General features: G+C 42.2%; 7 protein-coding genes across 18 annotated transcripts; 1 reads left to right on the plus strand and 6 right to left on the minus strand.

Annotated features, from left to right (window-relative positions):
• Positions 1 to 349: 349 nt before the first annotated feature.
• On the minus strand, positions 350 to 14,873 carry fbxo28 (F-box protein 28). Its single transcript, XM_037783394.1, has 5 exons — positions 14,629 to 14,873; positions 12,105 to 12,214; positions 6,406 to 6,544; positions 5,523 to 5,718; positions 350 to 4,414 (listed from the first exon to the last, which is right to left on the minus strand). The coding sequence occupies exons 1-5, from the start codon at positions 14,815 to 14,817 to the stop codon at positions 3,927 to 3,929; spliced, it is 1,122 nt and encodes a 373-aa protein (XP_037639322.1). The 5' UTR covers positions 14,818 to 14,873; the 3' UTR covers positions 350 to 3,926.
• Positions 14,874 to 21,275: 6,402 nt separating this feature from the next.
• On the minus strand, positions 21,276 to 28,398 carry polr1c (RNA polymerase I and III subunit C). The gene is made up of 9 exons (XM_037783395.1): positions 28,254 to 28,398; positions 27,477 to 27,548; positions 26,327 to 26,434; positions 25,945 to 26,077; positions 25,308 to 25,439; positions 24,963 to 25,115; positions 22,857 to 23,006; positions 22,348 to 22,464; positions 21,276 to 21,653 (listed from the first exon to the last, which is right to left on the minus strand). Exons 1-9 carry the CDS (start codon positions 28,323 to 28,325, stop codon positions 21,535 to 21,537), a joined length of 1,056 nt encoding a protein of 351 aa, XP_037639323.1. The 5' UTR covers positions 28,326 to 28,398; the 3' UTR covers positions 21,276 to 21,534.
• Positions 28,399 to 34,452: 6,054 nt separating this feature from the next.
• si:dkey-191g9.7 (G protein-regulated inducer of neurite outgrowth 2) lies at positions 34,453 to 43,550 on the minus strand. Its single transcript, XM_037783388.1, has 2 exons — positions 42,962 to 43,550; positions 34,453 to 36,424 (listed from the first exon to the last, which is right to left on the minus strand). Exon 2 carries the CDS (start codon positions 36,415 to 36,417, stop codon positions 34,882 to 34,884), a length of 1,536 nt encoding a protein of 511 aa, XP_037639316.1. The 5' UTR covers positions 36,418 to 36,424; positions 42,962 to 43,550; the 3' UTR covers positions 34,453 to 34,881.
• Positions 43,551 to 50,022: 6,472 nt separating this feature from the next.
• LOC119496215 (bifunctional heparan sulfate N-deacetylase/N-sulfotransferase 2-like) lies at positions 50,023 to 74,136 on the minus strand. Of its 2 annotated transcripts, none has more exons than XM_037783359.1 (15): positions 74,020 to 74,136; positions 64,545 to 64,595; positions 62,623 to 64,267; positions 61,036 to 61,123; positions 59,899 to 60,053; positions 59,488 to 59,673; positions 57,842 to 57,970; positions 56,796 to 56,978; positions 56,471 to 56,567; positions 56,255 to 56,378; positions 54,709 to 54,883; positions 54,411 to 54,581; positions 53,158 to 53,267; positions 52,044 to 52,146; positions 50,023 to 50,283 (listed from the first exon to the last, which is right to left on the minus strand). In XM_037783359.1, the coding sequence occupies exons 3-15, from the start codon at positions 63,694 to 63,696 to the stop codon at positions 50,158 to 50,160; spliced, it is 2,721 nt and encodes a 906-aa protein (XP_037639287.1). In that variant the 5' UTR covers positions 63,697 to 64,267; positions 64,545 to 64,595; positions 74,020 to 74,136; the 3' UTR covers positions 50,023 to 50,157. The 2 variants fall into 2 exon arrangements, with proteins under 2 accessions (XP_037639287.1, XP_037639288.1); XM_037783360.1 differs by having other exon boundaries at positions 64,545 to 64,598.
• An 11,179-nt stretch (positions 74,137 to 85,315) lies between these two features.
• zswim8 (zinc finger, SWIM-type containing 8) lies at positions 85,316 to 117,600 on the minus strand. 9 transcript variants are annotated; one of them, XM_037783342.1, is made up of 28 exons: positions 116,585 to 117,600; positions 115,928 to 116,167; positions 106,417 to 106,570; positions 105,310 to 105,404; positions 104,740 to 104,912; positions 103,736 to 103,843; positions 103,501 to 103,582; positions 102,847 to 102,967; positions 102,348 to 102,549; positions 101,594 to 101,769; positions 99,356 to 100,679; positions 98,105 to 98,236; positions 97,592 to 97,771; positions 96,896 to 97,079; positions 96,368 to 96,475; positions 96,035 to 96,159; positions 95,452 to 95,776; positions 95,006 to 95,161; positions 94,604 to 94,826; positions 93,608 to 93,652; positions 90,945 to 91,234; positions 90,606 to 90,829; positions 89,844 to 90,341; positions 88,390 to 88,591; positions 88,097 to 88,270; positions 87,887 to 88,006; positions 86,850 to 87,028; positions 85,316 to 86,161 (listed from the first exon to the last, which is right to left on the minus strand). In XM_037783342.1, the coding sequence occupies exons 2-28, from the start codon at positions 116,103 to 116,105 to the stop codon at positions 85,958 to 85,960; spliced, it is 5,982 nt and encodes a 1,993-aa protein (XP_037639270.1). In that variant the 5' UTR covers positions 116,106 to 116,167; positions 116,585 to 117,600; the 3' UTR covers positions 85,316 to 85,957. The 9 variants fall into 9 exon arrangements, with proteins under 9 accessions (XP_037639270.1, XP_037639269.1, XP_037639271.1 ...); XM_037783341.1 differs by having other exon boundaries at positions 115,928 to 116,172; XM_037783343.1 differs by having other exon boundaries at positions 96,368 to 96,466; positions 115,928 to 117,600.
• A 9,104-nt stretch (positions 117,601 to 126,704) lies between these two features.
• Positions 126,705 to 135,782, minus strand: LOC119496224 (steroid 17-alpha-hydroxylase/17,20 lyase). Its single transcript, XM_037783387.1, has 8 exons — positions 135,008 to 135,782; positions 134,769 to 134,907; positions 132,530 to 132,765; positions 131,350 to 131,436; positions 130,887 to 131,105; positions 129,480 to 129,649; positions 129,198 to 129,301; positions 126,705 to 127,224 (listed from the first exon to the last, which is right to left on the minus strand). The coding sequence occupies exons 1-8, from the start codon at positions 135,323 to 135,325 to the stop codon at positions 126,944 to 126,946; spliced, it is 1,554 nt and encodes a 517-aa protein (XP_037639315.1). The 5' UTR covers positions 135,326 to 135,782; the 3' UTR covers positions 126,705 to 126,943.
• A 600-nt stretch (positions 135,783 to 136,382) lies between these two features.
• borcs7 (BLOC-1 related complex subunit 7) lies at positions 136,383 to 141,311 on the plus strand. 3 transcript variants are annotated; one of them, XM_037783399.1, is made up of 5 exons: positions 136,395 to 137,467; positions 139,740 to 139,802; positions 140,088 to 140,131; positions 140,258 to 140,274; positions 140,391 to 141,311. In XM_037783399.1, exons 1-5 carry the CDS (start codon positions 137,336 to 137,338, stop codon positions 140,423 to 140,425), a joined length of 291 nt encoding a protein of 96 aa, XP_037639327.1. In that variant the 5' UTR covers positions 136,395 to 137,335; the 3' UTR covers positions 140,426 to 141,311. The 3 variants fall into 3 exon arrangements, with proteins under 3 accessions (XP_037639329.1, XP_037639327.1, XP_037639326.1); XM_037783398.1 differs by having other exon boundaries at positions 136,438 to 137,467; positions 140,254 to 140,274; XM_037783401.1 differs by lacking the exon at positions 140,391 to 141,311 and having other exon boundaries at positions 136,383 to 137,467; positions 140,020 to 140,131; positions 140,254 to 140,274.
• Positions 141,312 to 143,785: the final 2,474 nt, after the last annotated feature.

Here is a 143,785-nt window from a genome sequence, read left to right on the forward strand (position 1 = left end):
TTCCTTAACATCTAGAGAAATCAAACAGCTCTTATCATGGCTATTACTGAGATACTTCCGGGTCATTTCACTCCGTTAGGAACCTTCCTAAGCAACCCAGCTTTGCTTTAGCATTAGCTCAAAGCACCACCAGCCTCACTGAGCTGCTAGCATGGCTGTACTTGTTTTAATGTTTATCTCACAAGTCCACCAACTTTATGAAATTATGGAATACCCCTTTAAAACCTAAAATGTAAAAAATGCATATCGTCTAGTAAAGTTAAATGAACTGATATAAATGAACCTGTGAAGTGAGCATGCAGAACACTGGCTGTAAAAACTGAGCTTGTGACGGGTGTAAACAGAGATATATGTGGATAAGTTGGGTTTTTAATAGGTTTGATTTGTACATTTGTAACAGCAATATGTGCAACAAAACCGTACAGTTGGCCCCAAGTTGGCCAACTCAAAAGGATAGTGTTCTTGATATACATACATGGAATAATTCACAACCAACACTGTAAAGTACATAAAGATTACGGTACAATTTTCTAAACTGAGACGCAGTCTCAAATTAAGCCACTAGATTACATCTTCTTGTGCCTTTTCTGCCCAGTGTCATTATAATACGCGCTAGTATTCACCGAGAAGTGAACTGCATCTCCAAAGTTTCTTTACCCGAAAAGGTCATGCCGTGAGTGGTTCAAGTCATCCAAAGAACAGAAGAGGAAACAAAAGCACAGCCACAATATGGGCTCAGAGCTAACCTATAGCCTCACAAGGCAAGAGGCAGACGGGGGGAGCTGATACGACGCCGGGGGAACTTCTCATCTCACTCTGAGCCGATCTGTCCAGCACAAATGTAGAACATGTCTAGCACCCCTCTACTGTCACCGCACACCAGTCAGAAGTTCTGCTATTTCCCTTACTAACCCTTAACACTAATTCAGCGGGCTGATTTTAAAACTGCAATTTCAAAGTTGGTGTTACAACATTTAAAAGAAAAAAAAAGTGATGCCACTTTATAGGGTCAAAAATAGATTTTTTTTTCTCATTTCCTTCCAGTGGTGTCATCCATGCTGTTAGGCTACATCCCATTTACAGGTGGAGGCAGAAGTCTCAGAGACAGGTGTCTCTTAACATGGACAAGAAAACAAAAACAATCTGCATGGAGCTAGAGAGGAGGAGACTTTAAAATGTGTCATTTGGATGAACAGACTCTTCAAATGCCAGTGCATATACAGTATACTTTATTTTTTTTCAAATTTACATACTTTCTACTTTGACTTTTAAGGACCATACAAGTGTTTTTTTCTCTGTTTCCAACTATTTACTACAAATAATCACCCTTGGAATGAGTAAACTGAGTGTTGATCATGTAAATACTTAACATGATGATCTGACTCAGGCTCTGTGGACTACTCAGTACTGCGTTCACACTGCATAGTATGTGGATTTTGTATACGTGAGATATGCCCGGATGTATACTAGGTTAGCAAGAATTTCCGAGTATGAGATGTGAGCTTAATGGACGTATACTCAACCACCCCACAATGCATTGCGACTCTTCAGACTGTCTAATAGCAGACAGTTTAAATAATTAACTATTTGATAAAATAATTACAAAAGATGGCGAGTGACGTTCAGGAACAGTTATAGATGAAAAAGGCTCACACATATAATGTACTGTAGAAAACACATTTAACACTAAAACATTTCATAATTTAATTTGCCCCTAAAATAATAGTGGAAAATGATCAAATAAGTGGATGTTGATTTACATTTTCATTCAACGATAGCTCGGACCAGTAACGTTGGGATCGATACAGTCATGTGATGCACTTCAGTGTGAACAGTCTGCTGGTAATGGCGTACTTAAAGGTGCAGTGTGTAGGATCTAGCAGCATCTAGTGGTGAGGTTGCAGATTGCAACCAACTGAAACTTTTCCCGTGTCCCAAGCGTATAGGAGAACTATGATGTCCCGCTCTAGAGCCAGTGTTTGGTTTGTCCGTTCTGGGCTACCGTAGAAACATGATGGCCGGCTTTGTGAAGAGGGGACCCGCTCCCTCTGTAGATATAAACGGCTCATTCTAAGCTAACGAAAACACAACGGCGCTTATTTTCAGGTGATTATACACTAAAGGAAACATGTTTATTTATATTATATTCCATTTCTGCCAATAGATCCCTCTACATGCTGAACACGGTTCCTTTAATCGTTCATTTAGAAGGCAGTACATACAGATAGAGGATGTAGCACGCAGTGAGTTGGTATGCGATCCCGAACGCAGCCTCTAGAAACTCCAAAACTGTTTATTCTTGACCTTGGAAATACACCAAACTCCACTGAAGGCTTTGAGATGAAGCTGAAAGCTCTGGAAAAAAAAGATAGGTTGTGTAGGAAGTTTGATGAAAACTATAAATCAAGGTCCACATACTAGCTTCTTCTGCCAGAGCTTTCAACCACAACATCTCACAGTCTTCAAACCACTAATTCCAATGTGACAAAATACTCTCAACTCAAAGTCCACCTACAAGCTTTTTCTAGAGCTTTCAACAACATCTCAAGGTCTTCATTAGCAGATAAGTTTGCTCATGTCATGCACTGATGAAGACTCTTAGAAATGGTTGAAAATGTCGCAAAAAAAAGCAATATTTCGTCAAACTTTATAATTTGACATAGTATTTTAGATTCAAGGTCGACTCACAACCTTTCAAACTACTATTTACAATGGTGGAGACCGTGTTGGTGGTTGAAAGCTCTGAAAAAAAGCTAGTAAGTGGACCTTGAGTTAATAGATTTTGTCCGATTTTTTAGGCAGAGAGATCTGAACGTTTCCAGGAACAGCTGCCATGTTGTTTTTTTCAAAGTCATGACGTGCACGTTTCTGCGGTGAAATGAAAGGAAATAAACGGCTGTTCAGAAAACTGTAACACTCTTTAGTGTACTTTATACAATGTTGGGCTATACTGAGCTGGGCATTATTTGTATTAAATAGGCTGAAATATGTAAAAAAAAAACACTGGTATGATCCTAAAAGGATATTTGGAGAGCAGTTCTATAGTTTCTTTGTCCTCCTCAGCACAGCTCATAGAGTCAAAGACAAGCAGGAACACCGGGTGCTTTCAGGCGCACCCTCGCTGGAAACCCAAGAGTCAAGATTAATGCAAACTGCCTTTTTCCTTCTTTAAGACCCCCATCCTTCCTTTTTATGCCGATTCAAAAACTGGTCAGATCGAACTGAACTGATCTGAGAAGCAATTTTGGATAGACCAACTGGTAAGGAAAATGAATTACCTCTCACTTCTTAGATGAATTGTATTGCACTTAGCCAAAGTTAGGAAGAAACAAGTGTGAATGAAATGAATGCTTTATGGATTTAGACTTCCTACCCGTGTGAAAATGGAAAGGAGATCACCCAGAGATTACCTAGATTACCCATAACATGCAACTTCAATTAGGTCTTATTTTGCGATGTAAGGACTGTCATGACTCTGTGTTTTTACTGTGATATCCTTTTAATCGTGTACGTTTCTGAAATCAAATCTCTTGGTAGATTTGATTTCAGAAACTAGGAACTACATTAATAACACGTACAATGTGACTTCTGTTAGACCAGGTTTACCGACCATCTGAATTTCTGCTGTTTAGCCATACTAATTTTTGCAAACATATAAGCCTCTTAGAAAAGCATCTACATTAAAAAGCTTTACAGTCATTTTAATGGAACCTTCAATAAATAGTCTTAGCTGCACCACCACCTGCCTATATTCTGATTTAGTGGATGGGGTGGGGAGGGGGGAGATACTCCTGACTCATCTCACAGACGGTACAGTTGATGGTGGGGTGGGCAGTGACGCGGGGGGAGGATTGGGTAGAAGGTGTGATCAGTCAGACCTCGAAACCAAAAAACAAAAACTTCAACTAAATGACACACTGAGTCTCTTATTTCTTGCTGCGCAGCCGTTTGGACTGTCGTGGGAGGTCTGAGCTCTTTCTGGTACGTTTGAGGGATGACCCCCCCTCTCCTTCTGGCTCTCTGGATAGAGAGGCCGCGACCACGGTACCGGAGGCGCCGGCGACAGTGGAAGACACGGCGGCGGCGCTGGATGTGGAAGGGGCGGTCGTGCCGGTCCTGGGTCCTCCCATGGCACTGCTGTCCATCAGTTCGCGGAGCTTGTGTTCCAGCTCGGCAAGGCGGGCGTTCTGCTCGCCGATCACCTGGGTCTGTTCCAGCAGCTTCTGCTCCTGGTCCTGCAGCTGCTTCTGCTGCTCCAGCTGCTTGACGCGGATCTCCTGCATCTCCCTCCGCAGTACCGTCATCGACGCCCCGTTCACCTTCACCTGCTGCTGCACCTTGGTCATCTCGGAGCGCGACGGCGTGTTCTTGGCCAGCAGGGACATGGTGGTCAGGGAGGTAGACGGACCTGCCACTGAGGGGAACAGGACAGAGGTTCAGAGGTCTTCAGGAATTTACTGTTACACAATAAAACAAAAAAACACGAAGAGATTCCTGCAGGGCAAAAGTGACACTGCAGCAGGACAAGACCTTCTATTTTTATATTGAACATGAGAAGTGATTTTTGTTTGGAAGGAGTTGGTGACCACCGCTCTGAGGCAACAAGAACTACGCCAAGAATGTGTCTCAACTAAAAACTAATAATATTATCCTTCATTTATCCGTTATTTTCTTTGCCCATCAGGACCTAATCTAAATACTCATTCACACACCGATGGCTGAGCGATGGCTTCGGGAGCAATTTGTGGTTAAGTGTCTTGCTCAAGAACACTTCATGTGACATGTGACCGGAGGAGCCGGGGTTCGAAACACCGACCTTCCGATTGGTGGACGACCTGCTCTACCCTCTGAGTCACAGCCGCCCCCCAAGGTGGCAGACAGACAGAATCAAATCATCAGAAGAAAAGACGAAAAACTCTCTGGTTCTGTACAAAAAGACTGTCATCTGCTAATTTCATCTATTAACAGTGTCTCAATTGAGTTTTGTGAACATGTAATTTACTATATTGTAAATGAATATAGGATATCAAATTAACAGTAACAGTGGCTAAGGCTCATGGGTATTATAGTATTTAGAGCCACCTTCCATACCAAACTCACAGAAAATACAGGATTTCTCAGAAACAAAGTTGAAAAAAACACAACAGTCGTGGTCACAATGTTCACTTATAGTATAGTATGGTTACATGATTCATGAGACTCCTGTGTTTCTATGTTGAGGAACATTAAAGTAATCATTCATATACTTTGGGACTTTAAAGTGGGAAGAATCACTTCCACAACCAGCTACTCATCTAACTCTGCAGCTCTATTACTATCTGGACATATCAAGGTCAAATGTATGTCAGTATCTTACAGTGAAGCTTTCGATCACCGTGTTCGACAATGTTCTGCCACAATTTTACTCCATCTCAAAGCCATTTTCATTGCATATTGTTATTGTCTTATTGAGATCTGCTTTGGGGTGAATTTCTCTTTTGAACTTGAACTCTATGAGCCAGGAGAAAACACACATCCGTTACCTGGTGTGGAGCCGATGAGGCGGCCGGACAGGTCGGCCCCCGGCAGCTTCTTCTTCAGGATGGGAACGATCTTCTCATCGAAGTACTCCATGGCCATGGAGGAGATATCCCTCAACTCCTGCAGGACCTCGTGAGCTCGCTGGGGGGCCCGAGTGGAGTTCACGTAGCGCAGCACGCGGTAAATCTCATCTATCACCTGACAAAAACACAACAGGCACATGACATTGCAAAGAAGACAGGAGATTAGAGCACACATAACTGATATGACTGAAACATGACTGATGTTTTTTTTTACACCCTGATAACCTCAGTGGGCTCTCTGCTGGCCAGGTCTGAGAACTGCAGCCAGTCAGTCTGGTTTTGAAGGAAACCTCAAGTTCCAGGAGCAAAAGTTGCTGAGTAAGAAAACCTCATTCAAAAATCACACCGACATGTAATCACTCAAATGACTGAAATCTCACTCAACAGTATGTTGAGCAGTTCACTCATATTTTGCCTCGACAATGATGGTACACTTTGAGAAAATGATATAGTATAGTGTATTCAACATTTCTGTTTTTAACAACTGTAGAACTGAGCGCATTTGCTTAAGACTATGAGAGGAAACGTGGTGAACGTATAGGAAGTATTCATGGTTAGAGGAAATTAACAGACATATTTTTGCTATTGAAGAAATTTCAACGAAATTCAGATCTTCTTTACAGGATGGGACAGAATTATTATCGTCTCGTACACAGGGCCGAAACTTTGGGTGGAATCCAACACCGTGGCATAATGGTGGCATGTGATTAATGTGAGCTTCCTGCTGTACTTCAATGACGCATTGCTACCGGTCCTCCTACTGCGGCTGCTGTTTTGTGGACCGGGAGGCAGCTGAGCTCACCTTTCCAGGGATGAAGCAGCAGAGGTTGGAGTCGACGTATTTCATGAAGGTCATGTTGAGCAGAGAGAGGCGTGTCTCCACGGCAGCCAGGATGTCAGCGTGACGGGCCAGCGAATGGTTTCTCCTCTCCGACTCTCGTCTGGAAGAAAATTCATGATAAAAACACTGGTGAAGGATTATGATTTCAACGGAGGACTTTTATTCACTCTGCTACCGGTCCCTCTTGTTTTGCTGGATATTCTTCTTCTTATTCTTCCTACCATGAAATCTGCCTTCCCATGCATGAAAAAAAAACAAAAAAAAAAAACACTTTGCACATAGGTGCAGTCCTTTGCCAAACTTCCTCAACTGGCTTTGTGGGCCAATAGTCCTGAAGATGGCGCTACAGCAACCATCTGAAGTTGATAATTCATAACAAATCAGCCGTACGCACTACAACTTTGCAACTTTCACCAAAATGCAGGCCCAAGTGAGCAGAAACTTTCATATGCTTCAACCTGGCAGGAATTATGAAGTCCATCACTCTCACTCACTCATCAAACTGTAAAACTTATTAAACCTATCTCCACCCGCATTTTTTTCTCAATTCACCTCCACAAACTATCCAGCCAGATTTTTGAATAATAAAAAAATGTTGTTTAGATGAATTACACAAATTCTCAGAATTTTGTCACGAAAGCTGAATTTTTGACACTAGATGGAAATCCGCCTTCAAATGCAACCCTGGCGATTGTCTAGTCATAGTGTTAAAGTGTTAGTTTTAACCCGGTGTCTGAGGTAAGTCTGAGACCCGGTTGAGGCAGAGCGAACGTGCTAAAGCCTACTCGGGCATTGTGCTGTGTGGATTAGAGATACAGGATTTTAAAGATATTTGTAATTCTCATTCATCTTCCTTCTTCTTCTTCTTCTTCCTCAACATGGCCGGCCCCGACTCACAGCAGTTATAATTAAAAGTTATGTTCATCAACGTTACCGACAGCTTTAGTTTTGAGAAACTGAATCTTCTTCTTGAGCTTTAACACAATGCAATGGGATATGTCCATATTCTACCAATAAAAAGAGGGTCATAAACCATGCTTCCTGTCTCGTGCTGCTGGTATGAAATGCTCGCCTTAGTTGCAGCTTTCACTACACAGTAGCAGGAGTTGGTTGGGCTTGACGTGCCGAGACAGCTTGTACACGACCCAAAGCCTGTCAGGCCTCACGTGGTATGAGACTGTAATCCACTACCTGGAAGACAATAAGTTAGGGGAGAGGACTAACAAACTGACTCCAAAACTTACCAGAAGCCAGAAATGGTGGAAGGTTAGGCTTGGGGCTAGCAACCCCAACTTGTAAAAAACCTATACGCTACAGAAATGTTGACAACAGAAAGACAGAATCAAATCCTGGTAGAGGAGGGTTATGACACTGTGTGATGAAAGCCACAAAGTCAAGGAAGTCACAGAGCCGAAACCCCTTCTGTCAACCAGGGACATCCGGATTGGAACGTGGAACGTTAGGACCATGTATGAGACCGGAAAGACCATGCAAGCAGCAGCAGAAATGAATAGATACAACCTAGACCTGTTGGGAATCAGTGAGACAAGATGGATTCAATCTGGACAACAAAGACTGATGACAGGAGAGCTGCTACTCTACTCGGGCCATGAAGAAGACAAAGCCCCGCACACAGAGGGAGTCGGTCTTCTTCTATCAAGAACAGCACAGAGGGCCCTGATTGGATGGGAAGCACATGGTCCAAGAATCATAACAGCTTCTTTCAGAACTAAGAAGCAGAAGATCAAGATGAATGTGATACAGTGTTACGCACCAACAAACGACAGCAACGATGAAAATGAGGATGACTTTTATAACAGACTGCAGAGCATCCTGGAACAAATAAAGGGAAAAGACATCAGTATTCTCATGGGGGACTTCAATGCAAAGATCGGAAGAGACAACACAGGCTACGAAGAAGTAATGGGCAAGCAGGGCTTGGGAGAGATGAATAAGAATGGAGAGAGATTTGCAGACACCTGTGCCCTGAACAACCTAGTCATAGGTGGAAGCGTTTTTCCACACAAGAGGATTCATAAAGCGACCTGGATATCTCTGGATGGCGTGACAGAGAACCAGATCGACCACTTCTGTATAACCAGGAAGTTCAGGAGATCACTTCAGGACCTACGGGTGAGGAGAGGAGCAGACATAGCATCAGATCACCACCTGCTAGTTGCCACTCTGAAGCTGAAACTGAAGAAGCACTGGATGGAAACAACAACAAAGAGACAGAAGTTCAACGTCCGCCTTTTGGAAGAGACACAGAAAAGGGAGGAGTACACGCTGACTCTGAAGAACAGATTCCAGGTATTGCAAGATCTGAGCATGGAAGAAGACATGCAAGACCAATGGGAAAAGAGAAGAGAGGCCGTCACAACAACATGTCAGGAAGTAATCGGACTAAAGAAGTGCCAGCAGAAAGAGTGGATATCAGCAGAAACTCTACACAAGATAGAAGAGAGAAGACAGAAGAAGGCAGAGATTAACAACTGTCGTACAAGAACAACCAAGGCAAAAGCCCAACAAGAATACACAATGGTCAACAGAAAGGTAAAGAAAAGTGCGAAGAAGGACAAGAGAAATTACATCGACAGCCTGGCTAAAGAAGCAGAAGAGGCGGCAGCAACAGGAAACATGAAAGAGCTGTACGACACCACCAAGAAGCTGTCCAGCAAGACCAGACAGACAGATCGACCAGTGAAAGACAAGGAAGGGAAGACGATCACAGAACTAGAACAACAACAGGAGAGATGGGCAGAACACTTTGAAGAACTCCTGAACAGACCTACACCACCTAACCCTCCAGACATTCAACCTGCGGAGACGGATTTGCCCATCAACTGCGGAAAACCCACCAAGCTGGAAATTAAAAAGGCCATCACACAATTGAGGAACAATAAGGCAGCAGGACCAGACGACATTCCGGCAGAGGCGCTGAAGGCAGACATGGACACCTCCGTAGAGATGCTGCACCCACTGTTTCAGAAGATCTGGAAGAAGGAGGAAGTACCAACAGACTGGCAAGAGGGCTATCTGGTCAAGCTCCCCAAGAAAGGAGACCTGAGCAAATGCTCTAACTACAGAGGAATCATGCTTCTCTCAGTGCCAGGAAAAATATTCAACAGAATTCTCCTGGAACGAATAAAGAAAGCTGTGGACCCACTGCTAAGAGACCAGCAAGCAGGCTTTCGGCAGAATAGATCATGCGTGGACCAGATCGCAACTCTCCGCATCATAGTCGAACAGTCATTGGAATGGAATTCTCCTCTGTACATCAACTTCATAGACTATGAGAAGGCATTTGACAGCGTTGACAGAAGCATCCTCTGGAAACTGCTTCGATACCATGGCATTCCAGAAAAAATGGTCAACATAATCAGAAACTCTTACGCAGGGATGACCTGCAGAGTTATCCATGGAGGACAGCTCACCAGAAGCTTCCAAGTGACGACCGGCGTCAGGCAAGGCTGTCTACTGTCCCCTTTCCTCTTCCTCCTGGTTATCGATTGGATAATGAAGACCACAACAGCACAGAGGAGAAATGGGATCCAGTGGACACTCACAACACAGCTAGACGACTTAGACTTTGTTGATGACCTGGCTTTGCTGTCTCACAGTCGACAACAGATGCAAGAAAAGACAACAATACTGGCAGACACATCATCATAAATAGGCCTCAACATCCATAAAGGAAAAAGTTAAGTCCTCAAGGTCAACACAACCAGCGAAGACTCAGTGACCTTGGAGGGAACAGCACTGGAAGAAGTAGAAGGCTTTACATACCTCGGTAGTGTCATCAATAAACAGGGCGGAACGGATGCAGCTGTCAGAGCCAGAATCGGCAAGGCAAGGGCTTCATTCATACAACTAAAAAACATCTGGAGCTCCAAAGAAATCCGCCGGCGGACAAAGCTCAGACTCTTCAACTCCAACATTAAACCAATACTCCTCTATGGTTCAGAGACGTGGAGGACAACAAAGACCACAAAAACAAAAGTACAAACATTCATAAACAACTGCCTGAGGCGCATCTTAAACATCCACTGGCCGGATACCATCAGCAACAATGATCTTTGGCAGAGAACAGGTCAAAAACCTGTTGAAGAAGAGATCAGGAGAAGGAGATGGGGATGGATTGGCCACACACTCCGGAAACCCGGTACCAGCATCACCAGGCAGGCCCTTAGATGGAACCCACAAGGCAAAAGAAGGAGAGGCCGGCCCAAGAACACCTGGCGAAGGGACCTTGACACGGACATCAAACAGAGCGGGCTGACATGGAAACAACTGCAGAGGAAAGCCCAGGACAAAAGACTCTGGCGGACTGTGGTCAACGGCCTATGCTCCACAAAGGAGCGATAGGCTTTGAATGAAAAACCATGCTTCCCATCAAAAAAAATACTTAAAGAAGTGTGATTCTCTCTTTAATGATTCACTCAACACATTAATCTGAATTAAGAGGGTTCCCAAAAGGTCCTCAGCTGGCTCAGTAGTTCAGTCTTCACCGTTGTCTGACTGGTTCCGTTTACATTCTGCTATAAAGTCTAACAAGGTTATTGACCAAACATGATGAAAAACTTAGATGCATTGTATATGTATTGCCAGCCTGACTATAAAGACATGTTTGTCTACACAAACTTTTGTCTTAAACGAAGCTATTGTTGCCATAAATCCTGGAACAAAACGTGTTAATGTCATCTGGGTTTGTTCGTTTTCTGGGGGCTAGACAGCTGACATCAAAAACCTAATTTTTATATAGTTCAATCACGCAGAATTAAAACATTCATTAAGGTTTCTGTAGAGCTTTGAATCAAGTTAAGTGCTCAAAGCCACTTTTAGTGTAACCTAAAGGGTTGGAGTTGGAGCTGAGATGAGGCAGCGGCCACTCAAACAATCATGTCCTAAACCACTGGTTCTGACCCTTTTTGGAGTATTGGACCCCTTGTGATGGAACTCAAGAGACACATTCAAGCCACATAGCCTGTTGAATGCATCTGGAATTGAAGCTAAGCAGTGGTGGTTCTTCACAATGAAGAGCTCAGAGGGGGCGTCCAGCCATCTGTCTCAAGTGTGTCTGATGGAACAGGTACACTATTCAGGTTTTAACTTTACATTCCTATTTGCGACTCAAAAGCATTCTTTCAGGCTTCAGGTCGATTTTCTTTTGACTACTGCTTTGGGCTGTGAGCTCTTGTAGTGTATGAGCTGAACACATCCAATGTAGAGAGGACTGAAGCTGCTGCTGCTGCTGACGTGCTGCTTTCACTACACGGCCAGTGCAGACAAGTTGTAAGCTCAGCGCCAGGCTTGTTTAACTGCCGTCAGCCTGAGTCATGAGAAATTCATGTTAGACGCACATTGAGTTCCTTTTTTAATCTAATAATGATCATTTTTAACAAGAAGAAATATCGTAGTAAACAAATCTATATATACTTATTTCATAAATCGTCCACTGAACACCTGCAGTACCGTCACTGACTGCAGGGGGGGTCTAAAGACCCACGACTAACAGGTTCAATCAAAGTATTCAAAATGTCCCTTCAGAAACATGTGTGTGATGTCACTACGCCCGTGTTATTCCACAGTGTTTGGCTAAACCTCGACGGCAGTGAACATATTTTTCCTACATACGGAGCTTGTACTGGTGTGATACTGACCTGGGCAGCTGGGCTTTGACTTGCCTCTGGCACAGACTGTGGTAACGCTCCACCTTCAGGAAGCCCTGGTTCAGGACACGCTGGCAGATAATGTCCATGCGCTTACATACCTGGAGAAGACAGACACAAATAAAACAGGTGAACAACAGGTACTCTGTTTTAGGAATATGTACATAAGCCAAATAGAGGATGTATTTCTGCTTCCAGCAGCAGAGCTCTTGAGGAGCTAGAGGAGTTTAGCATCTTTTTTCGAGGCCACTTCCGCAGGAAGACATTTTCCTACAGAGGGTTCTTCTTACCCCAGTAGTTTAATTACAGAACGGTACCTCTAACCTCTAGTATCAGGATTTTAGCCCCTATTTGACAGCAGGAAGAGGCTATTAGTCCACTAGTTAAAGATAAGGTCGAAGCTAGCATAATGTGAAAGTAGCATCGCCTGAGGAGCTCCGTCTAATGTTAGTGTGCTTGCTCTATGGGCCCATGGATGCAAAAGCCTTGCATGGATGCCTCCTACGCTGTATCCAGGTCTCTTAGAGAGCGGCTGTAGATCCCCGGTAGATCCCCGGTTCCTACTGTCTGCATGTCGAAGTGTCCTTGTGCGAGACACTAAACCCCAAGTTGCTCCCCGTGCTCTTACAGCAGCCGTGCTCTTACAGTTGCTCCTAAATGCTCAGGATGGGTTAAATGCAGAGGTCAAATTTCATGTATGTACCTGTATGTATATGATCAATTTAATAAAGTTTAAAGTTTAATACATCCATGGCTTTATCCGCTACATCAGCTAGATAGCAATGACTAGCAGAAGATGTTAACAAGTTATAAACTGTGTACTTTGCGTTAGGCTACTATCTAGCTGAAATATCATATAAAATATAAAATATATATTCACTCCAGTAATAATATCAAACCTTGCATGAAAGCATTTAGTCCTCTGTCTCAGACAGTGCAGTAGTGTGGGCTGCACATGTGATGGCAGAATGCACTGTGCATGCAGAGGGTTGGAATTTTACCAAATTCCTATTTAATGGGATGCTGGGAACTGATCTGGACATGTGATGGAGGAGTGCGCTGTTGAATGCTATTAAAAGGTACGCTTTTATATTGAAATTGTGCAAAAAATTCCCGAGCTTAACTTCCCCCTGGAAATTTTCCAACCCTTTGCAACCCCACACCCACTGCAAAACTATTTCCACCAACGGTACAGCATTCCTTGACCCCCCATTAATTTACCATGTTTGTTTGGATCAAATATCAGAGACAACTTGAGAAATTGAGAAATTTTGTGTGCACCAGAGGATATATTTTCTGTTGCAGGAGGATAAAAAAAGGAGCCATGTTGAGGATTATGAAGGACATGTCTTCCTCTCATTAGTCATTTATTACGGTGACTCAAAAATCAAATGCAAAAGTCTCACAAGCAAAGCACCAGGTCTACCGGGCACAGTCCCAATGAGTCTCCCTCTGTTTTAAATGGCAGTCTGAAGTAGGGATGTCCCAATCACTTTTAACCCTGATCCATTAATATCAACTATCTTCTGAGACTGTCTGATTGATTTATTATAATGCTTTTGTACAGTTTCCCCTAATACAGCTGCACAGTACTCCGAAATTATTAAGCAATTCATGTTTGACAGAAAAATAGTGCTGTGTGAAGAAAACAGTCTGCATCACAGGTTTCCTGTAATATTTGGTATCATATGCTATATATAGAGTTTTGGGGGATATCTGTTAAAAAAAAAAAAAGGAGTGTCAGTCTGGATCAATTATCAGAGACAACTAATTTAGTGTGCACCAGAGGAACTATTTTCTGTTGCAGGAGGATGAAAGAGGACAGTATGTAGACAGCACATCTTCATCTCCAGGAGGAACTAAAACCGTTTCAACCTGCAAAATACCAGGCATAAACACGCAAACAGTCGTAAACGATGTGGAGGATGGGTACCTGTCCCTGCCTCAGGGGGCCCATTTTGCTCTTAATGCAAACACAAGGATTACATGAGAGGCATTGATAAGGTTGATCACGTCATAAGGAACTGCTGCAACAAAGTCCACGTGACCTTGTATGATGACGCCTTGTCACAACCTCTAACTGTGCCTGTAACGTTGGCTGAGATCAGTGAAGAGACTACTGAGGAGAGCTGCAGAGAGAAGCACAGTGACCAGTGAATGATCCCCAGCTAACCTCACCAGAGTACCGGTACATCTCCAGACAACACCTGGACTGCAGGGATATGCATACAGGAGTAAACACACACAGCAGTTGTGCAGTTGTCATCCTGTCTCTGTGTGTTGGTGCTGTGTGTCGTGTTGCTCAGTGTCTGTCTGCTGCTCAGCTAACAGCTCGGTGAGCCCCGCGGCCCGCGGCAGCAGCTAGCCGGCTGCACGGACATTACAACACAACCTTTAATCATTTCACACGAAGGTTTTACACAACATCTGCTGCCCTAAAGATGAGCAGTGCATGTGTGTGTCTGTCGTTAGCTTTGTTCCCCTCCAGCTTGCTTGTTGTGTGTTCTTCTCTTACCGAGCGCAGCAGGCTGATCTCGTCGTAGGACATGAAGTTGAGGATGGTCTCGATGGCCACGATGGGCAGACCCAGCAGCGGGTTGTTCTGGTGCGTCTGCTCCGGCGGCGGGCTGGACTGTCTCGGTGACACCGAGTCCGAGTCCAAGGACCCGACACATCCATCTACTCTCTCTACTGCTGTCGCCATCTTGCTCTGCTGAGGAGGAGACGGAAGTGACGGAGAGGAGGCAGCTCGCGTGCCCGTGGAGCGCGTGCCAAGTGATATAAAAAAAGAAAAGATGTTTACAGAAGAAGAAGAAGCTTGTCATGGAGGAAAGAGGCTGTTATAGACTGATAGGAGCATGGGAAAACATAACTAGTGAGGGGCAATAATAAGGGAAACAGTTCCATTAAGATTATTTTACAAACTTGAGATTCTGAAAGTATTTCAAAAGTGTAGCAAAAAAGTAGAATCGGTTTTATTTCCTCAAGTCTGTCTCCAGTTTCTCCTTATGAACAAGACTATTTAAGATGAGAGCAATATCATTATTTGCTGAACACACTATAGGCCTACTGATAAGTGCACTCTATCTCCTAGGACTGTCTAGCCGATATACATTGATGGATGTCCCAGAACTTCCTTCAGTTGAACTCTGACAAATTGAACTCGGAGGTTCTCCTATTTGGCCCCCTCAGTCACAACTCCAATCTACAAGATATAGTCCTGATTCCCTCTCAGTAAATATTAAACCAGTTGCAAGAAACCTGGGTGTTTTATTTGACACAAGACTTTGTTTTGAGGCTCAAATAACAAGGGGGGTGCAATCTTGCTTCCTCCACCTCAGAAATATTTCTAAAATAAAATCATTTTTATCTACTAATAGAGTTGTCAACGCTCTCATCTGCTCCTGTTTAGATTACTGCAACGCCCTTTACTCCAGTCTCAGCCAAAACTCACTACATCGCCTGCAATTGGTCCAAAACGCGGCTGCTAGACGCATCACTGGTACAAGGAGATTTGAGCACATCACTCCGGTTTTAGCTGCACTTCACTGGATGCCTGTCAAATTTAGAATTGATTTTAAGATTTTATTGTTAACTTTTAAAGCTCTGCATGGTTTGGCACCAAGCTACCTCACTGAGCTCCTTACTCCCTACGTGCCAACTTGTAACCTGAGGTCCTCTGACTTGGCCTTACTGGTTGTACCCAGGTCTAGGTTGGTGACTAAGGGTGACAGGGCCTTTGCCATCAATGCCCCTAAACTCTGGAACAGCCTACCTCAGGACCTCAGGTTAGCCAGCTCTATAACCAATTTTAAATCTCTTTTAAAAACTTTATAAAAAGGCTTTTTTAACTGCATAAGGCAACAGCTTCTTGCACCTTTTCCACACCTTATATTGTCCACTTTTGGCTTATGTGTTGTAACTTATTGTTTTGATACCACTGGTTATGGGTTTTAGTTTTCTCATTATTTAGTCTTTATGTTTTGTTCTTTTATTGTTGTTTTCATTTTGTCTGTATTTCATTGTATCTGTTCAAGCACTTTATAACTATGTTTAGAATTGGCTATACAAATAAAGATTATTATCATTATTATTATTATTATTATTATTATTACAGATGTGCGGTATCTTGACAATTAAGTGCATTTTGATGCAAAGGTAAGATTTTGAATGCAGGACTTTTACTTGTAACAGAATATTTCTACACTGTAGTATTGCTACATTTACTCAATTAAAGTGACAGAAGGCAGTATATTTTTGGCATCATTGGGCAAAAATCCCATAATAACCTTTCAGCATATTGTAATTCAAGTGTTCTGAGAGATAACTAGGCCCAATCCCAATGTCCCCCCTAAGACCTTAAACCCTGACCCCTCAGGGACTTGACTGACGTCACCTGGTAAATGGTTGATTGAAAGGTTGCAAGGGCTTGAAACCCCATCCGTTAATAACATCACTCCTGTCCTTCAGCATGTTCATTGGCTCCCGGTTAAATACTGCATTGATTTCAAGATTCTGCTCCTTACCTTTAAAGCCATACATAACCTCACTCCCCAGTACCTCTATGAACTCCTGCATATCAACACACCCATCCGCACTCTCAGGTCTTCTTCTTCCATCCGCCTGCCTGACCACCATGGGGTATAGAGCCTTTAGCCGCTCTGCCCCCACATAGACTCCACTTTCAAATCTCGTCTCAAAACACATCTCTTTAAACTGGCATATTCACTTTGATCGTTATCCATCTGGTCCCACGAATCCTTTATACATAATGATTTTATAAGGATTTTATACACTGTAAATTTGTTTTGTTGATTTTATTATTTATTGTTACATTGTTATCCATTTTTTACTCTGCCTTGTAAGGTGACCTTGAGTGTTTTGAAAGGCGCCCATAAATAAAATATATTATTATTGTTATCATTATAAATATGAATGGGACAGCACTTTGCAGCGACATATCACGTTACTGTTTTTATGTTACGTTTTTTACTGCCTATTTGAATATCTTCCAGCCTCTTGCCTTATGAGAAAAGAGGTAAATGTCAAAAAATCAATTTACTTGTTTTTGTCAAACATCATTAAGCAAAATTAAAAAATAAATTGTTGATGTAAACCATAGGAGTAGTATAGTATAATGTTGCATTCCTCTGATTCCATGGGTTTTTATGAACCATTTTAAATCCTTAATGTTAATGTTTCTGTGCACATTTAAATATGAACATCCATGTGCCGTCCTTTTTGCCAATCACAGGTCATTTCAGAGAGAGAGAGCGTTCCTATTGAGCGTTCCTATTGGCTGTGCTCCGACTGGTGGGCGGTGCTTGGTATTTCTTCAACAGATCTTAACATGGCTGCCGGGTCACAAACGTTCTCATTTTACAGCTAAACAGTACACTAAAAGATGTTTCTGAAAACATTTGAGGAGAGAAATAGGCATTACAGTAACAGAATATTGATTCATATTTGATCAGCGATGCCTAGTTGGACCGTTTCATCAGAGTTCGCGAGTGATTGATAGCTGGCTCTCATAGACGGCAGACTCCAGATCAGCTCTGATTGGTTGTTTTCTTCCGGTCTGTGAAATCTTGCAGACGCCATTAGGAGCATCGGAGGACACCGGAGGACACAGAGGCACATGATTTTTTTCAGATTACCTGTCCTGTCAGGATATAGTGACCGTTTTATAAAAATAACCCACTGCAGCTTTAAAAGATCTAATTACTTGTTCCACCAGTGCCTATCACTATCAAGTTCCTTTGGTACAAAGATAGACTTATAATTATACTTATTGCAGCCAAATCAACTATGATTAATAGTTTCTCACTCATATTGTGTCCTATATGTTGCAAAATGTTTTCACTTGAGATGTATGCCTGTTACCAAGCATGGAATGCATCACTTTGGATACTGGATGTCTCCTATTTGTGCATTTTTATGTCTTTATCATGGCCTTCATAAATCCACTGAGTTGTTAATTCTCACCAACACAATCCCTTTAAGTATAGAGTTTTGTTATTTTGTTACTTTGCGGTCATGTCTGTACCTTCAGTTTAGTTTATGGGGTTAACAGGAGAAGTGTTTTCATAGCGGATTGAAGTTCTTTAACATGGGTTGACTTTCTAGTTGGTATAAAGCAGCTGCCCACCGGCTGCTAACAGTTAACGTTACTAACTCTCCTCCTGATTGCCTGATTTCAACACGGGTGTGTTGTTCACAGTGTAGCATTATCAGGAAAAAAATAGGGTGCGTCCCCTCAGGTTTAGTAGCGCCATGCTTTTGAATGCTTTTTTTCTCTCTCTGCCATGGCTCCGGTCCCAAACACACTGAAACATGATACGTAGTGCGTGTGCGTCATTGTGCGTGTGTAACTGTTGGAAAGCATCATTAAGATGAATCGATAGACACGGAGGCATGAGATGCCAAGGAATCAGAAAACTAGGAAACGGTTCGCTGTTCCCATCACTAGTGTTTTCCCTGCCTGCCAAGGTGGCGGATGGCCGGCCGATTTTACCCGCCACTGCCAACAATTCACCTGCATTTGTCAGGTGGTGGGTGCTAATTTCAGACCCTGGATGGAACACACAGTTTTATTTGTCTTCTTTAATTTATAGTTAGATAATACATTGACAAAGACACAGCATTATACTCAGCATTAGAGTTAAGTTAAGTTCTTAAAAATGTATTAAATGGCATGCGGTAATCCAAATCATAACCTGTCAAAGTTTGAGGCCTTTCAGGATGAGTTTGAGACCTTGGTGGAAGCCGTGTGAGTAGGCATGGTATCAGATTTGACTGGATATTGACTGTGTGATGAAATGAGAACTAATTATAAAATAAATACTGCATTATATACAAATAATTTGTTTCTTCTGAAGGTACAGTACTTATGTCAATATCAGGTAGGATGTATTGAGGCCTGGCGCATACGACCCAGAGTTGAAGTTATCTCTCTTTCAGGAACTGAAAATCCAGAGTTTCCCTCAACTCAGTGTTAACTATCTCAGAGTTTTCACTAGTCCCGCTTTCTGAAACACAACCACTTTCTTTAAATTTTGTTTGACATGTTTGGCTTTTCTGTGTGGCAGAAAAGCATATACACAGATATATCCGTGATAAACTAATGTGGGCCAGGCTGATATACTGAAGGGGCTTTAATACAGTAAATCAAGATGCTTGTAATCTATACAGTGTATACTGTGTGTACACAGTATGTTGTTGTTTGTATTGATGTGCCAGGTTACTCTGTCCTCCCCTCACAGTGTGTGCATGTGTGGGAGTGTGACTGAGAAGCAGTGATTGGTCCATTCAAAGGAATGGCTGCCTCTGCATTGGTCCACTGGATGACATCAGTCTTTTTAAACTCCAGCTGACAGCACATCTTCCCTCCTTCACCTCAAAACTCCCAACAAAGGGCCAGCACATAAGGCCTTTCCCATTTCCCAATTTATACGGCTCAATTCCTCTCCTCGATTCCTCTCCTCGCGTCTTATTCTCTCCTAGGGAGATGCGAGCAGAGGAGGAAGGAGGAAGAGACACGAGGAGAGAGGAAGAGAGGAAATGTGTTTTTAGAGATATGAGACATCCTTTCCTCTGAAGCATCACGTGAAGCGACGTCCGTTTCTGATGACAGCAGCAGCTGATCACATCTGGATCAGTCGGCTTTAACAGCTGTTTATGATCTAATACTAATAAAGACACACGGTTATTATCAGTTGTAGAGCAGCAGTGTTTTCTCTCTGTAGCCTGTTACTGTTTAACAAACACCTGCAAATGAATAACAGCCTGCAGTCTGTATTTATAATGAATACTGAGTCCTGCTTAGAGGACCAGGAACCATTTCAGGCATAATGCACAATGGGGCACAATGCCTTTATATTATTTATTCATTATTAGCATCTGTATTTATTGATATTCTGACACTAGAAATTATTTATTAGGCTGAATGTTTGAGGGAAAATGTAAATGATTTAACTCATATCAGACCCGACGTTCAGGAATTATCAGCCACATGTGACTGAATGGAAATGACGATAAATTATGTAAAATGTGTAAAAGACAAACCCTCCTTCTCTCTGACTGTAATAGTATTCTTAATAAAAGTTAATGGGGGAAATAACAGATTATGAAAAGAAAACTCTTTCAAAGAAATGATTGAAAGTTGTTTGAGGTCTGTTATGTTTTAAACAGCTCTTTCAACAGAGATACTGCAGGTCCTTCTGCTGCTGGATCACTTTACCATCAACATGGTCCGTTTGTTGTTCACACCGACAATTAACACACATTTGAACTAGATGGTGAATCAGAAGACAAACAAAATATAAAACTTTTAATCCGTTATCTGTCTTCACTACGGTATGAAACTCAGTGATGTTGTCATGTATCAGATCAGTCCGATCAGCAGCAGCGTCCAATCAGTAACTGGTATCCTATAAGGGGGCGTGTCGGTCGCTAAAAAACTTCCTTTAAGGATACACCGCTGTATCCTCGCTTATGGCTCCTCTGGCAAGCCTCCTCGCTCGAGATGCATTTTAGGAATTGGGAATTCCTTCAAGATGGAGCGCTGAGATCGATTTCGGGGTCACAAGCCGGAGGATCGAGGGGGCAAATAAGCAGGAATTGAGATGCAGGGACTTGAGATGCAGCTCTAGTCTGTGTACTCTGAGAACTTTTCTAGATTTTCTGTGAGTGGTATATCTGTAGACGTCTTTTGGCAAGCTTGTGCAATGTTGTGAATTGAAGTTAGTAAAAGTTGCAGTTCTATCCATTTGTATATTTATATTCAGCTACTTTTAACACTGTAAATAATGGACACAATAAGCAGTTCAGTAGGAGTGAGAAGGTTTTTTGCTGTTTAACCCTTATTCTCTTTATTGATTTTTTTTTTGTTTTACTCAGGAGCTCAGGGCAGAGACTTGTTTTTGGTTTAACTTTTGTTTTTTGATAGGGAATTTTAGGGTTTTGGTCAGTAGACTTTTGTTTGTATTTTTGGGCACGGCTCAGCTCTGAAGATTCAAATAAACTACTGACTGTGAACTGTGATATAGTCTGAGTAACTGGCCTTTCTTGGGAGAGGGAAGAGTGGGGAGTCATACAACATCTAGGTTCCCCCCTAAATCGGGTACATAACAATGTTCATATACATGTTGTGGTGCCGTAAAATAGGATATGACATGATAGGATGTTTTTATTAGATCCAGCATGTGTATTTGAGGAAAATCAAGAGCAAAGGCATACAAAATACTAGAGACAGCAGTATATATACATACTTACAAGCAAGTCTAACCACCATAACAAAATCTGTATAGGTTTTTATCTGAGCCATTGAGAGCACAATATCAACAATACAATCCCCGATAGGCTCTGGCATATTTCAACGTCAGATCTTCTGTGATGGTTCAGAGCACGCTCAGTCATTACTTCACTCCATGACGGAAGAGTCCAGTTCATTGAGAAACCTCTGACACTTGGTCATGAGGACTTTGATGGCCTCTGTGACCAGGACATCTGGAGGCAGGATGCCAGTCGACTCCACGGTAACTGTACGAGAGAGAGAGCAGCTCTGTGAACTGATATACAGTAGAACTACAGTATATCAAACTCTTATTTCAGTACAACAGAATGATCCCAAGAGTCACATGATCATTAATATTGCTATATTGTCATCTTGCTGACTGAGCCAGGTGTAGAAATAGAAAACAAGTCGTTGTGGTTTTAGGAGCACCAGTTGTTATTTCACAACCAACAACAGCGTTGAGCAGTGACTTCCTGGAGCGGCTGCTTGGTTGACAACATCACGGTGACAAAGAAATTTCAAGGCTATTGATCAGAGGCTGGGATACGGTCTTGAGCTATGGGTTGTGACATATGTGCAGTGTAACTGGAGCTGCGATGTTGGAGGATTACAGCAGACGGCGCTACAAATAAAAGGGATGGCGTCCGCTCAGGTGCTCTTTGGGTGCGCTTGGCCTGACAGAACTTTCTGGGTACGCTTGAATCGGCTCTAATGGATGGCGGCCGATATACAATCGAATGTTTTCAAATACTTTTAGTATTCGATTATGGTCTTTTATTAAAGATCTTTTGCAAAATTGAAATTCTCCCCCATAAATGAGGCTTGGAGGACTGAAAGGGACCAAGTGTGAAAACACTCCGAAAGCCCTTGCCCTAGTCCGAGTGCTGTCTTTAAAGCAGTTTGTGCGGTCATATACATGAACAAGGTCTATGAACTTACAGATGAAATGGTCTCGCAGTCTTGCGAGCTTCACCACGTTCTTCAGGTCATCGTGTCGGAGGACTTCCCTGCTGCACGTATCCAAGCGACTGTTCACTACTTTGGCGACCTTTTTCCCTGAGGTGGGCGACACAAGAAAACAGATGATTACATGTACAGGATGTAGGAACTCACTACAGACTGATGAAGAATGTAGCTCCTCTGCCATCCTCACATCTTTCCGTTCTTGCTTAGGCAGTAGAAATCTATGTCATATATATATCTATATAGATATATAGATATATATATCTATATAGATATATAGATATATATAGATATATAGATATATATATCTATATATATCTATATAGATATAGATATATATAGATATAGAGTATATACACATGTGGAAATGTGCTGCATGCTTACAGAATACTGTCCTCAGACTAACACCTCATGTATTTAGTTGTTTCACCATGCCCTCTGAAGAGTTGGTTTCTATTTGATTTGTGAGGATAGTTCTTTCTTACCGTTAACATCTTCTATGTCTAGAACTCCTCGTGAGAAGCAGCCTTTTAAGCGCTCGGCCTTCTCTCCCTCCACCGTCTCCAGCAGGGTGATCTCTGGGAGGAGGCGGTAACTGGCTGTGGCCACCGGAGAGAACTTAGCATGGTCCTTACCTGAACAGAGAACACACTTCAGTTATGAGGCAGCAGAAAATATATTAGGGTGTCTGGACTGATTAACATGATGAAAGTACATGTAGCATGTGAGCTGTGTCGAAGCAGGAGGCAGTCTGAAAGGTTTCCATCTGAGCCGAGCGGTAGAACTTTCACACATATTTAAACTAGGGATGTTCCTCACGACTAATTTCCCTGAGGTTTAAACGGAAGTTGGGATGTTAACGATTAATCATCAATCGATTAATTGGTTGTTAAAAATGTGATCAATTTAATTGATCTACTATCAAATAAAGATCTGAAATATAAATAACGTGTAGTTACATCCTAGATATCAGTAGAATGGTGTATTTTCAAAACATGTTTCAATGACTCGTATTTGCCACCAGAGGGCGCTAGGAGAGGTGGTGGAGGTGGCCACTCAGAACCTACATGCTGAAGGTGATGCGCCTGACAGACGCTCAGTCAACAGCCGTGCATTAGGCCTCCGCCACGGCTGTAGCTGGCAGTGTGGACACGGAGGTTGAGAACTTTTTTTTACGGGATGCTACATCCTGTAAGGGTCAATTCTGTCAGAACTGTTCAGAAACAGGACCTGCCTGCTAACTCTGCTAATAATCTTTGCTAATAAATTCTGTGATGCTGTTACCTCTATGTTGTCCTGTGATCACATGGTAATTGCATTTAATCGTGGCGCTAAACTAGCTCTGGATGATATCGCTCCTGTTAAAATCAAAGTGTTATCGGTTAAAAGTAAAAGTCCTTGGCTTATGGATGAATGGATAAGGAGGAAGAAAAGGGACTGCAGAAGGGCTGAATGGTGCAAAACCCAGCTTCTAGAGCATCTTGATGCTACAAAAATCTATTCATTTCTTATAACTCAAATTAGAAAAGCAAGGCAAGCATATTTAAAAAATATAATAAACAATAATACAAATAATTCAAGGGTTCTCTTTTCTACTATAGATACACTTTTAAACAACTCCAGAACTTCAATTCCTGGTGATTTCATTTCCACCCATAAGTGTGAGGATTTGGTGGCCTTCTTTCACAACAAAATAACGACTATTAATACAACAAATATTCCAAAAATCACTCAGGCTCCTCCTGCTCCTCTCCTTCTCAATTCACTACTAGTTTAACACATTTTGCAGCAGTCACTGCTGATGATCTTGGGAGTCGTGGTTCAGAGCTGCAGATGTTCCACTTCTCTCTTCATCCCATCCATGCCTGTTTTTATAACCGCTTATCGGAGGATGTTTTAACGATCATAAACACCTCTTTACATTCTGGGTATTTAAGAATTGCAAAACACAGCGTCATAGTTTTTAACAATATCTCAAACACAGTTACGTCGAGCAGACACACAGCTGACAACCTGGCAGTTTAACTAAATAATGTGGTGGAGACTAAAGTTGCTGCATGTGTCCATGACAATACACGCAGCACCGTGGCTGCTACAGTAACGCTCCCGGACGGGTGAACGGGGGACTCAGTTGTCTGTTTTTGCACATACACCGCAGCTGGTACACCGCTGCATGCGACGCACTAATCTTGTCGGTTAACAAGAGTCGGTTATCGGTTAAAAAAAATTCAATAAATTAGCATCCCTAAGCAGAATATGTCGCTAGATAAAAACATGTTGACAGACGGCCTTCAGATATTTGCGTCATTGTTAAAAAAAAATTAAGTCAATGACGTAAAATATTTGGTCAACACGACCTCTAGTTTGCTGCTCTGAATGTCGCTTATAGAACCTTTAAGATTGTTTTGTCATACATAGAGATCTCAATTCAAAAATGAACTTCTTAGATTTGGAAACACATTTAGGCCAAGAAAATAAACTTCATACTGATTAAAAATGTAAAAACAAATACCCATGTTCCTTTTCCCATATCAGTATCTTGTGCACCGATCTAGCTATAGACTCTTCTCCAGACACTCAAAAGCTCTTACCAATTCCTTTGACACAGTGCATGACAATGTCCAGCTCCTGTCCCGGTCGTAGCTGAGCTATCAGGATGTCGTCGTGTACCGGTCCGATGAGGGAGTCTGCAAACACATCTGCCTGGTTCCCGATGGGGACCCACTTTATCTCCTTGGAATAAACTGGGACGAGACAGCACGGGACAAGGGAGAAAGTTTTACACTGCGATATTCTTTCTTACTTAGTTATCTGTGATTTGGAAAATTCCATTCCTCTATTTTCAACAATCACTCATTTGTTTGTATGTCCTGGTCATAGCTACTGTCTGTAAGTCTGTATCTGTATTGTTCATTTGGAGGTCACCTGAAACCTACCCATGTGGTTCAGATACAGCTCTCGTGGGTCAGCCGAGTCTTTGGTGGCTCTGGGGTTCCTGGTGCATTTAATCTTCAGCTGCAGTTGAATTGTGTCTATTTCTGAACCTTCTTCCTCTGCAGACTCTTCACCTGGATTAAACAAAGCATAACCAAACATGTTAAACTCTCACTGGTGGCTCCAACTTACAAACTCACGTTGCACCCATGCACTGTGACGCCGGGCTTGAGACAAATGTATAGAAAATAATGCACAAGATATTTGAATTGTTCCATTTGATAGCATGATGCACACACATATGGCATCTTTGGTTTGGAGTATTCAGTGGAAGCATCATATAGCTTCAATGCAGTATTGAAACAAGCAGGCACACAATGTATTCTGATATGAGACACCGCAGATTGTATGATAATATTACACAAATACCAAGAAGTTACAGTTATAATCCAGGCTAAAAACAACACAGTTTAAACTGATAAATGCAGCTTTGAGAAGCAGATGCGATGCAGGATAACGATCGAACAAAATGCTATTCAACACCAAACCTACTACTCATGTGCCTTTTAGGTGAACCCACATCAGCAGAGTAAAATGGGAGCATACAGAATGTGTGAGTGCTTCACTGTGTTGTTTTACCAGCGTTCCTGTATTCAAACAGGCGAGGGTCAGCTTTGATGGGGACCAGACCTAATCTGTGGGCCAAGACTTCATCCTGGACGATGGATGTGTTGTTATAGATGAACACCTTCTCTATAGCCATGGTAGGCACCTACAACCAAAGAATAATGCAAACATCTCACAATATATTTGCATGAAATGAAAAATTCCAAGTCTCCTTTCTCATAGAAAGACGCAAAAAACGTACAATTTCTTCAAATTAGGCTTTACACACAAGTCACTTACAAAACAAAGTGGGTAGAAAAAGTAGCATGTAGACCTAAAAACCTTCTAACAACATCTTATGTCAACATTATGTAGTTTTATAAGATGATTAAACACAACTGAATGGAAATCCTACCTCTGCTAGTAAGATCCTTCTGAAGGCGTTGGCGATGGCTGCGTCTATCCCCACCATGTCAAACTCCATACTGTTCTCATCCAGATTCACTACGTCAATTCGGAAGTTCTGCAAAAAGAGAGGACTTCTTCATTCAATAGGAGTGTCATCAAACATCAGTTTGAGTGCACGCAAAACACTCTTAAAGTTTCAGTAGGCAGTATACTTTTGGCATCATTGGGGAAAAAATTCCGTATTAACCTTTCAGCATATTGTAATTCAAGTGCTCTGAGAGAAAACTAGACTTCTGCTCCTCCTCATGGCTCTGTTTTCAGGCTTTAAAAAATCGATCTTATTGGCTGTGCTCTGGTCATGTGACCGGTACATGGCGTTCCTTCAAGAGATTTCCTGGAGATTCCACAACGGCTGCCGCACCACAAACTTTCTCACTTTACAGCTAAACCGTTCACTACAAAATTATTCTGAAACATTTGAGGAGAAAAATAGGCATTAACTTAACAGAATATTGATTCATATTTGATCAGATTGAGTTCTATGAAAAGGACTCGTGACTGTTTTGCCGAAAAATCCAAAGAATATGACATTTATGCGATCTCCCGAGGGTGCTTTGCCTCTCTTGAGCTCCCCTAAAGCACCAACAGTGTGCATCTAATATAGCAAAACACTGTCTTGAGTGTTGAAGCTATGGTTGGCCAGCTTGCTGTAATTTACAGTAGCTATGCAGCATGGATCTGCTTGGATGCTTCACAACATTAGCTGATAAAGTAATTTGCTAGCTGTAAGCTATAGTTAGTATCATGGAGCCATTGGTCCAAATAAAATATAGGAACATTACAGAACATTATGAAAGGGATAACGCCTGACGAGCTGTCCATTTTCAGGAATTAATGGACGACGTGGAGAGACGTCAGGATGCTGACTGCAGTTCACTTAGGTGTCATTGATAACAAGGATCTTCTGAAAGTTACATATAGTACCTTTAATTCCATAAAAATGTCTTAAGAATAAATACATCTTATTCAAAAATGTCCTCATGAAGTTAAAGAATAAATGAATGAATAAAAGTATGAGCAACAAAGCAAACAAATCTCTTTTTCCCCTTTTATCACCAGCGGCCACCTTCAGGTCTAAAATAATACAATAAATGTACCTTTTGAAATTTCTGCATATCCCACGTGTCATCATAGCCGGGGTAGTTTCCAGGGTAATCTGATGTATGAACCTAAAAGCAACAAATAAATAATCAATCAATGAACACTGCAAACATTAACTGTTCAATATATTTATGCTTTTATGGTATTATAAAAGGCATATCTAGTCATGTGTTCTTCTAATCAAATGTTACAGTGACTGGCAGGTGTGAAGGATGGACATCTACAACTGGACATTCACTTATATTTAGTTTATTATTTAGAGTTACTTGAATAATAACACTGAGTGACAGTGACAGAGAAACTTGTGATGGGACTGATGATTTTATTCAGAAAATCTAAGTGTAGTCAAGTCGTTGACAGTGAGGATGCCAGGTTTTATCATGCTGGTTTAACAGAGTAAAATCTTCTATAGTGTGCTCTCTCCTTGGTACTGAAGAGATGCTGATGTTGGTTGTCAGATGACTGCCCTGCATGGCCTGTCTGTGTCTGTGACAGCTCTCAGTGGTAAACTAGTAAAGGCCAGTAACAATGACACACACTTTAATATTCATGGAGTATTAACAGGTGACATGGTGTCGTTAAGCAGATAAAGCAGACTGTTAACTTTAGTATATGAGAGCCGGTCCAGCAGGCAGCAGCAACATGAACTATCATGTTTTAACACGAGGAGGTGAGGATGTGTGCGGCTCAGAGCAGCTCAGAGGAGGCTGCAGGCTGCAGATAGCTGATAGAGGAGGACGGAGTCATAAAACCAGAGTTATAAACAGACTTACATTCGTCACTCCGAACTCTCCCAAGATCACTTTACTCCGGATCTCTTCCACGTTGGTCCTGATCGCCGCCATGCTGCCAGTAGTCTGCTCAGCTCCGCCCACACTTCCGGTCCTTTTTATATTACTGCGTCACATGTGGTCACATGACGCGTTACTGCCACCAATCGGTATGGAGCTTCTTCTTCTTCTTTGGTGTTTATTGGCAGTTGGCAAACCAGCTTATGGGTGCATTACCGCCACCTACTGGACTGGAGTGTGGAGCAGTAGATTGGCAGGGAAAATAATTTAAATAAAGAATAAAAAATAATAATAATAAGAATTATTATTGTAATTATTATTATTATTATTATTATTATTATTATTATTATTATTGTTAATAATAATAATAACAACTAACTAAAATAAAATAATAACAATAATACTAATAATTAAATTCTCTCCATTATTCCGGTTGCCCTTAAGTAATTAATTAGAAGATTGTGTACTTTCTTAGATGTCTTTCCTAGCAGATTCCCCATTGTAATATTTCCATCATTTACTCCTGATTTCAATTCCCTTCTTTCTTTGTCATATTTGTTGCACTCTATAAGAACATGCTTGACAGTTTCCGGTTTATTACAGTGCGTGCATAGTCCAGTTGGGTGATTGTCTATTCTATTCTATTCTCTTCTCTTCTGTATGGAGTGTTTTGTTTAATCCTGTATGTCCTACTGTCAGATGGGTAATGACCATCTCTCCCCTTGGGCACCCTTAGCTTAGCTGGCATTCTTTGTGTTGCATTGCTGCCTCCTTCTGGTTTTATCCGTCCACTACCCCTACTCTACTACAGTCTCTTAATTAATCCAGTGTTGATCAGAAACCGAAAGATCACCCTCCACCGTGTCCCAGCATCCAAGTAAATCCTCCATCCTGTTCTCCAATAGCGCCACCCTCTGCAAACCTGCTAACATACTCCATCTATTTAACTCATACTTTGTGCATGAAGTAAAGTTCATGTTCTACTGTCTCCATGACCTGACACTGGCTACAGTGACCAGTAGGGTGTTTCCCAATAATATGCAGTGAGCTGTTCAGTTGGTAGTGCCCAATTCTTAGTCTGCTAATTAAAACCTGTTCTTTTCTGTTTTTACCATGACTTCTTAACCCTCCTACTTTATTTTGGATTTTGTGTAAATGTCTCCCTTTGGACTCTCTATCCCAGTGCTGCTGCCACTGTTTGTTGACCTCCCTCCAGACAATGCTTTTTCCATTTTTAATGCTTGACAGTGATGAAACTGAATCACTACAGATGAGTATTTTACTCTCTCTTATATCCTCCTCCCACTCCAATGCTAACAGAATTGCAACTAGTTCAACCACATACACACTCAAGTAATTTGATGTTTTCCTTTTAACCAACATCCGGTGACTGGGTATCATCACTGCTGCCCCTGTTGCCTCTGTCTGTGGATTCTTTCGATCCATCTGTAAAAATCTGTACATGATCACTGTATTTCCTATACCTGTGGCTGTAATACTCCTGGACTAGATCTGCTGTCTTATTTCTGTGCTTAATATTCAGTATTTCCATGTCTACATTAGCATTTTGCATCATCCAGTACGGTCTCTCAGGCCACAACACAATTGGACAGAATTCAATCCTGTGAATTTTCATTTGTTTGAATTTTCATACCATTTGTTGGTATGGAGCATAGACATATCTCAAATAAAAACCTCAGATTTTTTTTTCAATAGACAGATAGGTAAACAATGGAAATAAAGGAAAACAAACATTAAATTAAATGGAAAAAAAGTAACATTAAACATAAAACATGCCAGGGGTTCAAATAAATAAATACCCTTTTGTTTTTTGCAGAAGATATTGTCTTAATATATAGTTCGATTTCTTTCTTGAAAACATTAACGTGAGGTTAAAACTCTAAATTTGCATTTATGAATGTAAAAACTTTGCGACAATGATAATGACATTGATTAGAAAATACTCTCATATATTGTGTAGACCCTTAAAAAAACAAAAAAATTAATTTTCCATGAAGTTCAAGGTCACAAATAATATTTTCAAAGATATATTATATATTAAGATAATATTTGCCACAGTTTACGTTTACGCTCATTTGCGTCTGAGCAGCAGCAAACCAAGCCTCCAACGAAGAGTGCCGGGCTGTGAAGCAAACTTTTGTAGTGGCCAAACGGCGGTACTACAACTTGCGTGACTGTCACGAGATGCCATTGGGCCCAAAGTGCTGTTCATACTGCATCATCAGTGTATTTACTATGTTCATACCATAGACTGTATATAAGAAGTGGTAGCCACCCAACTCACGAGGTAGCCACGCCCTAAAGCATCCCCTGCTTTATGGTCTATTTGACTCTAAATGGGACCATAATTTACTAAATGAACATCATGCTGTATTGAAGAAGACTTGAAACTACAGTTGAGACCATAAACTCATGTTTACAATGTTTACTGAGGTAATAAATCAAGTGAGAAGTAGGCTCATTTTCTCATAGACTTCTATACAATCAGACTTCTTTTAGCAACCAGAGCAGTCTCCCCCTGCTGGCTATTAGAAATAATGCAAGTTTAAGGCACTTCAGCATTGGCTTCACTTTTCAGAACCAGAGGTTTCCGCCTGGTTCACGTAACCTAGTGGAAATTTAGTGTTTGAGAATCTTTGACCTTTGCACTCATCCACCAAGACAAAATCATCACAGAGTTTCAGTAATTTTATTGCTGGCATCAAGATTTGGACACATTCTTCTTGGATCCACTCAATTTACACAACATTTTAACAAGACTTTCAGCTGACAAACACTCAGTTTACATTCTGCATGAATGCCTGCGTGAAACCTGAAATATGATGATGGAGGGCCTCTACACAAACAAAACAACGATTACTGCCGCAGTAAATTTCAAAAGCAGCCGTTATGTATAAAGCAAGGAGAAAACAGAGTAAGAAAAGAGAGTAAAAGAGGCTGTCTTGCTCAATGCTACCTTGCTACTCAATTTCACAGGCGTTCTTCGTCTCAACCAGTGGACACAGAGTGTAGTTCCTCATAACGTAACACAGCGTAACATGAGAATTTAAAGTTGACACATCATGAAAAACTCTCTTTTTCAGTCCTTGTGCACATACATTTGGGTATCTGGAGTGCCTACCAACCCACAAACTGTGAAATAAGACGACCCGGTCAGTTTTTGTGGACTGACTAGATCAGAAAACACGTGATTAAACAAGCCATTCAGATTTGGCTCCCCTTCCTATGTCACAGACTGGGCTTTTTCAGGAGGCGGGGCTTAAAGGGACAGGCGCTAAAACGGAGCGTTTCAGACAGAGGGTGAATACAGGTATATTCAGACAGACAGTAGGAGAAAAATAATGCTTTTTGAACATCAAAACATGTAAACACGTACTAGTAGAAACCCCCCAAAAAAAGTACGAACCTGAAAATGAGCATATGTTCCCTTTAAAATAACAAAAATGTAACTTAACACAAAATAGAACGTATTATATGTCGGCTCTACCATAACATTGTGTTGTCCACTGTAATGGTAATGTTATTTTTAATAAATATACACTGTCAGATTATATATATACTGTGTATATATACATATATATATATATGTATATATACACAGTATACTGTATACCTGTGTATATATATAGGCTAGCAGTCTGCTTCCAGTCTTTATGTTAAGCTAAGATGAACACTTCCTAGACCTATCTATCTCTGTACTCAACATAAAGAGATGGAACTGATATCCATCTCCTCATCTGGGGAAGATGGCAAAAGATTTTCCTAAATGTCAACAGATTTCTCAGAATGTCACAGTGTCCATTTAAACTTCAGGCAAATAATGTTTCTGTTAGTCCGCTCTGTTTTCAACAGCCTTACACTGAACTGAACACTGAACACAGCAGGGTTGTTGACTTCACATTTTCTCTGGCAATGACTTTAACTCCACATAAGTTCAAACAGATAGAAAGGAAATATAAATAATGGCTGTAAGGATTACAGAAGAAAACAGGAATACATTCAGTGTCCGTTTCACAAGTTGATGTCTGAAAATGATTTATATACAGTAGCCTATATATAATGTAGTGTGATATAGAAAACTAAAGCCTGATAACGTAACCTCAACGTATCAATAATTCAAGGGTTTAAAATGTTATGGAATCATTTATAGTAATTGAAGTCAAAACAAAAGTCTCTAAAACAGGATTTTCACCCAGTAGCAAGAATACCTGACAATATTCTTGTGTTTCACAGTGGGGATGTGATGTTTTAGACACAATCACGTTTCATTCTTAGTCTCCGCTTCACTCACAGATGACATTAATGTTTACTATGTGGCTCCCTCTGATCAGAATCTTTATTGTCTTTACTGTATGAAGTGTTCAAAGCTACCAAAAAGTTTGATTTACTTCTTTTTATACCACCTAAATTAGCTATTTTCTATTACTGGTGTTTCTGATACTGGACTAAGCAATTTATAAGCCGATATATGCTGTATGACATTAACATCAGTTATACAGTTGTGACAACAAAGTGGATTGGATTCATGTCTCATGATTATATAACCTGACAAATGTTTTGTTTTTACTATTATTGGTGAACTCGTACGTCACACTCAAATGTTAAAGGTGCAGTTTGTAGGATTTGGCAGTATCTAGCAGCGAGGTTGCAGATTGCAACCAACTGAAACTTCTTCCGTGTGTAGGAGAACTGAAACGTGAATGTATGTACCTGTATGTATATGATGAACCTAATCGCATAATAACGTTTCATAATAATAAATAAAGGAACTTCCAGCAATCTTCCGCATCCATCGGGTCCATAGAGCATACATACTAGCGTTTACTTTAACCCCCCCCCCCTCCCAGGCCTTGGTCTGCGGCTCATTCACATGCACGGAAGAAGGAAAATAACTCAGGAATAGTGCATTTGACAACTTTTAGGACCCAATGATTTAAATAAGGGCTATTCAAGTGTTCGTACTGGGAAGTTGATTTACCTAAAAAAAAATGATCCGCTGAGTTACAGACGTCTCTTTCCCAATGTAAGTCCATGGAAAAAAGTATTTTTGGAGCCAAATGGCATCACATGATGGACACGGAAGTTGTTAGGCCACTACGAAAATTTGCTTCAAAGCCCGGCGCTCTTCCCGGAGGCGTTCTGGGCTACTGTAGATATAAACGACTCATTCTAAGGTAACAAAAACACAATGATACTTATTTTCAGGTGATTATACACAAAAAACAACAACATTGTTATTAATATTATATTCCATTTCTGCCAATAAATCCCCCTAAATGTTGCACACTGTTGCTTTAAATCCAAGAATAACAACATTAAAGTAGGTTGCGATGTTCATTTCACCCCACAATTAAAGGTCCCATATTGTAAAAAGTAACATTTTCATGGCTTTTATATTATAAAGCAGGTTTAAGTTCTATATAAATACTGTGAAAGTATCGAAACGCTTAATCCACAGAGAAATTCACACAGCCCGTATTCAGAAACTGAGCTTTTGAAACAAGCCGTCCATTTGTGATGTCACAAATCTACAATATTTAGACGATTTCAAAGTTTTAAACATAAACCTTCTAAATGGGTCCCGGTTTATTTCCTGTTGCGGTGTATGTGAATAACATCAGCTGACAGGATGTAAACATGGACCCAAGCTGTTTCCTAGCAACGCAATTCTGTTACAATTCCATTGAAATGTACTAAATCGGAGCGTTTCAGACAGAGGGTAAATACAGGTATATTCAAACAGACAGCATGAGGGAAAAAAAGGGTTTTTTAAACATTAAAGTAGGTAAACATGTTCTAGCAGAAACCCAAAATACAAATAAGAACCTGAAAATGAACATGATATGGGACCTTTAATACTAAAGTGTTGGACTTGTTTTAGTGTCACGTGGTGATTCTTTGTGAAGAGAGGTGTGGATTTGACTATATGGTTGTTTTTGAGGCTGTAAACTTTGATGGGAGGGATTAGGGTTGGGTATAACATTCTCAATGGCTCTCTCTGCCAAACATCCACTGTCACGTCACTCGAGACCCCGAACACCTTGTGGAGCCCCAGACGGTTAGTTAGGACCAGTCACCGGTCAAGGTTTAGGGTTAGGTGGAGGTGGAGGTGTATCCGTATTGAAATAGATTATATTCCCCACTCCACACATTCCACACATTCATTATAAACTCAACAAGAGTAGTGTTTATTGCAGGACTATCAAATGGCTTTACACAGTACAGGAGTTCTTAAAGTAGTTTATTATGAAGACACAACTGTATGGAGTGGCCCTCTGAAAACACTGGCAGTGCACAGCAGCAGGAATCATGATTCCAACAGTTGAAACATTCAACCGTTAGACAACAAATGATGAAATATAAAGCTGTTATTAGTTTCCTCTTCAGCCCTTTTTCTTTTGATTTTCCCTTTTTCACACAAATTAATAATTATTTCACATGAAGCTTTTCCATTGGTTCTGGTATGCAGCTTATCCTATCTTCCATAGACCTTATATCAGTAACATTTGAGGCTGAGGCTGAGCGTAGCCGTACTAGTAACTGAACACAGTGTTCAGGTTCTGTCCCGTCCATCAGTCACATTGTCAAGTTAGTCGACAGCTGAAGTGCTGAGAGTGCAACAGGCCGCGGTTCGGATGGAGCCCATCATCCGGCTCCTCTTTCTCTCACAGCCGGCGTTCCCGCCTTGCCGGGAGGTGTTGGTGTTCTGGCGTGTCAGCTTGGCCGCGTGAATTGCCGTCTCCTTGATCTGCATCTCCAGGTGTTTCTGGATGGCCACGCCCAGCTCCTCAGGGTCCACAGAGGCACCGTACACCTCCCATGTCATTCCCTCTGCGTCCCACTTCACCTCCTTCACCGGGGACTTGGGAGCACCGCCCGGTTTCTTGCCTCCATCGCCGTCGGCATCTGGAGTCTGGCTGCAGGAGGTCTCACTCCTGCTCTCCTCTGACAGACATATCTGGGGGAACACGTGAGGCGTGGCGATCTGTCCCGTCTGCACCCCGATGTCCCTCAGCTCTTTGTGGGCTGTCATAGTCCCCGTGTCCCGGGTTATGGTTCTGACATGTCCAACGGGAGTGCTGCAATACTCCTCCCCACCAAAGTGTTTTTGGGATTGTGGCCCAGCACCAGCGGGCAACAAGCCGATCCAGGAGCAGTTAAGGTTGCAGCACCGCAGCAGGTGTTTGGCATCCAGGCCCGTCTCACTGACGGAGGAGATGAGGCGAGGCAGGGTGAGGTGGTTCGTCGCTGAAGGATTTGCCGCCGCACGCTGCATGTCACAGTTTGGCTCCACGCCCGCCAGGCGCGGCAGCAGCTGGGAGGGGGCCGGGATGGGCTGGGGATGGCAGTAGGCAGCAAATGTGTCCTCGAAATTGACATGATGGTTGTAGGAGCCATAGCAAAGTGCCTTGTCACATTTTTCTTCAACACCCTCCACTTTGGCTGCTTCATTGGGGGACGAGACGCAGACACATCTGCTCTGAGGCTGCTGTACGCCACCTTCTCCGCCGCTGGCCCCTCGGCAAACGGTGGTGATGATGTTGCACTGCTGCAGCTGCATGGGCTGCTTGCAGGCTAACATACAGTGACTCTCAGCACTCTTATCTCCACCATAAGCAAGTTCACAAGTCTCGCTGGCTGGATCCTGTTTAACCAGAGGTACAGTGTCTGAGTGACTCCTGTAAACAGGGAGGACAGCTGGTGGCTTTACATTCTGCACTGTCCTACCAGCCTTAGGGTTGTCATTGATTGCATTCACGCCTGCCTCGCGGGGATGTGAGTGTGTATGCGCCTCAGCCGGACAATGGGGGTGGCTTGAAGCCTTGGGGGGCACACAGTGTTCAGATTGGCTTTGTTCCTGTTCACCGGGCTCTCCGCCGACCCTCAGACCACTGCCGTTAGTTTCTCTGAACGGAGAAGTAGCTGAATGTTCTTTACAGATCTCTCTGACGGCCTCCTCCTGGGAGGTGTTACCTGGTCCTCCAGCCACACTGTTATGGGGTGTTATTGCCCGTGTAGAGCTCTTGGAGGTGCCAAAGAGGGTCTGATCAGAGAGTGTAGATTCCAAGGGAACAGCTCCCCCTAGTGGGTACAGCTCTGACACAGGACGCCCGGCCTCTGCCATGGGAAACCTTTAAAGAGAAATGAAACATGACGTGAGTGTGGTTGTCTCACACGCAGAACACAGAAAACCCCATAGTCCTTGCACTTTTTAATTTGCTAATTTTGTATCAAGAGTGTAAGAATACACTCATGCTGTGGGGTAGTTTGATTAAACACAAATGAATACTGATGTATGTCTGAATATGATGTCTAATAATGTCCCATGGGGATCCAGGGGGACCCAGGGGGACCCAGGGTCTAGCTGTTGTACTTCTGTCCACATCAAGACGTGATGTAGTAGGGTAGCCTACTGTACTAGAGCCACAGTACATCACTGCTGCACAAAGTGTGGAGAAAGCATTTTGTCACCACTAGATGTCAGGGCTGGCCAGATTATTAAACTGAATAAGTCTGTGTTGAGACACCTGACCTCTATGGTGACAGCAGGTACTGAATTGTACATACACCATTGACTGGTCCTTTGTGACAGATGATGACACCATCTCCCAGATCAGCCAATGACTAACGAACAGTTCTGTCTCTGTTTCTCACCAGAAATTGTCAGGGTTGTCACAGATTGAAGTTTGTGGTTTGGTTTCTTATTTATTATTTCATCTCTTGCCTCTATGGCCTCTACTTCAACCTTTTTATTGTGTTGAGTACTTAGTGATGCTTCCTACATTTTGAATTTTGGTTGTATTTGTTTTAACACAAAATATGAAAATGTAAACAAATGCAATTATTTTTTATGTCACATGGGCTTGTGAGTTTATTCTAAGTGTCTGTACACTCATTACAGCATCCTCCAGTGAACACATAAATAACTTCATAGTTAGTTCTTCAAATGAAGATTAGGAATTAAGCCTGGCTGTTATTTACTTGTGCTCTCCTGACAAAATCCATTTGATGTAATGGCTAAATAGAATACGTTTAAGCATAATATGCTTGTATGATGGTGTGATTGAGTGTTGACCTTCTCCACACCATATTAATGTTACAGCAACTACTGTTAAGTACTGCTAGTATTACTACTACCTTTCAACCTGCAACTGTTAACAGTTCATTTGGTTGGCAAAATTTTGGTAGAAATTGATGATGCATTTGGGTGTAAACACAAGACAAAATATGCAGGTGGTTCGATCAGATCTCCAAAATGAAAGCACAAAAGACTGCCCTAATACTCCAACAACACTCCACACGGGGCTTCATAATAATAGGCATAGCAGGCATAATAATACCAAACCTGGCAACCTCACTGTGACAGACTTCAGGAAGCTTCACACAGACACTGCACCAACTGTTCATCAAGAAATAGTTCCAGCGTGCAGCCACAAATTGTCGATTTTACATTCATGTTTGTGAACACATTAAACAAATGAGATGCAACATGTTAATAGGGATCTTTAGAGCTGTTGGTAGATGTATTTTTGAACTTTGCACAGAACCAGGCTAGCTGTTTCTCCCTGCTTCCTATGGGGCCACTATTGTAGCAAAACTATTTGCAAATGTGTGTGGAGAGTTGTGTAACTGCAACTCAATCCGTGTGTGTGTGTAATCAGATTTGTAAATGTGTAAAAGAATCTCCAAATGGTATTCAGATTTGCAATTATAGACAATCTGTAAATGCGTACATACAGACGTAGGCAAAGTTGTTGGTACCCTTCCGTTAAAGAGAGAAAACCCACAATGGTCACTGAAATAACTTGAAACTGACAAAAGTAATAATAAATAAAAATTTACTGAAAATTAACTAATGAAAATCAGCTGTTGCTTTTGAATTGTGGTTCAACAGAATCATTTTAAAAAACAAACTAATGAAACTGGCCTGGACAAAAAATGATGGTACTCCTAGAAAAGATGTAAAATAGTTTGACCATAGGGACATGTTAAACTAAGGTGTGTCCTGTAATTAGCATCACAGGTATCTTCAAACTTGTAATCAGTCAGTCTGCCTATTTAAAGGGTCAAAAGAAGTCACTGTGCTGTTTGGTGTCATGGTGTGTACCACACTGAACATGGACCACAGAAAGCTAAGGAGAGAGTTGTCTCAGGAGATCAGAAAGAACATTATAGACCTTCATGTTGAAGGTAAAGGCTATAAGACCATCTCCAAGCAGCTTGATGTTCCTGTGACTACAGCTGCACATATTATTCAGAAGTTTAAGGTCCATGGGACTGTAGCCAACCTCCCTGGACATGGCCGCAAGGGGAAAATTGATGACATATTGAAGAGACGGATAATACGAATGGTAACCAAAGACCCCAGAACAACTTCCAAAGAGATTAGAGGTGAACTCCAAGGTCAAGGTACATCAGTGTCAGATCGCACCATCCGTCACTGTTTGAGCCAAAGTGGACTTAATGGAAGACGACCGAGGAGGACACCAAATCATAAAAAAGCGAGACTGGAATTTTCCAAAATGCATATTGACAAGCCACAAAGCTTCTGGGAGAATGTCCTTTGGACAGATGAGACAAAACTGGAGCTTTTTGGCAAGTCACATCAGCTCTATGTTCACAGACGCAAAAATGAAGCATCCAAAGAAAAGAACACTGTACCTAATGTGAAACATGGAGGAGGCTCGGTTATGTTATGGGGTTGCTTTGTTGCATCTGGCACAGGGTGTCTTGAATCTGTGCAGGGTGCAATGAAATCTCAAGACTATCAAGGCATTCTGGAGCGAAATGTGCTGCCCAGTGTCAGAAAGCTTGGTCTCAGTTGCAGGTCCTCAAACAGGATAATGACCCAAAACACAGCTAAAAACACCCAAGAATGGCTAAGAACAAAACATTGGACTATTCTGAAGTGGCCTTCTATGAGCCCGGATCTAAATCCTATTGAACATCTGTGGAAGGAGCTGAAACATGCAGTCTGGAGAAGGCACCCTTCAAACCTGAGACAGCTGGAGCAGTTTGCTCACGAGGAGTGGGCCAACATACCTGTCGACAGGTGCAGAAGTCTCATTGAGAGTTACAGAAATCACTTGATTGCAGTGATTGCCTCAAAAGGTTGTGCAACAAAATATTAAGTTAAGGGTACCATCATTTTTGTCTAAGCCAGTTTCATTAGTTTGTTTTTTTAAATGATTCTGCTGAACCATAATTCAAAAACAATATCTGATTTTCATTAGTTAATTTTCAGTGAATTTTTATTTATTATTACTTTTGTCAGTTTCAAGTTATTTCAGTGACCATTGTTGGTTTTTCTTTCTTTAACGGAAGGGTACCAACGATTTTGCCTACGTCTGTAGATATTATTGGCTGAAAAGTCAAAGTATTTTGCTCCAAGAGCTGGAAATACAGACAAATCATCGGTTACAACTCAGCAGGCCTCTCAATCGGCCGTCTTTTTACACGTGACTTTTGCTACACTTCTGCCATGGCAGAGATCTTCTATGAACAAACATCTAACACTCAGACAATCATCTCTTTTTCTGTCTTTAGTTACAGATGATGCTGCTTGATCATGAAACTCTATTTGAAAATGTGTTATTTGTTGTTAAGAACTGCTGTTAATCACCACAGGTCTGCTGTGGGTAACTGTGACATCACTATTTTGGTGTGAGCGCCATCTTTTGGACTACTTCAGTTCTTCCCTCAGTCCATGAGGAGGAATCACAGAGACATGGAAACATGATGCATTTGACTGTTGTGGAGAAAAAAACCCATTATTTTGATAAAGGATATTTTGTGGATAATTACGTGTCTTCTGTTGATATCTACTGCACATATTTACTGCACAATCCAGCATTTCCAGAGAATCTTAAGCACTGATGCCAGAAAGGCTCAACTTTGGAATAGGTTAGTAACTCTGAAGTTTATGGTTGTCAGATGTGTGAGATACGCAAGTTAAACCAAATATAAATGTATTATAACCTCCATTATAGATGGTAATGGTGACTGATACAACATATCAGTGCAAGTTAGCAATACAATTACACTGCCCTGACACTAATGAGATTATGATACACAACAAAAAGGACAGTTCAGATATTTTTTGTGGAATGAAATACAGACTAATCACTATTTCTTTTTATTAATATTTGTATTACTTTAAAAATGAAATGGAATCTTTTTGCCCAGCTAAAATTAGGTGCTCATTAAACTTTGAAGTACAATAGACGCTCCTTAAGGCAACACGCCAGTGTTTCCAGTGTAATGTGTAAAACCAATGATTAAAAATTATTAACTATTAGATTTATTTTTTTTTTTTACAATTGCTATATTATCACCATTATTTCAATAAATTCAGATCATAACTAATATTATTATACTAATATTTATTGTTACCATTATTTAATTATGTACTACTATTTGCCTGTTGTTCTGATTGCTCTTATTAGTAAGTACATAATAGTAATTACAGTAGCAGTGTTAGGGATAGTCTCTAGATTGAAAGCATGATCAGTAAAACGGAGGAAGACATTTCATTGTACATAGTTTTATATAATAAAATAGTGACCTCTCTACAAGTATTAACCTTAACTTAGGAAAATAAGTCAATGCCATACTTGACAAACGTGAGTTTTTACAATTCCTTCTGATAAATTAATTATTTTCTATCACGTCAGTAATTCAGTTCATGTCAGCCGACGGTACACACTCGTCTCCTGAGCGTCTAGCAGCGATTATAGCTCATCTATCCAGATTCTAAATACCTGGAGACAAAACTTTATTTTTCTACTCCTCATAAATCATAAATCCTTTAATATAATAACGACTCGTTGAAACCAGTTGAGATATGTAGACGTAATAGTGCTTTTTATCAAGAAAAATGGTTACAGGCCAGTCTTGCCTGGTCCAATATGGCGCCCACGTTGACGTATCGCTGCAACGGGCTGAAGTGTCTATGTGTCTATGTGTGTCTATGTGTGTCTATGGAAGCGGCGGTCTTTCTGGATATAAAGCAATATCACGTCTACATTTCTCAGCCGATTTCAATGAGTCGTTTTTAAATTCAATGGTTTATGAGTAGAAAAAAGTTTTGTCTCCAGTAAATTAGAATCTGGATAGTTCGGCTGTAATCGCTGCTAGACAACCAACACAATGCTAAAACACACACTCCTCTCTTGGGCGACTAGCAGCGGCAATGAAGCCAATATGGCCCCTACAGTACGTAGGCTATAGCTACAGTATTTGTCTGTGAAGCGCAGCAATGTCACACTCACTGAGCACCGTGACACTAAATGCGAGCTCTGTGCATGGCAGGCAGATTATTGGAGGCTACTAACTACACCGCTGACAACTTCTGGAGTGACAAAGACAGGCGAGAGTCGTAGCTGCATTGTAGAGACTGAAAGAGAAGAGGTTTGACTAGTCACAACCCGCAATTACACCTCTTAAGAACAGGAGGAATCGTGGGAGGGTGAAGATGTACAAAGCTAAAGAGCTAGCTGAGACTTGAACAGAAGTTTCCCCACATACATTTTACGTAAAGCTTCATCCATATGACAGACAATATAACATAAAACCATGGCTGGTGTACAATGTGGTACTGTGCAGCCCAGCAATGTCACGCTTAAAAATCACTGAGCGCTACCGCCCACTGGTGGTATGTAGGCCGTATTGTGTAGCAAAAGTCACGTGTAAAAAGACAGCCGATCGAGAGGCCTGCTGAGCTGTAACCGATGACTTGTCTGTATTTCCAGATCTTGGAGCAAAATACTTTGTCTTTTCAGCCAATAATATCTATGTACACATTTACAGATTTGTCTACACATTTACAAATCTCAACACAAATCTGAACACCATTTGGAGATATTTTTTTTTACACATTTACAAATCTGATTACGCACACACGGATTGAGATACAGTTACACAACTCCCCACACACATTTGCAAATAGTTTTGCTACAGTAAGTGGCCCCCATACTTCCGGTCTTACACTCTTAAGCCAGGCCAACCACGCCATGACTCCAGCTCCATATTTCACACATACACACATGACATGAGGTTGTTCTTCTCATCTCGCTGTCAGAGAAGAGGTGCGCTTCCTAGAATCTGGAGCTAGTATTTTAAAAATATAGTTGCAGGGTGATTGTGATGGCTGTCGTGGTAAAGCGTCATGAAGTCATACGATCCAGAGTCAGTGCTTGCTAACAGTGTCAAGTCTGGAGGTGTATTAAATCACTGCGTATAGCTTCTCAGAGATTTGAATATGAATTTTAAGAACTTGATTTTAAAAGATGTCGGGCATGATTTAAACTTTTGTAGATATTTTTTTTTCAGATGCTAGTTTTACTAGATTGAGCTTCGCAACCCTGATTTACAATTTCCAAATTTTGAAACACAAATTTTTCAAATTCTGGCACATGTTGATAACATGGCGTGTGACATTTCCAGGACTGCGGGTGCTAAGATGACCTCAGGAGGTGGGCTGAACCCCCTTGAACCAGAACCAAAGACTCACACCCTTCTGCACACCGTTCTCATGATCACATTCACACCCATTGGACACAAAACAGACACACATACAGTATGCTTGCACAAACACATGCAATAGGAATTGCACACATGCGCACACACATGTATGATCAGTGTATAGGAGAGATCATCCACCAGCTTACCTTTTCACAGTGAAGTACTTGCTGCTGATCTTCTTCTCGTTTCCTTTCCCTTTACGGATGTGTCGGGTGATGGGTGCAGTTCCTTAGAAAGCCTTCCTCCTCCTCCTCCTCCCCCTCCTCACATCCACAGGTGACCTCTCCCCCTTCTCTCTATCTTTAACTACACTCCATTCACCGAGCTGCACGCGATCCCTCTCCGCTCTCCCTCCTTTTGTCTCAGCAGCTGTGAACAAGATGGAGGGAGACCTTGAGATAATCCTCTCTTACATCTGATTACAAATGTGAGGATGCAATCTTCAAATCCCTCGTTCTGTGAGAGGAGAGAGCTGGTTAGCTGGTTGGCTTATCCAGCTGTAGTGGGAGACGGATGGAGGGGGTGGGGTGTGGTCGGGGGGTGATAATGAGAGGCGATATAGTCAGGCAGCCAGCTTCATTGTCCCTCCACCTGGGGAGAGGAGAGCAGGGCAGATGTGTGCACGAGAGAGTAAATAAAGAAAACAACCTTTTCTCTCTTTCTTTGTCTCAACTCCTCCTTTTTTTTATCTTTGCTCACGTACACACTCGGCTCCACTCCGACCACAGCGTTTCACACTCTCTGTCGTTCTCTCTCTCAACACCCCTGTCGCCCACCCACCAACACCAACGCACTCTCCATCACTATCCCTTGTTGCTATGGAAACTGCAATACTCAATGGGCCTATGCATTTTTTTTTTTTTTCCAGACAGCAACAGACAGCCAGCTGGGAGTCGCTCATACTTGTGGTTGACTAAAGCTGCAGCCAATGTCACACGTCAACTCGTTGCTTTTCATTTCCATATATGTCAGAAAACATGGAGGACAACAAATGACGATGCGATGATGATGGCATATTAACAGATGGCTACAGCACAAGCATAGACTGTATGGACGTAGTTCCTGTGATGTCACGCACACTCACACACACACAGTGTTATGTTTACCAGCAGCTGCTTTATTGGAGCAGGGAAATCTTAATTTGGTCAAGTGGGAGTGGAAGCCTGGGTGGAGCGGAGCTGGGATCAACTAGTGGTAACCGCCATGGCTGACTGTGATTGGATACAACACCTGTCAATCATGCAAATATACCCCAAAAACATGCTTGTCTTTAAGCCCCGTGGCGGTGTCAGACTGAATTTTGCTTCCCATTCCCATACTTCAACAGACCAAATGGTGAATAAATAAACCAAATAAATGAAAAGATAACACAATTGATGCCAAGCAATTTATTCGTTTGGAACTGAATTCCAATAAACTTTGAAGCTGATTATAATATTATGAAATTTAATTCAGTTGCTCTGAAACTGTATTTGATCGTCACTGAAAATTCAGGGGTGCTCCAGCTCGCTAATTCTTGTCTCATTTGTGGTCCGATAAACAGTAAACTCAATCAAATGCAGTGCCTCATATCGCCATTTGCTGAGCTACTGGAGCTGTCATGTTGTCATATTTTGCGGAGACGGCCCTTTCCTTCCTCCAGAGCTAACAGTGTTTACCCGGAGGGTACGTTTTTTTTAATCCATATAAGCGGTTGATCACTGTAACCGTGATCACTATAAGCTGTTTCCACTGTATATTAATGCTCTGGATATAGAATAGAGCAGAGGTTCTCAAACTATGGTACGTATACCACTGGTGGTATGCATGCTCCTTCTAGTGGTACGCGGAGGAATCTCTGAAATATAAAAAAAACAAAACATGTAATACTATCAAAATACTACTACAAATGAAAATACCGTAACCATGAGATCATTGAAATGGGATTTAAAATAAGTTTTGGCTTTGATGTAATATTTTTATTTTGAAACAAAAAAACGTATGCACGCGCTACTACCCCGCCACGTAGCAGCTACGTAGTCGGGTAGTAGTGTGTGCAAACCTCCACGATTAGTTACGAGCTAAACTGTGAAGACAAGATAGTGGGCGGTAAGAGGTGGCTAAAATGATGAAGGGTTCAAAAACACTGCAATCGTGGCTCCAAACGGGAACTGTTATTATGGTTTTATGGAAGAGTTTAAGTGCCAGTCAGTCAACAATAAGTAATATTATTATTAGGAATAAATCTGTCTCCTGCGTGAACTGTGCATTGCTGACTAGGGTACACCTACGCTACTGTATTTTAACATCGGTCATAATGGTGCTACTTTATTTTCTGAGGAGGTACGTGATGTAAAAAGTTTGAGAACCACTGGAATAGAGAAGCGTTCATGTTTACAACACTTGTCACTGTGAATTATCTTTGAAACATTATTCATGACCCCAGTGGAGATTACAGTGATGTGGTGGTATATGTGTTTGTGTGGGGATATAAAGAATTCATCTTATTGCCTCTGTGTATGTGCGTGTGCGTGTGCGTTGGGTAGGGGTTGTGGGGGTGGCTAACAGCTGTGCCCAGATTAAGACTAAGATTTCCTTGGAGCAGCTCTGTGTGTGTGTTTCTGTACAGTGTTATTTGCTTGCAATCCATGTGTGTTTAAAGTATTAAAGTATATCTCTTTGTGTTTGCAATGCATGTGTGTGTAATCCTCAAATTGTTTCTTTCATTACGTCCCAATCTGCACCTGCGCTGTGTGACCGCTGCCGTCTGTGTTTCAGCGGTGTTCTGCAGACTCTGTCCTCTCCTTCAGGCGTTACTATACGGTGTAAAGATGTTCCCTGCACCGACGTGATGCATAACCAATCAACCCCACAGTATGTCAAGATGGAGACACCATCATCTGCAAAACACCTCATGGAACTGACTTGTGAGACCCTCACAATCTCACCACCCACCCACACGTTCACATTTGGCCGGCTGCAGACTGTCCACTAGGGTGAGCTGTTTAGTCGTTGTCATTTAGGGAGGAAAGTAAACAGCAGCATCAGTGCAAAACCTGCAGATGAAGAAATGTTGGATGTTGCCTCCTAGAAGAAGCCTCAATATTAAGCTTCCTCAGGCACTTGGCCTCTGTAACCCCCCCACAGTTTCAAGAGTGGATTATCCTGTTCAGTGGCTCTGTACCACTAAACAAACTCAGGGACTTGAACACTCAAGTGTGCTTTAACACAACACCGAATAGTAAGCAAGTGTGTCCCACATGAATGCCATAATGCAGTACATACAGTATCACCCTCATTATCCAATATTGCTTCGGAGGGTCATTCTGTCTGCTGGTAGGAAAGACTGCAACAGATACACCGTTTGCTGGTTTCACTACACAGCAGCAGGAGTTGGTTGGGCTTGACATGCCGAGACAGCTCGTACACAACCCTAAGCCTGTCTTGGCTATTACCTGGAGGAAAATAGGCTAGGGGAGGGGACTAACAAATAAACTCCAAAACACACCAGAAACCAGAAATCATGGAAGGTTGGGCTAGAAACTCCAACCTATAAAAAACCCACGACACAGAAACATCGACAAAAACCCCCAATGTACTTTTCTAGGCGGAAGTCGAGCCGTTTTGTCTTCATGCGACACCGAGCAACTTTCATAGGAATGAACGGGGCCCCGCCTCCAACGCTGTGTCCAGTTCTCTTAATACATCCATGGGATGAAGGGCTTTCGTCAATGGTCTATGTTCCCTAGAGAACACAAAGGCCTAAGTAAGTAACTACGGATGCACCGATACCACTTTTTTTCAAACCGAGTACAAGTACAAGTACTTACATTTGGGTACTCGCCGATACCGAGTACCGATACGAGTATTTCTCTGTGCCTCGTTAACAGTCACCTGGAGGGTGTGAGCGACACACGACAGGCTGGGGAGTCTCGCATACGAGGCGGTGCGCTGCGACCGGCTCTTGTTCGGCTTGGAAAGGCTCGGGGCGAAGGTGCAACCCAGGGCCGTGGACAAAGTGCTCGCTGCGCCTTCTCTCCCCACCGGGAGAGGGACGAGGCCCCCTGCTCCCGTTGCGACTGTCAACCGGGGCAGACTGTCCTCAGTGCGCCCCAACCGCGTCGTGCCCCCAAGGCGGGGTTCACCCCACGTAAAAGGCACCAAAGGTCTGCGGTGAAGTCTGCAACCCGCCCGACCCGTCTTGAAACACAAATCAAGGAGTCTAACATAGGCGCGAGTCAGAGGGTGCAAACAAAACCCCGTGGCGCAATGAAAGTGAGGGCCGGCGCACGCCAGCTGAGGTGGGATCCCGGCCCCGCGGGGTTGGGTGCAGCACCGGCCCGTCTCGCATGCACCGCCGGGGAGGTGGAAAGTGAGCGCGTGCGATAGGACCCGAAAGATGGTGACGAGAGGTTAACGTCGAGCTGTCGTAAAGTGGTATCGGTGCCATTGTATATGAGCCGTTTTGCGAGTACGAGTACATGAGTACATGAGCACAGTATCGGACACAATACTGGTATCGGTATCGGTGCATCCCTATAAGTAAGTAAAGTTTGGAGGGTCATTCAGTGATAAGTGTGCCGTGGGTGGTATATTCTAATGAGCCCACATGTGACATAGGAAGGGGGAGCCAGAACTAAATGGCTTGTTGAATCACATGTTTTCTGATCCAGGCAGCCCACAAAAAACTGACAGGCTTGTCTTATTTCACAGTTTGTGGGTTGCTAGGCGCGCTCCAGATACCCAGATGGTTGTGAACAAGCACTGAAAAAGGTACAGTTTTCATGATATGTCCCAGTTAAAGTAGCCTGCATGTGGTTTTAATGAGCCTGTTGGATGATGTTTTTTTCTACGGTCACATACATGACGGTGAGCGAGGTAAAAAAAACAATCAGCCAACATGTCCAACCTCTCTATGTGTTTATTAGAGATGATACAGTGTTGGCCTTTTTGACATTTATACAAAACAAACAGAAAACAAGACAGCAGCTTCTGATTTGTCTCCATACCGGCTCCGATGTATACGTCATTCGCACGTTACCGTCCTCGGATGAAGACAAGAGTGTGAATGTGTGTGTGGGGTGACGTGTGTTTAGCTTTCTGTGTTGGTTTTTCAGAAGATATTTGACAGTTTTTTTTCTTTTCTCTTACTGACTGAGGTGCTTATCCCTCTTTCACAGTCTCACACAAACCCACACTGGGTTTTAAAATAGCTCTGGTCCAGGACTGTGCCTCATGATCACATCATGTCAGGATCAGCTGCTTCAATGTTTAGCACTATTACAATGGTGAAAACATTTTTTGATTGATCACAAAATAAATAAAAAAGACCAAATAATACTGTTACCACTGTCCAAGTTGGTTAAAGCTGAAGTAGGCGAGATTGGAGCAAATATGATTCAAAAATATATATTTTTAAAAAACGGTCGCTGTATCGTGACAGTAGTACATGAAACAGGTAACTTGAAAAAAATCATGTGCCTCTGTGTCCTCCGGTGCATCTGCAAGATTTCATAGACCGGAGGAAAACAAGCAGTAAGAGCTGATCTGAGGTCTGCTGTCCAGCTGCCGTCTATGAGAGCTGGCTGTCAATCACTTGCGAACTCTGACCGAACGGTCAAACTAGGCAGCGCTGATCAAATATGAATCAATATTCTGTTACCTTAATGCCTATTTCTCTCCTCAAATGTTTTCAGAATCATCTTGTAGTGCACGGTTTAGCTGTAAAATGAGAAAGTTTGTGACGCCGTCGCCATTGTGAAGTCTGGCGAAGGAACGCCAAGTCCCGGTCACATGTTACCGGAGCACAGCCAATAGGAACGCTCTCTCAATGGAATGACCTGTGATTGGTCAAAGTCTCCCATCACAGGCTAGATTTTCTAAACCCTGAAAACAGAGCCATGAGGAGGAGCAGAAGTCTAGTTTTCTCTCAGAACACTTGAATTACAATATGCTGAAAGATTATTGTGGAATTTTTGCCCAATGATGACAAAAATATACTGCCACTTTAATAATAATGCTCCCCATCTCTTGGAAAATTCCACCCCACTAATAGGCTAACAGTTGTGCATATTTCAACTGGGTTGTCCCGTCAGCTTGGTACATAGAATGAGTCTTCATACTACAGTACCCATGAGCCTCAGTAGCAGCCTCCAGCCAGACAACAAAATACTGTTTTCCATCGACACCGGACACCCAACATAACCGATCCCACTCATTATTAAATGATATTATATTACATTATTAAGAACTGAAGTGAAACCTGAACTCATGTTCTGGTTCCAGAAGTAGAAAACTAAAAAAATCCAGTCTTACAACACAACCTTTTCTCAGCGGTACGTTGGGTGGTTCCCTCGATTTGTCGAAAAACATTTTCAAAAAAACTATGTAGGTTTAAAAGCCAGAATGGAGAGAGACCTTAGCCAACGTGGAGAACAGTCTATCATCATTTTAAAAAACATCTTTATCTCTGTGCATAAACAAAATAGAATAAAGCTGCTCACTGACGGGATGTTAGTGTTGGGGCAGAGCCTGGACCAGATCTGGCCTTTAGTCAAATCTAAACACATGATATTTACATTGACCCGTCATTACATCCGCTAAATCCATTTTAAAATGTCTGTCGCTACAGTAAAACCGACTGGGAAACTGTGAAGATAAGAGGGAACGCAGCACCCCCGACTGTAGGCTGAACCTGCAGGTAGATGTGTGTGTGTGGACCAGGATATGGACTTTCTGTGTGTACTGTCTGCTTCAGGCTGATGGCCGTTTTGTTTAACCACCTGCCCCTCAAACCGAACATATACAACTGCGTTTTGACGATGCTTTACAATCATTCTTGTGGTGAGATGAAACGTATGCGTGTCTGTGCATGTTTGTCCTGTATCCAGTTATACACTCCACATCCGCATGGTTTCTCTCCTCACGTTAAGGCTGTCTGACCTGTTCTTTATGCCCCCCCAAACTGCTGGTCACCCAGTCCTCTGGATCCACAACAAATTGATGCGTACAGTGTCAGCCCTCCGCCTCCAACACACCAACTGAGGCTGAGGGCTGCCCAGTGCTCGCAAGAGGTTGGCAACAAATCAGGAGTTGGAGGGAGAGTCCACTGGGATCCTTCTACCAGCAGTGACCAACACTTTCACAAAGATCTAACGTCGTACTGTCTTCTTTTTTCCGTGGAACAGGAGCACCAGTAACATCAGCTAAAACCTTTGTAGCTCTTTTAGTGTGTGCTGCTGTTGATTCCAGATCAGGTAGTCCAGTTTAATCCAGAGCCTCAAAGCTCATCCAGACTCCGGTCCCCGGCTTTTTTCTGTGGTGTGTTTGTCCGTCTGTCTGTGTGTGCGAGAGCTTGTTGGCCTCAGCTCCAGCTTGTGCTCTGGAGTTCTTGGCGGAGCCAGGACGGCAGCGGTTGGCCCAACCGATTCAGCAGACGCAGCAGCTCCATGTTGTGGTCACGGTAGTGTTCGGCCAGAAAGGCACGCGACTGCACACACAGACACACACACACACACACACAAAGAGATTGGGAAATGTCAGGGATCAGAAGAACTAGAGGAACAAATGATTTGATACAACAGAAGTTAAAAGTGCAACGACATGATGGTGGTGTTCAATATTTGTCTTATTGTAAACAAATCCCATAAAAACAAACAATGTATTCGTCCGACCCTGCCCGTGGTTCTCAGCAACAAACCCGTTGGTTCCTACTGAAGATGTAAACGTTTAAAAGTTTACTTTAAAAAAAAGGCTTAAGCTGTGAGGCAATATGCATTCTTCCGTACTTACTGTACACGTGCTATTTAGAGTGCATAAGTGCGTTCACACTGACAAATATCGAAAATAGTTGAGTGTGGAATGCTGGACACGTCTCACCCTCAATGGTTGCCATCTTGGCATCGAGCACAAACGGAAGGACCACCAAAACTGTGAAAATGGCGGCTAGCTACCTAGCTAGCAAACCGAGGCAGATACGTAGAAGTAAAATCTTGTTCATTTTTACTCCGTTTACATATAATTGTCAAGTGAGCAAACAAGCTGGCAGATATTTTGGTGTGCGACGATCAAACGTTGGTTGCGATTTGCCTTTAAAAAGAAGAAGAAGAAGAAGAAGAAGCGGTCAAATGTTGCAATCATCAAGTGCACAACAGCCGTGTTTGATTGGAGATGCTACCCTGGCGGTATTCACGCACTACGTAACTAAGTAAATTGTGTACACATCGTATTAGTGTACAAACAAATGCAGGAAGGACAGCTGGTTGTGTGCTGTGGGTGTTTACCGCTTTGAATTATGTTTTTATATTTATTTTTTTACTTACTCTTAAATCCATTTCGCACTGCTGGAGATGGGGTTTGAGTATTCCGTTAAATGAATAAGTCTGGTAATTTACGCATTCACACATCGAGAGTTTTTTCTTTTGCCAGCTGTCCTTCCTGCGTTTGGCAGCTTCAACTGTGTTACTTTTAGTCGTCTGGATTATGAGTTTAACTTCTTTGCATTTGTCTAATATAGTTTGCTCTTCCTTAGTAAAATGTGCCGCTCTGCCTGTCTGTCTGCAAGTCTGTGGACTTGTCCATGTCTGTGATTGGTCAGATGCTGCAAACACCGCCCCGTTCATGTGAACGCGCTCATAGCCAGATTGAGAAACCCTGGGCTGATTTACCGAGTTGATAACCACCGTCATAGGATTGTTAGGGTTAGTTAAGCTAGATAACGAGAAGATACCCTGGGTATGTTGACATCGCTTCGTAGTACAGGCCTCTGGTCATTGTCGTTTTTAACAAATGGTTACTCAACCAGGAGGAAATGGTGCCTTTGTTGGGTACTATTTTCAGCTGTGGAGTAATACACATTTGCTGCTCTACTGCAGAATGCTGTTCTCATTCACTGTTCGTACTTATGCCTACGAAAAGTAATGCACTGTCATTTTTTATACAGGTCAGGGTGGGTGGATGTGTCAAACAGACAGGACTTTCACCCGGAGACCCGTTGTTGGTGTCCCGTGTGAAACCAAAAGTCAACGTTGACTTATTTTAACTCACTTCTGTTACCTAATTTACGTACTCAACTAATGCCACCAGTGTCGCCAGATGTACAATAATGATCGTATTTATATGTATTACTAATAGAATAAAAAACAAGACCCAAGTTTTAGTAAATCAAAATGATTCTTTAAATTTGTTTGCTCCAGGAATCACTAAGTGAAGCAAGGTCATGACCGTGTGACATGTGACATGTAGATGTACCTCAGGGCTCATCTCCGGGTATTTCCTGCCTTTACTCTTCCCCAGACATTTGGATCGACCTCCTTCCATCCGCTGACACCAGAAACCTTTGCTGTCATCGTACCTGCAGACACATCGTATGGTTATTTAACACCTTCCACGCGTGGTATATGGAAACATTGCTGGGTTAATGTCTCTGTTGAAGGACAGGTACTTTATGAGTTTTTATATCAATGTAGCTTTAAAGTGGTGTTCCTTATGTATTCAAATCTGAACATTCTAATTTTGGTTTAAGTATGTCTTTGCATCAAAATGCTATTTTCCCTTCAAGCCCTTCTAAAAACGTTTTCCCACATGACCTAACGTAGGTTTCTGCATGATGACGCTGCTACATGTACAGTATATATACATCCTTATAGTCAGCATATTAACGTTACATACAGTAACGTAGATGGCGGTTGACGTGCTCCCAGTTTGGAGAAGCAGACAGGAGCACTGGCAGGAAGCTAAGCGGTGTACTGCTGTGGACCCCAGGTTAGTTTGGAAATGACTGTTTTTGTGAATGGAGTCTGGTGGCATCGAAGACAGCGATATAACGGGCTCGATTTTTTAAAGCCTGAAAACAGAGCCATGAGGAGGTGCAGAAGTCTAGTTGACACTTGAATTACAATATGCTGAAAGGTTTAAGTGTATGTTATATTTAGAATATTTTCACCGCTTTACCTCTCCGTCAGACAGCCCTCTCCAACGGGGAACTGAAGCCGTTTATATAGCTCTCTTCAAAGCCACCAGACTCCATTGACCAAAAACAGTAATGTTACCTCGCAGAACACGGGAGTATACATACAACCCCACTTAAAAAAAAAATCCCAGTTATTTCTAAACTTAGCACAGCTAACTTTGACTCGGCTAGTGCTAGTGTTCACATTATTCATAACCTTATTGATTAGCTTACTTTGATAGCCTACGTCACTGCTTTTAGCTAACGGCTGAGTGAACGCTTCCATTTGAAACCCCCGGAAAAGAACGCAGATGGAGTCAATCTTTAAGTGTGATTATTGCTTGTGTTGTTGCTTGTGTTGTTGCGTGTGTGTGTGTGCGCGCGTGTGTGTGTGTGTGTGTGTGCATGACTAACATTAGAGCCTGGGTGTAGTTGAAGATGGGAGTGACACCGAGGAATCTCTGGATTCCCTCCATCACCAGTGCTGGGTTGGAGCGCAGCAGGGCCCCGTCTACGATGTGCAACTGCAACACACAGAGGCAGTATCATCCATGACTCGTACTGACAGTGGTAGATGATAGTTTGAAGAGAGGAGGACAGCTGCTGCTTCCATGCAACTACAAAAGCTGAGAAGTATACTCATTTCAATTCTACTTTTGGAGCTTAGTTTGGACCTAACTGGTCCTCCTCAGGCAAATACCCATCCAACAGCAACATGGGATACATCAGTAACAGCTGGACACTGACAACATGCAATCTGGTTGCATCCATTTGTGTTGAAATAACCACAGGTGAAGAATACTGTATAGTAACAGATGGCAGGATACACATGATATTCAACAGTGACTTCAGTGGGTCCATAGACATAGAATGGATACAACCGACATTCCATTTAGGCTCACAAGGACCTTGGAGTCCTTTGAGTACCTTATGACAATATGCTGAATGTACAGAGCTTTGGCAGACACTCATCTGACTTAATAGCTAACATTAGCTATGGTAGGACCACATCTGTATGTTTAATTCTGAGACCTGCTTTGAGTCCATTCTACTCTAATATTTCCTTAACGGGCATGAAATATGTTACTGTGCAAAACAAACGGCAACAAAACCATCAGATTCCTCTTAATATTGGGTCTATATAATGTTATATAAAAAACTGGACAGTACATGTTCAAGACATTCAAAGCAATGGCAATTATTGAATCTATTGTTTTTAATATACATTAACCCAAAAATCCAAAATAGCACACAAAATAAGGAATAGTAATCCCACATTAAGCCCTTAATTATGCCGATCTTTAAGGTGAGTTAAATACAAATTCATCTCCCCGTACAGTTGTCATGAACGGGGAGTTTAGCTATAGAGACCAAACCCGTTTTTTGTACCAGGCTGTAAACATGTTGATTTCTGTTACAAAGTTTGGCATTTTAACATGGGGTGGAGGGTCTATGGGGACTGACTCGCTTTTGGAGCCTCCGGTGGCCATTCAAAGAACTGAAGTTTTTGATACTTCCGTGTCGGCTTCATTTGTCAGCGCCATTCGTCTTTTCTAAATTTGACACGTTAGGTCAAAATACTGTGACTGTTGACTGTGATGATGAAGTAGACTGGACCACATTAATGTCCAAGTGCTGCAGTGTGTGTGTGTGTGTGTGTGTGTTACCTGGCCGGGCTGGTAGTGTTGCAGCCAGTGCTCTAGGTGAGGAGCATAGGCCCCGGGATTAAGGCAGCGTCTCTGAAGGGCCAGCAGGTCCCTGGGGGCCGAGGGTCCTGCCGTCACCACCGCAAGGAACGTGTTGTTGAGGGCTGCGGGATCCTGGTGAGCCCTCTGGTGCTGTGGTCACACACAGACACACACAAACACACACACAAAAAAGGTTTAACAATAAAGAGATTTGTCTGTACGGTGGGACACAGCACTGATGTGTGTACAGTTTTGCAGAGCGTGTGTTGGTTCTCACCTGGTACCAGGAGTAAGCCCTGTCAGACGGGTTGATGAGCACTGCCAGGATTTTGGCTCTGGGAAGCAGGGCAGCAGCTCTCTTAGGCGCGGCCTCTGTGTCGAAGTAGTTGGCACTCTTTTCAAACATGAAATCGGTGCTGACGTTGGAAGGGAATGGGAAGAAGTCCATGTACCTGAGGATCACAAACAAAACAACAATTACAAGTCCGCTAAAGAAGTATTCACATCCCCGGGCCATTCATTCATTCATTCATGTTCTGTTCTACTGTGTTACCGCTGGGATCACAGACGAGATTCAATGTCAGACTGAAAACTAACTTGGTGAGTTAAGGGTTGGTTATTGTTGGGACAGTTGAAAGACAGTTTTCATGAGTTTTATTGAGTACATTTGTGCTCAGTAATCAGCAGAAAAATGTCTGTCTGGCTTACATATGGGGTGTCTCAACATTTAGGAAAATACACTTTTATTGCATCACCACACTGTTGGATTATCAGTGTTAATTTACTTTAATGTAATGATATTTTCAATGATAAAAATCAGGAAGAAGAAAATAACTGGTGCATGTGGAATACATGGAACACCTACTACTTTGTACTTTGAGGTACGTCTACACTCGCACACACAGAGGGATGAGGAGAGGAGATGCTGAGCGCAGACAGAGGCGTGAGTGTGTAAAAACAGCACTCATCACACGATTTGTTAGAAAAAAAATGTGTGGGGGGGGGCCTCTGAGTGTGTTACAGAGGAACTGTGCTGCTTTAATGACACGAGTCTGTGCTGCCTACTAACAGAGAAGTTATAAAGCGCTCCTCCGTGGTTGCGTCGGCTGCCCCGGCCCTGCTCGATACCCACTGCTACTATCATTATTTTATATACAGTATATCGTCTAAGTTGTAATTTCATTACAATGTTCTAACTCACACAGGCTCCGCCCTTCATTGGACTCTATGGGTAACACCCTCCTCCAATCACAAACACGCATTCGCCCACTGAACATTGCATAAACGTAGCCAGCCAATCAGGACGTGGCTACCCGAACACAGTATATAAGGCATCATCCACCGCTGTCAGACATTCCTTTCTCTTCAGCGAACTGCCAACCTTTATTTCCCCTCTGCTGTCCTCTCCTCTTCAGCAGCAGCGGTCATGTTTTTGCAGCTGCGCAGCGCCATATACTGTATAGGGGGAATCACTGGCGACTAACCTGCATGCGACTACCAGGAGATATCCCTCCACTGCGGCTCACGACCATAACTTTTACAGTGTAGGCGTGTTAGAAAGATCACTTCACTGCCAGTATGGGGAGGAGGAATGATTTTCCTAACACTTTCAGTGGGTGCCTGTCATGTGAGTATTATATTAAGATAGACTTTATCCTTTAAGCCCCTGCAAGAACCAGTTCAGCCAAATTGAAACTTATTTAGAAAATAAGACCACCAAAAGAAAAAATAATTCAAATTGAAGTTCTGTTGTGTTCAGGCTGTGACTGAGTACTGAGGACATTCTGAAGGCAGTGTACAGTACATGGTAGTCCTGTCTTTACCAGTCAATCCCGTTGTCATAGTTTGCTCCACTGAAGAACTGGATCTCCTCAAAGGTGGTGGGGCTGGGGAAGGAGCTGGTGACCGCTGGGTGGAGGCTCAGGAATGAATGAAGCGCTGTAGTGCCTTGAGTAAAAGATAAGATATTTATAATAATAATGAAGAGAGAGATATATAGAGGCAAAGATAAAGATGAGAATGGAGATAGAGGGTGGTACCTGTTTTCTGTGGTCCAATGACAAGGAACTTGGGGAGTCTGTCACATGTCTTTTCTTTAGACCAGATATCTTTGTGTCTCTTGTCATGACAAGGGTTCTGAAAAATGATCACACCAAGACTCAAATACGTTATGCTTTAATTCCAGTGGTCGTGAAAAAAACCCAACTGTCCAAGGAGGATTAAGACAAGGACAACATCATAGCTATCTGTCTTAAAAATACATTTCAAAAGAGTAAAACATCTTTCCTTTTCTCCAAAGAACATTGGGATTAAGCTGCAAAAAAAATAAAAGTGAGTTTTCAAAAACAAAATGAATATTCTGACCTGCCAGAGGGGGTCTCTCTCTTCAGGGAAGATCTGGAAGTATTTCTCAGCGAGCCGGACGGGAGGCAACGTCTGCAGCCTGAGGTTGGTCCAACACTGGACGAATTTCACCAAAGACTCAAAGGTGTACAGACCCAGCCGATCGTTGCCGTAATTAGACAGGTGCGTCATGAAGATACTGATCTGGATTGAGAGGGAACGACATACTTTACAAGTGAGTTTAACATTTACCTGGAGCTGTTGTCAGAGCAACTAGTCCTGGAGCTCAAACCAACAGGTGTCAAAATTAGCTAGATAATAATGAGCGACTATGAACTCAACAGAGAGCAGTGTTTTCACATGTTGGCCACAAGTGAGTAATGATCGAGATCCGTTAGTGTTTCAAAGACACTCATTTAGCAGAATAATGATCACAATTTAATTTACACAAAAAACATAAAGAGGCATCTAAACATGCAGGACAATACAAAACAATTAACTAACTAAACTAACCAGTCTAAATGAGATGTGATACCCCTTCAACACAATTTACTTTTAACTTACAACTAACTGTACAGTGACCAATATCACACCAAATACTTATTCTTTTAAATGGAAACATGGTATTTAGTAATGAAGTAATGAATCGAAGTAACTGCGTGTGTCAGATAGTTCAATGAGAACAGTCAAAACGAAGTCCCATGATGCCTTTCTGTCTGTTTGGAACATTGTAGTGTTTCATCATACATCACTACTCCTGGTTTTGATCTGACCACATCTCTGCTTGGTCACATTAAAACCAGGATCGGTGCTGTTTCTGAATGTGACTATGCTGTCTAATTATTATCGCTTTAGCTTTTCAGCAAAAACTTCAATAATTTTAGCTTCTGTGCAGTAGTGAGTCAGGGCCGGGCATTTTGAGGAGGAGGAAGACGAAAAAGTAAGAGGAAGACAAATGAGAAATACAGGAGGGTCCATGAGCAGAACTGTCAAGACCAAAATTATCATTAAACCTTGAAGTCATGTGTCATGAGACCCTGGTGTGTGCATGGGGGTGGTGTTCTTACAGGGTTTAGGAGGACAGTGAGGAAGAGTTCTCCTCCTCTGATGCTCTTGTCCAGCTCCTTTGAACCTCCTGGGTATTCATTATAGAAGATTGTATGGGTGAACAGACCACAGGTCTGCCTGGGCAACACCTAAAACACACAAAGAGATCATTAGTTGTTTGCTGTATATTTGTATGAGTAAGTGTTCTTTGTGGACATTTTTACAAACTTGTGACATTTTAGCTAAATAACTAGTCAGGTTTAAGTTTTGATCAACGGGTACAGCTAAAGCCTGATCCATTTGTAATGCTTTGTTTGCTCTGGGTACTGCTCTCAAATGCCCCGTTGCACTCCATTAAAACACTGGAACTGCACAGCGTTCAGAGTATATAAACAGGAACCGGCACTCAATGATGATGTGTCAGTATGCACAAGGGTAAAACAGGTTTATTTAGAATGTATTTCAGCTACATTGTGCAGGTGCTTCAAGTGTTGAAGTGCTACTGTTGGTTGAAAGCTACATTTGACCTTCAGTATGTGTTCCCACTGGAGATGGAGAAAGGCCTGATCTAAATCCCATCACAGCAGATTCACATGGAAACTCCTCTCCCTCGGACACATTGCACAATATAATAAAATGCATATCCAGCCACACCTGTTAACAGCAGATTACCCTTTACTTTATACGGAGTGGAAATCCTCTTCTCCAGACAAAATCTGTATCTGTGTATTTTCATAAATAAAAGTGTAGGTTTATGACCAAACAGCGGTGAAGCATTTGGCTTTGATCCACACAGGATTTGCAAGAAGGGTAACGAGCGAATGCATAACATACTCTTGTTTACCTCCACAGTGTTAACACAATCAGATCAGATCATATCCCTGCTCGCTACCTGTTCCACTTGCTACAGGTCTTTTGTCCAAGAAAACATCCTGCTTCAAGGACACTTTCTTCCTTCTGCAAAAAAAGGTCTGTGATCTCTGGACCCCTGCATCTATGTACCGTGCTCCTGAGTGTGCAGGTTTCTCTGTCCAACTAAATACTATGAATGTGGATTTATTTTGCGATATGCAATGCTGATGTCTATGTGACATATCAGATTAACACGGGTAAATCTGCTCTCTGAGCTTTGTTGGGCTCACATGAATCAACCGGACTTTTGAAAATTTTGGGGCGGAAACCAACTCAACTCGCACGTGATTAAAAATCGATAGTGTTATCGATATTTTCTTACACCCCTATTAGCTCTATACATGCAGGCGCCATTCTTTGCCTCTCTCTAAGTTTTTGCTCTCGCTTTCAGCTGCCTGTACAACTCTCGGTTAAGGTGCGCAGGGACTACGAGTGGCAGTTAATATCTGCACCAGTGAAATTATATAATTTGCTTGTGAGAATGTTTTACTGCGCTCGCGGCGCATGACGTAAATCTGATGCTATACATGCGACTAATCCTATGAACTGAGTTCTACTGAAAACCGATGACTTTGTCTGTGTGATGATTCAATTTAAGTTTGGTGAAGTTATGTCGCTATCTGCTGAAACTAAAAGACATTTCGAAATAATGTCACTGTTCTTCGGGGTTAACCCACACACTTTTCACAGAGACCTATTTTCTGCTAAAACTGTCTCACAGAAAAAGGACTGCCTTTGTTTTTGACTGACTGACCTGTATCCCGTTGTGGATGAAGCCACGGCGGTATCGAGCTGGCCTCAGATGAGGGTATTCCTCGGTGCTGGTCACCTTGATGCCCCACACAGACTTCCAGGCCTCATAGAGCTGGCTGTGAACTGGGTAAACCCCAGAGTGGTGCGGAGCCACTGCATAACCCATATCTGTTGGGATGCCATGCTCCTGGAAGAGAGGGGTGTGGAGAGACAACAGGATGAGGGCAAATGAGGAGGTAGTGTAACATTTCTGCCAGTGCCTAGAACAGGTCTATTAGCCCTGAATAGTCTTTAAAGCCGACACTAATCGCGTATCCATGACGTCTTTACACTAGCAATACACTGCATGATACTCCTTCCACGCTCCATGTAGCCACACTGGCCATGACTGCAGTGTATTAGCGCTGCCAACCTGAGCAAAGATCTTGTTGAGCCTCATCTGTTCAGCCAAGACGCTGACGTTGTGAAAGAGGTGAGGCTGCATGTGGCTCCACATATGAGGAAACCACCAGAAGTCCATCCTGTGCTGCAGCAGCATGTCATCGCCCCGGTCCTCTTCGTCAGTACCTACAAACACACATACAAGCACGTGCACACACGCTTTCATTAGAAATGTGGTCCGATCCGTAATAAATATCCTTTCTATGTCAGAGTCTGTATAAATCTGAGTGCCTCAGATCGCTGTACTGTTCACACTACACGACTTGCTGTCTTGTAATTGGGAGTTTTTAAGTCGATGTGCTTTTTCCACGACATGACTGACCGGCGACAGGAGGTCACACACTACGAGATCTTTCACCAGGAGGAATCCCCGATGAGGGCCGTGTCTAGAAGGGAACCAGCAAACTGGGGAAACTCTTGCGAGACGGTTAAGGTTAGGCATTTATCTCGAATAGTTAAGGTTAGGATAGATTGCTGGGCAGAGTTTTTTGCAGATCTCAGATCAAATTTCACAGTTTGCGAGGGTTACCTTCTAGACACGACCCCAGATGAGATGCATTGCTGATGTTGTCATTGGCACGCGTTCACAAAATAGCCCATTTACACCGGTTCCCACACTCTTTTTTAACTATTTATTCCTCTCGGCGCAACAACAACTTTGCTGTGTGTTGCAAAAGCAGCACATACAGTAAGTTCCTATTGTTAGAGGCGACCCCTCCTCCCCCAGGTTTCCCATCAACCCACGTCTCGCGCTCTCATTGGCTATAGCTCGTGGCCGGAGTCCCCGACAGGTCCAGATATTTAGCATGCTAGATATCTGGAATGTGTCTGAGAGGCATCGACGAGCGTCAACGGTGGCCTAAAGGTTAAAGAAGCACGGGCCTTACAGGAAAAGTTTTCCTGGATAAATAAGGGCAAAAAATATATAATAATTCTTACAAACACAACATTGCAAATTCCCACGAAAGACTGATGTGTTAAAGGCAGAGATGATGGCCCTCATTCAGGACACTAGTGCTGTATTTTTTTTAAACTTTCCTCTTCAAAGATCCAAAGCTGAAGCAATATAACGTTTCAAACAGATACAATAATGTCAGAAGTTCCATACCTGTGTGATAAAACTTTCCAGAAAATCCCAAATTGAAGGTGAAATTAGGAACCAGTGCTCTCAGCTTGTTTTGAGTGTTGATCAACGCCTGTGAAAGGATGAAAAATACACCTCATATTTAGTCAGTGGGAATATTATTTCACAATAGTGAGGTACTTATCCATAATCAGTGTATTAGAAGAAGGCAGGAAGTGTTGGAAATCAAATTTACCAAGAGATCACATCTGCATTGGTTATGTAAAGCCGAGCGAAATACAGTTCTCAAAGCCAGCATTTAATAAGCATTCATTCTACCTCACAATCAGCAGCTTAGACACAGAACTCTACATCTCTATTCTCTTCATTAGTCTGGCCATATCCAGCTGCTGCTTTACACTTGTTACACCTCTGTTTTTCTCTGCTCAGTGTTGGTGAAGCCTTCTAATGTAGGCATCATAGCCCATATGGTGACAGTTTGTCAGATCTTTTTAAGTGCAGCAATTAACACTATAGTGCCATTAATATACACCGATCAGCCATAACATTATGACATCATGGGCACCCTGACCGGTCTGCGGCTACGCAGCCCCATACGCAACAAACTGCGATGCACTGTGTGTTCTGACACCTTTCTATCAGAACCAGCATTAACTTTTTCAGCAGTTTGAGCTCCAGTAGCTCTTCTGTTGGATCGGACAACACGGGCCAGCCTTCACTCCCCACGTGCGTCAATGAGCCTCGGGTCTGACCCTGTCGCCGGTTCACCTTCCTTGGACCACTTTTGGTAGGTCCTGACCACTGCAGACCGGGAACATCCCACAATAGCTGCAGTTTTGGAGATGCTCTGACCCAGTCGTCTAGTCGAGTCTGAAATTAAGTTTTTTCACTTCCTGCCACTGTGGCAGGCAAGTATTTTTTTGTCTGCCGCTCAGAAATTTTATTTGCCACTTTTAAAATCTCTGCGCTAAATGAAGGAAAAACATTTTAGATCTGATGTCATTCAATGTTCGATATATTTTACACAAAAAACATTATGCACATGGTAAATTACAGTGTTGGAATTACACCGTGGAGCGAGGGTAGTGTACACATTACTGTACTTTGTTATTGTCATCTAGAGTGGTTATTTGCATAAAAACACACAATTCAAATGATTATGATTATTTAAATATTTGCTTTGATTAAAACAAATCTTGGAAAAGTTGTTATGAAGTTAAACAGGTCATAATTCCTTCTCTAATATCTATTTTATATTGATGTGAAAACATCTCCTTTAAACAACTGGATTTATTCAAGTGTCTCGCCAAAAACTTAATTTTACAAGATTACATTTGAACACATCATGATAACGTTGTAATATACCTTCGCCAAATAGTCCTTTTTTCTGAGCAGACTTTGAACGCCTCATAATAATAACTGAATGGCACCTCCGTTACTGTAGTACTGTAGCTCTATTATTTATCCAAGCAGGACTGTGTTGCCCACCGGCTGCTTACAGGTTACTAATAGGTCTTCAAACAAACTGAAACATGATGACGGCGTGCGTATGCGTCATTGTGCATGCGTGACTGTCGTAAAGACACTCTTGTGTGACTACGGCTCACCCACCTCCACGTCCGACACCTTCATACGGGTTCCCTCCTTGCCAACGAATATATCATCCACGTCCACCAGGATGTGGCGGTCCAAGGACAAACACAGTCTCCTCCCTGTCAGGTAGGCAATGGAGTCCACAAACACCACTTTGTGAAGCCAATAGTTGAGATTGTTCCCAAAGAGAACTCTTTGAATGCCATCGTGGAGCCCTAAGTCCTGGATGACTGTGGCGTGGAGGGCCCGCGAGGGGCTGGGTCCAAAATGTGCCAGTGCCTCAGAAGACTTGGTACTGGCCAGAAGCACTGGTTCATAGGTAGAGTGGTTGGACTGGAATATGGTCCAGTCATCCCCCGGTAAAGAGCCCTGCTCCACCTGGTTGGGCTTGGTGATGTAGAGTAGAGGAGCATTGGGGTTGATGCGGTAGTCCCTGAGTCCCAAGTGTGAGTGTAGAAAGAGGGGGAAACCTTTGAGCTGTGCACTCAGAAGAGAGTTTTCATTCGCTTTGAAAAAGCCAATGACACCTACTCCGTACTCGGCACAGTACTTGTCCAGCAAGTCACGGTTCCACGCATCCAGGTTGACATATTTCAACACGTTTTCATAGATGATCAGTGTGTAGCGTCCACGGTTATGCTCTGTCAATGTGGGCATGTCTCCTTTACCAGGAGCGATCTCTGTCCGGTAGTGGAAGCGGCTGGACTCTAATATGGCTACAATCTCCTGGCCCAGCTGGGAGTAGATGCTCTCTACGAACACCAGAACGACGGGCTCCGTCCTGGAATTGTCCACCGCCTTTACCTGTCGTAGTCGGCCCGGGCGCTGGGGAAGGAAAAGCGGTGCCCTCTGGACACCTGGCCCTCCTCCGGCGGCCCCGGTGCTCGCTCCCGGTGATATCCCCCCTCCACCACCGCAGTCACTGAAGGGTAAAGGGGGGGCCTCCTTGATTTTGGGGCTGTTGGAGACGTAGTAAGCTAGGAAGGCCATGGACAGTAAGCAGAAGATGATAAGTGCCAGGATGAGGCGGTGGAGCTCCAGCTGGCGGACGCCTCGCAATAGCTTCCACACACCCAAGCCGGCACCTACCATGGTGTTGGAGGAGAGAGGCGGGACTGGGCAGCAAGCAGCAGCGGTGAACCGGGAGGGAGAGCAGAGAGGTGGAGTAGGGGAGAGAGGAGGGGGGAGTAGTGGAGGAGGAAGATTGAGCAGTAGATACTGGCACTGAGCTGTGCTGAGGAATAGCCATTTACCCTAGGTCACCATGGCCAGCATCATCCATTACCTGCTCTCCACTTCTAGCTCTGCAGCGCAAAATACACTCTCAGATGACTGGAGGGAGGGAAGGATAGATGATTATACGATGGATGGAATGTCAAATATCAGGGGATTGAAGGGGGAGAAATGAAAGTTGGCCGAATAAAAGCTAACACCAGCAGAGGTCTCTGTCTGAGGACCAGTTGGGACCTGAATATCAGGTCCAAATTTGCCGCTTGGCTTGTTCTCTCTTTCAAGCAGCTGTGCGGGTGTCTCTACACGTGGCTGTGTCCATCTGTAGAGGCTCGTGTAGTCTCTCAGCAGTGGAACTGTCTGTGCTGGTGGTCCGTGTTTCGGGGTTGAGCCCCCTCAGGCCACCTAGCCTAGACATCTCAGAAAAAGACACCTAGAGAATGAGGACAGAGAAGGGTGAGAGGAAGAAAGAGGGGAGCGGGGCAAGGCGAAGGGGGTATGGAAGGATAAGAGGGAAGAAGCAACTTTTCAATCAACATTCAGTTGTTATAGCTGTCTTATAGCAAGTCAGTGGTAATGTTTGAATTTTACGAACGTAATCAGTTAAAGGAATACTCAACTAAAAATCCAAAAAATAAATAACTAATTCATGAATCCGAATTATTGGACTACGAATGTTGTAGATTGAGAAACGTTTGTGTAAGTCTCACCTGGAAAACACAGCAGATCTGAAAACCTTCTAATCCAGATGTGGAAGACCCCTGCTAGACGGAGATAGATATAGTAGAAGGGGAGGGAGGGAGGAGGAGAAAAAGAGAAAAGAAAAACATGTTGGTAAAACTGTACTCTGTTTATTTCAAATAACAAATCCAAGAAGCTTCATACAGTTTGAGCAAAAAGCAAAGGTTCAACACGAAATGAAGACAAGCAAGGCATCGTCTCCTCTATACTTGAAATACGAGGAGTTCTTTGGGGGAGTCCTGAAGAAAAAGTCACATTAACTTTCCGCATAGATAGCTGGCAGACAGTTGGAGCATTTCAAGGCTTAGATGGACATGAAACCCTCCCGGTTGAATAATCAGTAGAAACAATAATTGGTTATTTGATAAAAAAAATAATTAAAAAAATACAAGTACATGGGAGTCAGAGTTGAATGCCATTTGTATGTCCAAAGTGCATTGCCATAATAAACTGTAGAGGTAATCTTGCCCTATTAGAAAGTATTGCAATAGCCTGCTGTTAAAAGAAGCTTTAAGAATGACAGTTGGATTGGGCGAGATGTTTTTAATGGCTTGGTATGTAAGTATTTGTTGAGAAATTCACTTTAAGACATGACAATCTACAGCCTCAAAAAAACTGAGTTTAATCAACACATCAAAGTCCCAAAAACTGAACATTACAAGCGTCACATAGGTAGCAATTACTGCAAGAGCTGTAACAATAGACTCTTCTCTCACACACAGCATCTAAACACGACCAAGAGTCCCAAGTAGTACATTAGTCCAAGGCCTACAAGAGCTGCATGATGAAATGCCACACAGAGACAGACAGGTGGGTTGAAGGTGAAGAAGATGAGGGGGAGGAATAGATAATAAATGGAGTGCGGGAGAGACTGTGGTCATGATGAGCATCTGCCGTTAAATCAGGAATGCAAACACATGTATGGTGAAAAAAAAGAGAGTTACCCGAAGTCGGAAAAAAAATGTGACATCGGAGGCTATATGCTCGAATAAATTGGAAATTGGTCTTTACACACAGTGTGTGCGATGTCCCATCACTGCTGGGTTTTCTCATCGGAGGCCCAGTTACTGATCCACGTAACAATGTCTGCATTCATTGTGGTTTTTCTTTTTTCACTCCACTGGAGTTGTGTCAGTCAGAGCACACTGTTCAACATTTCACACACACACACAGACACAGACGTGCTTCCTCATGGTTTGAACCTGCCTCTGTAGCACAGTTTGTCTCCATTACTTCACCCACTTATTCTTAACATGGAGGAAAAAAGTGGTTGAAGAAAAAGGGAAGCGTAAAAATTAAAAGCACGTGCTTGTATGTTTTATTGGCATGTCCGACACATTGACTCATTCAACAGCTGCGCTGGTTAAAATAGCAAGTTCTGCTGTTGCTTGCATTGTGTTTATTCAAAATCTATTCTGTTCTTGTACAAACAGTTAAGCTAAATCGTTATTATGGTGCATCTCTTCACTGTTGGCCATAAACCTCTTGTTGTTGGGTAACAACTGAAATGTACTACTACTTGAACCAGAGTCAATTTTTACTACAAATGGTTTCATTTATTAGCGGTTATTAAATAAAAACAAAGATCAGTTAGTTATCATGTTTAATCTTTATTTAAGTAAATGAATCTGGAGTTTCGCCCACATCCTCTAACGCCACCCAACTAAGCTCCTGTTTCCAGTATAACGGAAAAGCTTGCTTGCACTTCGACTCATAAAATATGTCCTGATTTCCCGGACTCTGATTCTTCATGGGTCGCCTGCCCCTTGGCCTGGTTAAGTTTGCCTTCCTGGTTTTGACCTCTGCCTGTTCTAAAATAAAAAATATTTTGGACTTTGCTCTTAACTTCACTGTTGTCATATTTGTGGTCTTTTTGCCTGTCCTGTGCCAGGTAGGTTGGTAGGTAGATAGGTCCCTCTAAAAGGAGGTATTTAAGTTTCAACACCTTCCCAAAGCATGAACTCCCAGGACGGTCAGGGTGGGGGAGCGGGGCTGAGGAAAGCTTCCTGAACAAACTATTCATTACAGCCTACCTGTCGTGTCTTAACATGTTCTAACACACCCTCCCACTTCACCTTCTAGGTACACTTTCCACAGAAACCCCCAATAATGCCCTGAAACAACTGTTTCTGTAGAAACACACACACACACACACACCAACAGCCTACATGCTGACAAACTACAAGGGGTGTAACGATTCATCTACTTACATCGACGTGTTGATTTACAATCCTACGATCCAACTACATCGATAGGTACTCGGCAAGTTGTCCTTCACGGGAGACGTATATCGATATAAAATCGATTGTATCGATATTAAGGATTTGCACCTTGTATTTAAGGACGACAAACGTTATATGAAAGGTTTTTTAGAACTTTTACTAGTAAAGAAATGTCAAACGTTACTCCGGTTCACTCTCCACGTGAGAGGACTGGCATGGAGGGAGGCGGGCCGGACACCGGTCTTTCAGGCGCTATCAATCCACTTGGCGAGGGCGGCTTCACCCCAAAGGTGCTTTCCCCGTGTGCTGTTGTTTTTTCATTCAGAGAACATGACTTTCCTTTCCCCGTCATGATATCTATGTGCACACAGCATCAGCCTCACGTATCCAGCCAGAAAGCAGACGGTCTGCGAGGTAAATTAAAGTAAAAAAGTAAAGTAAAAAACAAAAATAACGTTAGTCTAACGTAGTTTTAAAATGTTTTTCCATATGTGTTCATGTATGAAAAGACCTCAAATGAACACTGTAGGTGGACTACTTGATAACTTACGCAGATTATTTAAACAGCGTTTGTATAGGAATGATTCTGTCCCAAGCTGTTTGATCACTAAGAGGTTGATTGCTATATTATTGCTCTACCGTTTATACTGAAAATGAGAACATACGCAGCAGGTTAAACCACCTTTTATTTCACTTGAATAGTTGGTTTATTTTATTTTTTTGTTAAAAATAGCACTGCCTTGTATCTTGAGAACAAGGCACTGGAGGGTGAACCAGCCGCAGCAAGACCACAAAGCTTGGGAGACTGCTGGTGTTCCTGTGGGTGCTGTGACAACTACGCCCACACAGGAAGAGTGGGACCTGTTCCTGCCTGATATTCAGATTTCACACGAGACTTCTCCTTGAGCGAGACTTTGACACTATAAGAAACAGACGGGATCAAGCGAAAGGTAAAGAATATGTTTTATTTTGCTGGAGGGTCCTTTCCATAATGTTTGGAGAAAAGAAAAATATATATATATATATATATATATATATACGTTTTACAAAAAGGTAGATTCATTCATTGCAGGCAAGTTGTATTTGGCTACATGATTCTGTCCAGGTGCTCATATTTGTTCATGTCCATGTGTGCCCCGTCCCTGTCACACTTGGTTTCCAACTCAAGAGCCAGTATATTGCAGGCACAGAGCAAATATACAGCAGAGAGCAACCTACGACACAAAGGCATTATTTTTTATAGCAGCGCAAACACTAGTGTCAGCAGCGATACAGTATGTTGCTACTTTCCTGACCTTCAAATGTTCTTTGTCTGTCACTTTGATTTCGTGGGAGTTATACTAGCTGTTAATCAGATTTCACTTGATAGACATTGAGACTACCGTCAAGGGCACGGGAAGAGGAGCTGATAAAAAGCTGAATGATAGTTCACAGTGGGATGAATACCTTAATAGCAGGGCTGTCAATCAATAAAAACAGTCAACTGTTTAATTAAAAGCAGTTAACTCCGTTTTTAAAATCGTTGCATAAAATGAAAAACTGCATCAACCACCAAACTAAAAGTAACACAAAGTAACAGTATATCATCAGGGATTTATTTAATTTTTTTTTTTTTTTGCATGAAAAAATATGAATAGAATTTATTAATAAACCAAATTGTCTGAATGTCTTTGGCTAAGTACATTCACATACTGTATGTAATATATTACATCCTTATCCTTTCTTAGATTGAGGAGTCTAACTCGCACTGTGTTCAAACCAAAAGGGGGCTTCCATAGTTTGGATGTGATGCTACAGGTGTCTGTGAAAAGATGGAATATGAGCCATGAAGTCCAGTTTGAGGTTTCGTCAGTTGAATTTGCTCCTCCGTTTTAGAGCGGTCCTGATTTGCCAAAAGCAGAATTTGCTCAACACCACATGGTAGACACTAAAAGGTATTACTATACCTCAACACAGCCTCTCTCACACACTCATTTTTTCATTTTTGCCATTTTCAACATGTAATTGTCCTCAGCTTCTCACAGTTTCTCTCAAGTGACTGTATCACATCATGAGTGCCAATCTTCATACGACTTCTTTGCTGCAAGTTTGCAATGATGCAGATCGATAAGCATTTACAGAACATCATTGTGATGACACCTTGATTTGACCTTGGATTTGCAAAAAGCAGACATTCTTATTTGGTTAGATGTTTGACTAATGAATTTCCAGCGTGTGTAAAGCATACTGTATATTGTTATTGTTGTATAAAATTACATATACACCGATTGATGATTTTATCCATATCCCCCACACCTGGCCGTCACATCTAAAAATAGGTGCATCCCATAGGAGCACCCATCAACACACATTCAAAGGAAGCGTCAGCATCAAACATTGGACCGACACCAGTTTGCTGAAAATGGAAGCGGCTTGATACAATGAGGTTAGAACACGGTGTAAAAGTTAGGCTTTGAAACTTTAACTCCAAACCATCTTAAAAACTGTACAATCAAAAGGTTTTCTATTTGAATAAGAGGACGTTTGCTGGTCTTCACTATACTAGCACCGGAGCCCAGGCCCTCATATGATGGCTGTTTCAAAAAATGTGCAATGCTGTCCATGACTCTTTGTTTTTCACAGTTATGCAATAATAACATTTTGAAAACAAGGTAAATAATCAGTCAACGCTTAGACTACATTCGCTTTCTGCATTATACTTCCATTGTTGTCTCTCTTTGTAGTCAAACAATGTCAATGTTTGTGTATGTGGCAGGATTCAGTCCACATGTACAAAGCAGTTTAAAATCCAGAAATCTTCACGTCGCTCCACTTACCACAGGGCAGCAGGCTTTTAATGACCTCGCCCTCAAACACAAACACTATCTCTCTGTGAAAACCATCCCAGGGCCTTCCTCTTAATTATCGAGTGTTATCTCAGACATCAGTAATATGCTCTCAGGACAGAAGTGGGCCTGGGCCGACACAGCTCCGCACTAATTGGGTCTCCGCTCAGTTCAGTCATCAGAGATTGGGGCTGTCACAAAGGGGAAATCAGCTTTTAATGGTCACCTCACCTCATTCTCTATGTGCCCCTTCAGAGCCTCACTCATTTAAATTCTACCAGGATACCAATTATTAGGATTAAAAAGGGTGATTCAAAAAGCAATTTAGGGATGTCACGGTGAGGACATTTTGCCACCCGTTGATAAACATTTACATTTATTAACTTACGTTCTTACATTGATCTTTAACGTTGGAGGGCTGTGTGTCTGGTCCAGTTGAGCTTTTACTATGGGGTGTAAGAAAATATCGTGATATTAGGTTTTGTGATACTGTATGGATTCTCCAAAACATTGTTTTGATTTTTAATTAACTTAAATCTGACAGCCCGCCGGCTGACCTGGCCACTGTTCTGTCTCTTTTGGAGTGATTTACCAACAGGTCAGAGTCTTATGATGGAGCATTACATTTACATTACAGGCATCTAGACTGTACTCTAGTACGTACTATGTATTGATAACACAGCGCTGAAACACGAAAATTTACTAAATGGGGTTTATTTCTTTAACAAAAAGCAAAAAAGAAGGTGGGGGCGGTGGGCAAGTAATGTAATCGGTATGTGCCCAAACACTGTGTAACATCGACTAGACTAATAGGCACACTGGCATGAAATTCACTGGGCACATTCAAGTTCCCCAGTGAACAGTGAACACAGTTGTTGCTTTTCTTTCATACCAGACTTGTACCAAGATGAGAGTTCTCTGGATACTTTTGCTCAGTAAATCGCAGATCTGGAACATAAACAACTGATCTGGTGTATGCATGTTTCATGTACCAGTGGAGAGATGATGAAATACGATCTGGAAGTCCAGTTTGAGGAACAAATCAATGAGTTTGAAGCCTAATCAGATACCACAACACTGCAACACTGACCTACAGCTGGTCGTGGTGCACCAGTACGGAGGAAATACTAGGGCCCTATGAAATCACTTTTATTTTTTTTCCATTCAAATTTTTCTGAATTCTGTGTTTTAGGATTTAAAGCCCCCTCCACCCTCGCGCCATTGTTACTTCTTCTTCTTTCTCAAACAGAAAATGGGGGTGTAGTTATTAGTCAGACGTAATTCATTACCATAGAAACCAGATTGCATTGTTTTTTAACCCAGTTTAGATGAAACGAGCTTAGATGAATTTACTGTTTATCAGACCACAAATGAGACAAGAATTATCTCAACACACCGACTCTCTCTCACTCGCTCTCTTCTTCACCGTCTCCTCCTGGCGAGGCGGCCGTCTGGCTAGTGATGCTGCACCGAGAAGCTGCACGCCGGTCACAGCACACCGGAGGACGGATAGACATGTTTCAGAGGTCCACCGTTTGAAATGCAGTTTCGGGACATTTTGGAAGTGCACCGTCCACCAACATCGTTCGCTCTCACCTCAGCTCCAGCACCGACACAGCACTGCACTGTGATTCGTTTATTTCTCTAACGGGACTTTTTTTTCTTGTTTTCTCTTGATTATTTGATGTATCACAACATTGCACTATTTTTATCAACTAAAGTGCTTCAATACAGCTATAAAACAAATTATTCCGTCCTTTTGTAAAATAAAGTGCTCTAAATTTGTGTCGAATTCCTTAGCATTTTGGATGACTAACGAGACTGACTGACGAGCCCTCCCCAAGGTTTCCCCTAAACCCGTGTCTCACGCTCTCATTGGCTGTAGCTCCCCAACAGGTGGAGGAGCTTTTCTCTGGAAGCTCCAAAAACTGTTGGCGAGTGGAAAATCAGGGCTAGAGTCGTGTAGTGAACTACGCTAGTCGTCTGAGAGGGCCTTTGCGACATGACTGTGTGTGTGTGTGTGTGTGAGCAGCAGCTGAGCCTCACTCTCGGTGAATCACCAACACAGCGATCAGAGGAGAGAAGCAGCGTAATGTCCTATATCACTGACAGTACAAGTTTTATTGTTATCATTAAAAACATTTTTCAACTTGTCATCCGATACCCCACCCCCCCACTGTTACTGTGAAAATGGTGCGTCTGAAACCCCAGAAGCTCCGAGGTGTGCACACCTCACGGAGGAAATGCACCGGGAGAGGTCCCCTGGGTGTCCTCGAGAAGTGTAAAAGTATTGACGGTTCATTATGAAACTATGGTGGGCATTATTAATGCGAAACACTGGAGCCTGATCCGTGTCGCTCCAGCTGATCAATGAGAAATGACGTTACCTCCAGAGGGTCGGATTTATACACGCATTCAGATGCCCCTAATCCTAAAAAAAAAATCTGATGTCATAGAACTTCCTACTCTATATGATAACGTAGAGAGATTCAGATAACTAGATTCACATGATTTGAGTCAAGTGATTCACATGTTTTGTTATTTTAGAGTTATTTTTGTCAAAAGTTTATTTTAGAAATAATTTAATTTAAAACTAATACATCGGCTGGATAAGACATGGGATTAAAAACATGCCCCCCCTTAAAATAACCTTGTTTATTTGAGTTGAATGAGAGCGCATTTATGTTTCTAGTAAAACAATACATTTACTATCATTGTTGCATGTCTTGATAAACCTTACAGTGAAGGTAACAGTGGCATCGGAATGTGCCAGAGGAACCAAGATCCGCTCCCAGACCCCCCTAGCTGGCTGCTGTTTCCCTCTGGCTGGCTACTTAATATCCTTGTGGAAAGCCCTGATGGGTGGCTCAAAAAATAAAAGTCAAGGTACAGAGAGAACAAAAAAAATGAAAGGATCAGAGAGGCAATGGCCACATTTCTGGCCAAAGCAAAGTGTGAAGAAGCACCAGGTATGACTGGTGAAGCTGAACGTACAAAAGGTGAGGAGCTAGGCAAGACTTGTAAATAAAAGCCATTGTAGTGGGCTCTGTTTTAAAGCTGGAGTGAAGATACTTGTATGATATGAAACTAGACGACCGGGAGCGAGTGTGGATGGAGGGCCAATTTGGAAAGTCTATTCCCCTGTCCATAATTCCTACTGGCTGGCTGGCCCACACTGAGCGGCCGTCCCTGACCAACCAAGCAGGGCGAAGGCGCTCAGCTGTAAAGGAAAGAGAAGTTGTTGCTGGATTTATAACACAAGACAAAACGAGAGCGACATTGTGAAACCGAATGTGGCACAATAATCATTTTATCTCGATTATCTGGTTTTCCTAATCGTTGAAAGCCAAAATTGGATTAATTGCACAGCACTAACATAGCTGCAACTTCATTCAGTCACAGTGGAAGTGGAGAGTTAGACCAGGCTGTAGTCTAGTCTGAGTCAGGTAACACCATTTCTCAAAGCCTCATTCAACAAGTCACTTTTAAATCATTTCAAAATAACTCACTATAACCCATGCACACACACTCACAGACAAACACACACACACACACACACACATCAATAGTTGCTTCATCCAGTCCTTGAATTCCTCACTTAGCAGCAATCAACTCTATGTTTGACATTTGACCTACAGCAGTAGTCCCAAACAACAGGCAGCTCTACTGCTAACAGAGTACTACTACTAGGTCTCTAACAGTATCTATAGCTCTAACTGTAGCAGGCAGATGGTGATCAAAGCATCCAACCTGGAGCAGCTCAACAACACAGCTCCCAGTCTGAGTCACAACGTCACACACAAACACACTGTGTAACCTCAGATGGACCATCGCACTGATGACTATATGGTGCTCCACAACAAATCAAACACAGTTGTTAATAACAATGAAAGCAAATCGGTTACATCTCGGTGCCATCATACCAAAGTGCCATTACATGAAGAAGAAGATTATGTGAAAAGCAGCAGTAAAGAAAAGAGAGAAAACGTTATTTCTGCAGCCAGCTGCTCGTCTAGAGTCCAGCTAGCATGCTAACAGCTAGCTGTGTAGAGCAACAGTGTCACCAGACTGTGGCTAATGTTAGCATGTTAGCATATAGCTAACGCCAGCTTCACAGTGGCTCAGGGTGAGACTCTGCACATATCAACACACCCGGGACCTTGTTCATGCTCTACTACCTCTATGAACCCATCATGTTGCCCAGTGGATCAGAGAGAGACCCAGACCTCAGACCCGGTCCCCACTGGGATACCTGGAGCTGGACAACCGTTACAGCTGCTAGCTGCTGCTGAGGCTGCCACCACTACCTAACGTTACTCACTGGAGCCACAACACAACTCTCAGCTTTGAGACAGTGTCACAACACGTGAACTATATATCAGTGATTTGGGACTCACCACTATTGGTTCTCGACACCCTCCGGTCGGCCAGCAGCAGCGTTCAGAGTTAAAAGTGAACTTCAGCACATCGCTGCTCACTCCGCCATCTTGGCTCTGCTGGATACCTTGGACTCAACCAACTCTGACAAAACCGGGGGGGAGGGTTTAAAATGTAACCCCCCGAAATAATGCATCTAAAGTTTGTTTTTTTTACAGACCAAAATCCAAAGCAAGATATAGTATTCTCTACAGTAAAGATTTAAGGAATGTCAGTGGTGATATGTTGTCACACTTTTTCTCTTACCCGCTTGTTACTGATGGTAACCCCTGAGGTCATAGTGGCCACAGTGAAGTGTGTTTAAAGTCTACAGATGTGCAGTGCAAACAGGATTTAGCTTTCAGAACCTGTTCTACTCTGCAATGGACAAACAAACAAACACATTCATATAGAAACTGTCATTGTGGGAATGCTGATTCAGCATTCCCAATATTGTTCGTGTAAGGTTTATTCAACTTCTTCAACTAACGTATTAACGGAACATAATATTGATTCATATTTGATCAGCGCTGCCTAGTTTGACCATTTGGTCGGAGTTTGTGAGTGATTGACAGCCGGCTCTCATAGACAGCAGATGGACAGCAGACCTCAGATCAGCTCTTACTGCTTGTTTTCTTCCGGTCTGTGAAATCTTGCAGATGCCGTTAGTTAGCACCGGAGGACACAGAGGAACATGATTTTTTTCAAGTTACCTGTTTCATGTACTACTGTCACGATATAGCGACTGTTTTATAAAAATAACTTTTTTTAATCATATTTGCTCCAATCTCGCCTACTTCAGCTTTAATTTAGGTGGTGTTCCCCTTTAAACATGATCTGTTTATGAGAAGTGTTCCAATGTTATAAAGAACAAACTATATGAATATCATTTTGAGTCATCGGGGTCATCGTAGCTTGGGCTCAGGGTCCCCTTACCAGCTTTGTCAAGGCTTTCACCTACATCTCACTGTCTTCATTAGCAAATCTATTTGGCTCAGGCGTCACCAGATGACATAAATATGTAAACTTCTGTCTCTTTTCAAAGATACTCTCTGGTGTCAGGTGTGAATGTCTTCCTTGATCTTTCTCCGGCCGTCCTCTGACTCCCGGCCAATGAACTTTGACCTCTTCCCAGTGGGTACTGTGAGTGGTTTTGGTCTGGTTTTCAACAGATAGCTGATGTTCTACCCCTTCAGTCCCACACAGCATATCAACACACATGTTCCACTTCAAACCAATTGTTTTTAACATAAATACATTCATAAAATAAATATAGAATTGTTTCTTTGCCAATATTACAAAATACACAGGATTCACAAATGTAATTTCTATATATACATTTTTTAGAAGTTAGTTTGGTTGGATACGTTTTACGATTTTCAAATATGCTTTGTTGATAAATAAAATTAATTTCCAATTTATATTTCCAGAATGAGTCTTCTAGTAGAGCTCGCTACGAGGAGGTGCAGAACTGTCTGTCTGCATGCAGACCAGCAGAGACTTCCACTGGGAGGCTTCTTGTGGTCCCTGTTGGTGTTATTAGTGTTCTCCCTGGCTCAGAGTGCCCCCCTTGGACATACTGCAACCCCCTCTCTCTCTCTATCCTCTCCTCACTGACACAGGTTGTCCTCACATCTGATCCTTTATATGTTGTAAGTAGTGTTTGGAGTGCAAATGAAAATATTAGTCTGTGTGAGTGGATGAAAGGAGTGGGTGTTAAGCTGGCAGGGAGGGCCTGACGAAACATACTGCTAAAGTTATGATACAGTATTTCACCATTTTATGGAATTGCAGTACTAATTTAATAGAGAGCCCCTTTATGGAAACTGGAAGCCAACTGGTCAATGATCAGCTGGTCAGTCAAAGCTTTGATAGTCTCATTTATTGGGGTACTGATTTATTCTTGGTTCTAATCAGCTGACACAGAACTACAGGCATTTAAATCAAAAGGTAGTGAGTGAACTTCACACCATGCCATGCGTATCTGTGCCAAAAATCTCTCTGAACAACACAGAGAGACTGATGCACGCTTTTATAACTAGCAGGCTGGACTACTGTAACGCTTTCCTCTCTGGTCTACCAAAGAATACAATAAATCAGCTACAATTAATTCAAAATTCTGCTGCACGAGTGCTGACTAAAACCAAAAGGAGAGCACACATTACGCCTGTTTTAAAGTCGTTACACTGGTTAGTCGTTACACTGGTTACCTACAATTATTTTATTAGTTTATAAGGCACTACATGGCCTTGCACCACACTACCTTGCAGAAGTGCTTTTGGTTTATGAACCAGGAAGGCCCCTCAGATCCTCCGGTTCTTCTCTTTTAGTGGTTCCACAAAGCAGAACAGAAACATTTGTTGATGCTGTTTTCTCTGAATAGCCTTCCAGAGGAACTGAGAGGAGCTGAAAATATTGATATTTGTGGGAATGCTGATTCAGCATTATTATTCATCAGTATTGTTCTTCTAAGGGTTACTCAACTTCTTCAACTTCTATTTCTTCCGTACGTTTTTTGGACTTAAATTACTCCTGCATACTTTCAGCTACAGAAACCATTCAACTATCAAAAATATTCAGCTCTTTAAGGACATTAGTGCTATATATTTTCTTATTTCAAATATTTATACTTTTTAAAATATTAAGCTTTTTTCACATTTTTTTATACAATGTAACTCAACGGAGAAAATATTAAAATCCTCTTAAACTCCATTTTGAAATGCTACTGCTTCCGCATACGTTCAGCTACAGACTTCATTCAAACTTTAAACGGGCAACAAGTCTTTAAACTATTAAGCTATGATTCAGCTTTTTAATAACTTTTACAGTTTTTGATTTAGCACAGTTTAAGTTTTATGCCTTTTTCAGACTTTTCTGAGTTTATAATGGGTGTGTATTGTGCTGCTTTACAGTGATGACATCACTCACCCTCTAACCCACTCTGCCTTTTTCCTTTTTAAAAATTTTCTGGCAAAAATCCATGTAGGTTCCACAACTTCAACTCCTCATACACAATTAATACATCAAAACATAGATATTTTTGTCTTCTTTCAGATGCTGTGCCCATTTAAGCAATATGTCTTACAGTTTTTGAAGGTTTATTCCACCCAAATACTACTTTATGTCTAACAACTTGTAGTTTTAAAGGTTTATTTCACCCAAATACTATACTCTCCCTCTCTCTGTCTCTCTTTGTGTTTAGCACTGCAGTTCATCTGTCTGATATGCATACAAAGCATTTCTTCTTTCCGCTTATTCAGGAAAATTCTAATTTACCACTTTTGACAGTATTACAGTTTAGCTTCCAGCTTTTCTAGCAATGTATTTCAGCTCTTAGCTTCTTTAGCTAATGAAGTTCAGCTTCCAACTCTGCCAGTTGTACATTTAAACTTTTAAGTTTTTCAGCAGTGCAGTGCAATTAATTTAAGCTGTCAGCATTCCCATACATTTTCAGCAGGAAATGCATTATAGTTTTAAACGTAAACTAAAAACCCATCTATTTAGTCTGGCTTTTATGTAGTGTTTTATAGTTTTATAATTTTATGGTTTTTATTTTTAATACTTATTCTATTTATCATCATCATTATAGTGTTTATTTTACTATAGTTTGCTGATCATAGTTATGTCTTTTATTCTATTTTATTTGAATAAAATTTGATTATTTCAATACAATCTGATTATTTTGTGTAGTTTCATAATTTTTATTTATTCATTTGCATTGTTATCTTAATTTCCTTGTATTTTATATATCTTTTATTATCTTAAAGACCCATCTCTTGTTGCTTTCTTATTCAATTAACTTTTATCTTGGTTGTTTTGGTGTGCATTAGTCTCTAAATCCATTTTTAACACTATATTTTTGTCAATGGTCTGTCCAGCACTTTGAATTGCATTTGACTTGTTTGAAAGGTGCTATATAAATAAAGTTTGATTGATTGATTGACTGAAATTTTACAGTTGGAACTAAGAGTCCTGTTGGCCCGTGGAATGTCCTAAATAAAAATCCATGGATTACAGCTGTTGAAATCACATGTCTGTCATGGGGTGCAGCTGCAGTGGATTTGTGGACATGTTAACTGGTCGGCTGTTTCTAAACTGATGTTTTGAATTCTGCAATAAGCTAAGACTGCTGCAAGGTTCTCTACTTTTTATATTCCTTATGTACAGACATCACAGTCAAATAGTTAAGGCGGTCAGCTAGTTAATTGTGTCTGTAGAGCCCAATAAGTCGAGTCCTCAGTGAAGTCCTGGATCTTCCTGGAGCAGCTGTCAGTGAGCTTCCTCTGATGAGATTCAACTGCCGCTCATCATCAGAGCCCTACTTGGATAAACCCGACAGAATCTCAGTGTGTATTAATTAAAGATTTATCTATCTATTTATTAATTTATTTATTATCATGCACATACATACTACATCCTGTTTACTTTCAGTTTTCCCATCTGAATTACTGTCGTCAACAAATTTACATTTACATTACTTTTTTAAAAATATTTACTTTATATTTAAGCCCTATATTTTAACGGCACTATTTTATGCCTTAGATTATCATTTTGCTTTTACTTTTACTTTTATTGTGTGATTTCCCCTTTTATATATTTACATATTTTATGAGTATAGTCGAAGGAACCTGACACCAAAGATTTTCATTGCCAATGACTGCTTTGCTGGAACTGACAAATGACAAACAAAGAAGCTTGTACCTTGAACCTAAAGAAGGCTCCAACAGGCTGCATGGGACTGGAATGGGATCAGCAACAGCACCCCCTCTGTGGCGGGACTGGTTGTGGGGAAAATGGGAAGAAACTGTTACACATGACCCCAATAACAACCCATATCACTCAAAGATCAAACTATGCAAACGGTGCATTGATGACACCGTATTATTTTGGAAGGGGGTGATGCAAGGTCAATTGATGGACTTTGTGTCATATCTCAATAACAGCTCAAGTTTCCTGAGATTCACCTGTAAATACAGCACTGACTAAATCAATTACTTGGACTTAACCATTCAGAAACAACATGAAAGAAAAGACTTGGAACACAATTCAGTATTGCATACTGCTAGCAATCATCCCAAACATCTAAAGGAAAATATCCCAGTTGGTCAGTTTTTGAGGCTAAAACACAACTGCTCAGATCCTGATGACTTTCACTCCAAAACAAACACCATGGCTACTGGATTCAAGGAAAGAGGTCATGTGCCCAACTCTATCCAGAAAGCCCTGCAACGTGCAAACACCACCCCTCGCTCTGATCTCTTATTAATACACAAAAAAATCAAACTGGGCCTGTTTCTCTACGGAACACAACCATTAAAGAGACACTGGCATATGCTTCAGGCAGAACCATCTTTGAAGGATTTCTGCAAATCCTTGCCCACTTTTCTCATTCAGGAGAGCACCCACATTAATCATCTACAAAAATACTACTCAAAACAAGACCACATGGCTGATAACAACTGGCACGTATCGCTGTGGTCACTGTGCCTGCTGCAATAATACAACAAACACAAAACCGTTCAACCATCCCCACACCGGGAGGAAAGTTCTCATCCGGGAATTCATAAACTGTAAATCAACACGTGATTTACATATTACTATGTCCCTGCGGTCTAGCATATGTCGGACAAACCAAACGACCCCTCAAACAACGAATATCTGAGCACAAAACTTCAATACGCACAGGCAGTATGGATTATTGCAAAACATTCTCCTGTGAACCACGGTTCACCCTCTTCATTAAAATCCTGTGGGATTGAGAAAGTCCTGATGCCTACAAGAGGAGGTGATATTTTAAAGAAACTGACCCAGAGGGAAATGTTTTGGATATACACACTGGACACTATGACACCAAATGGACTTAATGAGGACTTGAGCTTGAAATGATTTTCATGTTAGGACTGTCTGCAGTCTTTTGAAACCTACAGATTACAAAGGTGACCACTTGATGATACAGGATCATTTGGAAGACTAGCCTATAATTAAAAATGAATGAGGTTTATTTAAGTGTTCTCTTACTGCCATCTAGTGTATGGCCTTAACAGTGAACCCTAAATTAGTGGCCAGGAACAGTGTTTTGTGGAGCTCAACATTGTATTGCATTTTTTTTTTGTTACATGCTGTAATGTTCAAAAAAACCTTTATTTTCCTCATACTGTCGGCCTACCTTTAATACCCTCTGTCTGAAACGCTCCGTTTTAGCGCATTTTGACGGAATTGCAACAGAATTGCGTTGCTAGGCAACAGCTTGGGTCCATGTGTACTTCCTGTCAGCTGATGACATTCACATACACTGCAACCAGGAATAAACTGGGACACATTTAGAATGTTTACATTTAAAACAGTGTAATGGTCTATATATATGGTATATTTGTGACATCACAAATGGACAGAAATCCTGATAGCTTGTTTCAAATGCCGAGTTTCTGAATACGGGCTGTGTTTTGATACTTTCACAGTATTTATATAGGACTTATATGCCTGCTTGACACCAACTGCTACCATCATTAATTAACTACGTCTGTACGAGGGACTACCAATGCTAATGAGGGATTACCAACACATTCCCACACCAACACACATGGATGTACTGAGGAGAGATGCTGGACAGTGCTGGCGAGCTAGCCAGATGTATGGTGGACTGAGACAGCTGGAAGCTCCACTTGAAAGCCCGTCTGGGGACGACCCAATGACAACAATTCCGATAGTTGTATTATCACTCTTTCCATCCACCACTATTGGTTTTGTGTTATCAGTCCTACTTGTATTAGCTATTACAGCTGCTATGCTATTATTGTGGCGGCTTCTCTCTCTCTCTCTATCCATCTATCTATCCCCCCAGCCGGTCTCGGCAGATGGCCGCCCACCCTGCGCCCAGTTCTGCTCCAGGTTTCTTCCCAGTAATCGGGGAGTTTTTCCTGGCCACAGTGCGCTTGGTGGATCCTGTTGGGTCTCTAAACTATGGTGTACGGTCATAGACCTGCTCTATATATAAAGCGTCTTGAGATAACTTCTGTTGTGATTTGACGCTATACAAAAATAAATTGAATTGAATTGAATTGAATTGAACTTAAGCCTGCTTTACAATAAAAAACATGACAATCTCACTTTTTTATAATATGGGACCTTTAATTTACCAACAAAATCTGGTTTTATGTTGCTTCCCTTTACCCTATCGAGCTGGGTCGTAACATCGGGACTCTTCTGGCTGTCAGCAAAGTGGCTTTGTGCCCCACGTCGGGTCGTAACCACCCACCGCCCAGCCAATAACAGAGCTCAGGGTGTGTGCAGCCAGGTCAGGTCGTCAAATACCGGCGCTTTGTCACAGCAGACAGCTTGTATTCATTCAAAAAAGTGGCACCTTCCCACAGGGTTGTGTAGATGTGTGTGGAGCTGTTTATTGTTCGACACAGGCCATTTCAGTAGAATAGAAATCATTATGTTCTACTTTTGCTTTCAGTTCTTTCAGTCCAAAATGGTGGAAGATTAGATCTGCTGCTGGGCACTGATGTTGCAATGGAACGACCAATTGACTTCCAGTTCTTGGCAATAATTCAACGCTCTTTGCCCCTCAGGTTGGGAACCAGTGCATTAGTGCATTACTGGAAGGGCACCTTAGAAGACACTAAGCCGGTCAAATGAAGATGAGCAGGCCTGTGAGAGACAGGATCCGCAAATGGCTCTGTGTATTGTTTAAGTGGCTTTGTTTACACTTCAGTTTAGTGGAAAACACAACTGTAAACTGTGATTTGATTTGTAAAATGTATTTGGGTGTATGACAATAACCCTACATGCTACACACAGAAGGTAGACCTACTTAATTCTGAATGAGCAGTTATGTAAAAGTCAGTGCAACAAGAGGTATCAGTAGGACATAATTAACCTAACCCAACTTGTTGTTGTATGAAAACATTTGGGCATTTTGGGCCTGACTGATTGATGATCTGATAAATGGTCCTACTGCTCCCTCTTGTGTCCACTGCTGAGAGCGTGCAGGCAGCCTCAGGAACGGAATGGAGTTTGACCTGTTGACCTCGGAATCCCAAGGAAGAGCGCCGGGCTTTGAAGCCTACTTTCGTTGTGCCTTAACGGTGAAATTACAACTTCCGTGTCTGTCACGTGATGCCATTGGGCCCAAAAGACTTTCCCATAGACCAGGGGTCGGCAACCTTTTCTATCAAAAGAGCCATTTTAGGCTAAATCTGTCTGGAGCCGCAAAGCATTTGCAGTGAGGTATGGGGCCTCATTGAGGGGATTTTTTTTTTAGAGATTTCAAGAATAAAATCACAACTTTACGAGAAAAAAAGTCATATATTACCAGAATAAGGTCATAACGTTACGAGAAAAAAATAAGTAATTTTACAAAAATAAAGTCACAACTTTACGAGAAAAAAAGAAAATAACATGTAAAATTATTACTACTATTCTACTATACACATATATACTAATATTATTACTTTATTCTCATACTACGACTTTTTTCTCTTAAACTTCTGTCTTTATTCTCATAATATTACAACTTTTTTTCTCGTAAACCTATGACTTTATCCTTGAAATCTCAGATACATTTTTTTTCCTCAATGTGACCCTAATACTCCGTCGTACCATAGACCTACAGCAATAATGAATACAAATGAAAATGTAAACAAAAAAACTGTTATTCATTTCCACTAATTTTTAAAAAAGATCCACGGGGAGCCACTGGAGAGGGGCTACAGAGCCGCAGGTTGCTGCCCCCTGCAATAGACTTACAGTACATTGGGAAAGAGACATCTGTAACTCAGATCATTTTTTTGAGGTAAATCAACTTCCCAGTATGAACACTCTAATAGCCCTCATTTAAATCATTTTGTCCTTAAAAGTTGTGAAATGTACTAATAGCCGAATGCAGAGTTCATGTTTTGAATTATCTTTATTAAGTAAACTCTACACTTTTAGTATTGCTTTTATCTTTTTTTATTCTTTTCACTCTAAATTAGAACCTTTTGCAATCAGCACATATAGAACTTTTCAATCAAGCTACACTTTTTTGAGGAATACAAAAATATCACAGTACATTTTCTACTAAGTCACCTTCACCTGTGAGGTCCAGAGCCAATCAGAGAGGCGTGTTCAGAACCACAGCGAGCTGCCTGGACAAGAGATGGAACGTCAACATGTCTGAAAGTAACAGCACCATGTCTATGAGCTAACCACACTGAAGACAAGAGGGGGGCACTCAAAAAACACTCATGTGTGATTTGATTTCTATCAGGTCTGGGTGAGTGTTTGGACTTTGTGTGTGCATTACACTGCCCAGCAAAGCAGGGCGTTTCCCAGAGCCAAACCACGGCTGTGTCTCATTTCAGGGGCCACTGTGTTAGAGTGGAGGTCTCTGAAGGAGTGAACTTCGGAGGTGAACCGGTGAGCTGTAGCTGTACTGTCCCCGCTGCGAGACAGTCTGCAGAGGAGTCATTGTAGCTGTGACGAGTGAGCGACACACGGTGAATTTTGGGATACTAAAGACCTCAAGGAGCCTCCAAATTCCAGCAGCTGATTAAATACACTATTCAGTTTTGAAGTGTGAACTTTGAAGAAGATAGCCAAAAAAAATGATACGCAGCCACTGTTAGCCCTGTACGGGACCGTACAAACTAGTCAAATCAAACCGTACTCTTTGAAAACACTTACAAATTAGCACAAATATCTGGACGTGTCTAGAAGGTAACCCACATGTTGCAAAACTCTTAGTTGGTTGGTTGGTTGGTTGGTTGAGGTTAGGCATTGACCTTGAACGGTTAAAGGTTTTCTATATGATATCCAGAAACAACAACTATTGTCTATGTAAAGATATAGAGGAGTAATGTCTACCTGAGCAGAGAGTGAAGTGTTACTCTCTCTGTGTGTGTTGTAATCTGAGCTTCTCTGTGCTTTGTTGACATGTTCGTGCATGTGAGAGCGCCCCACTGGCTAGCTCGCGGCCGCAGCTCTGCACGGCTGTCGTACGGCGGTTACAGCCAATGACGCCGTCAGACGTGGAACAGTAGCGCCCACCCTCCAGTCCCCCCCCAGGTAAACACTGTTAGCTCTGCTTCCTTTGTTTTCACTGTTAGAGCTGTCGGCATGTTGAGAGCCGTGCGGAGGCAATAGAAATGCCACCAATCTTGCATTTAGCACCTTTAAGGTTAGGATAGGTCGTCGGGCAGCGAGTCTTGTGAGAGTTTTCACACATTTTGGCAACTTGTGGGCTACCTTTTAGACACGACCCAAATCTCATCTTTGGGTCACTTGTTAAAGTTTGTTTCCGGGTGTGGCCCGGAGTGGTTTCAAACGACCAATCGTAGTTGTAGCGGGGGGGCTTTGCTGAGCTCATTAGGTGCACCAGAATGAGGCAAAGAGGACACTGCACCTGAAAATGAACCCGACAAGCTCCACAAAGAAGAGATTTACAGAACGTGTTATCAGCAATGTTTTCAAACTTTGTTTCGGTTTTACAAGAAGGAGAACTTTGAAAGACAAAGGAGGACGACTAACTGATTAGTTTGGCAAATTGTACATCTGTTCAACTTCATTACTTCCAACATAGAGCAGTGTACAGAGGCTTCCCTGAACTTTTTTAAATGGGAAGCATCTGGGGGTTGTCTGTGCATCTGAACCAGTCAGTGATTTGGATGCTGAAAAGAAGGGCTGGGTATGGTATCTCAGTACTTTATGAGTACACACGGATTAGTGTTTGTAAAACTGGTGGCCGTGAATGCTTGGTTTCTTGTCATATAATCACATTCTTTTGATCACTTGATTGTTTACTGCATTTTATTTTAGCTGGAATTTTGTACAGGTGTTGTGTGAAGACTACAGACTGAATTTGACAAAGTAAATATCAAGAAATCTTTTTGGGGAAAAACAGATTTATATTTAAGCCTTAAAGAGCTCTGAAAAAAAAAATCAATTTGTTTAAATTGATACCCAGCCCTACTGAAGTCCTAACTAAAGACTGATCCAGATGTTGTAACTGGTTTGACATTGAGTAAGCCCTTGCTGACTCTGCGTGGCCCAGCGGTGGTTAGGTAGCCTCTGCTTTTGGTCTGGAGCTGTTCTCATGTCACTCCTCAGGCAGGCTGAAATGTAAATATGGATCCCACACAACAACAACAACAACAGCACCTTTAACATTCTCTCATTCTCTTCCCGTTTCCTCTCTGCATAAACATCATATTCTATACAAAGTATCAAAAAAGATTAAACAAAATACTGAAAAATCCTCACCCGTACTCACAATATAATTTCTCATATTAAACCTTTTTTTTTTTTTTTTCTTTGCAAATCTTCCTTTTTTTTCTCCCACACTGCAAAGATTCAGATCCATAGTGACAAGCTTTTGGTGAATGAGGCCTCACAGCAACTACCACTCTGGACAGGAATGTTGCAGCATGAAAATGAGCCACACAACAGTGGTTTCATTCAAAACAAAACTAAACAAAAATATCGGGAGGATGGAGGGCGAGAGAGATCCCCGTCAATGTCTTCAGTTTTAGGGGAAATGGAAGAGACGAGTAAGATGAAGAAAGGAAGGAGTACACTTTAATTCCACAGTTACACAAACATGAACCATGATAAAATGGGAGTGAGGAGTCAGTCAACGACGGAGGAGAGCGGGAAGGTGACCCGGCTCCTCCTCTGAGCTCTGGGTGGACAAACACACATAAAAAGTCTCTGCGGGTCGGGGGGGCGTGGGAGCTGATTGTACTGCCTGTGTGCTGTGTTTGTTGAGTCCACGTAGCAGAGAGCAGGGTCCCTGACAGAACCAGACAGCATGAATGTTGCCTGCTCGGTGCGGTGGCAGTAGCAATGCTGGAGGCTGAGTGGGCGCCGGATGGGATTCCTCGATCCCGGGGGAACCAGGCCCCGGCCCCAGCCCGCTCTCCCCCGTGAGCGTGCTGCTCAGGGGGAGAAGGTCGCCATCTCCAGAGAGATGCGCTGCCACAGCTCCTTGGTCTGCTTGCCTCTCTTCAGGTTCTGCAGCACGTCGTTGAACTGCATCATACCCACTGGAGTCAGGCAGAAAGCACCGCGAGCGCTGCGGATGATGTTGACGAAGTCGTCGTAGTCGGCAGGCGTCAGGTGGATGAGCCGGTGGTGGATATACTGCAGAGAGAGAGGGAGGGGAGGTTTGATTCTACAGGCAGCCTGGATGGACATGAACAATTCAGCAATCAAGGAGCACTCAGATGGAGTCACTAGAGAGCCGTTATACAACGGAGAATGGATCCAAACATAGAGGCCCATTCGTCCCAATGAGAGCTGTTCACTCAGCCCAGAACCTGCACAGCTTACTCCCACTTCCTCATGAACCTCCTAACTGTACTGTGGCGTGTTCCTTTAAGTGGACTAAAAATGTCTCCGGTGGTCACATGCTTCTGAATCGCTGCCCACATCTATGATGTTTTCATGGATTCTAACAGGTCTGATGTGCTCGTTGTTTGTAATCGGGTTAAGATGTAGATGTCGTCTCTTTTCCAGAGCAAGAAAAATGGAAACGAGTGCAGATGTTTACGGCTGCGCAGATTGTTATCAGTTGACTTAACAGACCTAACAATTCCTATATCCACATATTTTCTTCAGTCAATGGAACAAACTTGAAGTTAATTTGCTTAAGAAAATTAGTTGCAGGGACGATTCATAAGTTACTGCTAAAAGGTCTGATCAGACTAACTGCTGTATAAACCAGGATTATCCGTTTACTGATACGTGTGGGCTGATTCTGCTGCAGATCAAACTGCACCGGTGTCTGTCCATCTAGCCCTTTATGAAAGCAACTATGACTGCGTCGTACCTGCAGGTAGGCCTGTTGGCAGCGCTGGACGAGCTGGTGGAAAGCAGGCGTTCGGAGGTGGGCGTGGATGTGGGCCGGGTTCAGCCTCTGCAGAGCCTCCATGATGATCTCCTGCAGCACGAACGGACTGAGGACACCTTTTGCTGCTCCGACACAGAACTGGTACACGTAGTTCACTCCTGACGGGAGGGACAGGCGGAGAGGAGACAGAAAAGGAAGCAGGATTGGACATTTAGATGAGGGGAAAAGAGGAAGAGGAGACAGTTTCTAAAGTGTATTTTGTGTGTGTCAATTCAGATTTAAACTGAACTTAAAGCAATCTTCTGAAGTGTCAAATAAAACAGTCATAGTATGAAGACAGCTCGTGTACATACATTCAGTGTGTGGCAATATTGCTTATTTACACATGTTCAGTCAATCAAGAACATTCCGCCGTTTGGCCATGGAAAGACTCCCGGTCGCCTCGTCTGTACGTTTAAGATCACCGTCCTGATTTAACTGTCCTGAAGCTGCTATAGGTTTGTATAAAAAAGGGCAATCAGTCCTACACTGTTCATCCAATAGAGATGTGAACACCATCAAACACCCTTACAGCTGAGCGTCTAAATGTTACCTGTTTCATTTCCAAGCCGATGTGTTCTGGAGTACGGAGTCAACACAATGGAATTCTTTCTGTATGATCTGACTGTATGTGAGCTTTGCTGTGTGGTCATTCATTCAATGGAGGTGGCCGTCTCTGCTATAAATAGCTGCTGTCTCCACTATTAAAATGTTACTTTCTCCACCTTCTGCAATGATAATGAGAGTGTCCAGTCCACAGTTCGTTATTGTGATACTGATGGTCATTTAAACCCTTCTTTTGTTCATTGTCACTGTAGTTAGTCTGCTAACTACCTACAGCAGGCAGAGACTTTCTAGCCGTGTTACTGGTTTGTGTGCTTCCAGCCATGCTCAAGTATGTACCGGATGCCTCAACAATCCATAAACCAGTCGACTAACCAATACATTCCTGCTTCAGCCACTCAAATCATCCTCACCTAGCCTGGAAGCCAGTCCCAGCAGCCATTTGACGTCCTCGGTGTAAGGTGGGCTCCTGGAGAAGTTGTTCGGGTGGTCATTGTGAGCTCTCCTGCCCAGCATCTCCAACGCCAGCATGCCTTCACACAGGAGGACAATATATTTCAGTTAACCTATATCTATACAATATGCATTACATCGGTGAGAGTAAAATATAGTTAACTCCTCACCAACTCTGTAGGCAGAATGCAGGTAGTGCAGGCCCTGTTGGCTGATTGGCTGGCTGTGCTGCTCGTCCTCTACCGGGAAAGGCGTGCTGATCAACGCAACGGGCTGGGTGGAGAGGGTGGGCAGGGCTGTCGCCTGTATGGCCTGGATGGTGGGGCCCGCGTGGACACTGCCTACTGTAAAAATATGACAGGCACAACTTACAGGAAGCCATCCCATTGTACCGTAAGGCTTACCGACGTACGATAAGGTAGAACATACACACACAGACACACACGGACAGTGTAGTCCTGACCTGCTACAGTAGTGCTGAGCGGCAGGCCGGTCTCAGCGTGGTAGGGATGGACGGCAATCTGAGTCATGGACGGTACGGGGACACCGGGGAAGGTCACAGCCGTGGCTGCCATAGGTGGCTGGGGGCCAGTGGCCACTGAAAACGGGTACTGGGCACCGATGAATGCTGGGTGCATTCCCTGAGGAGGCAGGCACACACTTAACTACAATGAGAAATGAAAGTGTGAGAATTTTCGTGAAGTACAAACAACCGACATGTATTTGACAACAGTAGCAGATATACAGTACAGATTTGTCAGTGTGCGTCTCAGTGATGCTTTCACACCTAACCCGGTCGGTTCTCCCGGCTGGTGTGAAAGCTGCCGTCAATTGAGCACACTTCCAAGTGGACTCTGGTTCGGTTCGGGTAACAAACGGACCACAGGATTTTCTGATAGCAGATATGTGATTTTTAGCACGATTTCAAAAGCTAAACTACTAATAAATCCATCTGCTGATGGTGAAATGTGTTCAGGAAGCGATCTTATTGATCTGTATTTAAGGCCATGTATAGAAGCACGTCAGCGTGGGCATTTTCCCACACCATTTTAAGAGGTCAAAAGCTGTTAAAACTGCTGTGCTTGTATCCGACTCTTACGGAGGATGGAACCTGCCAAAATCAAAAATGAATAAATAAATAACTCAGTAAATACATAAATATGCCATTAAATGTAGGATACCCAGTAAAAAGACATCATCTAAGTTATGAAATTGTTCGGCAGTTTTCAAATTTCAATTGTTTTCACCGTCAATTAATCTGCTGCTTATTTTCTCAATTCATCGGTTAATCATTCAGGCTATAAAATGTCAGAAAACAGTTGAAATCATAACAATGATTGAGCAATGAACAGACAATTTCACTGCCTGTTTTGTTCGACCGACACTCTCAAACCTAAAGATACTCACTTTACTTTTTTACACGTCTGAGTAAAACCAGCAAATACACACAACTGATGAGCCTTTCTGCTTGAAAAATGACTATGTGATGAGTTGTTCGAAACCTGAAATAGCCTGTTAATGTTCTGTTGATTGATTAATTGATTAATTAACTAACTAATGATTTCAGGTCTAATGTCTGTGAGGTAAGAAACTCAGTCAACTAGCATTTAACAACTTTTCCACCTAAGCTAAGCAGCATCCAACATTTTACACTGTTTGTTCTTTTTGCTCATTTCTATGGTTTCCAAACAGGTTTTCTTATGCACAAATTGTGCACAGAAACAGGAGGTCGGAACAGTACTAGAGTTGATTGAAATATGAGTTGATCGGCAAAAAAATTAATTGTCAAATTTAAAAAAAACAAAAACAATGAATCCTTTAAGTACTTAAAGGTATACTATGCAACATTTTCCTAAAAAACAATGTATAGACTGGTACAAAATTAAGCCCAGTGGTAGTATGACGAGTAGTTCGGACCTGTGGATATGCAGCCCCAGCAACAGGGAAGACGGTGGGTCGGGGGACATGCTGCAGAGGGTGTCCCAGGTACTGTGGGGTGCAGACAGTGGGGAGATGGGCCTGAATGGTGGTGTAAGGGTGGAGACCTGGGCCGTGGGCGTGAGCCATGGCCTGCCCGGGCATGGCGTGGGACTGATAGATGGTGGAGCCCACGGAGATGACCGGTACGACGGTCGCCGCGGTGACCGAGGCCGTGACCGTCGCCATCCCGGCGGACTCCATGTTGGATCCGGCGTCCAGGACGATGCAGCTGGTCTCCTGGGCTCTCCTACCCGAGCCCCCGTTGGCCCCGCAGCGCCGGGAGGTCTCATGCGGCTGGCTTGAGCCCCCACCCACCGACTGCTCATACAGCCAGTACCACTGGTGAGCCACCTCGAACAGGACCTCAGGGTACACGCCTCCACCCTTGGCTGCTTCCTCTACTGCCATGCAGGCCTTCTCCAGCATCACATTATCCTGCAGGGAGTCGGGGGAGGACAGGGACAGAGCGGAAGGGACATGTATGATGATCATTTACTTTACTTACTATAATAAATCATTTACTGTCTTCTTTATCAGCAGGTTTCAGAGAACTTCAATTGATTTTAAGAGCACCTCAACAACTACAATAAATGATCAATTAATCAATTAATTCTGAAATTAGAAAAAGATTCCGGTTCTGTGATTCAAGCTCCGAGCTAATCATGTATTGTGAAGTGTAAACCCGCTCCCACAGTATACCTGCTCTTTGCACTGCACGAGGGCTCTCTGGATTTCGTTAGGATTGAGGGCGTGAGCGTGAGGCAGGCAGCTCAGGGCCAGCTCCGCTGCCGCCCGGACCATGTTGGGGTCCCTGGCCCGTGATGCTCGGTCAGCGAGGGATGCCACCTCCGGAGGGGTGAGGTGACCATCCCAGCACTCCACCAAGATGTTGAGGGCAGCGCTGCCAATCTCCATGGCCTGGCCTGAGAAGAGAGAGAGAGAGAGAGAGGATAAAGTATGTATGTGGGCAGAAAGGAAAAAGGGTGGAGGCAGGACAGCAAAGAAAGACATGTTTGTGTCTAGCACCCCCCGCCTCACCAGTGATCCAGGATACATGGGAGGAGTAGGTCCTCGACAGCCAGTTGGGCGAGACGAAGTTGTGGAGGCCAAGAGCGTACAGGCCGATCTCGAAGGCACACAGATGCAGGTTTCTGTGGGGCCCCTGGTGGCCCCCGCTGGCTGAGGGCTGGGTGAAAATGGAGGTGGAGGAGTTTCCTCCGGCTTTGATCAGCACCGTCTTGGCCAGCTCAAAGTAAAAATGGGCCGCTGCCTCCGACGGCTGGTTGGGCACGTGGGGGGCGTGGCATTCTGGACGTCGCCCTTTATACCTGAACACAAGAGAAATACACCACGTGGGAATTAGAATTAATTGTAGTTGTTCACAATATAGACACAAAAAATATGTAGTGTAAATCAGGAATGCCTGCTCAACAAAGCAGACTGACCTCTCCAGACTCCCAACCTAGCTTTACCTCATCTCTGACCAGTGGTTTTTATTGTTTGACCTGCTTATTGTAGGCCTCTTTGTGTTTGGTTTTTCTGTTGCCCTCTTCTTTGTTATGTTATCTGAATACTTTGGTTGGTAAAAAAATTAGTATTCTCATAATTCGCTCTCGCTTTAAATGTCTGGTAAATAACTGGACGTCAAATTCAACAATTTACTGAAAGCATAAGAGCAGTGGAAAGCCAAACTGAAGGGAACTAAAACTATTTCCATCATATGGCAGCCATTGTATCACTCGCCAGACGACAAGACTACCTACAAACCAAGGAAATTAGGGAGTTCATTTTAGGCCCCTGCTTGTATCTCAGCACATCGCTGAACATATTACCGGTAGTCACTTTCTCTTTGATAATCTATGTTTAATGTCTTTCACTGTGAACTGATGTGATAATTCTGAACATGTCGTCTGGACTGTTTACACCTGATAGCATTTGTTCTGTGATTAAACTGTTCCAGAAATATTAATTACAGACATTTATTAGAAGGATAAATAATTAATAATTATAATTCAGATCAGTTTGGTAGTTTCACTCAGGTCAGGCTTTAAGGGGAGACACTAAGGCGAATAAACTTAAAATTTTTTAAGTAATACATAAAACTCCCTCAGATGATTATTTACATTAAGAAAATTATAATTTGTATTATAAGCTTTCTGAAATGTATGTTTAAATAATGAGGCATAATCTTATTACCTCCGCCAAGGCTGAAGGCCTAGGAAGGAGGTTATGTTTTCACCAGCATAGGTTTGTTTGTTTGTTTGTCTGTTAGCAGGATTACTCTAAAAGTCTGCGATGGATTTGAATGACATTTTTTAGAGGGGTGGGGTGTGGCACAATGAACAATCCATTCGATTTTGGTGGCGATCCGGATCTTGATCCGGATTCAGGAATATTTTTAAGAGTAGGTGAAGACGACTGTAGATTCGGCATTTTTCACATTAAACTCTGTGAAATTACAGTTGAGTTCGACCAAAGCACACTTGGTGATTGTTGGAAAAAGTAACGACGACGGTTCAGGTGAGTTTTATCTCGTTTCTGTCCAGTTTGAATGAAGTGTTTTACGATGCTCCGCTACGTACAGCTGATCTCGACATAAACAAAAATACACGTGGATTATGGCGCAAGCTGAACGGTCTCCATTCTGGGGGACGGAGGTCTGCGCTCTCCGAGGGCCATTCCAGTTAAATATGTGCTAATCTGCATAGATTTCAGGAGCAGGAATCTGAACACTGGATGAAGCCGGGTTCACAATTATTGTTTCATTTTGTCAACACGTTACAGTCAAAGGTTTTTACCGAGGGGATTTTGGATATCTCTATATGACTCCATAAATCAGAAAATACTGTCAACAGCCATAACAAAAATCCATTTTAGGAATAAAATATTATATAGTAGATATAGATATAGATAGGAATGAAACCAGAGAGTCTGGTTCATGTTGGTGCTACTGAAGAGAGAGAAAAACAGCCTTTGAAAGATATGGATTGTAATACGTTTTGTAAGACACGACAGGTTTAACTAATAGATATCACCATGAAACTTCCCCAGTTGATTACTGACAGCAAGGCAATTATTTATTGTATTTCAAGTTTTCTCAAATGTTATCTTTAAATATGCAAATGAGGCATGATCTAATGTTAACGTTTGGATGAATTTAGGAGAAATCTACAGTCACAAATAGACAAAGTGCAGTAAAATAAACACCTAAATGTGTATTTTTGGATGTTTTCTTTCCACTAGTCTGAAAGAAGACATGTTATGGAAGCAAAACAGCCCAAAATCTCAAAATTGATTAGTGCATGTACAATGTTTTTGCCTGTAGTGTCTCCCCTTAAGCAACGAACATATCCCTTTTATTGAGTTGGATTTGCGTTGTGCGTTACGGCGTTGTAGCGTAGTTATGCCATGGCTGACGTGCGCCTCCTTAAAAAAAAACGGGACTACACATTGGGGCTACAGCAGCTAGAGATATATCACTTGGACACCACAAGAGCTGAGACTGTTCGGGCTGCTTGTGTTTTCTCCTTCAAGTTTCTGATGCTGGAGGAAGAAAACATTTAAGGAAGCTGAAGAGAGGCTCAGTCAGATTTTCTTTTTCAGTTAACACATCTAACAAATACATTTCTTCTCAGAGCCAACCCGCCTCTCTTATCACAGTGAATGAAAGAAGTGATGAGACAAGGAGAAATAGAAGTTACCTGGATGGGACTCCAGTTCTATTAGTAGTTTCATAGCCCATCGCTCTGTATCACAAAGTCAATGAAAGAATGTTAACACAGTTACTGTGGGGAATATGGCCGGATCATGTACGAAAGATTTGTGTGTTGTTTTTAGTGTTCACATTGAACTAGATATAAAAAGGTATGTACAGCGGGACAGCTGTTATAAAGCCAGCTTTAGCCTCCTTTATAAAATACCACAGGGAGTTGACTGTCAACTGATGAGGAATCAGTCACAAGTAGACTTCTGTTAACGTGCAGCTTTGAGTTTTTGAACCCAGCTGGTGTGCTGATGCGATCCGATGAGGAGGAAGTCTGTGGCCCTGTTCAGACCTGGTATTAACATGCGTACTCAGTGATCCGACAGCTCTAAGTACAGGTGTGAACGCACTCGAGACGCATTGAGATCGGATTTTTCTGACCACATTCAGAGGTGGTCTGGGCCACATATGACCACATTCTTTTAGCAGTGTGCACGGGAATGCGTCCTGGGCCACATTAAGGACCGCCTACTCATCTGATGTCCAGCTGGGATCCGCGGGGTCACCGCGCCCCTCAGGTGAATAAACAGGCAGACACGAGCGCTTGTCGGCATGGAAACGGCCTCTGTGCTCTACTGTATCCTGTCGGTACAACTGTATTTTATACAAATATATCTTGTTGTACCGCCGGTACAATAACCTTTTATTTTGATGTTAATACAATGTACCAGAATTAACAAATATGTAGGATATTACAACTGACATTCCTGTAATATTACGTCACAACGTCTTCTGTATTAGCCGTGTGTTTACTGCGTGTTTATTTGCATATAGAGCGGGAGAAGTGGGATCTGATCACAAGTGGCCACTGAAGACGCACGTGGAGACGCATTCTAATGCCAGGTGTTCACACCTGTACTTAAAGCTGTCCACTTGTGATCCGATCACTGAGGACGCATGTTAATACCAGGTCTGAACAGGGCCTGTTGTTTACCTGCTGGTGTCGGTGCTCTTGGCCCTGGCCCCGCCCCCTGCCCTGCGGGAGCCGCTGGAGGAGGAGGAGCCCAGCGAATCGGACGATGAACTGCTGATGCTGTCGCTGTCCTGGCCTCGCCCCCAAGACGTCGCTGCCCAGCCGCCCCGGATCGGCCGGCGGCTGAGGGTGGGGGAGCTGTCCGAGGTCGTCTCCGGAGCGCTGCTGTCGATACTCGCCATGCCTGTCCAGACAAACACGTTCACATCACTATTACTGTATGTGTGGTTGGTGAATTCTTTATATGGAGCTGTTTCAGAGATACCACAAGGCTAAAACTCACAGCACTGCCTGTCTGATCATGTGGATATAAGTGATGTTGATTCTCTGACAGCGTTAAGTCTGTAACATTATTGAGTTTACCGGTGTGTTTCTTCTTTTGCCGGACAGGCGAGCCCCAGCAGCGTTGGTTGTATCCACAGCGCGCCCCGAGCGTCAGCCGACTGGGCACCGTGGCCTCCTGCTTAAATGGAGCCGTTTCATTCTGCTGGTCACCTGATGAAGGAGGCCCATCGGACACTGCAAGGACACAAAATGCACAGAGGTCTATCTCTATCAACTGTGTTACCATAGCAGGATTACCTAACGTACGGTAGCCCAGGATATCTACGTCTCAGAAATGTAAAATCTATTTTACTCTATTCTTCAAAGATGACTTTTAAAGCACTACATGGGCTGGAGCCTGCTGCTCCCCAGTGAGCCAGAGTGTCTAATAACCATTTCTAAAAGGAAGCTGCTGTGGATGCTGCTCTACTACAGTATAGAGAACATAATAAAAGACATGGCACCCAGAGAGTGGAGGTTCTCACCATGCTCCCTGGTCTCAGCGGTGCTCTCTCCTGCCGTATTGTTCTGCACCGGGTTCAGATCAGCCTGATGAGCCACCTCTTCACCAGCCACTGCCACAGCAGCAGAGGAAGAGGAAGAAGCTGCCACGGTGGTCGCAGACGAAGAGGAGGAAGAGGCTGCGTGTTTGGAGACACCCCCCGTGGCCCCGCTCACCCCGCCGTGGCTGGCGGCCGTATGTTTGGACGGGCTGCGCTGGCTGCCAGCTGCTGGCTTGCTGGAGTAGAAGGAGCTTAGAGTCTGGGGCTTGTGGGTCTGACTCTCCCTATCCAACAGTTTATCCAGTATCTGAGGATGGATGATGGGAGGGAGGAAAGAACACAGAGAATGAGAAAGGGGGGAGAGGGAGAAATATGTGTTACTTTGAGAAACAGGAGGAGAAACTTCACTTCTTAAATTCCCATAGCTGGCTTTAATTCTTGGTAATCTGTGATGCAGATGTGACTGTGAGATTATCTGATTTTAGGCCTGTCGGAAATTTATTCAAGAAAGAAAGTTGCCATTTTCTGATCCAACGGTTAGAATGATGACAGTAGTGACGGCTACCTTCTTGAGTTTGCTCTGGTCATCCTTATAGGTTATCATGAGAGCCAGAGCCAGGTCACCTTTCACCCGTCTGGTTCCTTCACACAGCAGAGGATGCTCCGCCTCGCTTACTGTGGTCTTCATACCTTCAGACACACACACAGGGTGGAGACAAGAGGAGAGATTACAGCAAGAAGCGTGGGGGGGGGGAGACAGGATATGGTCAAAAAGCATAGACATAGTATAGACAAAGAGTGGGGATGTAAGAGAAGTGGTCAAGAGAAAAAAACGAGATATTGAGAAGCAGAAAGAGTGACAGAATCTAATAATATAACAGGACAAAAATCTATTTACCAAGTGCGGCGACAGCAGCCTCGAAGCCGAGCTCCTCGTCACCGGGCATCTCGTTATTACGGTTGCGGCTCGGTGGACGGGAACCCGTTGGGGACACAACTGCACAAACAATATGGAGAAAAATGAAAAGGGATGTTAATTCTTGAAGTTCCCATCAAAGGAGTTTTGACTATGGTCCGAAAAATAACAGTGTAACTCGCTCAAAACTAGGCCGTCAGTATACTCTGTATCTCTGCTGTCAAATAAAGGCAAAGGTCTTTCAGAAAATTAAAAAAACAACAACATGTTTTAAGGTGTAACTGGTCTTAATCTTTCTTCGTAGGATATTTGATTTATTTTTCAGCTTGAACTGACAAGAAACAAGTGTCACTTATATCCAAACATCTAGTTGAGCTTTGCTAATTTGAAGTGCTAGTGCGGTGCCCGGAAGGATCAGTCTTCACTGCAAACACTACATCTCCAAGGAAGTAGGAGTTTTAAACATTTTAAATCTTAAACTCCGATGATCAAACAACAATTGGTGCTTACCTGGGGTACACAGTACATCGAAGATGAAGCTGGCCAACATGAGAGGCAGCACGGGTCTGTAATCGCAGAAGTTTCCGTCTCTGAGCTGCTCGCCTCTCTCTCTGATGGCTGACATTTCCACCAGGCCCAGGGGAATCTTCTTCAACAGAGACACCACCTCCGACTCCTGGTAGGCCAGCTTCACCTGGTCAACACACACACACACACACACACACACACACGCGCAGTCAGTACATGTGGTACATTCTGTATGCACGTATATATACACACCACATACATCAGAGATACTTGGGAGTTTATACAGGAATAAGGAAGCCATCCCAAAATGACAACTCTGTTTATCTACATTTAAAGCATTTGGGAGACATCCCTATTAATTAATTAAATAAATAATAAAAAATGATTGTTTGTTGCAGCTCTACACGACATGGCAATAGTCAACAAGCAGAATCAAGGTCCCTTGAGGCGACATATAGTTCCATTTTGGGGAAAAACCCTCTCAACAAATGACCAGTCCCCCTACAGTAGTCAGTAATGATGTTAAAACCACAGTGTTTTATAGCATAATTCACTGATAATAGATACTACTAATGAATGTAACTCTACAACCATTCAATACAATTAACTTCTAGGATGTTTCAAGTATCTGTGCATACAGAGTATGTGTGTGTGTATATTTATGTAAGAGTAAAAGACCTCCAGAGCTTTGGTAGATGCCGGCGGTCTCTGCAGCTCCAGGGAGAACATGCCGGTGCAGAAGGCCAGGTTGTGGAGCTCCAGTCGTTCGCTGAGAACAGTGAGGAGGAAGGCGGCTTTTGACAGCGTGTTGGTGGCGACCTGCGTCTGACGGGTGGTTGACACCTTGCTCTTCTTACCCTAAAACCAACAACCAGGGAAATAATCACTGCACATGTAAACAAAACATTTGACTTCTGACAACACACTGAATTTCTTAATTTTTTTTTTGTGAAAAGTTAATTAATTGTTTCTCATTTATAGATCGGCATGGTAACACTGCCAATATAAAACAGATATTAGAAGAATCTGGTGGCTTTCCTTCATGAAGAAAGGCTCAATATCCCACTACACAGTTCAAGATGCTGACTGGTGAGTTTGGAAGATTGAGACTGTACAACAGAAGGAGAGAAGAGAAGTCAAAGGACATAGGAGAACGAGTTGCAGGGGGCTGGGACTTGTGAATTCATTTACCTTAGTCTGTGGCTGCTCCACTTTCAGGTCCGGAGGATTGGCTAACAGGTCTCTGGCCAGCTCCACGGCCAGTCGGCACGCCTCGTTACTGTAGCCGTGAGCATAGAGGGCCTCGGCACACGCAAACAGCACCTGCACGCGAGCAACACACACACGCACACTCAGGTCAGTAAGAATCAAGTGGGGTTTTAACATCTGCGCTGCTGAGTCTGGAAGTGTTTTTAAAGATCCCGTCAGGTGTACACACAAGTGGAAATTAAAGACACTGTGCATACAGCAGATCTACAATGAGCAAAGTAGTCCATTCTCCAGCGGTCAAGACATCTTCATCACAAAAAAAAAACTTTGAGAGGATCGAAAGAATGTTCTTCCTTTCTTATTTTTCAAACCTTCAGCGTAGAGACGAAAGATGGTGTGTTGTGCAGTTTTGAATGGCTGATATATTTCTATTGTTTAATGCTATATGAGACTTCATTGATGTAAACCTACTATGAGACCGAGACATGGTATTTTAATTTTATAATTTTTTTATTATTATATTAATTATATTATTTTCTGTTTCACTGTCTAAGGCTCTTGCCTAATATTCAATTCATTTTTATATAGCGTCAAATCGCAAGTTGTCTCAAGACACAAGTCAAGTTATCTCATATAGAGCCGGTCTAGACCGTACTCTACAATTAGAGACCCAACAAGAGATCCCCCCCCGTGAGCAAGCACTAGGTGCGACAGGGGCAAGAAAAAACTCCCCTTTAACGGGAAGAAACCTTTGGCAGAACCAGGGTCATCGATGTCAATCAGTAAACCTACTAACCTGTTAACCTGACATGGTATTTGTATTCGATATTCCTAAGGAATACCTACATCTCTGGTAATAAATATACTTTTGGAAAGAGACATCTTCATCACTTTGATTTAAAAGTCACACATTCTGTTCACTCCAACCATCCATTTTTTTTTTTACAAACCGCAACTTAATTTTGCAGGTTCTGCAATCCTTCCTATCACCAGCTTTGCTGTAAAGACACGTGGACACTAACACACCACTATGACAGATTTTAAACTGATCGAGTTTATCTCAATTACGTAAAACCACTTCTCTGCGTGTTCAAATGATGGGAAACAGAATGTTATGTTCAATGACATGAATACAAATGTTTTAAGCGCAATGTTTCTGGATGAGATCCCAATGTATTAGAATCTTTACGTCAATTCCTGTGAAGGCCTGACTGTGAACGCTTCCTTCCTTACCTCCATGCGCCCCTCCTGCTCCAGCGGTTTCATCCCTGCGAAGATGTCTGGCTCCTCCTCCTGGTGGTTGTCAGCCAGCTGTCTGTCTGCTCCCTCCTCTGAGGCAGCGCTCAGGTAGTATGCCTGATAGTCGTCATCACCTACAGCTTCTCCCCCTACAGCTCCAGCTCCAGCTCCAGCTGCCACCTCTGCTCCTTGGTTAGCTGGTCCACCCGCAGCTGCTGCTCCGCTCCCTACTGCTGCTGCTCCGGCAGACGCCGCCTCTCTGCGGCCCCGCGGTGGCTTTGCAGACGTTTGAGCGGTGCCCGATTTTGCCGTAGTGGTTGAAGCGGGAGGCTGGCTACTGCCAGCTGAGTCTACGTCTTCATCTTTATTCTGGAGGACAGGCTCCACCTCCAGCTCTGATTCCTTCTCTGCAGTGCCGGGCACGTCCATAACGACCACCACTGTGTGCGGCGGAGCGGGCTCTGCGGCAGGAAGTGCGGCCGGGGCATGGCCGACACGCTTTGCTTCAAACATCTTGCTCCCCCCGTTACTGTTGCTGTACTTGCGTGAGTCTCGGAGCAGCGGGCTCGGGGAGGGCAGCATCTCTGGCGGCGGGGGGAGAAACTCAAAAGTGTTGCTGGCCTCGGCCCCCAGAGCCAGACTGCAACCGTCGTCCAGGCTGAGCTCGGCCAGATCCGGCTCCAGAGAGCTGTCCTCGCTACTGGTTCTCCGCTTGGCACTAGCGTGCTTACCGCCTCCTATCCCTCCACTTCCTCCAGGACCTCCTACGGATGCCCCCTTCCCACCTCCCTGCGTTAGTTTCAGCTTCCCTCCAGAGGACGAGCCCGGCCCTTTGTACATGCACTTCCCTCCTCCGTCTTCCAGAGCGAGAGAGACGCTGCCTCCCAGACGAACCAGCATCCCTCCCCCTCCACTCACCGTCAAACCCTTCCTCTTGGTCAGTATGGTCTCCTTGGGTCGCACCGCCACCTCCTGTTGGGACGAGTGACCTCTTCCTTTATAATCTCCCCCGGCTACGCCGTCAGCTCTCCCCCCTCCCCCTGGTTCAGGAGGTTCTCCACCCGCTCCTGCAGCAGCTTTGACTCCTCTCTGGTGCTGCACTGCCCTGGACCAGCAGAATGTGGCACTCTTCTTATCAGCACAGCAGTAGGTGATGCCGTCCAGTGGGTAGGCCACCTCCCAGTTGAAATAGCAGGACTCCACGGCGGGCTTGAAGCCCTGGAACAGTTTGTCCAGGGACTTGCGATGTTGTCCCCTCTTAACTATCTCTATAACTTTCAGGTGCCACTGCTTCAGCTGGCCTGCCAGTTCCAGACGCCTGAAAGAGAGTATGCACAGTCCCTACTTAATATATACTTCCATCTTAAATCAAAAAATCAAAAATGCATATTTTTCCTCTTACCTGTAGTTCTATTTATCAATGTAGATTGTTCTGGTGTGAGTTGCCAAATGTTGGAGATATCAGCCGCAGCGATATCTGCCTTCGCTCCAATATAATGGAACTCGGCTTGTGGTGCTCAAAGAGCCACAAAAATTCAACAGCAATGTCTCTTTCCAGAAACCGAGAGCTGGTTACTCCAGATAATCCACAGACCTTGTTTTGAGCAGTTTCATGTCGGAACTATTTTCTTTCTACCAAACTGCACCCGCCAACTGTATCACCAACGTACATCTATACTCGATACTGCTAGCTCATCTAGCACCACTGAGCTAGCTAACGTTACAGCTCAACCGAGGAGAACGCCATTAATGTTAACATCTCTCAGTGTCACGAGCCTCGTGCTCGCTTCCTTCTGCGCAGTGATACGAATGGTGGGTGTAGTTTGGTAGAAAGAAAGTAGTTCCTACATGAAACTGCTCACAACAAGGTCTGTGGATTACCTGGAGTAACCGGCTCGTGCGTTCTGGAAAGAGACAACGCTGTTGAGTTTTTCTAAATGTATATTTTGGCGCTTTGAGAACCACAAGCCGAGTGCCGTCTAGTTCCATTATATTGGAGAGAAGGCAGACATCTCTACGGGCGATATCTCCAACACTCCGCAACTCACACCAAAACAATCTCGATCCATAAATACGGTACTACAGTACTACAGCTAAGAGGTCAAACATGTAAACTATCCCTTTAAATATGCTGTCTAATGCAATCATTAAGTGATAAATGATATTACATAGCTTCCAGACAGTTTAAGAAGTCTATAAGCAGTGTGTGTAGCCTGGTGTCGGCGGTCTGACCTGCAGGGGCTCATCGTGGGGTCGAGCACCGCCAGCCTCCACAGCACCACCATCTCATCGCACATGCTGGCACAAGCGTGAGCCGCCACCTCGGACTGGCCGTTGCTGCGCCCGGTGTGGCCGCTGGCGCTGCTGTGGGACGCTGAGGTCCGAACACTGTACCACCAGCTGATGATCTGAACACACAAAGTCAGACAACTCAGTGAGATGTGTTTGTCAAAGAATGTACAGTATATAATAATTATTAAAGATCCAATTATGAATTCTATATAAAAGGCCAGAGGTCTGGAACATAGCCAGCACAATGCACCGACATGATATAAACTAGAGCATCAAGTTGTCCGTAATGTAACGAAAATGTCATACATCCTCAGCCCATTGAAGTATAATGTTAACTTAATAAGTGACATTGATTTGTGACTCGGCCCAGATCCAGACCTGCCCTGCTACTATATCCTCTGTATGTATTTCAATCATGTGTACTCTTAATGTAATCGGTGGAATTGAAGACAGCATTTAAAAGGGGACATATCATGAAAAGCTCACTTCTTCAGTGCTTTAGAATTCAAATTCTAAATATGAGAATTGTTCAGACGGGTGGGTTAAGTCCTCTCCCACGTCTACTGGAACAATTGTTACTTTTTCCCCCTAACTCCTCATGAAACACCAACACACTCATGTCTGTAGATTTGAATCTTTGCGGTGGTTTACTTTCAGCAGCTGGAGCTGGTGTCGTGTTGAGGATGTACAGTACCTGTTCATAGGTGAGGCACTGCTCAGTGAGAATCTCAAGCAGCGGGGCAGCGTTGCTGTCTCGTCTCTTGAACATCTCCCTGACGATGGACAGAAGGTTCCAGATGCCTTCTGGCTCTCGGCCCCGAAGAGGTCGCAGTAGACACGCCCATTCGGCGGCGGCCGGCGGCTCCGTGGACGACAGGTACATGGAGTTTACATCGCTGTGGTTATCCAAACACACACACACACACACACAGCACTGAGTTTAGTCTAGTAACATTGAGGTACATCAATCAGGAAGAAAGAGGGAGTGAAAGTAAAGTAGGGTAGAAATAAATTAAGAATCAAAATGAAGAAATGTGTCATCCAGAACGAATATAGCTATTTTAGTATTATCTCTACAATTATTCTGGACAACACGTGTGTGAAAAGGGTTATTAGTGTTTGAGTAGAGGTTTAAAACATTCAGCTTTTAAGAAATGCGTTAAGGACCATTATGTGAGACAAGTAGTATATACCTGAAGACGACAGGTGAGGGCCCACAGAACTTGTGCAGAGTCTTTTTGATGTTGTCGCTGAGCGTCGACTCGTCCAAATACCAGGTGCTCTGGTCAGATGCTGATGGGCCTGCTGTCGGGTCTATACACACACACACACATATCATACAGTCATCATTTAAGCTTAAAAGGCATCCAGACAAAAATCTGTCCTGCTTGATAAAATCTAGTTTATTTTATGTTCTTATTTAATGACTTTCCACTTCCTGTTCTACAGTGCTGCGAGGGAATAAACTGTAGAATCACAGCAACTTTTTATAGATGGTCGATAGCTGTGATAAATTAAATCCTGTGCAAAGTAACACTCCTCTCTCCACGGATACCACACACAACACTGTGGTGTAAATAAACACTTCTCTTCACAAGAACAGGGGGGACGCCATACAGGAAATATTCCTCTCCCCGTGCTATAAGTAACATCACTGCCATCTAGCTGCAGCAACGTGTCATCATTTAGGCTGAAACTGCTTCACTTTGTGATTTTCAGAGAAACTGGTTGAATGAAAGGAAGTTCCCCTCTGGTGAGAATATTAGACAGTGCACATCAGGACAAGCTCCAGTTTGCTCTCTTGCTGTATGTTAGGAACAATGTTGTTGTCATTACTGCTACTGTACCTGGAGCTCCACACACGGTGTTGATGGCAGTAGACTGAGAGGACAGCAGCTCATCCAGCAGCCGCTGAGCTGTGGGTAGGATCTGGAGACGCAAAAAACTCAATCAATACCAAAACTTGCTTTAGATAGATAGATAGATAGATAGATAGATAGATGATAAATATTCTATACTTGCATTTTTTGTTCAATAGTTTGGTTTATAGAGTTAACAACTGGATCAGGACATGGATGTTACCTGCTGAGGCAGCTCACTGATGAGGTACTGGGCAAACTTCTGGAGCTGGTCCCTCTGCAGCCTGGACAAAGACTCAGAGACTGGAGCCCTCAGACACACTGCTGATGCCTGCATGCACACGCACGTACACAAACACACAAAGAAACACAAAAATAAGAGACAGGTTTCACACTCCCATGCACATCATATTGGCTGTATCTCAAGCTCAGGCCAGCCACAGAGACCTACGGTTCCCTTGAACCCCCCCCTTAGATTGCAACTTACTACTAGTTTCATTATCCATTATCATGTCGATCATTTTTCAAATAACTGATTATTATTTAGTTATTAAATCCCTGAATAATAATAAATGCCCCTCATAAATGTTGCTATCACCATGTTGAGAGCCATTGAGAGGCAATAGAAGTGCTCCCAATGCGACATTTAGCACCTTTAATTAATTATGTGTTGTGGTGTCTACTTTGTTTCTGTTTTTTCTTTTCTCATATGTGTAACTAATGTCACGGATTGTACACATAATGCTGTCAATTATTGAGAGACGCTCCCACAGGAGAAGAACAGTCCCACACCTGTGCACACAGAGTGGGCGGAGCATGATCTATTTAAGATCAATGTTGCATGAATTGTGTTAAACACTCTTGACGGAGGTCCAGAGGGACTGAAACGTAACGAGTAAGAGTGGTGTGCGGGATCTTCTTTTCTCAAGACTCAAGTAATACTTTCCAACGCTCCTGCATTCGAGATAGTTGGATGTACGAATATCTCTTTTGAAAAAAAAAATGTCCCTGATAATAACTTACTTACCAACTGTATGGTTGTTAATTAATTTTCCGTCAAGACAGACAACTGAGACTAGACTAATCATTTTGTCCTCATCTGTTGATGATGCTGTGCCTGATAAATCCTGAAGTCTATCAATACTTTTGCTGACAAAATGAGATCAACTGATTTGATGAAAATGTGATACAGTTTAACAGAATTCATCCGTGTAGACGTAAACTCACATTGTGGATCCTGAAGAGGCAGAGGGCCACCACGTGGGCGCACCATTTGGCCCCGGCACCGCAGGTGCAGCTACAGGAAGTGATGCGGCAGCGGTCGAACATGACCGCCACATTGTACGCCCCTTTAGACTGACCGGACTGGCTGGACACCACTGTAGCACTGAGATGGAAGCCTGGTAAAAAAAAAGAAAGAATAAAAGTCAGGTCAAAGAAAGACAAGACAAACACAGAATCAGAGAAGACAAGTGGACTGGGTTGGACAAACAAACAAACAAAAATGGCTCCATACTATATTTTATTTAACTCGCTCAATTTAAAGCTACCGTAGATAATGCTAAGAAACTAGCAAGAGTACACTAGAATTATCCAGCCCCAGTGTTTCCAACTCTTTTCCAATGAATGTAGCTGGCAGCACTAGCTCCAAAAGTCCCTCAATCTAGATGATCAATCTAACACTGACAGTCTGTCCCTTCAAGCCTCCCTCCAAAGACACTCCCCCAAAATGATCATTATGATTAATGCTGGGTCTGAACAGGGCCTTTGTATCGTCAGACTGACACTTCAACCCACCGATCTGCAGGGGGTCTTTGACAGCTCTGATCCTGTAGAGCTGCTCGCCACGCTGGAATTCATCTGGACTCCCGTTAGCCAGGCAGGAATATAACCTGCAACAGGAGGAGGACAGAGAGAGAGACAGGAAGAGAAAAAGACAAGGAAGATGTGAAGGGAAGACAAAGAGAACCAAATTAGTAAGTGATCACTAAAAGAACCAAGCACTGGTGAGTCCTGTTTATCCATCTATATATCTATCTGTCATCCTGTTCAGGGAGCCTATCCCGGCATACGTCGGCTGAGAGGTAGGACACACCCAGAACAGGTCAGGACTGGAGTCTATCTGGGTTACGTTTATTTGTCAAAAGCAGAATTTATGTACGGATAACTTTTTCCTCGAAGACATAAGATGATGCCAGTGTTAACAAAGATGCTGGGTAGGCTTGTTCCTCTTCCACCTTGTTAGTTGACGCTGTAAGGTGGTGTGTGGTGTCCTGCTCCGTCTAGGAATCCACTGTATGCTTCCATCAAAATGCTGGAAGCTTACTATTGGTTCTTCTGGACAGTCTGTGACCCTCTGCTCCAGCCTTCCCTTCATCCAGAGCAAGTACTCCACCATGTGCTGACATTTTTTTACTTTCACGGTTATTCCATATCGTAGCAACCGGACGCAACCAAAGCATCTCAGCTGAAAAAACGCCGGGCTTCCAAAGCACCGTCGAGCGCTCACAGCTGTCCGTTTTTCAGAGGACCGCCTGCCATTTTCAGCTGAGAAAAATAACGCTTTGGTGGACACAGGCCCTAATACAGTAATAAACACATAAGATGTTGGCGCAAGGCTACTGGAAAACAGCATTGTTCAAAAGAGTAACACATGCACACTGACTCCAAGCTAAATGTTGTGTTTTTTTTTAGTCTGTGTGGGCGTTCTATTCATCGATTACCAACAGAGACTAATTGTGTTTTAAACAATTCATTAAAACGTGTTAAAAGAGCTCTCTTCTCTTAGTAAATGGGGAAAAAAACATCTCACAGCTGGCAGGGCATCAGACAATTGTACTTGGCTCTTCAACAGTCAATAGTTGTCAATCAGCACACCCACAACCCTGGTTATCATGTTCTCACCTGATGTCTTCTTCATTCTCGGGGAAGCTCCAGTAGGCAATGCGCAGCTGGAGCTGTTCTGGGACAGGGGGGTAGACCTTTTCCACCACCTCGAACGGGATGTGGAACGCTACCTGCTTCGCTGACAACTCCACCAGTGGAATCACCTGACCATCTGAGGAAGAGGACGATGACAAGAAAGACATCAGATAGTGTGTGCATTATGTCCCTTCACTCCAGTATCACATCATTGAAAGCTGTAGGTTGAATGAAACAAACCTCAACTACTTGACAAGAAGTATTAAAGAGTAACTTAACAGTTTCAGTCTGAAACAGGTTGGGTATAACCACTATTAACATACAACAACATTTAGAATTTCAGAGGATGAACTCTTTCCATTTTGGATACATCATACATGTGCCATCCACAGGCCAAAATATCAACTGTACATCTGAGATTTCTCCCTCTGAAAGTCCGCTTGCCATTAATGCTCTTCAAGAGGAACTGGAGGTTTTCAGGGGTCCAACCTGGGTCGGGTCCATATTAGACTAACTGGCTTTGGCGAGGTCCCCTTGTATTGTATGTAGGGTTCATTTCCTACATTCTTCACAATAAAAGTCGCCTGTTATTTTTGCTGCTTGTACTCATCCTCCCTGCAGTATTAGTAGACTTGTTTTTATTGAAGAATAGATGCTAACAAAGCTACGCTAATTCAGTGACCCCTACAGTTGAAAGTGAAACCATAAAATAAAGCAGATATCTGAAAGTACAAACTGGGACCAGTAGAGAAACTGAACTTCAACCCACAGAGATTCAGTTCAAAGCTACAAAAGTTCTGAGAGCTGAACAAACAGCGTCTTTCTCTCTGCACAGACAACATACGCTTGTGTGAGTGGGAGAAAGGGGGGTCGTCACGGGTTGGCTGCCACAACCCGCTTGGAAGCGGGTCGGGCACACGTTGGCCCGACTCCGGAGATGGCCCATCTCGGGCGCGGCGAGTTGGGCGGAGCCAGACTAAAACTGGTAACGGAAACGCAAATCATCACGGCACGGTTTGACTTGGCGCGGCCAAAGGTACCAATGGAAAAGCCCTATATGATCACGTGGTGCATCATCATCATCATCATCATCACCACAGGAGAAAATGTTTTTTGATGCAGATAGAGAGTGGGGAGTGCAAAGTGCAGGAAACACGTGTACGGCTCTTTTCCACCATAGCTGATTGTAATTGGTGGAACATCATGCTGACAGTAGGGGTGTAACGATACGTTTTTACAACGATACGATACGATTTCAATGGTTCCGATACGATTCAAGGACGATATTTGGCTCATCTAGAGCGATACGTTACGATACGATTCAATGATTTGAAATCGATACAGTAACTTCTTTTGCCAAAAAATCAGTCAGTGGGACTGAAATAAATATCTGATACTGGATAGAGCAGGTTAGGATTAATCAAAGTTTTTCTTGTAAGGGAATCAGGGATAAATTAATTATGGATATAAACAAGTCAACACAACGATTAATGGTAAATACATACACCTTTTATTTGAAAATAATAAAAAGTGCAACTGCAGGACCTGCCGATTCAGTTCTCAAGATACCATGCAGTGCAATATTCAACAAAAAATAAAATAAACCAACTTCTATTCAAAGTTAAATGAACAGTGGTTTAACCTGCTGCTTCTGTTCTTGTTTTCAATACAAACAGTAGAGCAATAATACAGAGATCAATTGCTTATAGTGATCAAAAAGCTTGGGACAGAATCATTCCTATACAAATGCCGTTGAAATAATTTGCTGATAGTAATCAAGTAGTCCACCTACAGTGTGTATGGGTCTGTTCAGATCCACTGTATTTTAGATCAAGTCTGATTATTTTCTGGCCTATTTGGATCGGGGTCTGACTGTCTTTGGATTTTGAATCTGGTTTCTTTTTAAAAAATCTATTTGTGCATATGCACTTCGTCAGGTAGGTTTTCCCACAGGATTGTTTCAGATTGATACCCATTTGATATAATGACCCTCATACTCTTTCCTCTTGCACCAGCCTCGGGACAAAAAGATGTCGGGTGGAATGTTAGTGGAAACATTGAAATGGCAAAGTTTGAAATTTCTACACCAATCCAACACCTTGAAAAGCTGGAGGTGACCTGGAGCGGTACCTGCAACAAACTAGAATGAAACAGGCAGCATAACCACAGCAACGGGAGTCTTACTGAGAGCACAGTGGTCCGCCACGGAGAGAAGAAAAAGTGATGAGTCTCAGATTACAGACCTCACTTCCAAGCCACTACTTGGGCTGCTGTTGACCTTATATGGAGGAAAGCACTCATTCCATATAATGCCACCCTTTGGTGTAAAATGCTCAGGGTCTCATGGTTATAAAGCATGGGGAACCCATCAAGACAAGCAGACTAGCATCACTCATATGTTGTATGTGTTTTTTGTCACACTGTGGCTGATTTACTCCTACCTAAGTTTAAAACCAGGTGCTTGCTTCAAGAAAACAGGCTCCACTAACTTTGTCTCATGACGGAAATAGGGATGTGTCCATACCAGAAATGTAGTAGTCGATACCAACACTAGTGAAATTCTATGATTCTCGATACCAATTAGACACCACACTTCTTTACTGCCATTTGCACACTGGTTTTTGTTAGGAAGTCAAACAGGTCATAATTCCATACAATTTTACAATTTCATTTAGCAGACGCTTTGTCCAAAGCGATGTACATCTGAGAATTCGTACAACAATTCACTCTCTATTTTATTTTGCTGTGAAAACTTCAACTATTTATTCAACTCTCGCCAAAAACTACATTTTACAAGAATACATTTGAACACATCATGAGAACGTGTTGTAATCGACCTTCACCCAATACTAATTTTTAACCTGACCTGAACACATCATGATATAAATCATTGGCACCTCCAGCTAACTTGCTCTCGTCCTTTTTTAGCACTGATTTTGTTGTTTTTAAACAATGAAGCGTTATCAGAGAAACAACAGGGCGGGTCCCCTGGACATGTCCATTGTGAGTTTACTGCATCCCAAATGGTCTGCCTACGGTATCGTCAGGTATCCACATGTTTATATATTACGTCGATATAAGAGTAGCGAAATGTAATATGTGTGTGTGTGTGCGTGTAGCGAGTGTTTGATCGAGTGACAGAGGGAGAGAGATCGATCGAAGCGGAGAAGAAATTAGCGGTAAAGTTGTCTCGTGTTATTAACTGTACAGTGTCTCTCTCACACACAAACTCATTTTTTACCATCCCAACTTGTGAAATGAACTGGCGTCGCATATGAGACCAAAATGGTGGCACTCTGGAGCCCTGCAGAGGATGTCTGAGATACTAAAGTTCTGTATTTACTTAAAACAATATCAGAAATTAGTCAAGGAAGCATGTTTTCTAACCCAGCTTTTCCCTTGAAAAGAATGGGTTCACTCCATTTCCTCCCAGCATGCTCCCATGAAAAGCAGCCTGAGTGGTGTGTGTTTGAAATGCAGGAGGAAACCTTTACCGGTGAGAGGAGGGGAAAAAAGACAGAACTGCCACACCAATCCAATGAGCTACTTGTGGCAGTAACTGTTTGTGGTAGCTCCACAACAGAAGCAGATATTCATTCATTTATTTTAACTTGCAGACCAAAATAAAGATAGACCAATCAATAATTTATCATCAACTGGGGGGTGGCTTTGTAGAGCGATACCAATACTTAACCTCTTGTTTTTTTGCATAAGCCGAGTGGTGCAACACAGGTGTACGTCGGCGTACTACTGGAGTGCACCCCGTGCAGATACAAGGGCAGGGAAGGAATGAGGAAGGCGGCGAGACAACTAGTGATCCAGGGAAAAGAGTGAATGAGTCCTCAGCTCTTCACCAGCCAGCTACAAAGGAAAGCTGTATTAGTGGCTTCCCTCTGTGCTTGTAGCTGATTGGTGGACAGCTTGCTGTCATTCACCTGCAACAGCTTATCATAGGCTGGCAACATGGACTCTGTTACTACCCAGCCACCCCTCTCTCTTCAGGTTTTATTGTTAGACAGTCAGACTGTCCCAGTTGCTTACTATATACGAATACTGTAAAGGCACACAACATGCAAATGTTGAAAACACACTTGCATTTTAAATGGATGATTTTGCAGGAATTGAATTAAGGTATCTGGTGATGGAGATCGTTCAGGCTGCAGTTTTACAATACTACCACTGATTTCAAAAGTCTCAAATAGTGACTCATTCAATCCTAAACATTTAGTAGTTTACTCTTTCATTCTTGAGCTGTTGCACCAAAGGGAATCATTGCATGTGTGAAAAAGAGCAGTTAATAGAAAAATAAGTATAGTAATTAGGGCTGTCAATCGATTAAAATACTTAATCGCGATAATTCGCAAAATAATCACGCATTTTTTATCTGTTCAAAACGTACCTTAAAAGGGAGATTTGTCAACTATTTAATACTCTTATCAACATGGGAGTGGTAAAATATGCTGCTTTATGCAAATGCATGAATATATTTATTACTGGAAATAAATTAACGACAAGAAACAATGAGAGATATTGTCCAGAAACCCTCACAGGTACTGCATTTAGCATAAAAAATATGCTTAAATCATAACATGGTGAACTGCAGCCCAACAGGCAACAACAGCTGTCAGTGTGTCAGTGTGCTGACTTGACTATGACTTGCCCCAAACTGCATGTGATTATCATAAATTGGGCATGTCTGTAAAGGGGAGACTCGTGGGTACCCATAGAACCCATTTACATTCACATATCTTGAGGTCAGAGGTCAAGGGACCCCTTTGAGGTGTTTGTGGCACAGTAGCGCTCAGTGTTGATAGGCTACCGCTTATGACGTGTACTCAATCAGATAGTGCTGTGGGCGGGACATTGAGTCAGACTACACAGTGGAGAGCGCTGACAACCGAGAGGAGGCTGCATCAGAGCCAAAGTAGTGCATTTTTAAATTAATACATTTTATTGGTTAAAAAAAAATAACGATGCCTATAATTGTAAAAATGCTGAATATCGGATCCGATAATCGGCCAGGCCGATAATTGGTCGATCCCTAATCCTGACTCGGACCCTGCTCCTAAAACGTTAATGATACCCTACTATAGGCTACAAATAACACAGGAAAACACTTGTGTAATTTAACTGTGAAAAACACAAAACAAAAGTTCATGTGCATGTGTACCATCCTGGGCCCCATATGGTCAATGTGCTAAATTGTGACCAAATTGGTACAGGGATAGCCAGTGGTAGAGTTTATAATGTGAATCCCTCGATATTAAATGTTCATCTGCAATTTCCTGTAGTGGTCCCGGTAATATTTGTTCCTAAAGTGTACTGAAGTAGCATATCACATGACATGGTTAAGCTGCTTGATATGGAGTCAGATCAGTCTCAATCAATGCACACCGAAGGGTGATTTATATATAAATGACTCTCTCCACAAAAGTATTTTTCAATGCATACAAAAATAGTTATCGTTGTACATTAATGTAAAAACAAAATCCACATATAAAAAAATAAGGTTTACAAATATATGTCTGATGCAAACACAAATATTTCTTGTTTTAAATAAATGCAATAGAAATCCACCAATATATGTATTTAAAAGTATTTGCAATTTTCATCAAAAACATATTTAGATGTTGTAATATTTATGTACAAACTGTTGAACCTGCATTTACAAACTGCTTATCATGTGTGAACTGCATTTGTGTGTGGGTTTTTTGAGACTCCCCTGACGTCGCCTGATCCACAAATGCATTTTTTTCAACAGGGAATTATTTGTAGCCAATCAGTTGTCTCTCTCATAAGTGTGCCCCCAAGAGAGTATGATTTACGTCATGCACAGGGTGAACACGGACACTAGTCAGACAGCTACATGGATGTATAAAGAGGACAGCTAGCTTTGGTGAAGTGGTCCAAACATTTGACTTGTGCACCCAGCTAAGTGTTGAAAAAATCAAACGTGGGCAGATAGGTCTGTAAAGATCCCCAAAAGAATTCAAACAAAGAGATTAAGGTCACATCCACGATGTTGAATCGTAGCCTATAATGCCATTGTTGTTACAAATGACAGAAATCCACCGAGTGCAACGCATTTTATAGAAAAGAGTGTTTTCTATACACCCGTCGGGAGTTTTATCGAAAGCTGGAGGCGGGATGAAATTTGACGGAGGCGGCCGTCATGTAAATCTCTATGCAGGAAAAACACTCTAACAAGAATACATAGACATTCACACAAATATTGTTTAGTAGTGTGTTGAGGGATGCATGTTATGGTGAAAGACAAGCCATTAGTTTTGCTTGCAGCTCTGTAAGGTTTGTCCTCAAGCTCTTGGAAGAGTACATCAACTGAGTGTGTATGTGTAACAGTAGCTACAGTAAAATCCTTCCACCTATCAGACTCACCTAGCAGGCCACAGGAGTCTCCTGGAAGACCACACTCACGGTTTCATTACTTGGCTTTTTAACCATAGCTGGCTACATTCATTACTGAAAATAGGTGTAGTGCTACGGGTACCTATAAGGGTCGGTTTATGATCGATCAGAAGTAGTTCGTAAGACACGTTGTCCGACCATGTAGGAAATCAAAAGTGTTTTAAGTTGTTCCAAACGTCCGTACAAAAGCCGGCCGTCATAGAGAGGGGGAGACACAACATCTCTCTGTCTCTGTCTATCTGTCTCTCCTGGAAGGCATTCATTGTGTTTGTTCACTTGGATGCAGAGCTGCCAAGTGAGACATAATAGCTTCTGTCCTGGAGATAGGACTTGATCCACTGAGGATTGTGTCTGAGAGTCCTGAACCCAGTTTTCCACTCGGTAGTTATGTACAGTCAACCATGTCGATAGCAGTACTTAAATTCAGAAGGTTTAGAACTGAGATGACGCCTGACTTAGTTTCTAGACAAATTCAGAACTTGCGAGCAGTCCCAGCGGTCCAGTCACATGTCGAAGTGTCCTTGGGCAAGATACTGAACCCCAAATTGCCCCCTAAGGCTGTACCACCTGTGTGTGCTTTTAGATTAGATCCTGATGGGCAGGTTGGCACCTTGTATAGCAGCCTCTGCCATCAGTGTATGAATGTGTGTGTGAATGCTGACATGTAGTGTGTAGTACAATGTTCCGCTGCCAGAACAGCTGATCTCCCGGCTGATACTACAGCAGTGGGGGAGGGGAGCGGACCTAATGTAATCCTATAGCTACATGTTGCAAAATGATTTAATTACTCTACCACGAAATCACTTGACATGACCGTCCGTCTGACTCAAAATATGCAGGTTGTACAACGAACTGGCAAATACTTGTTGTGAAGTGAATGAAATGGAATGGGGGAGGGAGAATGCGACATCTAGTCGCTGAATGGTATCAATTTTATCAATTGCACCTAGGGGTGACACGATTCTCCAAATCCACAATTCTATTTTACTTTCGATTTTATTTGCCATTGTTAGACTATCCTAGCGACGGAGACGGCCTACATTTCCCATCATGCCTACCTAGTCCCAAGTGCTGGACTGAGTAGTTTAAGTTCGCTGTTTTATGTTCCAAAATGCAAATGTAACTTTTGTTAGTGTTTGTAATGTAATGTGTTTGTTCAGATCATAGTGGCTTATGTTGGTAATTGTGATTTTTGTGCTGGTTTATAGTTCAAACCATGAGTGAGATGGCTGTTACATTTCTTGAGTACAGATATATTTTCTATAGCACGCACACAACTAGTGGGGGGCGGATCCTGCTTTTGATTTTGATGGTTGACATCGGGAGCCAGTTTCGATCGATTTCCGATTCAGAATCAAAATCGTGACACCCCTAATTGCACCTTTAACGTGTTTCAGCAAGATTTTTGTTCATGTTTCTGCACATTCAAAAGATGTCCCACACACTCAGAGAAGTCAAGAATAAAGTTGTAAAATTTTTAGGAAAAGAAAGTTGTAACATTACGAGAAAAAAGTCAAAATATTTCAAGAATAAAATCTATCTGTCCTATAGTCTGCTGTGCATTAAGTTATTGGCAGACACTGAACACCGTTTGGGACTCTCTGGTTGAGACCAAAGTTGTGTCTCAACTTCCGTTAGTACACTTCCATGTAGTACAGTGTGCACACTATGTACTAACTTGTGCATTGCGTGAATTTCGACAGGGTAGTGTTGTCTCAAATCACACATGGCTGCGGTAGATCACCTGGGGATAGTCAGCCACGGACATCACGCCGTATCAGCAGTAATTCAATTCATATGAATAAAGTTAATTTCCAACCCTGGCTTTCAAAGTATTATTATGTATTAAGAATCATGGCCAATGAGCCACTGCAGAATGTAAACATTCTCAAAATACATGAAACTAAGTTATTTTTTTTGTTTTCCCCATTGTACCGAAAACGTACCGAACTGTGACCCCAAAAACTGAGATACATACTAAAATGTGAATTTTGTGAACCGTTCCACCCCCAAGTACAAGTACCTCAAAACTATACTTGCAGACTTATACGGTACTTAAGTAAATGTATTTGCTATCCACCGCAGTCTGTGAGTGCTAGCATTTATGAGCATGCTCAATGATGATATTGTACATAATAAATAAATTCAGAGTAAATCAGTTTTTCTGACATTTCCATGGGGCATTTGTATTCTCACTGAGCTCTAATTCTGATAGTTAAGGCCGGGGATATATATATATATATATATACTTGCTTTTCAACCATGCGTTTGCGTAGACAACCGGCTTGCATCGTGAACGGAATTGTTCACATATTTACCTAAATATTACACACCGGAGCTCAGACCGTAAGAAGTGAACGGCCACACTGAGAAGGCAGCTACTGTCAATCACTTTCGTAGCACATGGCTTTCTGCCTGTTGATGGGTATAGTAAACAAGAACATGGAGGAGTCTCTGGAGAATAACCTCAGGGAGGAGCATAACGTTGCTGTCAGCGCACACACACACACACACACTGACTGATTCTAACTGGTCAGGAAACACATCTACCTGTAGCCAGTGGGTTCCACATTCCCAGGATACTTTCCCTAACACTACGAGCCATATAATGATTACAAAGCAGCGCTCTTCCAAAAGGCTTTGAGAATGTGACTGGAGTAGTAGTTCGAGGAAAAATAGCCACTATGCTTTTGATTAAGTCTGGAAAAGTTCAGATACCAATATGTCAGTCCTGCTCTGAAACATATGCATAGTGATAAATGGACAAAGCCAAGTGGGGCAGATGGAGTGTTGGACTTCTTTTTTTTTTTTTTTTTAACTGAGCTGCAATAATATCAGCTAAAGGCACAGTGTTTACCACACTAACCACTACGATTCTCTATTCACTCCAATTCATTTGTACATTATAATAATATAGAATAACTATTTTATAATGACATATCCCATGTGTTCCAGCAAAAGGTAATATTACTGTTCATTGTGATTAACTTCAGTAAAGCCTTTAACACTTATTGTGGAAATTCACTGAATATTTTCTAAATGCAAATGTAAAAGTATGTGATCCAACCTTTAATCTTGACAGTGGGTGAGTTGGGTCCTGCGGACTGCTTCCTCCATCCCCTCCAGTTCTGACAGAGGCTCTCGGCCTCTGAGATGAAGGAGCACAGAGAGTCTTCCTCGAACCGGTCCGAGTCTTCGAAGGAGAACCTCTCCCCATCCTCCCACTCGGCGAACATCAGTTCCATCACATCCACTTCTTATGAACTCTCCGGAGTCCAGGGGACTGAGACGTGAGGCCACTTGAGGCCTTTTCTTCAATCAGAAAAAGAAAATGAAGGGGAAACCCGGCGGACAGTGTCCAACAACAGAATCAAGAGTCTGAAGACTGGCTGACTGGGGGAGGGGAGACTAGCAACCAAAACACAGCTGAGAGGCTTAACTACCGCTGGGCCCTCTCACACAGCTCCATAATACACTCTGACAACACGGTGGGCTCCTTCAAACTGTAACAGATCACACACACAGCTAAACTGATACTAAAGAGTAGATGTGTGTAACTTCTTCTGTGTTTTAGAGGTGGGTTTATAGAGAGAGTCAAACCTAACTAACGGATGGATGTAAAGATGCTCTCCATGCTGCTGGAGGAGTTGTTACAGCTCTGAACAGAAGTCCTGTCGGCTATCTGACTCAACTACTGATCAGAGGACAAACCAGACAAACTCACCGGCTAAGTCTTCTTACTGTCAAACACACGGAAGAGTCTGTCCACCGGTTAACGGTATGCCGGCACCGGGCTGGGAGTAGCGGTGAGATTAGATCTCTAAGAGGTCATGAAGTTGTTTTCGTCCTCCTCTCTTCGGCCAATCAACTGCACCTCTAGCCGTTCAAGTGTTCAGTCTATTTCACAGCAAACTAATCTAACCGGGTCGATGTCACCAACACACGTAGCGTCAGTAGAGCCAAATGTCTCTTTTGTCCCTCATCTAGTGCTCTAGTTTCATGTTATTCTGCTGCTAACGCAAACACCAGCTAGCGACACGTTAGCTCAGAGGCTACTTATGAAGCTATGCTAATAAACTGAGATCACACAACCAGCTGTCAGCCGCTGCAGACTGGACTACAATAATGAGGTTGAACTGAGTGTTTTGAACCAGACGACGGGTTAGTTCAGGTCGGGTTAGCTCCGGTACAACTACCTGCTGTTAGCTAAAGCTATGTGTTAGCATGAGAGAGCTAGCCACCAGTCGGCTAACTTCAGCTAGCTTCAGTAGCTAGTTTGTTTACATGCACTGCTGATGCTATGAAGAGCTTTCCTATTGTTCGGACTACATACTGCTTTATGTTGCATATCTTCTGGACATGTCCCTAGGTTACACACGGATCACGTCTGGATGTTAATCCCTGCTGCTAGCTCAGTGTTTTGCTCTCTTTGTATGAGTATGAGAGCCTCCTCTCAGCCTCTCAGCCTCTCAGCCTCTCAGCCTCTCAGCGGTAACGACCGGTAACGTTATAGTCCTTCAGTCAGCTCTGGTGAGTCCTTCACATGTCTTCCTTCCAGACTGACACCGGCTGTCCTGGTTGTCCTGGTGTGTTATATCCGCCTCTAGCCTCCAAATGACACTGGGATCCCCCAGATGATTGTCCGTATGTCCCTGTCGTCCAGGCTGGCTGTGTGAGGATGCATCAGTCCGCCGGGGGAAGATGGCTCACCTCTCTCAGCAGCTCCTCCTCCTCCAACAGCTGATCACTGCTTCCTGCTGACAGCTCTGGGTACAAGTTCAACAGCTTATAACCAGCTTTTATCCTGGATTTTACTTCATATCTTGGCATAAATCGACGAGCTCAATGTTTTGAGCATTAACAGTTTTGTATGGGATTCACATTTTTGGGTCAACCCTAAATATTCACCAATAGTGATGCATTTAAACCAGAAGTGGCCTTAAGGCCGATTCACCAAATGGTGCATTTTTGGAGGTTGGGAGGTTAGTTATGGCTGATTAGGGCCAAGACGAGGTTGCCCAAATCACACTTTGCCCTTAGGAGAACCAACATGGCCCAGTAGCTACTGACCAAAGTGGGTCCAACAAAAAAAAAAAAGGTTTCTGAGCATAAATCCTGTAAAAAAAAAACACGGCCACATGCTTTGCTAGCCTCCCCTGAGTACACCGACACCTTATTTAGCCATATCGGTCCAACGGGCGATTCTCTTTATAATTTTTTCAATTTTTCGGTAGATTCCCAAGATTTTATTCATCACACACGGTGATAATCCCACAAAATTCCCGGTGACCAAAAAAGGTAGAAATAACACATTATAGGCCTATGCCAAAAATGACTTGAAGTGGAAATGAAGTAAAGCTGGTTTACTCAATGGATTTCCACTCTATAAAACCATTTTAAAACAAACGTAACGTAACGCAAATGTAAGCATTTAAGAGAAAAAAGAAGATCTGTGTCATCTTTCCTGCAGCTTTCGTGACAAAAGCGCCACCATGTTGCAGTACTCTAGCCTGTGACGTCACTCGGTTGGTTGGCTCGGCTGAGTTACACAGATACAACGGTAGAGACCTTGAAAGATGAAGACTGAGGAGACACAGGACAGAAGAAAACAAACCAACCGAGTAAGGTCACAGGCTAGAGTACTGCAACATAGCGACGCTCTTGTCACAAAAAGATGAAACGGATCTTCTTTATTCTCCTAAATGCTGACATTTGTCATGTTTGTTATACAATTGTTCATTAGAGTGGAACTCCCTTTAGTAAACCAGCTTAACTTCAATTCAATTCAATTCAGACAACTTTATTAATCCCTCTAGCGGCAATTGGTTTGGAGCAGCTGGTACATAAAAACAAAAAAAACATAGATAAAACACAGAGACACACAACAACAATATATGTAAGCTAAAAATATAAAACAGGACCTAAAGCGATTACTGATGTAAATTAGACTGACTAATAAATGAACAGACTGAATAAGAACAATAGAAGGATCAGTCTAATAAGGGAGAAAAGGATCTGTGATGGTAAAAGGATAAAAGTCCATAAGAAAGGCAAAATCTAAGAAGCATTAAATACTTGTTTGAACGTTTAATTTCCTTAAAATTTCCACTTTTTTCGTTTAATTTCCACTTTAATAAACGGCCTGTGGGGTAAATTAGACACATGTTTATGCAATTTGGAGGACCAGGGGTCAAAGGTCATGCTGGTTTAAAACGGCCTATAAAGGAATATAAACTGGTATATTAATGGAACGATTACACTAAAATGTTAATATTAACCATACAGATTGTGCTAACATGGAAAGCCTGGTCTTGTTTGAAAGAACAGAATTTAAGCTTTAAATTAAAGTATAGAATATGTGTATATACATGTAGAAAATAAACCACTTGCTGAGGTTAAAGGGGAAACGCATCTGAAATAAAGTCTTTGTTGGTGGAATTTCCTGTCTCTCTCTCCCTGATGCTGGTTGCCTCACATCCATCGCTTAAATGTCCAGAGTCTCCGGCCCTCGCCACTTTGGTCACCTTAACAGGTACCATGCAACTCCCAAATGCACACAACTGAAGATTTGACCTCTGCCTGATAATTGGCCAGCAACAGACCAGCTTGATGTGTCTGTCATGGTCATTTATGTCTGTGTGATCAAATAGGTGCTAGATAACACTACTAACTTTCCTTTGAAACCAACTCATGGTGCTGAGAGTGCTCCTTCAAAATCACCAGACTCAAAAAAAATGTGAAGCATACCCAATGCACAAAATACCACCTGCTGTTAAAAGCATGTCCGGTATGACTGTCCCTCAATAAAGAGGTTATACTGCACATTATTAAAGGGTAACAAGAACTCTGTGATCTTTGTCGACCTCAACTGATGACTTGTAGGCATTACAGTAACATTAAATACAGCTTCGTCATTTTCAAACCTGACCATAAACTCTTGACAAAACGTTTCCGTCATAAATGATCAGTTGAGGGACACGTATCTTCATGTGTTGAGAAATGTCAGGATCTTTAACCTTTTCTCAAGTCACTTGGGGTCAAACTTTGGGAAAACACACTGATACATTCCAATAAACATAATCTTCAAAAACCAAACCACAACAAATGGCTCCCAAACCTTTTATTTTGATGATAAAATAAGATATTTCCTTATTAGTCCCACAGTGGGGAAATTTGCAGTGTACAGCAGTAAAGGGGATAGTGCAAAAAACAAGAATTCGTTAAAAAAAGCAAGATACATCACAGTGAAAAAGCAAAACATAAGTGAAACAAAATATGAACAATTCAAATAGAAGGAAATATAAAAATAGGAACAATATAAACAAGGGGAAATATAAAAAATAGGAACAATATATACAGGATTGACTATTACCAGACTATTAACACAATTGTAGAAGTGGAAAAGTGATATTGCACAGTGAGAATGACTATTGCACAGTATGAATTAAACCTGAGTAGTAGTAGTGATGATATTTCACAGTCAGTGTACAGTATAGTGCAGTTATTGTCAGTTTTTGGTGTGAATGTGGTCTACTGGGAGCAGTGCTGGTTGTGGAGTCTGACAGCTGCAGGAAGGAAGGACCTGCGATAGCGCTCCTTCACACACTGCGGGTGGAGCAGCCTGTCGCTGAAGGAGCTCTCCAGTGCTGTGATAGTGTCCTGCATGGGGTGGGAGTCGTTCGTCAATCGTTGATTGTATAATAAAAGGCAGTCCATGACAATGGGCAGTATTGACAAAATGGTAAATACAAAGAGAGAAAGAGCAGGCAAGTGACACTGTAAGAAACTGATCTGTAATTTAAACTAGGGCTGTCAATCAATTAAAATATTTAATCACGATTAATCGCAAATGAATCACCCAATTTTTTTGGTTTAGTTATTTAACGTTCTTCCCGACTTGCTAGCTAGTATAACATGGTTGTAACCAATGGATTCCTTAGGTTTTCTAGTTTCATATGATGATGATGTCTTCACTATTTGCGTTAATGTGTTATTATCGCTTTAACTTTGACAGCCCTAATTTAAACATAACTAAAAAGCTCAGCACGTGTTATCAGGATCAGTCAAATTTCTTCATACAAGTTTGCAATTTGTAATCTTGAATAGGTTGATTCGTGTTCTCATATTAGTTAATTGTACCCTCTAAATTTGTAATTTGTGCTCTTGAATTTAATATTTTGTAGGTCCAATTCTGTAGTTGATGCTCTGAATGATTTAATTCACATTTTACATTTTTTAATTCACACACACACAAACTAATGGTTTGAGCTCTCAAATGGCTAAAAATGTGTGCACACAAATGAGTTACTGTTATCCTTGTCCTCTCAATACTCTTTGGTTGCACAGTCAACACTTCTGGCAAGCTTTGGCTGCTACTAGTTGGGTGCAAATATACAGTGAAAGTTGTCTGGTAATGGACAAATGTTTTAAATGAGCCAGAGGGGTTTTGACCAGCAAATGTCTAGGTGCATGTTTTGTCCATCATTGATTAAAGCGGACGCATCTGAGAGAGTATGTGCATCGCATTACGCTGGCTAGCTAGCTATGCTATAGTCTCCCCAGCAAACACTTCTATCTATAATCACAATGTTAACATGTAAAGTCAAGTCAATTTTATTTGTATAGCCCAAAAATCACAAATCAAAAATTTGCCTCAGGGGGCTTTACAATCTGTACAGGATACAACGCCCTCTGTCCTTTACAGTGCAACCCTCTCATTGCTTAAGGAAAATCCCCCCCCAAAATGGAAGAAACTTCAGGAACATCAGGTTTCCAAGGTTTCCGCCCGACGATGGGGTTGGTTATATGATATTACAGATATGTGTGTATATAGACAATACTGTTTTATCTTTGACATCCTGTTAACATAATTAAAATGTTAGTGTAATTTGTGAGGCATTAAACTTTATGGTTGAATTAATATATTGATTATCGTTTCAACAGAAAATAAATACTAATTTTTGTGCACAAGTTAATGAATTGAGAAAACCAATTAGTGTTATGCTGATGAAAATCAAATATAACCTGTTTAAATCACATCACAGTTTTTGAGGAAAGCTGCTGCAAACCCAGCCATTCTGGGCCACAATAATCACAATAAAACCTGGTGAGATTACTCTATATGCAGAATATATAACCTGCTCTATTTCCTTTTTTTATGATTTCAAATCTAAACTTCTAGGCTTCAACTTATTGTCTGAAGATCAATGACAGGGAAACTTATTCTTAATAGAGTTCCCCTCTGATCCTATCCAGTAACTGTCTTTACTCATTGCTTTGATGGCAACAGGGCAATTTTCCTGCTCTGTGTAGAAACAGCAGAGGTAAAACCAAACTACTGGGCAGACTAAACCAGATTCCAGATGTCACCAACAAACACCCGTCACTGTAGCTCAGCAGTTGTGAGTGATCCAGAGCAAAACAAACAATGAAACCTGCCAACCAAAACCACAGTACTCCCATTATGGCCGTGATGGTGTGAAAAGCCCTCTGCTTTGAATGATCAACCCGCTCCCTGTCCCCGCCCACTTCCCCCGGCCTTGGACGAATCAGAACACAGAGAACAGAAAGGTTGCAGAAAGATACGACAATTAAAGAGAAGGCCAATGAGCAGAGAAATGGGATGATGGGAAGATCAGGGATGGACATCAATGATGTACCACCCCATCCGAAGCACAGCAGCCAAACAAATAAAATGCTGATGTTTCGTGTCTTGACCCCTCCTGAATGTCTCAGCCCCAGGTAGATGACGGGGTGAACAACAGCCAGGTATTGTTCCACACAGGTCAGGATGTGAAAGGACATCTTTCCATATAGAACCATAGAAAACACATAAAACCCCACTGTAATCAGCTCTGAGAGACCAGTGTATGCGCCACAAATGAAGGCTATGCACCCAAATGCAAAGATCAGATCCATAGCAGCCATGTGGAAGGTGAAGATGTCAGAGTGGCTCGTTGTTGCAAAGGAGTGCTGACGCCGCCATCGTTGGTAACCCAGGTAGAAGACGAGGATGTAGAGAGGGAAGAGGAGCAACAGCTTGGTGACCATGAAGGCTAAGTAGATCAAACCTCCAGTTGTTGAGTCTGAGCAGTAGTAGAAAGGGGAGGAGGAAGAGGAGTTGACCGACATATTGGTTCGCATGGTATTGCTTTTATGGAGAAAAGGAGAAAGAAGGAACAGAAATAAATTAACTGAGACAATCAGAAAACATTCACCTTCATTTCAAAGATAATTAAAGTGATTCAAAACTACAATAATTTATTTTTATCCATTCATTGTATAGTCATTTAGTCTATGTAGTAGCAGATTTATTTTCTAAAAGTTGCAGATTATTTATTGGATGCCGATGTAATAAGCCTGCTGAAATGTGCCTAATCAATCTTATTTTAAGGCTTCCCTTTTCTCTACAACAGCGTATTGCTGTCACCAAATCAAAACAATATTTGCTCAGTTTCTCTTTAAAATTAGATAGTTTGAATGGAAAATTTAGGTTACGTTAATATGGAAGTGTCTTGTTATTACAACATACTGACTTAATAATAATAACACAAAAAATATTATTAATAACAATATCAATACAAATAATAATAACAAGAAAGGTTTTCTTTCTTTAATGAGATACATTAATTTTGTGTAGTAGCGGAAAGGTTGTGTGCTGTAACAAAATAAAATTAATTGTTGTTATACCATAAAGAGTTTCTTGTTAAAAGTGGATAATTTGGTATGCAGGTATAACAAGAAATATGTTATAATAACAGGAAAATGATCTTGTTAAAAGCGTGAAAGAGTTTCATGAATTTCATAAGATAAAAAAGAATGAAATACTCGGATTTACAAAAATAAAAAATGCCTCGGGTCGAGAGGGTCGGTGCCCACTCCTTTATAAAAATACATGTCTTTGTTCCTTGAGGGCACATTATCAAAGACAATTGTTTATGTATTCAATAAAAATGTTGCATAATCCTGCAAAACCCCCCAAAAAAAGGTTTAGAAAATAAAAATGAAATAAAAATTGCCATAACAAGTAAAAATTATGAGAAAATATCTTCAATATCTCAAGTTTCAAGTTAAATTATTATTATGAAGTAAACTTAAGTAAAGTTCAAGTATATTTCCCAAGCATACTATATGTAGTAAGTATACTAATATCAATGTACTAGTAGTATATTTGTAAGAGTACTACTGCAATACTTCTTGGGTAAGAATAGTAATCTTTGAGTGCACAACTAGATTGCATCTAAGTTGTATTTTGTAAAGCATGCTATACTATAAAGTGAACTATACTACAAGTGAACTTATAGGTACACTGTTAGTTTACTAGTTATATACGTGTAGCCCATGTTTTAGTTTATGAAAGTACACTTTAAAGTATGCTCTCAGTAAACTATTAGTTTAATAGTTTTTACTGCAAGTATACTTGTAAGTTTTCTTTAAATTATAATACTTAGCCAATGATTTATGTATTACATAAAGAGACTATTTGACTTGATGATTTATGATGAAAATTAGTAAAAAAAAAAAAAGGTTTTTCTCACATGCCTCCACGGTGAACGGAGAATGGAAAAATGTAGAAAATTCTTGATGAATTGAAGTAAATTCATATCACACACTTGAATAGGCTACTCTATCAAAAAGTAAGCATAAGCCAAGTATACTTGGACTTTTCTGTATACTTGTCAGTTTAAGCCAAGTATACTTGGACTTTTCTATAGTATAGTTTAAGTATATCCCTGACAAGTACATAAAAAGTAAACTGAAAGCATACTCTTATGTTTTAAGTTCAAAAGAAGTATACTAATAGCAGACTTGAATAAACTTTTTTTTTGGCAAGGGATGTTGAGTTTTAAGTTCATACAAATTACAAAAAATTGTAACAGTGAGTGATAATTTTACAAACACGGACACAAATGTTGGATAATATCCATGGAAAAGCAGTAATTGAATAATATTAACAGAAAATCGTTCAATCGTTTGACACCCACCTTGTCAGTAGTGTTTGTTTCTGATCTTCAGCACGTCCAAACTCACTGACTGCTATTCACTGGAACCTGATGCAAACTTATCTTAATGCTTCTGTGTGTATTGATGGCATCTATGTATAACAGACAGCAGCAGGAGTGTGGGGTATTTTTGCATATTGTCAACCAAACAATGGATTTTGTGTCAGTCTGTACGCAGGCAAGCAAATTTTCTTTCCACATTATTTTTCCACAGTGAGGTCAGAGCGTAGGGTTGGCCACTGATAAGCATCACTGATAGTGATCTAGAGTCTTGCTCGAGGATATTTCAGTTGTACAGAGTTTGAAATGGAGTAACTGGTTTGATTTGTGAGCTTTTTGTGTTGTCTTAATGCAGGAGATGTAAATCAAAATGAATGTATTTTTCTTTTAGATGACGTTTGACAGGATTCAAATGGCCTGCAAACAACTCGTGGTATTTATTCAAATGAAATGTTGTCTCGCAAGACTGGACGCCTTTGTGAGTACAGACAGTTTGGTGCAAGTGTTCTGTTAGGTACTTCATAATGACCATGAATACAAACAATTGTGTTCTACAAATAAAGCTTTTATTATAATTGTTGTTGATTGTGACTTAATCATCATTTTCCACTCTATTAGTTAAATGAGTCAATGCACAGCCTCTGTCAACAGAATCGTTCACTGGTATGCTAAAGAGCTGAGGGGTCAAGCTGAATATATATATATCATTTTGTCTGATTGTCATGGGCTGGCATGCAAAGACTGTTAACATTAAGTACCCTACTGGTGGATGTTGTGGTTCCAGCAGACGAGGATCTGGATGACAAGGATCTGGTCCGGTCTTGGGAGGCTGTATAAATAACAGACAACGCCTTACATGTTTTGCTTACTCTTCATCACGGTCCTCTGCCTCCTTGATGACGTCGGACATTACCTGAGCCGTCAGTATCCTGGCCTTGGTGGGGTTCCTCCTGACCTTGCCGGTGTTGCGTTTGTAGTTTCTTGCCGGTGTTGCAGTTGTAGTTTATTTCGGCCAGGAGGTCTACTGTTATCCGGCCTGATGTTACCAGGGGATGGGTGAAGTAGGGATTGGGGTGGAGGAGGGGCAGGTGGAAGTGGGTTCTGGGGATTGGGGCTAGGGGATGGGTTCAGGGGATGGGGGACAGGGGGTGGTTGACCCTGGGGCTGGGGTGTTGTAACAGGGGCAACCGGGGATAGGGGATGTTGGGAGGTGTGGGTAACATTAGGCGCAGCCTAGGAAGATGCCGATGGGGTTGCCAGACGGCATGACCCGTGACCAGTCAATGGCCTTTGGGTCCAGAGGGTAGAGGCCACATCTCCTGAACCCAGCCACCACCACTCTCTGATCCTTCACCCTCTGGTAGGAGTCTCTTAGGACCCTTGAGAACTCCTTCTTCGGAGCATAAACCACACAAGAGAGAAAGTCGATAGCCAAAAACATAACATTTTGGTGAACCTTATATAGGCTCTAATCTAGCAGTATATTACTGTATATTGGAGGTTAATCTATATAACCAATATTTCCAGTCATAAGAGCTACCGGCTTTCAACAGATGTACAGACAGTCCCTCTCTCACACACCAACATTATTTGCATCTTCCTTTCTCTCATCAAAGTCACTTTCCTGTAGTAATTCGACATGTAAATGTCCATACATGTATATGAAATTTGACACGTGACTCTGTCGACACAGTGCTTTGCCTCATGCTTTTGTATGCTGACCGGCCGGTGTATTGATATGCTTCAATACTTTTGTAGTTCCTATAGATAAGTGTGTTTCCTATTGGTATGTAGAATCATCTGTGAAGTATGCCATGGCAGCAGAAATAATTGCTTCAAATATTGTATATTACACCCCAACTTTTATTTATAAATAATGTACAGAACTGCTGATTGAGATTGGGTTACATTATGAAGAAATAATAATAAATGTCATGCATACAAGAGATGTTAATGTCCAGTTCACTGCTTCAAGCTTGATCATCGGTCTGCACGATGTACTGTATGTTTGGCTGAAAAAAAGCCCCACAGACTCTCAGGTCACAAATGAAAGCATTGTTGTTGAGAACATGAGGCCCATCTCAACATGATTGGCACTTGTTGCTCTCCCAACCTAGTCTGGGCATGGCGTTCACCTTGTACTTGGCTGGCTGGAGGACCACGCCAAACTTGCCCTCCAGACTGGGCAGAGAGTGGCCCGGTGGGACAGAGAGGGTGAAGCGCTGTAGGATCCACGACAGGAAGAGGAAGAGCTCCATCTTGGCCAAGGCCTCGCCCAGACACACCCTAACCCCAGCACCGAATGGCAGGTAGCTGGACGACGGGATGATCAGACCTGTGCCTTCGCTGTTCAAGAACCGACCTGCAGACAAACAATTTGGTAATCAGAATCAACACACACACAAGCAAAACGACAGTACAAGCCTCACAATCAGGGTCCAACCAATGATGGTCATGGAGCTAAACTGCGGACAATCTCGTGTGATAAGCCTCTGGGGGGCAAGGGGCTGTATTTCTGGGATTCCGGTTTCCTGCTCATTGTTTACAGTCTGATTAGCAACTTGAGATGTGCGACTGCAGATGGAGCTGAGAGATGACATCTACGAATGGATTATTTTATAATATGCTAATTTTAAACCAATAAGAAGCTAAATCCTCATCAAACAATAGCCGGTTCCGAGATTACATTTTGTATTCCAATGCGTTCTGCCTCTTTTACTCTCTACATGCCTGCATTTAACCAAAGCCTGCTTGAACGTGATTGGTCCATACTACTAGGACTACAAACGGAAACCAGCCTGCTTCCGATACCAAAATCTTGTTCGACAGATTCTGCATAGAGATTAAGGGTGCTAGATAGGAAATTGGGAGTATTTCTATTGCCTCTCAATGGCTCTTAACATAGCGACGACGAGCCGGGCGGCTCGCAGCCATACATCTATAATAAGACCTTGATACGTTGCCACTGCTCAGCCTTACTTTAATTTTTTTCTAGTGGCCACTAGCGATATTGCAATAAAAAATCCCCCTACGGCCAAAAAAGCATTTTCCCCATAGACCACTATTGTAAGAGACCTCCGTAAAACTGTTGACAGGACACTTCGAGCTGCAGGTTCGGGTTCACAAGGTTTCATATTTGTAAAACTTTCCTAGAGCCGAGAAAAGCGATTAAAACAATCTGTGACAATTCACATTGGAATGAATAGGCACAATCTTGGGGTCCGGTATCCAGTTCTAATAATACATCCATGCTCGCAGCTAATGGTGCTAACAGCTCTAGCATTGCAAACAACAGAGGGTGAGTGCTACTCTTCTGTGATGACGTCGTCCGTCGGGACAGCGTTATCAGCTGTAACCGCCGTATGAGAGCAGTGCAGAACAGCGGCCGTGAGCTAGCCAGTGGGGCACGCTCACATGCACGAACATGCACTAAAAGCACACGCGCAGCCGGCCCGGCTATGTCAACAAAAAGTATAGAGAAGCTCGTATTCCAACACACACAGAGGGAGAGTGACCCCTTTCTCTGCTCAGGTAGACATTACTCGTCTATATCTTTACATAGACAATTGTTGTTTGCTGTACTAATAATGCTCTGGATATCGTACATATAGAGCACCTTTAAGTTGCTGAAAGCTCATATTTGGTGCATGTCTGAAATCGTTTTTACATTTTACATTTTTATGCCAAAAAAACTATAAGGACTCTCAGTTCCACTGCAGAAGAATCAAGTGCTATCAGTGCTATCTTAAAGGGTCAGTTCATATAAATTTCAAAAAGAGATCTAGCCATTCCTTTGTTTTATCCAGTCCAGGATTTGAAATATCTGCCTCCCCCCGATATAATGGAGATTAATGGAATTGGAACAACAACAACTTGTATTTCCACACACAATGTCACCATGAGGTGAGGTATGGATTATCCTGAGCAACTAGGATTTAATTTTCTCTGGAAAGATACATTGCTGTTGCTGCTAAATGTTAATTTTCAATGTTGTGAGCACCGCAAATGAAATTGCACTCTCTTCTTGGGTGGACTACTAATTTCTAGACAATTTTCACTAAGTTTTATAATTGTTCAACATATTCTGCATGTCACCCAGAGTCTAAATCTTCTCAGTATTCATATATATGTTTTTACTGCAGTATAGTAAAATTGGCTCAGGTGGTTAATGTCCCCGTTCTACTCCTTTGTATCACCATTAATCCAGTTCTTTATTGAGTTCAGCAAGAAACTGACTTCAATTATCTGTCAAAGGTCACAATAAGCCTTTTCCCAGCAAACATGATCATTTCCAGGATAAAATATGGCACACATTGGACAGCAGTTTCCTCTCACCAGGGTCAAAGAGCTCAGGGTTTTTCCATTCCTTCTCATCGTGGTGCAGAGACCACAGGTTTATGATGACTCGAGTTCCTTTCCTCACTGTGAAATCCCCGATGCTACAGAGAAGCGCAGAGACGAACAGTGTTCTCTCAAACTGAACAGATTTGCATGGCTGTGCTTCAACCAAATACCTTTGTAAGGATTAAATTATAAGCAAAATTCAAAATTGTTTTCATCCTGTCAGGGCTGGATAACAGTGAATGGCCCTGAATGAGTGTCATGTGTTGAGCGTACCTGGTGTCACTGAGGGCCACATGGGGGATGAGCAGAGGGGCCACAGGGCGAATCCGTAACACCTCCCTGATGGTGGCCTCCAGGTAGGGCAGACTGCCTCTGTCACTGAGCTGGGGGGACCGATCCCTCCCTACCTTGTTGTCCAGCTCCTCCTGGATACGCTTCTGCACCTAAACACACACACACAAGTAGTCGGAAATAGCAATGTTCTGCACCAAGAATACACTGTAAAAACACTTTTTTTTTTTTTTAAAATTCAACTCTCTTGATGCAATTATTCAAGTTCAAGTTTCAGTAAGCAACAAGTTTTTGGCATCTTTGGGCAAAAATTCCATTATAACCTCTCAGCATATTGTAATTCAAGTGTTCTGAGAGAGCTGCTTACATAGACAATGAATGGGAAGCGTGGAAAGGACGGATCCTATGGACACGCACCATGAAGGTCCTTTCAGACACAACGGCACCACTGCGTTCTGAAACCTGTTATTTCCAACGGCTAGCGCTGCGCCACGGCAGCTTTTCGCTGCATCGAGCAAAGCTCAACTTTGGGTGCTGCATGCTGCACGCTGTGGCGAGCGCAGCTTAAATATGAGCTCAAACTGCGCTAGGTCACGAGTGTAGACTGCTCTCTTCCGCCGGGGAAACGACAGTTGGTGTAGCTCTATTGTCGTCCGGGTGGAAACAGTAGGGACTATACACACTGTTCATGTGCCATAAATCGGGAAAAATACGGGAGAATTGTGACCCTGGGAAGAAACCGGGAGAGGGCGATTAAAAATAGGAGTCTCCCGGGAAAATCTGGAGGGTTGGCAAGTATGTGTTAGCGTGGGTTTTCTCAGGGCTCTCCGGCTTCCTCCCACAGTCCAAAGACATGCAGGTTAGGTTCATTGTTGACTCTAAATGTCCTGCAGGTGTGAATGTGAGCGTGAATGGTTGTCTGTCTCTATGTGTCAGCCCTGTGATAGTCTGGCGACCTGTCCAGGGTGTACCCCGCCTTCGCCCATTGTCAGCTGGGATCGACTCCAGCCCCCCCATGACCCTGAATAGGATAAGCAGTTACAGATAATGGATGGATGGATGGATGGATGGATGGATGGATGGATGGATGGATGGATGGATGGATGGAGAGTAGCATCTCATAGACTCCAGAGGAACTGCAGCTCATGGAACGTAAGATTTTCTACATGTTTGTAAAGTCAAAAAATGCCAAATATTTAAATCCCAACTTTAAGCCAAACTCTTAACTGAATTCAGACGTGTCAAGCATGTGAAAGACATGATATGATATGACTATATGGCTAAATAAAAGCATTCCATCATCCAAACAGACAATGTATGAGGGAGAAAGAAAACACCCAAGGAAAACCCCCAACACTGTGGTGCACACCGCTGCTGCTCCAGCCTTACCTGTGGATGATGGATGAGGTAGGTGATGGCCCATTTGAGCACGGTGGTGGTGGTTTCCACACCGGCTCCAAAGATGTCTCCCACGGTCATGAGGAGGTGGTCGTCACTGAGACCCACGGACTCCGCACTGATCCCTGCCGTGTTGTTGTTCTCCGCGCTGCGTTTGGCTCTCAGCAGAGCGTCCAGCAGGTCTCTCTGCACATGGTCACTGTAGTCTGCCTAGGAGGGGGGGGCACTGTGTCAATGTACAGCACGCACACACATATAGCATACAGCATGCTGTCTGTCTTCACACGGCGTTCTCTACTACACGTCAGTCCCAAGACTGTGAGACAGACACCGGCAGAGCAGAGCAAAGTCGGTAACAGCGCTCGTGAAGCAAGGTCTGGAAAATTGAACCCGTCTCATGAACCCGTCGTCAGTGACAGCACAGGGGGTGTTATTAGCAAGAGGCCAACTGTACCTTGTGTTCATCATATTTCTTCTGTAGAAGTTCGTCCCTGGTTGACACACACTGCTTCAGAAGACGCAGGTCTTCATTGGGAAAAATCTGTGACAAAGAGAAACACATATGGTATCATATGTCTTATATACAGTACACTGTGGTATATTATATAATTAGTCTATATGTATTTTCTGTAGACATACTCTCATATACACAAATACAATTCTTCTAACATATTAAACACTATAAACACTGTATTGTGATTCTCACTCTCTTATTTTGTTTTCCCATTCTTCTTATTTGAATCTAAGAGTTTAATTGGATGTTCGTAACAGGTTTAAATATCAACATTAAAGGTGTTAGGAATATTTTTAAACAGACAAATTAAAGACTAGGTACGATTGATCCGTACTGTGCCTGAGTACGAAAGCGCCCCCTTCCGGCTGGTAGGCAGTGCTTTGTATTTCCTCAACAGATCTCAACATGGCCGCCGGGTCACACACTTTCTCTTTTTACAGCTAAACAGTACACTACAAGATGTTTCTGAAAACATTTAAGGAGAGAATGAGTCATTACAGTAACAGAATATTGATTCATATTTGATCAGCGCGGCCTAGTTTGACTGTTTGGTCGGCGTTCGCGAGTGATTGACAGCCGGCTCTCACAGATCAGCTCTAACTGCTTGTTTTCCTCCGGTCTGTGAAATCTTGCAGATGCCGTTAGGAGCACCGGAGGACACAGAGGCACATGATTTTTTTCAGATTACCTGTCTCATGCACTACTGTCAGGATATAGTGACCGTTTTATAAAAATAACTTTTTGCTCCATTTCTGCAGCTTTAAGTGTTTTTCAGTTACGAGACTGTTGTTTAGAAAATGTCAGACAGTGATGCTGCAGCGCTGTATTGTACCTCTTTATCAAGGCTTTTTTTTCTACCAAAAATGTTTTGGTGACATGCGTGACATAAAATGCTTTTTGAAATTGGTTTCTTATGGGATTTATAGGAAATGTGGTCTTATAATGTTAAGACAGTGGCTAGTTATCGCTTTTAACGGTACACAGCAAACGTCGATAGTAATTAATTATTAATAATACTGATAAAACACATTGATGTTGAAAAATACTCATGATGTCTTCTTGTTTATTGCTTCATTTCCATGTTGAGATTCTGCTCTATTGTTGTGTTCATGTCGCCTACCTGTAACCAGGGGAAGATGTCCACCAGGCTGTCCTTTGCCACAGTGTCCACGATGCCCTGGCTGTAGCGCAGCATGGCCTCAAACTCTTGGTCCCCTCGGCGGTAGGAGGAGTTGAAGCAGAGCGAACAGATGACGTTGGTGACGGCCCGAGTCAGATCCGGAGACAGATCCAGGGCCAGTCCAGCAGTTGCTGCCTCAGACAGGACGGAGCACAGAGACTCGGCCTCTGCATAGACTGAGCAGGACACAGGCAACACACCATCTTCATTTACCGACATGTTTACAATGCTTACTCTCTAAAAATATCACCTAAATGTTGACTTATGTTTACTGTGTATTGTGTGTGTATCAAAGCCTGATATAGCTGTTTTAGGAAATTACTGAGCCTTTTTAAAAAATGAAACTATATGTTTGTGTTTTTAAAGATTTTTTAGTAGGACACTTCTCAAATGTGAAAATGAATTAAATGAAACATTTGTTGCTGATTTACTGTTCATTTATAATCAGGTGTCTCTGGATGAATCTCTGCTTCACAGCTGTTGGGTTAATGTTGGCTTCTTCTCCACTTTTACACTTCCATAGATGTTTCTTCACAGATATATAATACAGAAAAAAATATAAAACATCTTACACCCTTATTTAAAGGGGACCTACGCCCATTTTCCTAATTCATACATGATATTCCCTATGGTCTAAGACAGTCCAAAATATTAGTAAACATGAACAACTCTCTCCCAAATTCAAAAACTAGAGTGCTAAAACTCAATTTTGTGACGTCATCAAGTTTAAAGTGTGGAATAGCTCCATAGACGGTGAATTGGGAGAGACGTTTCACTACTGAGAACACTTCATTCATTGACTTTGGAGCTGCTTCAGACTTTATACTTGATGAGATCACAAGTTTGAGACTTACTTCTCTGGTTTCTGTCTTTGAGAGAGAGTAGCTCATGTTCACAAACACTGATTGAATTTACTAGGCCATGGAGATAACGTATTGGAATTCTTAATTCAGGCAGTGTTCCCCAAAAAGGCTTTTGATACATTAAGAGATAATTAAAAGTATTTATTTCCACTTTAAGCTTTGTTGTTTCTGATTTGTTCCTGTTTACAATACTCCTAAAGGTAAATGCCATTGTGGGAAAAAAAAAAAGAGTATACAAACAGTGTACATAGTGCATAATGCAGTATATGTGCAATTTTAAAATGCAGGCGACAAGGTCAAATGTTAAAGGGTCGGTGCACCCAAATTACAACCTGCTGTGAACATTTTTCTTTTGGTCTAAAGGTTGAAGTGAAGTGAAGTCTGTAGATGATTGAGAGTAACAGGGGCACTGTTTCTGGAAGGACACATTGCTGTTTTTGAATTTATTTTTTCAATGCTTTGATCAGTTTGAATTAAATTCCATGGACCTCTATTGTGTTGGTTTGGAGGCAGAAATATCAGAGACAGATCTCTCAGAAACTGAACAAATAAAACAAAAAGTATCCGCATGGCGAGACACCATGAGAGGGAAGAGAGGACATCTATTGTTTTTTTGTAATGGGAGAAGTGACCCTTTAACTGATCACTTGTGTATCTGTTTTAGACAGAACCTAGAGATGCACCGATACCGATACTGGATCGGATATCAGGCCGATACTGACTCAAATAGCTAGATGAATAGATCGGTGACAACGTGGCTTCTTCAATGTAAATATTTTCTGGTTTCTTTACTCCTTTATGACAGTAAACTGAATATCTTTGAGTTGTGGACAAAGCAAGACATTTGAGGACGTCATCTTGGGCTTTGGGAAACACTGATCGCCAATTTTCACAATTTTCTGACATTCTATAGACCAAACAACTAATCGATTAATCAAGAAAATAAACGACAGATTAATCGACAATGAAAATAATCGTTAGTTTCAGCCCTAATTTATTTGTTGCATTTTATTTTACAAAGTTAGGAAGGCAATGTTCAAGTCAAGCCTGATGTTAAAAGAATGATCCCAGTGAGGCATACAGCTTATTAATGAATTAAACACTGGTATCGGATCGGTACTCGGTATCGGCTGATACCCAAAGCCCAGGTATTGCTATCGGGTCTGAAAACGTTGGATTGGTGCATCCCTAACAGAACCTCCAATATTCACCATTAAAACTGTCTGCCGAAGCAGTGAGGTGTTAGGGGCGTATACAGTTCTTAACCCTCGTGTTACAGTAAGTGAGAGGAATCATGCAGAGTGAACTGTACTCACTGATCTTCTCGATTGAGGCAGAGCCCTCTCCAAACATGCACAGAGCTCCGTGGACTATTTTCCTGTGGAATCTCCAGGTAGCACTGTAGTCTCCAAATGCGATGTCTTTCCCATCTCTGGTCAGAATATCTGTGGTTACCTTCATCACACACAGGGCGGGGATGGAAAAGGAAAAACATCAATGACTACTGCTGCTGGTGCTAAGAAGAAGAAGACAATGAAGAAGAGGTTATACCCACAGTTCTGGGTCTTCCTGCAAATATCTTTCCCTTCTTCAGCAGGACTTCTTTAGCGTGCGCAGACTGATTGACAACGACGACACAGTGGGAGCCCATCATCAGAGAGTACGTCTGTCCGTATTTCCCCTGCAGTTCTTTGAAAAGCACATGAGGAGGTAGCGTGCTCCACAGACTCAGCAGACTGCCGATCAGGGGTATCGCTGGGAGGCGGGGGGGCTCCTGGAGGCCGTGCGCGGACACCCTGAGTTTCAACTGCAGTAATAACAAAGCCAGGCCCACGGCCAAAAGCACACACAAAAACAACAGAAACCAAGCCATATCCACAGCAGAGGGCCCAAAAAGACGGGGTCTGTTTCAGCAGAGGCCAGGCATCACACGAGCTGTGCAGGAAGTAAAAGGTCCTGAGCTGCTGCGGGGGCCACGCTTTTATGCAGCTCCTTCAATGCCAAATCCTTGACTCTAAATATTTAAGGCTGGGCCAGTTTAAACAAAGATAAGATGATTCATTGAATCCTTGCAGAAAAACATGACGACACATATCCACAGAACATGGACACTGTGAAAGTGTAGTCAGTAGTGGTGGAAAGTAGATAGACATTGCTGTATTGAAGTAGGCTACATTTTTGAGGTATTTGTACTTGAGTATTCAATTTTCTGGAACTTAACATTTACACCCCGACTCCAGACAGCCATAGTTAGTGCTTACTTTGCAGATGAACATTTTGCACACACACAAAATATATGATCCATTTATAAAATATGATACACTGGTATCAGTAGCCTATTACGATGGAGTGTTAGGGCCATATTGAGGGAAATAATAAAGTAAAGAAAAAAATAAAGTCATAATATTATGAGAATAAAGTCGAAGGTTTACGAGAAAAAAGACACAATATTACGAGAATAAAGTCATAACTTTACGAGAAAAAAAGTCATAATATTACGAGAATAAAGTCATAACTTTACGAGAAAAAAAGTCATAATATTACGAGAATAAAGTCATAACTTTACAAGAAAAAAGTTGTAATATTACGACAACAAAGTCATAAATTTACGAGAAAAAAAAGTAATTTCCTCCTCCCCAAAAGAGGCGATTTCCCGTGCCGGTCCGTGTGGTTCTTTTTTCAGAATAAACAGAGTTTCTTGCACAACTTTTTCAAGGTCCTGATACTGATGACAATGTGGTGCTGATGTGCCAATAGATTAAGTATTTTGTTATTTGTGAAACCTAAACTAATGTATAACTTCACAGGATGCTCCACGTTCCTCATTTTCACACTATTTCCCCTCTAAAATAACACATAAAATTACTACTTTATAAAATTATGACTTTATTCTCATAATATTATGACTTTTCTTCTCGTATACTTCTGACATTATTCTCGTAATATTACGACTTTTTTCTCGTAAATATATGACTTTATTCTCGTAATATTACGACTTTATTCTCGAAATCAGATTTTTTTTTTTTTTTCCCTCAAAGTGGCCCTAATACTGCGTTGTAGCCTATAGCATATAGGGGTGTAAGAAAATGTTGAAAAAAATCGAATATCGGGATATTTGAGATACTATATTGATTCTCAAAAACACTATTGATTTTTAATAATTAGTTTACATGCAAAGATTAACTCAGTCAATCCTTAATTTCCTTTGCAAAGATATGTGCCGTGTCAGTGTGTGTGCCCTCTGAAAGTAGTGCTATGATGTTGGATGTTACAGGGACTGTGATAAATACAAATACAGATCCCAATGTTGTGATTGCATAAACAAAGTACACTTTTTTTTACTCAGATTTTATGCATATGGTGGTGTGTTCTTTATACCATTACAGTTTTCCTAAAATTAGATTAAAAAATTGCAATATATTGAATCGTCCCCCCTGTATCACGATACGTATCTTATCGCCAGATTCTTGCTAATACACAGCCCTAATAGTCTAAAGGCCAAAGGAGTTCAAATTAACTATACAATACTTCTGAGTACTTCAGTTTTGGAAGTAAATTCAATTTTACTCATCACTCACACATTTGTACTAAAGTACAATATGAACTTTACTTTACTTTACTTTACTTGTAGGCGGTGCAGTAGGCTATTTGTCACACTGTGTATTTCTACTTATTGACTACTCAAACTGTCATGGTTTATAAAGACTTTGTAATAACGTCATATCAAATGCACGTGATAATGAAATACGAAGGAAAATCGATTGTTTGTAGTTTTACAAGAGTATCAATCATGACGTCAGTAATTATCTTATCGTTCTACTGGACGCGCTTCTGTGTATTTTGAGCCTCCCCGCGCACCGTCAGTAGCTAGCCACAACAGAAGATGGCGTCAGCTGAGTCGCAGCCGCGGTTCGGCCAGTCTGTCAAGGGCTTATTATCCGATAAAGTGGGCTCCTGCAGCGGGGACGTGATAGCACTGACCCGCCAAGTGCTGAAGGGCTCCCGCAGTCAGGAGGTAAAACGAGACGAGTGGTTTAATCACTAGAAACGGGTTGTTTATCGCTTCTAGCTATGAGCTGATACGGAGAGAGCAACCGGAAGCGTCATGTTGTATTCAAAATAAAAGCATGACCAGAGGACACACAACATAGCAGCCGCTGACTCCATCAGCAGGGATTTAACTCTGAAAACTGAGCTTTAGATTGTATTTTCCTTAGCTTGATATTAATAATACAGACCAGCTGTAACTTAATGTTTCTACCGACAAACAGTATCATCCTAACATTAACATTACTGCTTCATAGACAGAAAGCGTCCAGTTAAACTGTGTGTTGCAGCTACAGTCACTGGAGATAGGGACAGGGGATGATCAATAGTCAACAGTAGATGTCACATAGAAGTGGTGTACATCATCTGAGAGCTGGAACCTGATGATTAATTTGAGATGCAGCTCACACTATGTGTTAAGTTGTTCTAGTCATTAATAAGAAATAAAATGAATGATTTAAAAATAAATTGTGAAAGTGTATCAGGGCTTAGAACAGGATGATATGAGTTTGTGATGGCCATTCACATGCTGTATTATGTCTCATAAGTTGTTGCAGCAATTTCTGGGTTGATACCATTTGTTACACAGATTTGGTGCTAAATTTAACCATTTTTTACCATTCACAAAATTGATTAAAAAAATGATCAATAATCCCTCCAGAATAGCACATTAAGACACCAAGACCTGGAGGAACACCAGAGAAAAAAATCATGCTGTGATTTGATTGCAAAACTTTTGAAATTTGGAGATTGCTGCAGAAGATGTCAGAAGATCACAGACATGTTTTTTCCCCTCTTTATTTTTTAAGGTCGCTTTTAAAAGCTATTGACCTGAGAAAAACAAATAGAAGGAGCATGGTCACTTCAAGGTCAAACTTCACCCCCTTGTCTTTATGATAGAATGACAAATACACAATACACCTATAGAACGGCAAGATCTCCAGCTTTCCATTGGTACATTTATCTTTTCATTAGCAGTCAAATTGACAGAGATATCGCTGGAAGTTCTGGGTCTCCAGTAACCTCTAATCACAGTTAAAGCAATACTGAACTTTGGTAGAACTTTGGGTTGTATTGTTAGATGTGCTCCTGTGAGTGGATTACGGTTTGTTGTTATGATGTGTTGTTATGTGTTTTTAATTAAGCTATGTGTTGTCATGTTTTTATGAAGATTTGTGTTTTTATGAAGGTATGTGTTATGGATTTTATGAAGTTATGGGTTGTTTTGATGTGTTGTTGTTATGAAGCTGTGTTGTTATGTGTTTTTATGAAGATATGTGTTGTTATGTTTTTATGAAGATATGTGTTGTTATGTTTTTATGAAGATATGTGTTGTTATGTTTTTATGAAGATATGTGTTGCGATGAAGATATGTGTTGTTATGTGTTTTTGTGAAGATAAAATTTTCAGCGCCCGGATATCTATATCTTTTCATAACATTTAAACCAACGTCTGTGCCAGTTGTGTTGCTTTTATGGCAAAATGCACAATAGTTATGAATGTTTCAGCTTAGCTGCGTCAGTATGATACCCAATTTATGTAATTCCAAGACTGTTTAGGGACTCCAGTATGCAGAAATATTCAAATACACCCTTTTAGAATAGGCAAAAATAACACATTTGTACTGCATGCAAGAAACTGCATGGTTTTTGCCCTAAACTGCATGCGATTATCATAAAGTGGACATGTCTGTAAAGGGGAGACTCGTGGGTACCCATAGAACCCATTTTCATTCACACATCTTGAACTCAGAGGTCAAGGGACCCCTTTGACTTGTAACTTTGCAGTGTTATTTAGCGATATTCCCGACAAGCTAGTATGACATGGTTGGTGCCAATGGATTCCTTAGGCTTTCACATGATATCAGTGTTTTCCCAATACCTTGAAAACTGCTACAACCTCTGAAGGACAGAAAAGTGGCCGGGCACGCTGGCGGGCCGTCGGAGTTTTAAGGGGTTAATCGATCAATGTTGATCGTTTGAAGATTCCTTCGTTCCATCTTCGCGGTTTTGAGAATTTGCTGCTTTTCTTTATCTTCTAAATATTCTGTCTGACAAAAACAAGCAATTTGAAGACATCTCCTTGCGCTTCAGGAAATCGTGACGGGTGTTTGACTGTTTGACATTTTACAGACAAAGCGATCAATTGATTCATGGAGAAAATCATTGGCAGATTAATTGGTCATGAAATGAATCAGTTGAAGCCTTAATTGCCACATTGTTGTCTAATGTCTCTTCCAGCTTCTCGGTCAAGCAGCAAGAAATATGGTCATTCAGGAGGATGCCATCCTGCACTCTGAGGATGTAAGTATCAATACATAGAGTCCGTGAATGCACCCCTGATCATATAACATGCCATGATGGGAGGACAGAACACTGGAAACACTATTCAGTATTGAGGAAGACAACAGTACCACAACTAAAGAGTTAAAATGAACGCCTCTCCGAGAGCGTCACGACGAAAAGATTACATTCCATCATTCAGGGCTTTCTAATTTGTGTTTGTGACAATTTGATAAAGGAGTTAGGGAAGATATCTGCTGTCGTTTGTATGATCGCCAAAATTCAACATCATCGTCTGTCTTCCAGAGTCTGAGGAAAATGTCCATCATCACCACACATTTACAATACCAGTGAGTATCAATCAGCTGTTTAATCAGTACAAACATGAGAAACTCATTCACTTCTACTCACATTGGAAGTGATAATTGAAAGAGTCTGTCTGTGTGTGTCTGTCTGTCTGTCTTTCACTAAGGCAGGAGGCCATCCAGAAGAAGTAAGTCTAAACACTACCCTCTGTTTACACTGCAGTAAAAACAGTCGACATCACTGTCTCAATAGTAAGCCATAACACAAACTGATAACAAACACTGACTCCTTTCCATCCTCCAGCGTGGAGCACTCTAAAAACCTGCAGGACCAGTTGAAACACCTGCTGAAGTGACGGAGCAGAAGAGGACGCCCCCCCCACCCTATCCTCAGGAGGATACTGTGTTAACCGACGCTGCCTCATCAGGAGGATTTAAATTAGGGATAAGGTTAGGCTTACGGCTGTAGTTGGTGTTACCGGTGTTACATGGTGGTCAGGCACACACCAATTACATTACATACCCACTGCCCCCCACCGTCGTTTTGCTTTTTTTTTTACAGAAATAAAACCCATTTAGTTCATCACAGACAAAACGATGAGAAGCGAAAAGCAAAAAGCGCCTATTTGGCAATATTTCAGATTTAAACCCGATGCTATAAGGGAACCGTAACGATAATGAGGTCATCGCCGTGAGCAGGACGGAGCGGTCATAGCCGGTGTGTCCGGCAGAGCAGCGCCGGGTAGAAACCTGAGGCCCCGCAGCAACACTGGGTGTTGTCACAAGTTTATTAAGCTTCATCAATAATGTGACTCAAAAACGGTCCTCCAGAGTCCGACATCAGAACTGCGCCCATAGCAACGGTCTGTTATAGATAGCAACGGTCTGTTATAAAGAAATAACAGACCGTAGAATGCCGTGATTGACCAATCAGAATCAAGTATTCAACAAAAGCCGTGTAATAACGTTGGATATTCTGCCATATATCTACTGTCTAACACACTGCTGGTCAGTGCAGCTGGGACTGGAAATGATGTGCTCCTCTGTATCAAACACAAACACAGTGCCTGTGCTTAAGAAATGCAAGGATTTTTTATTCTTGAGTTATGTGAAAATGTTTTGATGAATTGTATTACATTAATTTATTAAATGCCTTGTCTGTGTTTACATCACACTTTACATTCCCCCTCCTTTCAATGCCATTAAAGGTCCCATATCATGCTAATTTTCAGGTTCATACTTGTATTTTGTGTTTCTATTAGAGCATGTTTACATGCTGTAATTTAAAAAAAAAAAAACATTACTCTCCTCATGTGGTATGCCTGAATATACCTGTTTTTACCCTCTGTCTGAAATGCTCCGTTTTAGTGCATTTCAACGGAATTGCAACAGAATTGCGTTGCTAGGCAACAGCTTGGGTCCATGTTTACTTCCTGTCAGCTGATGTCATTCACATACACTGCAACAAGGAAATAAACTGGGACACATATAGAATGTTTACGTTTAAAACTGTGTAATGGTCTAAATATTGTATATTTGTGACATCACAAATGGACAGAAATCCTAAAAGCTTGTTTCAAAAGCGCAATTTCTGAATATGGGCTGTGTGTATTTCTCCGTATTTGATAGTTTAACAGTATATTGACAGTATATTTATATAGCACTTAAACCTGCTTTATAATGTAAAAGACCTGAAAATACAACTTTTTACAATATGGGACCTTTAAATTCACCAAAAGTTAGCATAACATCATGCCTCATTTGCATATTTAAACACAACAGTTCAGAAAACTTGTAATCAAAAATAATTGTCTTAATTTAAGGGACGTTTCATGGTGATATCAATTACTTAAAAACAGGGCTGTCAATCGATTAAAATATAGTCCATAGTTAACCGCTATCAATCGCAAATTAATCACACATTTTTTTATCTGTTCAAAATGTACCTTAAAGGGAGATTTGTCAACTATTTAATGTGGAATGAGCAGATATGCTTATATATTTATTATGGGGAATAAATTAACAACACAAAACAATGACAGATATTGTCCAGAAACCCTCACAGGTACTGCATTTAGCATAGAGAAATATGCTCAAATCATAACATGGCAAACTGCAGCCCAACAGGCAACAACAGCTGTCAGTGTGTCAGTGTGCTGACTTGACTATGACTTGCCCCAAACTGCATTTGATTATCATAAAGTGGGCATGTCTGTAAAGGGGAGACTCCTGGGTACCCATAGAACCCATTTACATTCACATATCTTGAGGTCAGAGGTCAAGGGACCCCTTTGAAAATGGCCATGCCGGTGTTTCCTTGCCAAAATTTAGCACGTTTGGAGCATTATTTAACCTCCTACCTGACAAGCTAGTATGACATGGTTGGTACCAACACTTAAGGCAGATCCATGTTTTGAAAAGTTTGGTTTGAGATTTTATGTGTACAATTTGCCATATCATTTTGTGTTTAGGTTTTGACAGGACAGAATTAAGACATTTAACATTTCACCATCAAATGATTAATTGCGGAAGGTTTTGGCAGGGACACCGCCCTTGTGTTCAAGGATGGAGAAGATCCTGGCAGTGTGCACCGCAGGAGGGCATCTCAGGCAAACAATTAATTAATTAATTGCGATTAATCGCATGATTGTCCATAGTTAACCGTTATTAATCGCAAATTAATCACACTTTTTTTTTATCTTTTCAAAATGTACCTTAAAGGGAGATTTGTCAAGTATTTAATACTCTTATCAACATGGGAGTGGGCAAATATGCTGCTTTATGCAAATGTATGTATATATGTATTACTGTAAATCAATTAACAACACAAAACAATGACAAATATTGTCCAGAAACCCTCACAGGTACTGCATTTAGCATAAAAGGGGACCCCTGCTAGTTTTTCTTCGCCAAAATTTAGCACAAGTTTGGCACTGATCCATCCAGTCTCCATTCAGAAAACAAGCATTTTAAAAGTCTGCTTGTCGTCATGGTAACAGACCTGACAAAGCATGAATTCACTCTTTTTACTAATCAGCATCATTATGTAGTTATTCCAGCATTCCATGTTAGCCTTACATGGTTGGTACCAATGGATTCCTTCGGTTTTCTAGTTTCATATGATGCCAGTATCTTCACTCTAGTTTTAAAACTGTTGGGTTAAAACGAATCTGTGTTAGCGTGTTATCATTGCATTAACTTTGACAGCTCTACTTAAAAATGTTTACCTTTGTGGTGTCTTACAAAATGTATGAAATTTTACAATTTAAAGGTCATATTGATAACATTTTTATGTAGATGAATAATTAAAAAAAATAAGAATATATCCACATAGCTTTAAGAAAAGGTGCTAAATAAAAGTATGTCTTTTCCTGAAAAAAAATTATTATGATTGTTAACCGGAAGTGCAAAAATGCTAACTCATTTTCGAGAAGTGGAAGTGAATGAAATGGAACGGGGGAGGGAGAATGCGACATCAAGTGGCTGAAAGTTATCAGACTTAACAATAGCACCTTTAATGGCCGTATTCTCTCAGATTTACTCAGATGAGCCAGAAATGTTCACTTCAGTAGAACTTACATACACTAAACTTTCCAGTTTCAGTTCATATCTATATTCTGAAGGATTTGACATTGGGGTTTGTTCATATATCATTCATAGCCTGATTTATACAACATTGTATTCCTAAAAACATGGAAA

The sequence above is a fragment of the Sebastes umbrosus genome, chromosome 10, assembly GCF_015220745.1.
Source record: "Sebastes umbrosus isolate fSebUmb1 chromosome 10, fSebUmb1.pri, whole genome shotgun sequence".
In the NCBI taxonomy this organism is placed as follows: Eukaryota; Metazoa; Chordata; class Actinopteri; order Perciformes; family Sebastidae; genus Sebastes; species Sebastes umbrosus.

What these genes read in the sequence shown, in the direction of transcription:
- zswim8 (XM_037783342.1), bottom strand. Translation starts at nt 116,105, where the DNA reads ATGGAACTGATGTTCGCCGAGTGGGAGGATGGGGAGAGGTTCTCCTTC. An exon ending in CACCGTGTGTGGAGCTCCAG is followed by an intron (nt 102,968 to 103,500) that starts GTACAGTAGCAG and finishes GTGTGTGTATAG; the next exon opens with ACCCGACAGCAGGCCCATCA. An exon ending in AGCAGGAGGGGCGCATGGAG is followed by an intron (nt 98,237 to 99,355) that starts GTAAGGAAGGAA and finishes GCTCGCGTGCAG; the next exon opens with GTGCTGTTTGCGTGTGCCGA.
- fbxo28 (XM_037783394.1), bottom strand. Translation starts at nt 14,817, where the DNA reads ATGGCGACAGCAGTAGAGAGAGTAGATGGATGTGTCGGGTCCTTGGAC. An exon ending in AGATCAGCCTGCTGCGCTCG is followed by an intron (nt 12,215 to 14,628) that starts GTAAGAGAAGAA and finishes TGTCTTCTCCAG; the next exon opens with GTATGTAAGCGCATGGACAT. An exon ending in CCTCATCGGCTCCACACCAG is followed by an intron (nt 4,415 to 5,522) that starts GTAACGGATGTG and finishes TGTTCCCCTCAG; the next exon opens with TGGCAGGTCCGTCTACCTCC.
- borcs7 (XM_037783398.1), top strand. Translation starts at nt 137,336, where the DNA reads ATGGCGTCAGCTGAGTCGCAGCCGCGGTTCGGCCAGTCTGTCAAGGGC. An exon ending in CCATCCTGCACTCTGAGGAT is followed by an intron (nt 139,803 to 140,087) that starts GTAAGTATCAAT and finishes TCTGTCTTCCAG; the next exon opens with AGTCTGAGGAAAATGTCCAT. An exon ending in CAGGAGGCCATCCAGAAGAA is followed by an intron (nt 140,275 to 140,390) that starts GTAAGTCTAAAC and finishes TCCATCCTCCAG; the next exon opens with CGTGGAGCACTCTAAAAACC.
- polr1c (XM_037783395.1), bottom strand. Translation starts at nt 28,325, where the DNA reads ATGGCGGCGATCAGGACCAACGTGGAAGAGATCCGGAGTAAAGTGATC. An exon ending in GCACTGTGTCAAAGGAATTG is followed by an intron (nt 23,007 to 24,962) that starts GTAAGAGCTTTT and finishes TTCTCTGTTCAG; the next exon opens with GTAAGGACCATGCTAAGTTC. An exon ending in AGACATAGAAGATGTTAACG is followed by an intron (nt 22,465 to 22,856) that starts GTAAGAAAGAAC and finishes CGCCCACCTCAG; the next exon opens with GGAAAAAGGTCGCCAAAGTA.
- LOC119496215 (XM_037783359.1), bottom strand. Translation starts at nt 63,696, where the DNA reads ATGGTAGGTGCCGGCTTGGGTGTGTGGAAGCTATTGCGAGGCGTCCGC. An exon ending in TCAACAAGATCTTTGCTCAG is followed by an intron (nt 59,674 to 59,898) that starts GTTGGCAGCGCT and finishes CCTCTCTTCCAG; the next exon opens with GAGCATGGCATCCCAACAGA. An exon ending in TCACTGTCCTCCTAAACCCT is followed by an intron (nt 56,979 to 57,841) that starts GTAAGAACACCA and finishes CTCTCAATCCAG; the next exon opens with ATCAGTATCTTCATGACGCA.
- si:dkey-191g9.7 (XM_037783388.1), bottom strand. Translation starts at nt 36,417, where the DNA reads ATGGCAGAGGCCGGGCGTCCTGTGTCAGAGCTGTACCCACTAGGGGGA.
- LOC119496224 (XM_037783387.1), bottom strand. Translation starts at nt 135,325, where the DNA reads ATGGCTTGGTTTCTGTTGTTTTTGTGTGTGCTTTTGGCCGTGGGCCTG. An exon ending in TTGCAGGAAGACCCAGAACT is followed by an intron (nt 134,908 to 135,007) that starts GTGGGTATAACC and finishes TGTGTGATGAAG; the next exon opens with GTAACCACAGATATTCTGAC. An exon ending in ACCTCATCCATCATCCACAG is followed by an intron (nt 129,650 to 130,886) that starts GTAAGGCTGGAG and finishes GTGTGTGTTTAG; the next exon opens with GTGCAGAAGCGTATCCAGGA.